Here is a 138745-nt window from a genome sequence, read left to right on the forward strand (position 1 = left end):
TGCCCGGCCCCAGCCCAGGTGCCCTCCCAGCTGAGGAACTGGTTTCACCTGTCCACACCTGTGCCACCCCTCCCTGTGCCACCCGAGCCAGCTTTGTCAGCCCAACCACCCAGAAAACTTCAGCGGGTCAGCAAACCCTGCCAAGTCATTGCTCATCTGCTCATCCCTTTTCGGGGGGCTGGAGGTGCTGAAAGGCAGGTCCAGGAATCAACCAGGGCCAGGAGGGGATCACAGGGAACTGGAGTCAACGAAGGCTGGGAGGGGGTCACAGGGATGCCACCATCGAGAGCTGGAGTGAGTCACGGCCAGGAGGGAGTCACAGGGATGCCATCGAGGCTGGGAGGGGGTCACAGGGATGTCATTGGGAGCTGGAGTGAGCCATGGCCAGGAGGGGGTCACAGGGGTGTCATTGGGAGCTGGAGTGAGCCATGGCCAGGAGGGGGTCACAGGGATGCCATCGAGGCTGGGAGGTGGCCCCGGGGCTGCCATCAGGAGCTGGAATCAATCGGCCACAGCCGGGAGGGGGTCACAGGGGTGTCACTGGGAGCTGGGAGCAGCCAGCCATGGACAGGAGATGGTCACAGGGGTCCCATCAGGAGCTGGGGGAAGTCAGCTGAGGCCGGGAGGTGGCCCCGGGGCTGCCATCAGGAGCTGGAATCAATCGGCCACAGCCGGGAGGTGGCCCCGGGGCACGGCAGAGGCTGCGAGGATGGGGAAGGTGCCTGGGCGTGGAGCTCGGTTTGTGTTTGGTGGCAACATTGCCATCCCTTGTCCTTGAACTCATTCCCAGACTCGGCCGTGATAAAGAACCAGGGGCTGGCACCCCTTCCAGCGCTGCCTGGCACACAGGGGACAAGGTGACCCACCCTGGGAGCTCCTGGCACGCAGGGGACAAGGTGACCAACCCTGGCACACAGGGGACAAGGTGACCAACCCTGGGAGCTCCTGGCACCGGGCACCTGGCTGGAACGGGGGCTGGGGGGCACAGCAGGACACAGTGGTGGCCAAGCAGGACCTGGTGGTGACTCAGAGGGACCTGGTGGTGGCCCAGAAGGAACTGGTGGTGGCCCAGAAGGAACTGGTGGTGGCCTAGCAGGACACAGTGGTGGCCCAGGGGCACTTCATGGTGGCCCAGTGAGACCTGGTGGTGCCCCAGCAGGACCTGATGCCCCAGCAGGACCTGGTGGTGGCCATACCTGGCGTGCCCGTCCCGCGTCCCCTGGCCCCGCGGTCCCCTCGGTCACAGCCCGCAGGGGGAGGACGAGCCCGAGCCCCGCCAGGCGCCAGCGCAGCGCGGAAAAAGGGTGGGACGGGGAACGGCCGGGCTAAAAGTAACCGGAGACGGCCAGAAAAAGAAAAAAAAAAGCCAAAAAAAAATAATCTATCGAGCCAGAGAGTTCCCGGTGGAACGAAAACATCTGCTGGGCGCCGGGTGGGGGCTGGTGCGGAGCTCTCGGGGCGCCCGGGCCCGGCCAGGGGGTCCCGCAGAGCCCCCGGTACCGGAGCAGGCGTTGCTCGGGAAGGCGGCCCCGGCACGGCCCGGGGGGAGCGGGCAGGGTGGGACCCCCGAGATGGGGGCAGCGCCGGGGGGAGCCCGGGCAAGGCAGCCCCAGGGGCACGGGACGGGCCCGGGAACGGGGATCCGAGGGGGGGACGGGGACGGGGATCCGAGGGGGGGACGGGAACAGGAACGGGGATCCGAGGGGGGGACGGGGATCCGAGGGGGGGACGGGAACGGGGATCCGAGGGGTGGGATGGGCCCGGGAACGGGGATCCGAGAGGGGAACGGGAACAGGGATCCGAGGGGGGAACGGGAATGGGGATCCGAGGGGTGGGATGGGCCCGGGAACAGGGATCCGAGGGGGAACGGGAATGGGGCTCCGAGGGGTGGGATGGGCCCGGGAACGGGGCTCCGAGGGTGGGATGGGAACGGGGATCCGAGGCGGGGACGGGCCCGGGAACGGGGCTCCGAGAGTGGAACAAGCCCCGGGGCCCCGGGAGGGGGAAATCGGCGGCGGCTGGGGGGTGCGGGGGCAGGACACGGACACGAACCGGACGGCCCCGGGGCGGGTCGAGCCCGGTGCGGGGACTGCTGGGGGTGCGGGAGCCGCTGCTGGAGCTGCCGGGGGTGCGGGAGCCCCTCCCGGCGGGGCGGGGCGTGCGCGGCCGCACGTCCGGAGCGGGGCGGGACGAGCCCGGGCCGGCCCCGCACGGCACCGGCAGAGCGCGGCGGGGCTCGGGGCGCTGCGGTGCCGCTCGGCTCGGCTCCGTTTCGCCCCCTTCGGCTTGGTTCCGTTCGGTTCGCTTCGGTTCGGCGCGCATCAGCTCGGCTCCAGGGGATCGGTTCGGATCTAAGCGGATTGGGTCGGATCTAAATGGATCGGGTCGGATCTAAGCAGGTTGGATCGGTTCGGATCTAAGCGGATCGGGTCGGACTAGAGCCCGGCACAGCCCGGTACAGCCCGGCACAGCCCTTGGAGCGCGGATCGCGGCGGGGATGGCGGTGCCCGAGCCGGACGCGCGGCTGGCGCAGGAGAAGGAGGAGGAGAGCGAGGAGGAGAGCGAGGTGCTGGAGGAGAGTCCCTGCGGCCGCTGGCAGAAGCGCCGCGAGCAGGTGGGAGCCGCGGAACGCCGGGCAGGGGAGGCCGAGAGAGGGGATGGGGATGCCGGGGGCGGCGTCGCCGGGCCCTGCGTGGCCTCGGGATGTGCGGGGCACGGGCAGCGGGGCACGGCGAGGGCCGCGGCCGGAGGGCGATGCGGAGAGCGAGTCCCCGGGGGCGGCCGGAGGTGCGCGGAGCCGGGCTCGGTCATGCCCGGCTCGGGCTGTGCCGGTGAGGAAAGCGGAGCTCGCCATGCCACAGCGATTCGTGTCTCGGTGTGGAAAGCCGAGCCCGCCGTGTCTGGGCGCGGGGAAAGCCGAGCCCGCCGTGTCTGGGCGCGGGGAAAGCCGATCCCGCCGTGTCTCGGTGTGGGAGAGCCGATCCCGCCGTGTCTGGGTGCGGGGAGAGCCGATCCCGCCGTGTCTCGGTGTGGGAGAGCCGATCCCGCCGTGTCTCGGTGTGGGAGAGCCGATCCCGCCGTGTCTCGGTGCGGGAGAGCCGATCCCGCCGTGTCTCGGTGCGGGGAGAGCCGATCCCGCCGTGTCTCGGTGCGGGGAGAGCCGATCCCGCCGTGTCTGGGTGCGGGGAGAGCCGATGCCGCCGTGTCTCGGTGCGGGCTGTGCCGGTGCGGGGAACCGATCTCACGGTGCGCGGGGAGCGGGCTCACGGTGCCCCGGTGCGCGGGGAGCGGGCTCACGGTGCCCCGGTGCGGTGCTGGTGCGGGCTGCAAGGGCTCAGGTTTCACCGAGCCCTGCTCTGGGGTGTCTGGGGCAGGACTCGGGCTCGCCGTGTCCCGGTGCCGGGTACCGGAGTCTGGCTCACTGTGTGAGGCCCCGGAGCTGGGCTCGCCGTGCCCCGGTGTGGAGAGCCCCGGGGCAGCCCGGGCCCGTCCCGCGGCCCCGGTTCCGGTGGGACCGGCCGTGCCTGGCAGCCGGGAACCGCCCCGCGGGGCCGCTGGAGGGTTCTGCTGGTCTGGCTCCCGGAGCCGTGCCCGGTGCCAGCCCCACAAGTGGCAGAACGGTGACCCCGGAGCTCCTGCGGGAGCGGGGACCTGCCGGTCACCGGTGCGGGGTCGGGGCTGCCCTCAGAGCCCACCCCCGGGGCTGGAGAGTGCCGTTCCTCCTCTCGGAGAAGGGGTCAGCTCATCTTCCTGCGCCAGGCTGCGGCACCAGGAGTGCCTCCCCAAAAATGGGGCTGGAGCCACCCTGGCCCTGTCAGGGCCCCGGGAGCAGGGAGCAGAGCCGGGGGGTGAATCCTGGCCCCAGGCCGGGGCTGGGGGACAGACACGGGGCTGGGGGACAGACAGACCACAGGCACTGCCGGAGCCCGGAGGGGAAAGGCCCATTCAAGGCCAAACCCTTTATCTGCCCCTTATCTCCCCTGTCCCCGAGGCCAAGCCCTTTATCTGCCCCTTATCTGTCCTGTCCCCAAGGCCAGACCCTTTATCTGCCCCTTATCTCCCCTGTCCCGGTAAAGGACCCGGCCCCAGCGCTCAGCTCTGCCCAGGGCTTCACCTCCAGGCCTGAATTCCCAGGCTGGGCTTTGCTGAGAGGCTGATCACTGCTCCTGGCTGATAACTCAACTCCTCCTGGCTGGTCCCTGCTCCTGATCCCTGCCCTGCCTGATCCCTGCTCCTGATCCCTGCTCCTGACTGATCCCTGCTCCTGATCCCTGCTCCTCCTGGCTGGTCCCTGCTCCTGATCCCTGCTCCTGGCTGGTCCCTGCTCCTGATCCCTGCTCCTGATCCCTGCTCCTCCTGGCTGATCCCTGCTCCTGGCTGATCCCTGCTCCTGGCTGATTACTGCTCCTGTTCACTGCTCCTGGCTGATCACTCCTCCTGGCTGATCCCTGTTCCTCCTGGTTGATCACTGCTCCTGGCTGATTACTGCTCCTGTTCACTGCTCCTGGCTGATCCCTGTTCCTCCTGGTTGATCACTGCTCCTGGCTGATTACTGCTCCTGTTCACCGCTCTTGGCTGATCATTCCTCCTCCTGGCTGATCATTCCTCCTCCTGGCTGATAAATCTGCTCTGTGTCTCGGTGCTGCCAGGCGCTTCCACACCCCCTTTCCCTGCTCCTGCTCCCTTCTCCTCTCTGGAAAACTTCCCCACACCGGAGTGCCTGACCCTGACCCTGGTGAAATGGAGAATATTGAGGAGCTGGAGCGAGTTCAGGGACAGGAATGGAGCTGAGAAGGTCTGGGGCAGGTGGGAAGGGGCTCAGCCTGGAGCAAAGGATGCTCGGGGGCGCCCTTGTGGCTCTGCACAGCCCCTGACAGGAGGGGACAGCCGGGGGGATTTGGGATCTGATCCCAGAACAGGGACAGGAGGAGAGGGAACGGCCTCAGGCTGGGCCAGGGCAGCTCAGCGGGGATATTGTGGAAATTCCTCCTGTGTGTTCTGGCCAAACAGAGATGGGTAATGGTGAGGGTTTCAGTGCCAGTGGTGTTTAATGGTGAGGATTTCAATGCCAAACAAATAGTGACATTTATTGGTGAGGATTTCAATGCCAGCCATGTTTCATGGTGAGGGTTTCGATACCAGTGATGTCCAATGTTGATGTTTAATGAGGATTTCCATGCTGATTCATGCAGGACCTTTCTGGAGCAGTGCTGCCATGCCCAGCCCTGGCCCGGGGGGGTTCATCCTCCTGTGCAGGTGTGGGACAGGTGGGAACCCCCAGAGCCATCTCCACACCAGTGCTCCGGCTCCCGGGGCTCTCCATCCCCGGGGGTTTGCCAGCTGGAGCAGGGAAGGGTGGGATGTCCTTCTGAGGGCTGGGAAGGGTGGGATGTCCTTCTGAGGGGTGGGAAGGGTGGGCCGGCCTTCCCTGGGACTGGCTGGAGGAAGTTTGTGCAGGAGCTGTGCAGGTTCACGGGTGTTTGATTGTGCAGATCCACAGGTGTTTGTGCAGATCCACAGGTGTTTGTGCAGATCCACAGGTGTTTGTGCAGATTCCCAGGTGCTTGATTGTGCAGATGCCCAGGTATTTGTGCAGGTTCACAGGTGTTTGATTGTGTAGATTCCCAGGTGTTTGTGTAGATGTCTGTGCAGGTTCCCAGGTGTCTGTGCAGGTTCCCAGGTGTCTGTGCAGGTTCCCAGGTGTCTGTGCAGGTTCACAGATGTTTGTTTGTGCAGGTTCATAGGTGTTGGGGAAGATGAAACAGGAAATCCTTATAAATATGATTGTCTGGCAAAAGATTTTGAGAAGATGGAAACTATAAGTGAGATTGAAATGCAAGCAAGCTTTGAGATCCCTCAGTTACTGAACAACTGGAAAACAATGGTGTGGCTGGCTGAAGGTGATCCCCTCTTGATGGAACAACACCCTCTGCTTGCAGACAGGCCCAAGGGGCAGACCATACCCTACAGCTTGGCAGAAGGGGCCCAAAGAGGAGTTTTTAGGGTTTAAAATGTAACACAGGATGGTAATGTAATGATTCTTATAGGCTGTATGGAAATGCTGTAGGATTTGTATCTTGTACTAGATTGGTTAGTGAGAATCAGAATATTCAACGCAGAAAAAGGTTTATGGTATTTGAATGGGAACTTCGCTCTCTTACCTTTTACTCTCTTACCCTTTTACTCTCTCATCCTCTCTCCCCCTCTCTTCTCTCAGCCTGCTCTGAGCTGTGCCTGGCAGCTCCCAGCAGGGCCCTGCACCCATCCCTTTGCAATGAACCCCAAGTTCCACGGCCTGGCTGCAGAGATCTCTTGTCCTGGTCCGTCCCAACCGTGCTAACCCCCAGACACTCCTGCACACAGGTGTTTGTGCAGGTTCCCAGGTGTTTGATTGTGCAGGTTCCCAGGTATTTGTGCAGGTTCCCAGGTGTTTGTGCACATTCCCAGATGTTTGTGCAGATGCTGTGCAGGTTCCCAGGTGTTTGTGCAGGTTCCCAGGTGTTTGTGCAGGTTTCCAGATGTTTGTTTGTGCAGGTTCCCAGGTGTTTGTGCAGGTTCCCAGGTGTTTGTGCAGATGCTGTGCAGGTTCCCAGGTGTTTGTGCAGGTTCCCAGCTGTTTGATTGTGCACATTCCCAGGTGTTTGTGCAGGTTCCCAGGTGTTTGTGCACATGCTGTGCAGATTCCCAGATGTTTGTGCAGATGTTTGTGCAGGTTCCCAGGTGTTTGTGACCTGCAGGAAGGAGCCGGGCGCTGCAGATCCCCTCTGCTCTCCCTGCCTCAGCTCTGCTGGGCTCTGTCCCCACAGGGAGCTCCTGCTGGAGCCCCACTGCCATTGCTTCTTTCCCCAATCAGTTTCCAGAGGGGTCCAGCCCTGTGTGGGACCCTCAGAGCCGAGGTTTGGAGGGCAGGGCCGTCGGGGTCCCGGTGGGCAGAGCTTGGGGTGCTGGTGGAGTGTCGCAGACATCTTTTATGAAAAATCCTTTCCTCAGGATTTGTCCTCCTGAGAAGCTGAGAGGCCTCAGGAACAAAATGTAAACATTGGTTATCTGCTGCTGTGGAATGCAACAGGTGCATCTGGGATTGGTCTCATGTGGTTGTTTCTAATTAATGGCCAATCACAGCCCAGCTGGCTTGGACACAGCCCGACTCACAAGCCTTTGTTATCATTCTTTGCTGTTCTATTCTTAGCTATCCTTGTGATGAAATCCTTTCTTCTATTCATTTAGTATAGTTACAATGTAATAGATATCATAAAATAATCAATCAGCCTTCTGAAACGTGGAGTCACATCCTCGTCTCCTCCCTCATCCTGGGCCCCCTGTGAACCCCACCACAGCGGGGCAGGGTCCTGCCTGACCCGGGGGGCTCAGCCTGGAGCGGAGGAGGCTCAGGGGGCCCTCGTGGCTCTGCACAGCTCCTGCCAGGAGGGCACAGCCGGCGGGTCGGGCTGTGCTCCGGGGAACAGGGACAGGAGCAGAGGGAGCGGCCCCAGGCTGGGCCAGGGCAGCCCAGGGTGGGATGTTGTGGAAATCCCTCCTGGAAAGGGCTGCCCAGGGCGGGGGAGTCCCCACCCGGGGGGAGATGTCACCTCCCTGTGGCTGTGGGGCCTGGGACGTGGGGCAGGAAGGGCTCAGAGGCGTTTCCAGCCCAAACCATTCTGTGGTTCTGTGGACTGAAAGGGACATACTGACATTATTGTGCAGGAGTGGTGCGGGCACAAGGACTGCTCCTCGTTGTCACACGCTCTGTGACCGTGATCACAGGGGTCCCAGGATGAGGGGAGAGACGAGGATCTGACCCCACGTTTCAGAAGGCTGATTTATTATTTTATGATATATATTACATTAAAACTGTACTAAAAGAATAGAAGAAAGGATTTCATCAGAAGGCTAGCTAAGAATAGAAAAAGAAGGAATGATAACAAAGGCTTGTGGCTCAGACAGAGTCTGAGCCAGCTGGGCTGTGACTGGCCAGTAATTAGAAACAACCACATGAGACCAATCACAGATGCACCTGTTGCATCCCACAGCAGCAGATAACCATTGTTTGCATTTTGTTCCTGAGGCCTCTCAGCTTCTCAGGAGGAAAAATCCTGAGGAAAGGATTGTTCATGGAATGTGTCTGTGACACCTGGGGACAGAGCAGCAGCACCTGGAGCTGCTGCAGAGAGCCCAGAGGAGCCACAGGGGCTGCTGCAGGGCTGGAGCCCCTCTGGAGCCAGGCTGGCAGAGCTGGGGCTGCTCCCCTGGAGAGGAGAAGGAGCCAGGCAGAGCTCAGAGCCCCTGGCAGGGCCTGAAGGGGCTCCAGGAGAGCTGGGGAGGGGCTGGGGACAAGGATGGAGGGACAGCAGCGTCAGGGGGCAGGGATGGATGGGATATTGGGAATATGAATTGTGCCCTGGCAGGGTGGGCCGGGGCTGGGATGGAATTCCCAGAGCAGCTGGGGCTGCCCCTGGATCCCTGGAGGTTTTCCAGGCCAGGCTGGACAGTGAGGTTTGGAGGAACCTGGGACAGTGGAAGGTGTCCCTGATCCTGTGTAAGGTGTCCCTGGTCCCATGGAAGGTGTCCCTGCCCATGGAAGGTGTCCCTGCCCATGGAGGTGTCCTTGGTCCCATGGAAGGTGTCCCTGATCCCATGGAAGGTGTCCCTGGTCCCATGGAAGGTGTCCCTGGTCCCATGGAAGTGTCTCTGCCCATGGAAGGTGTCCCTGCCCATGGAAGGTGTCCCTGATCCCATGGAAGGTGTCCCTGCCCATGGAAGTGTCCCTGGTCCCATGGAAGTGTCCCTGGTCCCATGGAAGGTGTCCCTGCTCCCATGGAAGGAGTCCCTGCCCATGGAAGTGTCCCTGATCCCATGGAAGGAGTCCCTGCCCATGGAAGTGTCCCTGATCCCATGGAAGGTGTCCCTGCCCATGGAGGGTGTCCCTGGTGCCATGGAAGGTGTCCCTGATCCCATGGAAGGTGTCCCTGATGCCATGGAAGTTGTCCCTGGTGCCATGGAAGGTGTCCCTGCCCATGGAAGGAGTCCCTGATCCCATGGAAGGTGTCCCTGCCCATGGAAGGAGTCCCTGCCCATGGAAGTGTCCCTGATCCCATGGAAGGAGTCCCTGCCCATGGAAGGTGTCCCTGGTCCCATGGAAGGTGTCCCTGCCCATGGAGGGTGTCCCTGCCCATGGAAGGTGTCCCTGCCCATGGCAGGTGTCCCTGGTGCCATGGAAGGTGTCCCTGATCCCATGGAAGTGTCCCTGGTCCCATGGAAGTGTCCCTGGTCCCATGGAAGTGTCCCTGCCCATGGAAGGTGTCCCTGGTCCCATGGAAGGAGTCCCTGCCCATGGAAGGAGTCCCTGCCCATGGAAGGAGTCCCTGCCCATGGAAGGTGTCCCTGATCCCATGGAAGGTGTCCCTGATCCTGTGTAAGGTGTCCCTGGTGCCATGGAAGGAGTCCCTGGTCCCATGGAAGTGTCCCTGCCCATGTAAGGTGTCCCTGGTGCCATGGAAGTGTCCTTGGTCCCATGGAAGGTGTCCCTGGTCCCATGGAAGTGTCCCTGCCCATGGAAGGTGTCCCTGCCCATGTCACAGGGTGGGACTGGGGCTGTTGAAGACCCCTCCCCACCCAGACCATCCTGGGGCTCTCCAGCTCTGAGCTGTGACTCCTCCAGGAGGGTGAAAGGAGGCAAAGAGAGAAACAGCAGCGAAAAACGCAGGGCAGAAACGCTGAGGCAGCACTCGAGGAAAATAAAGTGGTGTTGGAAAAGCAGCCAGAGGCAGGGGGGGAGGTTTGGGGTGGGAAAAGGAAAACAAAGCCTGGAAAAGCGGCGCTGGGAGGGCTGGAATCCCGGGAGGTGCGGGGCTTCCCATTTTTAGGCACGGATGAGGTCTGCGCTTGGCAGCAGATCCTGGCTCCACGCCGGGGAAAGGTTTGGGAAGGCTCCAGCCCTGGCATTCCTGCCGCGGGGTTATTTTTAAAAGCTGCTCTGCTGCCAGCCGTCCCCAGGGAGCTGCGAGGAGCTGCGAGGAGCTGCGAGGAGATGCGAGGAGATGCGAGGAGATGCGAGGAGATGCGAGGAGATGAGGAGCTGAGAGGAGATGCGAGGAGATGCGAGGAGATGCGAGGAGATGCGAGGAGCTGAGAGGAGATGCGAGGAGCTGAGAGGAGATGCGAGGAGATGCGAGGAGATGCGAGGAGCTGAGAGGAGCTGAGAGGAGATGCGAGGAGATGCGAGGAGATGCGAGGAGCTGAGAGGAGATGCGAGGAGCTGAGAGGAGATGCGAGGAGATGCGAGGAGATGCGAGGAGCTGAGAGGAGCTGAGAGGAGATGCGAGGAGATGCGAGGAGCCATTCCAGCACAGGGGGATCAGCTGCAGGGCTCGGCTCCTTCCCCTCCTGCCATCCCTGCCTCCTCCTGCTCCCCTGGCTTCTCTTTGCCCCGGGGGAACCTCGCAGGGCGAGTTTGGGGTGACCCTGCCCAGCTCAGCTCATCTCGCAGGGGAGCCGACGAGGCTTTGGGGTTTATAGCCGTGAATTCAGGGTGATATCCAAAAATTTAGGGTTAACACCTGAGAATTCAGGGTGATATCCATGAATTTTGGGTCAATAGCCAAGAATTCAGGGGGATATTCATGAATTTAAGGTTAATAGCCAAGAATTTGGGCTAATATCTAGGACTTCACAGTTAATATCCAAGAATTTAGGATGATATCCAAAAATTTAGGGTAATAGCCAAGAATTCAGGATGATATCTGTGAATTTTGGGTTAATAGCCGAGAATTCAGGGTGATATCCAAGAATTCAGGGTGATATCCATGAATTTTGGGTCAATAGCCAAGAATTCAGGGGGATATTCATGAATTTAGGGTTAATATCCAAGAATTTGGGCTAATATCCAGGACTTTACCGTTAATATCCAAGAATTTAGGATTATATCCATGAATTTTGGGTCAATAGCCAAGAATTTAGGGGGATATTAATGAATTTAGGGTTAATAGCCAAGAATTTGGGCTAATATCCAGGACTTTAATGTTAATATCCAAGAATTCAGGATGATATCCAAAAATTTAGGGTTAATAGCCAGGAATTCAGGGTGATATCCAAAAATTTAGGGTTAATACCTGAGAATTCAGGGTGATATTCAAGAATTTAGGATTGATATCCGAAAATTCAGGGTAATTCCAAAAAATTTAGGGTTAACATCCAAGAATTCAGGGTGATATCCGTAAATATTGGGTTAATATCCAAGAATTTAGGATGATATGTAAGAATTGAGGGTTAATATCCAAGAATATAGGATGTTATCTAACAATTCAGAGTTAATATCCAAGGATTCAGGATGATACCCAAAAATTTAGGGTTAATAGGGTTTAGGACTTTAGGGTTAATAGCCAGGGATTTAGGGTTAATATCAAAGAATTATGGCTAATATCCAGGATTTTGGAGTTAATATGCAAGAATTTAGGATGATATCCATGAATTTAGGGTTAATTTAGGGTTAATATCCAAGAATTTAGGGTTAATATCCAACACTTTAGGATATCTAAAAGTTTAGGGCTAATATCCAAAAATTTAGGATATCTAAGACTTTAGGGTTAATATCCAAGAATTTGGGCTAATATCCAGGACTTTAGGGTTAATAGCTGAGAATTGCGGGTTAATATCCAAGAATTTGGGCTAATATCCAGGACTTTAGGGTTAATAGCTGAGACTTTAGGGTTAATATCCAAGAATTTGGACTGATATCCAGGACTTTAGAGTTAATAGCCAAGACTTTAGTGTTAATATCCAAGAATTTAGGATATCTAAAAGTTTAGGGCTAATATCCAAGAATTTAGGATATCCAAGACTTTAGGGTTAATATCCAAGAATTTGGGCTAATATCCAGGACTTTAGGGTTAATATCCAACACTTTAGGGCAGTGAAGGCTTCACCCTGGCTGTGCTGTGAACGGGGGTTCTGGGGCAGCCCAGTTAAGGGTGAACCAGAAGGAAATGGAATTCCAGAGCTCACCAGTGGATAAATGTTACTGGAAGCAGACAGTGCAGCTCTGTGCCCAGCATGGGGCTGGCACGGATGGAGCCCGGGCTGTGCCGGGTTTGGAGCACGGATGGAGCCCGGGCTGTGCCGGGTTTGGAGCACGGATGGAGCCCGGGCTGTGCCGGGTTTGGATCCCGGATCGAGCCCGGGCTGTGCCGGGTTTGGAGCACGGATGGAGCCCGGGCTGTGCCGGGTTTGGAGCACGGATGGAGCCCGGGCTGTGCCGGGTTTGGATCCCGGATCGAGCCCAGGCTGTGCCGGGTTTGGAGCACGGATGGAGCCCGGGCTGTGCCGGGTTTGGAGCACGGATGGAGCCCGGGCTGTGCCGGGTTTGGAGCACGGATGGAGCCCGGGCTGTGCCGGGTTTGGATCCCGGATCGAGCCCAGGCTGTGCTGGGTTTGGAGCATGGATGGAGCCCAGGCTGTGCCGGGTTTGGAGCACGGATGGAGCCCAGGCTGTGCCGGGTTTGGAGCTCAGATCGAGCCCAGGCTGTGCCGGGTTTGGAGCACGGATGGAGCCCGGGCTGTGCCGGGTTTGGAGCTCAGATCGAGCCCAGGCTGTGCCGGGTTTGGAGCACGGATGGAGCCCGGGCTGTGCCGGGTTTGGAGCACGGATGGAGCCCGGGCTGTGCCGGGTTTGGAGCCCTCCCCATCACCCTCTGTGGGCGGAGTGGGGATGGGTGGATGGATGGGTGGATGGATGGATGGATGGATGGATGGATGACGGATGGATGGATGGATGGATGACGGATGGATGGATGACGGATGGATGGATGGGGGATGGGTGGATGGATGGATGGGTGGATGGATGGAGGATGGATGGGTGGATGATGGGTGGATGGATGGATGGATGGATGACGGATGGAGGGATGGATGGATGGATGATGGATTGGTGGATGATGGAGGGATGGGTGGAGGGATGGATGGGTGGATGGATGGATGACGGATGGAGGGATGGATGGATGGATGATGGATTGGTGGATGATGGATGGAGGGATGGGTGGATGGATGGATGGATGGATGGATGGATGGATGGATGGATGGATGGATGGATGGATGGATGGATGGATGCAGCCCCGGGCCTGCTCTCGCCGTGCCGTGCTCTGCATTTCACCGAGCCTTTAATCCTCCGGGAGCTCTCCCGGGCCGAAACAATCCCAAGCCTTGTTCTGGCTGCTGGGGAGGGGCTGACGTCAGCCTGCCGAGAGGATTCAGAGCAGGAATTGTGGTTTTTCATGCAGGAACACGCTCCTCAGTCGCCATCCGTGCTCTGAAAGGAATTCCAGGCTGCCGTTCCTCAATCCTGTTCTTATTCCCCATAGGAATCCCATCCCTGCTCAGGAATTCCAGGCTGCAGCTCCTTTATCCCATCCCTGCTCAGGAATTCCCGGCTGCAGCTCCTTTTTCCTTTATCCCCAGCTCCCAGCCCGTTCCCCCCATGCTCCCCCCTCCCGCAGCGTTACAATTGCTCGCATTTTCCCTGTTTTTTTTCCCTTTCCTGCCTTTATCCGCGCTGGTTTTTGGCCCTTTCCCTCTCTTTCCCGAGGGGATGGTTTTGTTTGAGCTGCAGCCGGCTCCAGCCCCCTCCGTGCCCCTTCTTGCCTTTCCTGTGCTGTAACCCGAGCCCTGGGCAGTGCCGGGGGTTTGGTTTGCGTTCCGTGCTGGGCTGGGCTGTCCCGGGCCGGGTGAAGCTTCTGGAATGCGGCTCCGCTCTGCCCTGGGCGCTTGTCTGGGTTTGAACAGACAGGTGTGTGCTAAGGAGGGCAGGAGCCTCCCCTGAAATGGAAAATGTAAAACCTCCCCCCTCTGAATTGCTATAATTTTTAATTTTAGGGGCTCTTGGGCAAAAAAAATGGGTGCAGGGAGTAACAATAAAGTTCTTTAATAGGGAAGAAAATAAAAAGATAAAATAAACAATGCAGTAAACTAAAACAACACTGCCAGAGTCAGAACACAACCTGACAGTCCGTGGGTCAGGGTGTTGGCAGCAGTCCCATTGGAATTGTGGCTGCAGAGCTCCTGGAGTGGCAGGGGTGGTTCTGTTGGATCAGGGATCCTACAGAAATCCCATTGGAATTGTGGCTGTAGTCCTGGAGTGGCAGGTGTGGTTCTGCTGGAGCAGGGATCCTGTAGAAGTTCAACTGGAATTGTGGCTGCAGGGATCCTGTAGAACTCCAGTTGGAGTTGTGGCTGCAGTTTTTTTGGAGTGTCACGGGTGGTTCTGTTGGATCAGGGATCCTACAGAAATCCCATTGGAATTGTGGCTCAGCCCTCCTGCAGTGTCAGGGGTGGTTCTGTTGGAGCAGGGATCCTGTAGGAGTGCAATTGGAATTGTGGCTGCAGGGATCCTATAGAAATCCCACTTGAATTGTGGCTGCAGTTTTTTTGGAGTGTCAGGGGTGGTTCTGTTGGAGCAGGGATCCTATAGAAATCCCACTGGAATTGTGGCTGCAGTTTTTTGGAGTGTCAGAGGTGGTTCTGCTGGAGCAGGGATCCTGTAGAAAGGTGCACTCTCTTCCTCTGGAGATCCAGTGGAAGGGGCAGCTGCTGCTCCTCTGGGAATCCAGTGGAGAAGCCGTGCTGGTGTTCCAGAATCTCCACATTATATCCAGTTGGGAATGCTTGGCTCTCCCCTCTGAGCTCACATCTCCCAGCGGGATGCTGCAGTCCTTATCAGCCATGTGGGGACATTCCATGGCCCCTTATCAGCAGATGTCTCCCTGGTTGTGGAGGAGATAAGGAAAACTGCCCACTGAACAGAAGACAACTGCCACACAGATGGTAAATAAATACAATTGGCTTGGCAATCCAGGACAGCCTGGATGGAAAACCTGGGCTGAGCTCTGCAAGGGCTCCTTGGGCTCTCTGGGCTGCTCTTCTAGCAGGGATGTGTGTCCTGGAGCTCTCTGGGATGCTCTTGCAGCAGGGATGTATGTCCTGGAGCTCTGCAGGGTTCCCTGGGCTGCTCTTCCAGCAGGGATGTGTGTCCTGGAGCTCTGCAGGGCTCCCTGGGCTCCCTGGGCTGCTCTTCCAGCAGGGATGTGTGTCCTGGAGCTCTGCAGGGTTCCCTGGGATGCTCTTCCAGCAGGGATGTGTGTCCTGGAGCTCTGCTTTTCCAGCAGGGATGTGTGTCCTGGAGCTCTCTGGGATGCTCTTGCAGCAGGGATGTGTGTCCTGGAGCTCTGCTCTTCCAGCAGGGATGTGTGTCCTGGAGCTCTGCAGGGCTCCCTGGGCCTGTGCCAGCTTGGGATGGGGGGCACGGCGGGCTCTGCAGTGAGATGGGGCATGGCACTCCCAGTGATGGGGCACAGGATGCCCAGGAATGGAACCCAGCATTCCCATGGGATGATGCTCAGATTTCCCATGGGGCACAGCATTCCCGGGAATGGGGCACAGGACGCCATTGCATGGGGCGCAGCATTCCCGTGGGATGATGCTCAGATTTCCCATGGGGCACAGCATTCCCGGGAATGGGGCATATGATGCCCATTGCATGGGATGCCCATGGATAGGATATTGGGTGCCCAGGGATGGGGCACAGCAGTTCTGGGAATGGGGCACATGATGCCCAGGGGATGGGGCGCAGCATTCCCATGGGATGGGGCACAGGATGCCCATGGATAGGATATTGGCTGCCCATGGATGGGGCACAGCATTCCCAGGGATAGAATTCCACCTGCCCATCCTCTCCCTGGCTCCTGCTGCTCCCATTTCCCCCCCAGCCCCTCAGGCTGCCCTGGCCCGGTGCAGGCTGGCGCTGGGACCCTCTGCCTGTCCTTGGGGATCCTGCAGAGCCCCTGTCACTGCCAGCCCCGTGACACTGCCAGCCCCGTGTCACTGCCAGCCCAGTGACACTGCCAGCCCAGTGATACTGACAGCCCCGTGTCCCGGAGAGGGGGCTGGGCTGGGGGGACCCCAGGCTGGTGTCACCTCCTCAGGCTGGCAGGGCTGGGGTGACCCTGGGCGTGTGTCACCTCCCAATGCTGGGGTGACCCTGGGCGTGTGTCACCTCCCCAGGGCAGTGCTGGGGTGACCCCGGGCTTGTGTCTGCTCCCCAGGCTGTGTTGGGGTGACCCCAGGCTCGTGTCACCTCCCAGGGCTGGGTCCGGGTGACTCCAGTCTGGCGTCCCAGGGCAGTGCTGGGGTGGCCCCAGGCTGGTGTCCCCTCCTGGGGCTGGGTTTGGGTGACCCCAGGTTTGTGTCACCTCCTCAGGCTGGCAGGGCTGTGGTGACCCCAGGCTCGTGTCCCCTCCCAGGGCTGGGCTGGGTGACCCATGCTGGTGTCACCTCCTCAGGCTGTGCTGAGGTGACCCCGAGCTCGTGTCCCCTCCGGGGCCGTGCAGGGCCAGGGGGTAAAGCAAACATTGCTGCTGGCTCCGGCTGCAGGCGTGGGCAGGGAGCCGGGAAATAAACACCAGCCCCTGCTGCTGCTGCTGCTGCTGCTGCTGCCCCTGCAGGAGCCGTGCTGGCATACACCAACCCTGCTGCCCCTGCAGGAGCTGCCCTGATGTGGGCAGGGAGCAGCAGGAAATGCCAACCCTGCTGCCCCTGCAGGAGCTGCCCTGGCATACACCAACACTGCTGCTGCTACTGCTGCCCCTGCAGGAGCTGTGCTGGTGTGGGCAGGGAGCAGCAGGAAATGCCAACCCTGCTGCTGGCCCTGCAGGAGCTGCCCTGGTGTGGGCAGGGAACAGCTGCCTGCAGGAAATGCCAACCCTGCTGCTGCCGGCCCTGCAGGAGCTGCCCTGGCTCTGCTCGGGCCAGTGGAAAAGTACTCCGGTGTCCCCTTCCCGGAGCACAGGGACGAGAACAGCGAGGGCAGTGTTTGCTGGGCGGGAGGGACGGGCAGCCGTGGGCACGCAGGGCAGCAGAGGCTGCCAGCCCTGGGAGGGGCAGGGGCAGCCTCCAGCAGCGCTCCCCAGGTGCTGCTGGGCTCGGGGGCAGCGTCCCTGTCTGCTGGGATGGCACAGAGAGCCCTGGCGCGCTGGGGCTGCCGAGCAGGAACCTCCTGGGAATGGCCAGGGGCTGCCCACTGCCAGAGAGCAGTGCTGGATATGGCATGGGATGGGATTTTGGGAAGGAATTCCTGCCTGTGAGGGTGATGGCGTGTTGCAATGAGAGCACTGTTAGATTTGGGATGGGATTTTTGGGAAGGAATTCCTGCCTGTGAGGATTGTGGCGTGTTGCAATGGGAGCAGGATGGGATTTTGGGAAGGAATTCCTGCCTGTCGGGGTGGTGACGTGCTGCAATGGGAACACTGTTAGATTTGGGATGGGATTTTTGGGAAGGAATTCCTGCTGTGAGGGTGATGGGGTGTTGCAATGGGAGCAGGATGGGATTTTGGGAAGGAGTTCCTGCCTGTCGGGGTGGTGACACACTGCAATGGGAGCAGTGTTAGATATTGGGGTGGATGGGATTTTGGGAAGAATTCCTGCCTGTGAGGGCGATGGGGTGTTGCAATGGGAGCAGTTTTAGATATGGGATGGGATTTGGGGAAGGAATTCCTCTGAGGCTGTTGAGGTGTGGCAATGGGAGCAATGTTAGATTTGGGATGGGATTTGGGAAGGAATTCCTGCCTGTGATGATGGTGGGATGTTACAATGGGAGCATGTGAGATACTGGGATGGGATTTTGGGATGGGATTTTGGGATGGAATTCCTGCCTGTGAGGATTGTGGGGTGTTGCAGTAGGAGCAGTGCTGGATATTGGGATGGATCCTGCCCGTCAGGATGGTGAGGTGTTGCAATGACAGCAGTGCTAGGTATGGGATGGAATTTTGGGAAGGAATTCCTGCCTGTCAGGGTGATGGGGTGTTGCAATGGGAACAGTGCTGGATTTGGGATGGGATTTTGGGAAGGAATTCCTGCCTGTGACGATTGTGGCGTGTTGTAATGTGAGCAGTGTTAGATTTGGGATGGGATTTGAGTAGGAATCCCTCCCTGTCAGGGTGGTGAGGTGTCGGAATGGGAGCAGTTGTAGATACTGGGAAGGGGTTTAGGGAAGGAATTCCTGCCTGTGATGATGGTGGGATGTTGCACTGGGATCGGTGCTAGGTTTGGGATGGGATTTTGGGAAGGAATTCCTCCATCAGGGTGGTGAGGTGTTGCAGTGGCAGCAGCGCTGGATATGGGATGGAATTTTGGGAAGGAATTCCTGCCTGTCAGGGTGATGGGGTGCTGCAATGGGAGCAGTGCTAGATTTGGGATGGGATTTGGGATGGGATTTGGGAAGGAATTCCTCCCTGTCTGGGTGGTGAGGTGTTGCAATGGGAGCAGTGGTGGATACTGGGAAGGGGTTTAGGGGAGGAATTCCTGCCTGTGACGATTGTGGGATGTTGCGCTGGGATCGGTGCTAGGTTTGGGAAGGAATTCCTCCCTGTCGGGTGGGGTTGCAATGAGACCAGGATGGGATTTGGGAAGGAATTCCTCCCTGTCAGGGTGTTGGGATGTTGCAATGGAATTCCCAGAGCAGCTGTGGCTGCCCCTGGATCCCTGGACGTGCCCAAGGCCAGACTGGACAGGACTTGGGGTGACCTGGGCTGGTGGGAGGTGTCCCTGCCAGGGCAGGGGTGAAGCTTTGAGGTCCCTTCCCACCCACAGCACCCCGAGCTGTGATGGTTCTGCCACAGGGAGGGTTCCTGGAGAAGGGCTGGGCGCCCTGGGTGCCCCTCCTGCCCCGGTGGGGCAGCTCTGGCACTGCCCACCCCGCTGGGCTGTCCCTGCCTCAGTTTCCCTGCCCGCTCTCCCAGGCCTGGGGCACAGCCACGCGCTGGGGTGTGATTTGCGGAAACAAACAAACAAACTCCACAACTTTTGTGCAGTTGTACAGCTGGCATGTTTATTGCAGCGCTGGACACGCGTGGGAATCATTTATTAAAATGACATGAGTGCTTCTGACAACTTCAGATTTTTTTAAATCTCTCTGTCTAACACATGTGTATGCAATTTCACAATAGGGTCATGCATATTTATCCTACTGATTTCGTGTGACACTTGCTGCTAATTCTTCTTTATTAGAAGAACTCCTGAGCCAGGTTGCTTTGCTTTGTCTGCTCCTTTCCCTCCCGCTTACCTGAAGCAGATTTTTCAAGCACAAGCCCTTTGTGAGAATGGGCACTCAGACCAAACAGCAAGCTGCAGATCTAACTCAAAGATGTGCATTTCACCAAGACTAAAATCGATCTCTACTCCGGAAAATCTCTGCTTTGCTTCAGCTGCTTCTCCTGGGTGAGTGGGCAGCCCGGCTGCCCTCTGCCCCAGCTCTGCTGCTTCCCCATGGCCCAGGCTGGACCCCTCTGTACCCCCCTGTACCCCCTGTACCCCCCTGTGCCCCCTCTGCCCCCTGTGCTCCCTGTGCCCCCCTGTGCCCCCTGTGCCCCTCAGGGCCCAGGGCTGGGTTCGTGCTGGGCTCACGGCTTCGTGGCAGACAGGATCAAATGCTTCACTGGAACCCAAACGTTTTCCATCCGCGGCGTTGCCCTCACCTGCTGGTTGTGTAACAGGATGGCAGGGACAGAACAGGTTTGTCTGGCACCGCGGATCCCCTGGCACCGCCGTGGGGCTGAGCTGTGCCCAGCGCCGGGCACGGCGTCTGTCCTGCCCTGGGGCTGCTGCTGCTGCTGCCGGTGCCCTCGCTGGCCCGTGCAGGGCCCCTCTGGGGTTGGATGGAGCCCTGGAGCAGGAGCTGGAGCCTGGGACACAGGTGTGACAGCCCCTTCCCTCGGGTGCTGAATGGGGCCTGGAGCAGGAACTGGAGCAGGGACAGGGCGTGTTACAGCCCCTTCCCTCGGGCACGGTGCTGGATAGAGTCCCTGGAGCAGGATCTGGGAGGCTGGAGCAGGAGCTGGAGCCTGGAGTGAGCTCCCAGCCCGGGACAGGGATGTGACAGCCCCTTCCCTCAGGCACGGTGTTTGCATAGAGCCCCTGGAGCATGCGCTGGAGCCTGGGACAGGGGTGTGACAGCCCCTTAAGTCGGGCATGATGTTGGATGGGCCTTGGAGCAGAAGCTGGAGCCTGGAGCAGGATCTGGGAGCCTGGAGCAGGAGTTGGAGCTTGGAGCGAGCTCCCAGCCTGGGACAGGGCTTGTGACAGCCCCTTCCTGGGCACGGTGTTGGACGGGCCCTGGAGCAGGAGCTGAGAGCCTAGGACAGGGGTGTGACAGCCCCTTCCCTCGGGTGCTGGATGGGGCCTGGAGCAGGAGCAGGAGCTGGAGCCTGGAGTGAGCTCCCAGCCCAGGACACAGGGTGTGACAGCCCCTTAAGTTGGGCAGTGTTGGATGGGGCCCTGGAGCAGGATCTGGGAGCCTGGAGCAGGAGCTGGGAGCTTGGAACAGGAGCTGGAGCCTGGAGTGAGCTCCCAGCCCGGGACAGGGGTATGACAACCCCTTCCTGGGCACAGTGTTGGATGGGCCCTGGAGCAGGAGCTGGAGCCTCGAGTATGCTCTCACCTGGGACAGGGGTGTGACAGCCCCTTCCCTTGGGCATGATGTTGGATGGAGCCCTTGGAGCAGGAGTTGGAGCCTGGACTGAGCTCCCAGCCCAGGACAGGGGTGTGACAGCCCCTTCCCTGGGCACGGTGCTGGATGGGCCCTGGAGCAGGATCTGGGAGGCTGGAGCAGGAGCTGGAGCAGGGACAGGGGTGTGACAGCCCCTTCCCTCGGGCAAGGTGTTGGATGGAGCCCTTGGAGCAGGATCTGGGAGCCTGGAGCAGGAGTTGGAGCCTGGAGTGAGCTCCCAGCCCGGGACACAGGGTGTGACAGCCCCTTCCCTCGGGCAGGGCACAGGGGGTTGGTGACCCCTCAGCTCTGGGGCCCGCGGGCTCTGCCCGTGCTGCCACTCCCCGTCCCTGACCCTCGGGGACATGCAGGACAGGGCTCAGGTGTCCCTGACCCCTGGGGACGAGCAGGACAGGGCTCAGGTGTCCCTGACCCTCCTGACCCTCGGGGACATGCAGGACGTGGCTCAGGTGTCCCTGACCCCTGGGGACGTGCAGGACAGGGCTCAGGTGTCCCTGCCTGGGGCCTCAGCACTCCCAGCTCGGTGTTTTTCCTTTCCCGTGGTTTCTGAAGCGGTTTCTGTGTTGCAACAGCCGCCCCTGCCCTGCCTGGGGCCACAGCAGGGGACAGCCTCGCTCAGGGCCAGGGGACACGGGGTTTGGGGGACATGGGTGGCCCAGGGGACATGGGGCTCGGGGGGCACAGGTGGCCCAGGGGACACGGGGTTTGGGGGGCACGGGTGGCCCAGGGCCAGCAGCCCCCCTGTCCCTGCTGCCTGCAGAGTGTCCCCCTGTCCCACCAGGAGTGGGACACACTCCCAGGTGTCCCCGTGTCCCACCAGGAGCCCAACACACTCCTGGGTGTCCCACCAGGAGTGGGACACACTCCCAGGTGTCCCCGTGTCCCACGAGGAGTGGGACACACTCCCAGGTGTCCCCGTGTCCCACCAGGAGCCCAACACACTCCTGGGTGTCCCACCAGGAGCGGGACACACTCCCAGGTGTCCCCATGTCCCACCAGGAGCGGGACACACTCCTGGGTGTCCCTGTGTCCCACGAGGAGTGGGACACACTCCTGGGTGTCCCTGTGTCCCACCGGGAGAGGGATACTGTCACCGGGCTCCTGGGACAGCCTGGGCTGGCATTTCCTGCGCAGGGATTTCCCAGGCACGCCGCGTTCACCGCTTGGCCCCGGGGTCCCTCAGATCCCAAATGCCGTGGTGGCACCAAGGACTGGAACAATCTCTGCACACTGTGAGGGGAGAACCGTGGGATGGTTCGGGTGGGGAGGGACCTGGCAGCCTCGCAGCCATGGGAGCAAAACCTCCTCTCCCCGTTATACCCGGCCCCATTGCCCGGCTGCTCCCCCAGCCCCGAGCCCGATCCTGGCTCAGCCCCATCCCCGGCTGCTCCCCCAGCCCCGAGCCCGTTCCTGGCTCAGCCCCATCCCCGGCTGCTCCCCCATCCCCGAGCCCGTTCACGTTCCTGGCTCAGCCCCATCCCCGGCTGCTCCCCCATCCCCGAGCCCGTTCACGTTCCTGGCTCAGCCCCATGCCCGGCTGCTCCCCCAGCCCCGAGCCCGATCCTGGCTCAGCCCCATCCCCCGGCTGCTCCCCCAGCCCTGAGCGCGTTCCCGTTCCTGGCTCAGCGCTCGCTGACGAGAAAGGCTCAGGAGGGAGCGATTGCTTGGAAGCTGCAACCCGATCTTTGCCAAACCGGCCCTGCCCCGTCCCCAGCGGCCGCTCCGGGCGCCCGCCGAGCGCTCCCGGGGCGGCGCCGAGCAACGCACGGAGCTGCTGGGAGCGGGATAAACCACAGGGGATAAACCATGGGGGATAAACCATGGGGGATAAACCATAGAGATGAACCATGGGGGATAAACCATGGGGGATGAACCATGGGGTATGAACCACGGGGATAAACCATGGGAGATATACCACGAGCGGATATACCCCAGGAGTGGTTATGGGGGATATACCACGAGGGGATAAACCACAGGGATGAACCACAGGAGATAGGCCATGGGGATAAACCATGGTGGGGAACCATTGGGGATGAACTACAGTGGATAAACCACAGGGATAAACCATGGGGGATGAACCATGGGGGATAAACCATGGGGATAAACCACAAGGGATAGGCCACAGGGATAAACCGTGGTGGTGAACCATTGGGGATGAACCACAGTGGATAAACCACAGGGATAAACCATGGGGATGAACCACAGGGATAAAGCACGGGGGATGAACCATGGGGATAAACCATGGGGATAAACCACAGGCATAAACTACAGGGGTAAACCATGGGGGGGATGAACCACAGGGACAAGCCACGGGGAATAAACCCCGGAGACCAGCGCCGCCGCCTTCCGTCCCAGTCAGGCTGTGTGGAAAATGCCGTGTTTGTTTATCTATTTATGGAGGCCGGGCCGAGCTCAGAGCAGGAGCAGCTGGTGGCAATCAGCTCTGTTCTCACTCGGCACAAGGCGGAGCACGTTCGTGTCCGCACGCAGCCGGGAAGGGTCCAGCCTGACACGTTCCAGAGCTTCCTGGATGCCGGCAGGTCCTGGCACTGCTCCCACTGCTGGGGATCATCCACTGCTGGGGCTCATCCCGCTGAGATCCCAGATCCCGGCAGATCCTGGCACTGCTCCCACTGCTCAGGTTGAGATCCTGGATCCCGGCAGGTCCTGGCACTGCTCCCACTGCTCAGGTTGAGATCCTGGATCCTGGCAGATCCCGACACTGGTCCCACTGCTCAGGTTGAGATCCTGGATCCCGGCAGATCCTGGCACTGCTCCCACTGCTCAGGTTGAGATCCTGGATCCCGGCAGATCCCGGCACTGGTCCTGCTCCTGTGGTTCATCCCACTCCTGGTGTTCATCCCACCCCTGGGGTTCATCCCACTGCTGAGGTTGAGATCCTGGATCCTGGCAGATCCCTGCACTGATCCCACTCCTGGGGCTCATCCCACTCCTGGGGTTCATTCCCACTGCTGGGGCTGAGATCCTGGATCCCAGCAGATCCCCTGCCCCAGCCCTGGGCGCTGGGATGCCCCTCGAGCCTAGAAGGAGCTTGTTTGGAGCTCGGAGGGACCAGGACCAGATGGGCTTTAAGGTCCCTCCAACCCAAAGCTGTGATTCCAAGACGATTCTGTGGTTCCCACTCTGGCTGTGCACTGGGATCACTGGGGTCACTGGGAGCGCTGGGATCACTGGGATTGCTGGGAGCACTGGGAGCACTGGGATCGCTGGGATCACTGGGGTCACTGGGAGCACTGGGATCGCTGGGATCACTGGGGTCACTGGGATCACTGGGGTCACTGGGAAGGCGGGGCCCATGTCCCTCCCCGTCCGTGCCGGGCTCTGAGCGGAGACTGTGCCGGGCGGGAGGAGGAACAGGGGTGGAGGAGGAACAGAGGTGCTTTGTGTGGCTGCAACATGAACCGTGAACTGACTGGGCGTGCCCTGCTAACGAGCCGGGGGTGCTGGGCACCCACAGCTGCCCCGAGCCCCGCAGGGACCGGCCCTGGCTGCAGGATCAGCCCCGAACTCGGGCAGTGGATGAACCCCAGCAATGGGATGAACCCCAAACCCGGGCAGTGGATGAACCCCAAACCTGGGTGGTGGGATGAACCTGAGCAGTGGGACCGGCCCTGGCTGCAGGACCAGCCCCAAACCCAGGCAGTGGATGAACCCCAGACCTGGGCAGTGGGATGAACCCTAAACTTGGGCAGTGGGATGAACCCCAGCAGTGGGATGAGCCCCAAACCTTGGCAGTGGGATGAACCCCAGCAGTGGGATCAACCCAGTCCCACTGGGATGCTTTGGGTTCGGGATGCTTTGGGGTTGGGATGCTTTGGGGTCACTGGGATGCTTTGGGGTCACTGGGATGCTTTGGGGTCAGGATGCTTTGGGGTTGGGATGCAGCAGGTGCCTCTGCTCCCAGCATGAGCCTGTCCTGGGCTGGGGTCTGAGCCAGGTGCCTCGTGGGTTTTACCTGGGCTGGAGATGAGTCCTGGTGACTGTGGCTGGTCTGGGGAGCAGGAGGGTCCATGCAGGATGTCACCTGAGGAAGTGACACCTGCGGAGGTCACAGCTGCAGAGGTCACACCTGCAGAGGTGACACCTGCAGAGGTCACACCTGAGGAGGTGACATCTGCAGGGGTCACACCTGCGGAGGTCGCACCTGCGGAGCTGCCCCTCACAGGGTCCTGGGGTGGGGATCTGTGGCCCCTGGGGATGGGAAGCTCCTGGACAGGTGCTGTCCTGAGGCTCCTGGGGACGCTCACAGGTGATGTGGTGACTTTGATTTGCCCGCACCTGGTTTTCTTTGATTTGCCCACCCTGATGTTCTCTGATTTGCCCACACCTGGTTTTCTTTGCTTTCCCACACCTGACTTTCTCTGATTTGCCCACCCTGATGTTCCCTGGGCAATGCAGGTGTGGGTGGCCCTGGGACAGGTGCGCAGGGCTGGGGACAGGACTGTCACAGCAACTGCCACACCCGTGAGGAGCCACAGGGCAGCTCAGGACCAGCTCAGGGTTGTTTGTTTGCTCGTTTTTAATTATCTTTGACCTGCTGAGATTTGTCACCACGTCGGTTTGTGGCACACTGCCCGCCCTCAGGGCACCGTTATCTTTTTGTACTAAAAACTACGTGTACTTTATTTACAGTAATTTTCTTGCTGTAAAGAAATTTACAATAAATACAATAAGTAATGATACTTACAATAATACTTAATAATACTTTGCAATAAGTAATAATACTTATTACTTATGTTAGACAGTTTGCCTCTACTCTAGACCAATCTAAAAGTGCCACCATCACAGCAGGAGATGGAGGACAAGAAGGAGAAGAAGGAGAAAGACAGAACACGCTTAGATCCTTTTATTTTGTTCTTTGAACTTTATTCTAAAAACTTTTAAAATTCTACTTTTTCACCCTGTGATAAATTCATTATTATTCTACTCAAACTCTTGTGGCTTGTAAATCTTCACACAAAGCTGGTAATTGCTTCTGTGGGTTAAAATCAAAGGCACAGGTGGTTTGGACTCCATGCCAAGGAGTCTGAGCCCCTTGCCAGGGTCTGGAGTCCTCCGGGGCAGCCAGAGGAATTTTTATTTGTGCATTTGCTGTGTATGGAGGTGATTGCAGTGAGCTCTGCTCACAGTGACCTCCCAAAGCAGGGGGTTGCTGCTGTTCATTTATTATTTTTGTGTATTTATTTGTGTATTTATTTGTATTTGTATATTTATTTGTGCATTTGCTGTCTATGGAAGTGATTGCAGTGAGCTCTGCTCACAGTGTCCCTCTCAGAGCAGGGGGTTCTGCCAGTCCACCTACTACTTTATTTGTATTTATTTTGTGTATTTATCTGTATTTATGGATTTATTTGTGCATTTGCTGTGCACAGAGGTGACTGCAGTGAGCTCTGCTCACAGTGACCTCCCAAACCATGGGGTTACTGCTGTTCATTTATAATTTTTGTGTATTTATTTGTGTATTTATTTGTGCATTTGCTGTGGGAAGTATCAGTGACTGTGGGAGCACTCGCAGTGACACGGAGGTGATTGCAGGGGGGTCCTGCAGGTTCATTTATCATTTTTGATGTATTTATTTATGTATTTATTTGTGCATTTGCTGTGGGAGGTGTCGGTGTCAGTAATTGTGGGAGCACTCAGTGCTCTGCCAGTGACACAGAGGTGATTGCAGGGGGGTCCTGCAGGTTCATTTATCATTTTTGTGTATTTATTTATGTATTTATGGTGGGACGTGTTGGTGTCAGTGACTGTGGGAGCACTCACAGTGACACAGAGGTGATTGCAGGGGGGTCCTGCTGGTTCATTTATTATTTTTGATGTATTTATTTATGTTTTTATGTATTTATTTATGTATTTGCTGTGGGACGTGTTGGTGTCAGTGACTGTGGGAGCACTCACAGTGACACAGAGGTGATTGCAGGGGGGTCCTGCTGGTTCATTTATTATTTTTGATGTATTTATTTATGTTTTTATGTATTTATTTATGTATTTGCTGTGGGACGTGTTGGTGTCAGTGACTGTGGGAGCACTCACAGTGACACAGGGGTGACTGCAGTGAGCCCTGCTCACAGTGCTCCTCCTGCTGGTTCATTGATTATTTTTTGTGTATTTATTTATCTTTTTTATGTATTTGTTTGTTCATTTGCTGTGCAGGGCGGTGACTGCAATGAGCTCACACCTCCCAAACCAGGGGGTTCCTGTTCCTGCCAGTCCATTTACCATTTTTAATTTATTTATGTATTTATTTGTGCATTCGCTGTGCACAGGGGTGACCGCAGTGAGCTCTGCTCACAGTGACCTCCCAAACCATGGGGTTACTGCTGTTCATTTATTATTTTTGTGTATTTATTTGTGTATTTATTTGTGCATTTGCTGTGGGAGGTGTCAGTGACTGTGGGAGCACTCACAGTGACACAGAGGTGATTGGAGGGGGCTCCTGCTGGTTAATTTATAATTTTTGATGTATTTATTTATGGTTTTATGTATTTATTTGTGCCTTTGCTGTGCACAGAGGTGACTGCAGTGAGCCCTGCTCACCACGCACCTCCCAAAGCAGGGGTTCCTGTGCTCAGAACCCCTCTGGATGCCCAGAAACACCTGGATGCAGGTGGGGCTGGGCACAAACCACTCAGGATGGCCAGTAAAATCCGGCTGATCAGGCCAGCAGGGGCCGTTCCTGGCCCACAGAGAACAGAAATTTGGTGGTTTTGGGATCTGTTCTTGACCAGGCCGTTCCTGGCTCCAAGAGAACAGAAATCTGGTATTTTTGGGGTCTGTACCTGATCAGGCCATTCCTGAACAGAAATTTGATATTTTTGGGGCCAGTTCCTGACCAGGCCGTTCCTGAACAGAAATTTGGTATTTTTAGGGTCTGTACCTGATCAGGCCATTCCTGAACAGAAATTTGATATTTTTGGGGTCTGTTCCTGACCAGGCCGTTCCTGAACAGAAATTTGGTATTTTTGGGGTCTGTACCTGATCAGGCCATTCCTGAACAGAAATTTGATATTTTTGGGGCCTGTTCCGGATCAGGCCGTTCCTGAATAGAAATTTGGCATTTTTGGGGGTGCCCGCGCAGCAGGCGGTGCCAGCCTGGCCTGACCCCCCTGTGCCCCCAGGTGAACCAGGGGAACATGCCTGGCATCCAGAGCACCTTCCTGGCCATGGACACCGAGGAGGGCGTGGAGGTCGTGTGGAACGAGCTGCTCTTCACCGACAGGAAGGCCTTCAAAGCGCACGAGGTGAGGGCACGGCCTGGCACGGCCTGGCATGGCCTGGCATGGCCTGGCACGGCCTGGCACGGCCTGGAACAGCCTGGCAGCACGGACTCCTTCCCCCTGGCATGGCCTGGCATCATGGGCTCCTACAGCCTGGCACAGCCTGGCATGGCCTGGTATGGCCTGGCATGGGCTGGTACAGCCTGGCACAGCCTGGTACGGCCTGGCACGGCCCGGCATGGCCTGGCACAGCCTGGCAGGATGGGCTCTGCCTCCTGGCACGGCCTGGCATGGCCCAGAACAGCCTGGCACAGGCTGGCATGGCCTGGCACGGCCTGGCACGGCCTGGCAGGGCTCTCCCCCTGGTACAGGGCAGCCCCTCCTCGGCCGTTCCCTCCCAGGGAGCCCAGAGCAGGCCCTTGGTCATCCCCAGAGCTTGGGGTGCCCTGCCCGTGCCAGGAGCTTCAGTGCCAAGAGCTTCACCCTCACCTGCCCTGCCCGTGCCAGCCCCTCACCTGTGCCCTGTGCCCCCAGGAGTTCCCTCCTCACCTGTCCTGCCCCTGCCAGCAGCTTCACCCTCACCTGTCCTGCCCATCCCAGCACGTCCCTCCTCACCTGCCCTGTCTGTGCCCCCCTCACCTGTGCCCTGTGCCCCCTCACCTGTGCCCCCCTCCCCTGTGCCCCCTGCCCTGTGCCCTGTGCCCCCTCACCTGTGCCCCTCTCCCCTGTGCCCTCCTCCCCTGTGCCCTGTGCCCCCTCACCTGTGCCCCGTGCCCCCCTCACCTGTGCCCCCCTCCCCTGTGCCCCCTCACCTGTGCCCTGTGCCCCCTCACCTGTGCCCCTCTCCCCTGTGCCCCCTGCCCTGTGCCCTGTGCCCCCCAGGAGAAGATCCAGACCATGTTTGAGCAGCTGGTGCTGGTGGATCACCCCAACATCGTCAAACTGCACAAGTACTGGCTGGACGTCAGGGACTGCAAGGCCCGGGTACGGCTGGGGGGGCTCTGGGGGGGGCTGGAACCCCTCTGGGGCTCTGGGGGGGCTTTGAGGGGGTCTGGGGGAGATCTGGGGCTGTCTCAGGGGGCTCTGGGGGACTGGAACCCCTCTGGGGGGTCTGGCTGGACGTCAGGGACAGCAAGGCATAGGTGAGGGGCTATGGGGGGGCACTGGGGTCTGGGGGTGTCCTGGGGGGGTCACAGGGGTCGGGGGGGGGTCTGGTTGGATGTCAGGGATGCCAAGGCCCGGGTGAGGGGCTGGGGGGGCTCTGGGGTGGTTGCGGGGGGTCGCAGGGGTCTGGGGCGGTCACCGGGGTCTGGGGGACATTGGGACCCCTCTGGGGGAGTCTGGGGGGGGCTCTGGAGGGGCTCTGGAGGGGTCTGGGGGGGCTCAGGGGGGTCGGGGGGCTCAGGGGGGCACTGGGAGGTCTCTGGGGGCCCTGGGGGCAGCTGACCCCCCAGGCCGTGCCCCCCCAGGTGATTTTCATCACGGAGTACGTGTCCTCGGGCAGCCTCAAGCAGTTCCTGAAGAAAACCAAGAAGAACCACAAGGCCATGAACGCCCGGGTGAGCCCCGGGGGCACCCCCAGCCCCTGCGGCCGCGTGCCCCTGGCCCCGGGGAGGGGTGGCAGGGCACGGGGGATGGCCCTGGCCCCCTGGCCCTGGCCTTGTCCCCCTGGCCCTGGCCCTGGCCCTGGGAAGGGGGACAAGGCACAGGGACTGTGGCAGGGCATAGGGGATGTCTCCACTCTGTCCATGTCCTCCTATCCCTGTCCCTGTCCCTGGGAATGGACCCTGAGCCATGGCCGGGCACAGGGGATGTCCCTGTCCCTGTCCCCATGACACAGCTCTGTCCCCGCTCTGTCCCTGTCCCTGTCCCGGGGTGGCAGAGCACAGGGACTGTGGCAGGGCACAGGGGATGTCTCTGCTCTGTCCCTTCCCTGTCCCTGTCCCTGTCCCTGTCCCTGTCCCCTGTCCCCTGACCCCTCTGTCCCCCCCGCCCTGTCCCGGGGTGACACAGCTCTGTCCCCTGCTCTGCCTGTCCCCTGTCCCTGTGTCCCTGTCCCTGTCCCTGTCCCGAAGGTGGCCCCACCGTCGTCCCCGCCCGGACACGGTGGCAGGGCACAGGGGATGTCTCTGCTCTGTCCCTGCCCCTGCCCCTGCCCCTGTCCCTGTCCCTGTCCCTGTCCCTGTCCCTGTCCCTGTCCCTGTCCCCACTGACACAGCTCTGTTCCCACTCTGTCTCTGTCCCCCTGTTCCTGGCCCTGGGAAGGGGTGGCAGGGCACAGGGGATGTCTCTGCTCTGCCCCTGTCCCTGTTCCTGCCCCTGTCCCTGTCCCTGTCCCTGTCCCTGTCCCTGTCCCTGCCCCTGTCCCTGTCCCTGTCCCTGTCCCTGTCCCCATGACACAGCTCTGTCCCCGCTCTGTCCCCGCTGTGTCCCCAGGCCTGGAAGCGCTGGTGCACCCAAATCCTCTCGGCTCTCAGGTGAGGCTCCCGCAGCTGCACCCCCGAACCCCCCAGACCCCTGTGACCCCCTGTGACCCCCCCAGACCTGCTGGGGGTGCGGGCTGAGCTCGGGACACGCTGTGCCCCCTGTGCCCCCCCAGTTTCCTGCACTCCTGTGACCCCCCCATGCCCCCCATGACCCCCTGTGCCCCCTGTACCCCCTGTGTGCCCCCTGTGACCCCCCCGTGCCCCCTGTGTCCTGTGTGCCCCCTGTGACCCCCCCATGCCCCCTGTACCCCCTGTGCCCCCTGTGACCCCCCTGTACCCCCTGTGACCCCCCCTGTGCCCCCCCAGTTTCCTGCACTCCTGTGACCCTCCCATCATCCACGGGAACCTGACCAGCGACACCGTGTTCATCCAGCACAACGGGCTCGTCAAGATCGGCTCCGGTGCGCCTGGGGGGCACGGGGGGGGCACAGGGGGCTGGGGGGGCTCAGGGGGCACAGGGGTCTGGAGGGTCACAGGGATCGGGGGGGCACAGGGGGCTTGGGGGTGTCTGGGGGGTCACAGGGGTCTGGGGGATCTGGTGGGGTCTGGGGGGATCCGAGGGGGCACAGGGGGCTTGGGGGAGTCTGGGGGGTCACAGGGGTCTGGAGGTGGTCACAGGGTGTACAAGGGGGTCACAGGGGTCTGGGGGTTACAGGGGTCTGGGGGGGTTACAGGTGTCTGAGGGGTCCAAGGGGGTTGGCAGGAGGAAGGGGTGAGGGTCCCATGGGGTCAGAGGGGTTTGAGGGGGTCCCAGGGGGTCCCAGGGGTCTGGGGGTCACAGGGGGCCCGAGGAGGTTGGCAGGAGGAAGGGGACAGGGGGGTCACAGGAGTCTGGGGAGTCTGGGGGGGTCCCAGGGGTCTGGGGGACTCAGAGGTCTGGGGGGCTCAGGGATCTGGGGGGACACAGGGGTCTGGGGGTCACAGGGGTCTGGGCACGAGGGTCTGGGGGGTCACAGGGGGTCACAGGGAGGCTGGGGGGGCACAGGGGTCTGGGGGGGTCACAGGGGTTCGAGGGCGTCTGGGGGAGTCCGAGGGGGCCCCATGGGGTCGCAGGGGTCCGAGGGAGTTGGCAGGAGGAAGGGAGTGGGGGTCCCAGGGGTCTGAGGGGTCTGGGGGGGTCCCAGGGGTCTGGGGGGTCCTGGGCAGGCAGGAGCCCCGGGAATTGCAGGGTCCCTTTCGGGGTGCCAACCTCGCTGTCCCCTTTCCTTTCCTTCTGCCCTCCTGATGCCCACCCTGGCAGTTTGGCACCGGGTGTTTGCCAATGGTGAGTGACCCCCCCTCAACCACCCTGGGGACACCCCCGCAGCCCCCAGACCCACCGGGGCACCAGGGATGGGCTCTGTGGGGAGGGGGCACCTCCCTCCCACCAGGAACGGCTGCTGGGGGGGAGCAGAGGGGGCTCCTGGCACAGGGGTGGGCAGGGGCACAAATCCCCCGAGACCCCATGGGTGGGCACACACAGAGACCCCCTCCTTCCCTCAGCCCCAGGGGTGGGCACGCGCAGACCCCATGGGTGGGCACGCTCTGACCCCCACAGGTGGGCACACTCATGGGTGGGCACACACAGATCCCCCCTCATCCCCTCAGACCCCCCTAGGTGGGCACTCCCAAACCCCACAGGTGGGCACACATGTACCCCCAGGGGTGGACACACTCATGGGTGGGCACACTGAGACCCCTCAGGTGGGCACTGCCGGGTGGGCACTCTCAGGTGGGCACTCTCAGGGTGGGCACACTCAGACCCCACAGGTGGGCACTGTCCCAGGTGGGCACTGTCAGGGTGGACACTCTCAGGTAGGCACACTCAGGTGGGCACTGTCCCAGGTGGGCACTGTCACGGTGGGCACTCTCAGGTGGGCACATTCAGGGTGGGCACTGTCAGGGTGGGCACTGTCAGGGTGGGCACTGCCAGGTGGGCACACTCAGACCCCACAGGTGGGCACTGCCGGGTGGGCACTGTCCCAGGTGGGCACTGTCAGGGTGGGCACTGTCCCAGGTGGGCACTGCCAGCCCCTCAGCCCGTGCCCCTCTCTCTGCCCAGCGCTCCCGGACGATCTGCGCAGCCCCATGAGGATCGAGCGCGAGGAGCAGCGGAACCTGCACTTCTTCCCCCCGGAATACGGCCGTGAGTGGGGATGGGGATGGGGAATGGGAATGGGAATGGGATTGGGGAATGGGAATGGGACTGGGGAATGGGGATGGGGAATGGGGAATGGGAATGGGAATGGGAATGGGAATGGGAATGGGGATGGGGATGGGGATGGGAATGGGAATGGGGATGGGGAATGGGGAATGGGGAATGGGAATGGGGAAGGGGAATGGGAATGGGGAATGGGGAATGGGGATGGGGAAATGGGAATGGGATTGGGGAATGGGAATGGGATTGGGGAATGGGGATGGGAATGGGGAATGGGAATGGGAATGGGAATGGGAATGGGAATGGGAATGGGAATGGGAATGGGAATGGGAATGGGGATGGGGATGGGGATGGGGAATGGGAATGGGGAATGGGAATGGGGATGGGGATGGGAATGGGGAAGGGGGAAGGGGGAATGGGAATGGGGAATGGGGAATGGGAATGGGGAATGGGGAATGGGGAATGAGAATGGGGAATGGGAATGGGGATGGGAATGGGGAATGGGGAATGGGAATGGGAATGGGGATGGGGATGGGGAATGGGAATGAGGAATGGGAATGGGGAATGGGGAATGGGGAATGGGGAATGGGGAATGGGAATGGGGAATGGGTATGGGGATGGGGAAATGGGAGCAGCGGAACCTGCACTTCTTCCCTCCGGAATATGGGCGTGAGTGGAAATGGGGATGGCGAATGGGAATGGGAATGGGAATGGGGAATGGGAATGGGAATGGGGAATGGGAATGGGAATGGGAATGGGAATGGGGATTGGGAGTGGGGAATGGGGAATGGGGAATGGGAATGGGAATGGGGAATGGGAATGGGAAATGGGGAATGGGAAATGGGAGCTGCAGAACCTGCACTTCTTCCCTCTGGAATACGGCCGTGAGTAGGGAATGGGAATGAACAGGACATGGGAATGGGGAATCGGGAATGGGAACAGGGATGGGAATGGGAACGGGGAATGGGAACAGGAATGAGGTCAGTCACAGGAATGAGGAATGGGAACGGGCACGGGAATGAGGGGGCGGCACAGCGCAGGAGGGCGGGGGATGGCATGGGAGGCAGGTGGGAACAGGTGAGAGCAGGTCAGGGTAGGTGGGTACAGATGGGAACAGGTGAGGGCAGGGGAGAACAGGGGAGAACAGGTGAGGGCAGGGGTGGGTATCCATGGGGATGGCATGGGGTCTCCTGGGGCTGTCCAGGTGGGGCTGTCCGGGTGTGGCTGTCCTGGTGGGGGTGCCCAGGTGGGGTGCCCACGTGTGCCCAGGTGGGCTGCCCAGGTGGGGGTGCCAACGTGTGCCCAGGTGGGGGTGCCCAGGTGCGCTCCAGCGCTGAGCTCTGCCCCGTGTCCCTCTCCTCCCCAGAGAAGGCAGACGGGACGGCCGTGGACATCTTCTCCTTCGGGATGTGTGCGCTGGAGGTGCGGCAAGGGGCTGGGAGCCCTGGGAGCCTGTCCCGAGGTGTCACCGGCTGGGGATGTCCCCTGTCCCCTGTCTGGGGATGTCCCCTGTCCCTGCCCTGTCCGGGGCTGTTCCCTGTCCCTGTCCCCTGGAGCCCCAGGACAGTCCTTGTCCCTGTACCTGGCAGATGTCCCTGTCCCCTGTCCCTGTCCCTGTCACCCCCCCAGCCTGTCCCTGTCCCCTGTCCCTGTCCCCTGTCAGATGGCTGTGTCCCCTGTCCCTGCCCTGTCCCTGTCACCCCCCCAGCCTGTCCCTGTCCCTGTCCCTGTCCCCGGCAGATGGCCGTGCTGGAGATCCAGACCAACGGGGACACGCGGGTGTCAGAGGAGGCGATCGCGCGGGCCCGGCACTCCCTGGATGACCCCAACATGAGGGTGAGGGGGCCTTGGGGACCTCAGGGGACAGGCCCTGTCCTGTGTCACCCCTGGGGGTGAATCCCTGTCCTGTGTGACCCCTGGGGACAATCCCTGTCCTGTGTGACCCCTGAGGGTGAATCTGTGTCCTGTGTCACCCCTGGGTACAATCCCTGTCCTGTGTCACTGCTGGGGACAGGCCCTGTCCTGGGTCAGTCCTGGGGGTGAATCCCTGTCCTGTGTCACCCCTGGGTACAATCTGTGTCCTGGGACACCCCTAGGGACAATCCCTGTCCTGGGACACCCCTAGGGACCAGTCCCTGTCCTGTGTCACTGCTGGGGTATAAATCCCTGTCCTGGGTCAGTCCTGGGGGTGAATCCCTGTCCTGGGTCACCCCTGGGGACAAATCTGTGGCCTGTGCCACCTCTGGGGACAGTCCCTGTCCTGGGTCACCCCTGGGGGTGAATCCATGTCCTGCTTCACTCCTGGGTGTAAATGCCATCCTGTGTTACTCCTGTGTGTAAATGCCATCCTCATCTCTCCCTCCTGGGTGTAAATCCCATCCTGTGTCACTCCTGGGATGTAAATCCCTGTCCTGCTTCACTCCTGGGTGCAAATCCCTGACCTGTGTTACTCCGGGGTATAAATCCCATCCCGTGTTACTCCTGGGTGTAAATGCCATCCTGTGTTACTCCTGGGTGTAAATGCCCTCCTCATCTCTCCCTCCTGGGTGTAAATCCCGTCCTGCATTACTCCGGGGTGTAAATCCCATCCTGTGTCACTCCTGGGTGTAAATCCCATCCTGCGTTACTCCTGGGTGTAAATCCCATCCTGCATTACTCCTGGGTGTAAATCCCGTCCTGCATTACTCCTGGGTGTAAATCCCATCCTGCGTTACTCCTGGGTGTAAATCCCATCCTGTGTTACTCCGGGGTGTAAATCCCATCCTGCGTTACTCCTGGGTGTAAATCCCCTCCTCATCTCTCCCTCCTGGGTGTAAATCCCGTCCTGCGTTACTCCTGGGTGTAAATCCCATCCTGTGTCACTCCTGGGTGTAAATCCCCTCCTCATCTCTCCCTCGCCGGTGCAAATCCCCTCCTGCCATCTCCCAGCGGGTGCAGGTGGGCTCTGGCCCTGTCCCTGCTGTCCCTTGCCCTGTCCCTGGCTGGCCGGGGGCTCCTGCTCGCTTTGGGTGCATTTCCTGGGAAATGGGGTCACGGCCAGGCCCAGGGCAGTGCCCCCTGTGCTGGCACTGCCGGGGCAGGTCTGGGCTCCCCGGGTGAGGACACGGACGGGCTGGAATGTGCCCAGGGGAGGGAACGGGGCTGGGGAAGGTCTGGGGAGCTGGGCAGGGGCTCGGCCTGGAGAAAAGGGGGCTCAGGGGGGCCCTCGTGGCTCTGCACAGCCCATGGCAGGAGGGGACTGTGACCCTGTTCCAGGGGTCTATGTTGAAGGAAGAGATGAGGACCTGACTCCATGTTTCAGAAGGCTGATTTATTATTTTATGATATGTATTACATTAAAACTATACTAAAAAATAGAAGAAAATGTTTCATCAGAAGGCTTAGCTAAGAATAGAATCAGCGAGAATGATAACAAAGGCTTGTGGCTCGGGGGCTCTGTGTCTGAGCCAGCTGGGCTGTGATTGGCCATTAATTAGAAACAACCACATGAGACCAATCACAGATGCACCTGTTGCATTCCACAGCAGCAGATAACCATTGGTTACATTTTGTTCCTGAGGCCTCTCAGCTTCTCAGGAGGACAAATCCTAAGGAAAGGATTTTTCATGAAAAGATGTCTGCGGCAGGGGACAGCCGGGGGGATTTGGGATTTACCCCAGGAACAGGGACAGGAGGAGGGGGAACGGCCCCAGGCTGGGCCAGGGCAGCTCAGGGGGAATTTCCCCATGGAGAGGGGCCAGGGAGGCTTGGGGAGCCCATCCCTGGAGGTATCCAAGGGGTGAATGGGCACTGAGAGCCCTGGGCTGGGCACGGGGGCAGCTCCGTGAGCTCTGTCCCAGCGATCCCAGGAGTTGCTGAGGGTGGGAACTGCTCCTGTGGGAGCAGCAGGGCATTGCCCAGCGCTGCTGACCCCCCGGCCCTGCTGTGCCCCAGGAGTTCATCCTGTCCTGCCTGACCCTGAACCCCAACCGGCGCCCGAGCGCCAACAGCCTCCTGTTCCACCGCGTGCTCTTCGAGGTGCACTCGCTGAAGCTGCTGGCAGCCCACTGCTTCATCAACCACCAGTGTGAGTGCTGGGAGCGCTCCCCGAGCCCGGGGAGCCTGAGGAGGGCTGGGACCGGTCAGCAGGGGGAACTGAGCCGGGCTGGGGAGCTGGGAATGGTCAGGGTGGAGAGCTGGGAATGGTCAGGGTGGGGAACAGAGCTGGGAATGGTCAGGATGGAGAGCTGGGAATGGTCAGCAGGGGGAACTGAGCTGGGAATGGTCAGCAGGGGGAACTGAGCCTGGGGAGGGCTGGGACCGGTCAGCAGGGGGAACTGAGCTGGGAATGGTCAGGATGGAGAACAGAGCTGGGAATGGTCAGGGTGGAGAACTGAGCTGGGAATGGTCAGGATGGAGAACAGAGCTGGGAATGGTCAGGGTGGAGAACAGAGCTGGGAATGGTCAGGATGGAGGACAGAGCTGGGAATGGTCAGGGTGGAGGACAGAGCTGGGAATGGTCAGGATGGAGGACAGAGCTGGGAGTGGTCAGGGTGGAGAGCTGGGAATGGTCAGGGTGGAGAACAGAGCTGGGAATGGTCAGGATGGGAGAGCTGGGAATGGTCAGGGTGGAGAACAGAGCTGGGAATGGTCAGGATGGAGAACAGAGCTGGGAATGGTCAGGGTGGGAGAGCTGGGAATGGTCAGGATGGGAGAGCTGGGAATGGTCAGGATGGAGAGCTGGGAATGGTCAGGGTGGAGAACAGAGCTGGGAATGGTCAGGGTGGGGAACAGAGCTGGGAATGGTCAGGATGGGAGAGCTGGGAATGGTCAGGGTGGGGAACAGAGCTGGGAATGGTCAGGATGGAGAACAGAGCTGGGAATGGTCAGGATGGGAGAGCTGGGAATGGTCAGGATGGAGAACAGAGCTGGGAATGGTCAGGATGGAGGACAGAGCTGGGAATGGTCAGGATGGAGAGCTGGGAATGGTCAGGGTGGAGAACAGAGCTGGGAATGGTCAGGGTGGAGAGCTGGGAATGGTCAGGATGGAGGACAGAACTGGGAATGGTCAGGATGGAGGACAGAACTGGGAATGGTCAGGGTGGAGGACAGAGCTGGGAGTGGTCAGGATGGAGAACAGAGCTGGGAATGGTCAGGGTGGAGAACAGAGCTGGGAATGGTCAGGATGGAGAACAGAGCTGGGAATGGTCAGGGTGGGGAACAGAGCTGGGAATGGTCAGGATGGAGGACAGAGCTGGGAATGGTCAGGATGGGAGAGCTGGGAATGGTCAGGGTGGGGAACAGAGCTGGGAATGGTCAGGATGGAGAACAGAGCTGGGAATGGTCAGGGTGGGGAACAGAGCTGGGAATGGTCAGGGTGGGAGAGCTGGGAGTGGTCAGGGTGGAGAACAGAGCTGGGAATGGTCAGGGTGGGGAACAGAGCTGGGAGTGGTCAGGATGGGAGAGCTGGGAATAGTCAGGGTGGGGAACAGAGCTGGGAATGGTCAGGATGGAGGACAGAGCTGGGAATGGTCAGGGTGGAGAACAGAGCTGGGAATGGTCAGGGTGGAGAACAGAGCTGGGAATGGTCAGGATGGAGGACAGAGCTGGGAATGGTCAGGGTGGGGAACAGAGCTGGGAATGGTCAGGGTGGGAGAGCTGGGAATGGTCAGGGTGGGGAACAGAGCTGGGAATGGTCAGGGTGGGGAACAGAGCTGGGAGTGGTCAGGATGGGAGAGCTGGGAATAGTCAGGGTGGGGAACAGAGCTGGGAATGGTCAGGATGGAGGACAGAGCTGGGAATGGTCAGGGTGGAGAACAGAGCTGGGAATGGTCAGGATGGAGGACAGAGCTGGGAATGGTCAGGGTGGAGAACAGAGCTGGGAATGGTCAGGATGGAGAACAGAGCTGGGAGTGGTCAGGATGGAGCAGAGAAGGGTCCAGCGAGAGCTCAGAGCCTCTCACGGGGCCTGCAGGGGCACCAGGAGAGCTGCAGAGGGATTTGGACAAGGGATGAAGGACAGGAAAGAGGGGATGGTTTCCCACTGCTGGACAGCAGGGTTATTTGGATTTTGGGGAGGAATTCCTGGCTGTGAGGGTGTGAGGCCCTGTCCCAGGGTGTCTAGAGCAGCTGGGGCTGCCCCTGGATCCCTGGCAGTGCCCAAGGATCCCAGGCTGGCAGGGCTGGAGCAGCCTGGGACAGGGGAAGGTGTCCCTGCCATGGCAGGGTGGCACTGGGTGGGATTTGGGGTCCCTCCCACCCAAACCCCCCCCAATTCCCTGTGCAGAGCCTGGGCAGGGGCTCCCAGCCCCTCCCCGAGCAGGGGCCGCAGCACCCACACCCCCCTGTGCCTCTGCCCCAGATCTGATGCCCGAGAACGTGGTGGAGGAGAAGATCAAGGAGCTGGACCTGAACATGGTGATGGCCGAGATCCGCAGGGAGGGGCGGCCCGGGGTGCAGTGGAGGTGAGGAGGGGGACCCAGAGCCTGGGGACCGCCCCAGCCTGAAGATCCCCCAGCCTGGAGACCCCAGAGCCTGGAGACCCCCCAGCCCAGAGGCCCCCCCAGAGCCTGGGGACCCTGCCCAGAGCCTGGGGAACCCCCCAGCCCAGAAACCCCGGAGCCTGGGGAGACCCCCAGAACATGGAGACCCCCCAGCTTTGAGATCCCCCCTCCAGAGCCTGGAGACCTCCCCAGCCTGGAGACCCCCACCATAGAGACCCCCCACCCTAGAGACACCCCCAGGCTGGAGACCCCAGAGCTTGGAGACCCCCCCAACTTTGAGACCCCCCCAGCCTGGAGCCCCCCTCTGCCGTGAGCAGCCCCCTGGACCCCTGACCCCCTGGGCCCCCCTGACCCCCTGCCCCGTTCCCTGCCCAGGTACTCCGAGGTTTCCTTCCTGGAGCTCGACAAGTTCTTGGAGGACGTCAGGTGGGTGTGAGAGCCCCCCTGGCTGTGGGGCTGGGATGGGGACACGGGGGTGTCCCTGGGCTCCCCTGGTGTCCCAGGATGGGGACACGGGGGTGTCCCTGGGCTCCCCTGGTGTCCCCAGGGGGATATGAGGACATGGCATGGGGACATGGGGGTGTCCCTTGTGTCCCCAGCTGTGCTTGGATGGGCACACGGGAGCATCCCTGCTGTCCCCAGGGGAATGTGAGATCAGGGTAGATACACAGGAGTGTCCCTGCTGTCCTGGGATGGGCACACTGGAGTGTCCCTGCTGTCCCCAGCTGTGCACATGGGAATGTCCCTGGTGTCCCCATCGGAATGTGGGCTTGGCATGGGGGCATGGGAGTGTCCCTGCTGTCCCCTGCTGTCCCCAGGGGGATGTGGGGTTGGAAAGGGCACAAGGGAACGTCCCTGAGGTCCCCAGCTGTCCCTATGGGATTGTCCCTGCTGTCCCCTGGTGTCCCAGGATGGGCACATGGGGGTGTCCCTTGTGCCCCCAGGGGGATGTGGGGCCAGGATGGGGACATGGGGGTGTCCCTCGTGCCCTGGGATGGGATGTCCCTGCTGTCCCCTGCTGTCCCCAGCCCTGGCAGGGATGGCATCAGCCCCGTGCCCCCCGTGTGTCCCCCCAGGAACGGGATTTACCCCCTGATGAACTTCGCCGCCTCCCGGCCCCACGCGCTGCCCCGAGCCCTGTCCCAGCCCCAGGAGGACCCCCAGAAAGCCAAGACCCCCACGCCAGAGCCCTTCGACGTGGAGACCAGGAAGGTGAGGGAAAGGGAAAGGGAAAGGGAAAGGGAAAGGGAAAGGGGAAGGGAAAGGGAAAGGAGAAGGAAAAGGAGAAGGAGAAGGAGAAGGGAAAGGGGAAAGGAAAGGGGAAAGGAAAGGAAAGGAAAGGAAAGGAAAGGAAAGGAAAGGAAAGGAAAGGAAAGGAAAGGAAAGGAAAGGAAAGGAAAGGAAAGGAAAGGAAAAGGAAAGGAAAGGAAAGGAAAGGAAAGGAAAGGAAAGGAAAGGAAAGGAAAGGAAAGGAAAGGAAAGGAAAGGAAAGGAAAGGAAAGGAAAGGAAAGGAAAGGAAAGGGAGAAGGGAAAGGAAAGAGGAAAGAAAAAGGGAAAAGGAAAAGATAATAAAATCTTGTGACTGACTGAGACAGTCCGAGCCAGCTGACTGTGATTGGCCATTAATTAGAAACAACCACATGAGACCAATCCCAGATGCACCTGTTGCATCCCACAGCAGCAGATAACCATTGTTTGCATTTTGTTCCTGAGGCCTCTCAGCTTCTCAGGAGGAAAATCCCGAGGAGAGGATTTTTCATAAAACACATCTGTGCCAGTGAGGAGCTCCAGGGCAGCTGCAGGTGGGGACAGCCCTGCCCTGCTGCCACCCCTGCCACAGGGACACCTCTCCTGCCAGCCCAGGGACAGCCAGGATGGCAATTATTTTGGGGTTTAGGAATTCCAAAGGGCTGCCCGGGCACAGGCAGAGCCGCGACAGGAATTTGGGGTTGCTGTAGGAATTTGGGGTTGCTGTAGGAATTTGAGATTCCTGTAGAAATTCCAAAGGGTTGCCCGGGCAGAGGCAGAGCTGGGAGGGGAATTTGGGGTTGCTGTAGGAATTTGGGGTTCCTGTAGGAATTCCAAAGGGCTGCACAGGCAGAGGCAGAGAGAGCCTGGAATTTGGGAATTTGGGGTTTCTGTAGGAATTTGGGGCTCCTGTAGGAATTTGGGGTTGCTGTAGGAATTCCAAGGGGCTGCCCAGGGGCAGAGAGAGCCAGGACAGGAATTTGCAGTTGCTGTAGGAATTTGGGGTTGCTGTAGGAATTTGGGGCTCCTGTAGGAATTTGGGGTCCCTGTAGGAATTTGGGGCTCCTGTAGGAATTTGGGGCTCCTGTAGGAATTCCAAGGGCTGCCCAGGGGCACAGGGGCCGTGCCCGGGCTGATCCCAGCTGGGCTCCTGCAGGTGGTGCAGATGCAGTGCAACATGGAGCTGAACGAGGACAAGAGCCAGTGGCACGTGAGTGCCTGGGTCCTGCCCTGGTCCCGCTGGGAATGGGGCTGGGAAATGGGGAATGGGAATGGGAAATGGGAAATGGGGAATGGGAAATGGGACTGGGAAATGGGAAATGGGAAATGGGAATGGGAAATGGGACTGGGAAATGGGAAATGGGAATGGGGCTGGGAAATGGGAATGGGACTGGGACATGGGAAATGGGAATGGGAATGGGGAATGGGGAATGGGGAATGGGGAATGGGACTGGGAAATGGGAAATGGGAATGGGAATGGGGCTGGGAAATGGGAAATGGGGCTGGGACATGGGAAATGGGAATGGGAATGGGACTGGGAAATGGGAAATGGGAAATGGGAATGGGGCTGGGAAATGGGAAATGGGAATGGGGCTGGGAAATGGGAATGGGGCTGGGACATGGGAAATGGGAAATGGGAATGGGAATGGGGCTGGAAATGGGAAATGGGAATGGGAATGGAAATGGGAAATGGGATTGGGAATGGGGATGGAAATGGGAAATGGGAAATGGGACTAGGAAATGGGAAATGGGATTGGGAATGGGAATGGAAATGGGAAATGGGACTGGGAAATGGGAATGGAAATGGGATTGGGAATGGAAATGGGAAATGGGACTGGGAAATGGGAATGGAAATGGGATTGGGAATGGAAATGGGAAATGGGACTGGGAAATAGGACTGGGAATGGGACAGGGAAATTTGACAGTAGCACGTGAGTCCCTGGATCCTGCCCTGATCCCTGCTCATCCTGCTGGGAACAGAGCTGGGAATGGGAATGGGAATGGGAAAGGGATTGGGAATGGGAAAGTGATTGGGAATGGGAATGGGACTGGGAATGGGACTGGAAAATCTGCCAGTGGCACCTGAGTGCCTGGATCCTGCCCCCTCCCTGTGCATCCCACTGGGAATGGGAATGGGAATGGGAATGAGACTGGGAATGGGAAATGGAGCTGGGACTGGGAAATGGGGCTGGGACTGGGAAATGGGGCTGGGAATGGGAAATGGGGCTGGGAATGGGAATGGGACTGGGAATGAGAAATGGGACTGGGAATGAGAAATGGGACTGGGAATGGGAAATGGAGCTGGGAATGGGGCTGGGACTGGGAAATGGGGCTGGGAATGGGACTGGGAATGGGAATGGGGCTGGGAATGGGAATGGGAAATGGAGCTGGGAATGGGAAATGGAGCTGGGACTGGGAATGGGAATGGGAAATGGAGCTGGGACTGGGAAATGGGGCTGGGGAATCAGACCAGGAAATCTGACTGGGAAATGGGACCGGGAAATCTGCCTGGGATATCAGACTGGGAAGTCTGGCTGGGAAATGCCTCAGCCAGTTTCTGTGGTACCCAAAGAACTCACTGCTGTCCTGTGCAAGGAAGGAATTCCCAAAGAAGCCACAAATTGCCCCAAGCTCCCAGTTCCCCCTGAGCTCCCAGTGCCAGCAGTGCCCAGAGATCCCACATTCCTGCAGTGCTCCCAGTTCCCCCAGTTCCCCCCAGCCCTCCCATTCCTACCCAGAGCTCCCAGTCCCAGTTCCCCCAGAGCTCCCATTCCAGCAGTGCCCAGAGCTCCGAGTTCCCCCACTTCCGCCAGTGCTCCAGTTCTCCCAGAGCTCCCAGTCCCAGCAGTGCTCAGAGCTCCCAGTTCCCCCTGAGCTCCCAGTCCCAGTTCTCCCAGAGCTCCCAGTTCCCCCAGTGCTCCAGTTCTCCCAGAGCCCCCAGTCCCAGCAGTGCTCAGAGCTCCCAGTCCCAGTGCCCCCAGTCCCCCCAGTGCCCCCCAGGGCTGCCTGAGCACTCTCTGGTGTCTCTGCAGCTGACGCTCCTGCTGATCCTGGAGGACAAGCTGCACCGCCAGCTCAGCTATGACCTGCTGCCCAGTACGTGTGCAGGGAGGGAGGGAGAGGAGGGGAGGGTGGGCTGCTCTGGGGGGCTGGGGGCGCCCCTGGTGGGCATGGAACGTGCCAGCTTCCAGACAGCTTCCCAGAGAGATTCCCTGCCTTGCCTTTCCTTCCTTCCTTTCCTCTCTTCCTCCTCTTCTTCCTTCTCCCATGCCTTTCCTCTCTTTCTCCTCTTCCCCTTTCCTTTCCTTTCCTTTCCTTTCCTTTCCTTTCCTTTCCTTTCCTTTCCTTTCCTTTCCTTTCCTTTCCTTTCCTTTCCTTTCCTTTCCTTTCCTTTCCTTTCCTTTCCTTTCCTTTCCTTTCCTTTCCTTTCCTTTCCTTTCCTTTCCTTTCTTTCCCTTTCCTTTCTTTCCCTTTCCCTTTCCCCATTCCTTTCCTCTCTTCCTGCCCTTTTCCTTTTCCCCTTTCCTTTCCCCTTTTCCTTTCCCCTTCCCTTTCCTGGAATTTTCCTGGAACTTTCCTTTCCTTTCCTTGCTGAGGAATGGAGTCTGGGAGCTGCTCCTGCCCCAGGCTCTGCTCTGCTGACCACACCAAGCCTTTCCTGGTGGCACAATGTCCAGAGCTGTGTTTTGGGGCTCTCAGGAGCCTTTGCTCCCAATTTCCACCTGCACATGTTCCAGAGCTGTGTTTTGGGACTTTGCTCCCCATTTCCACCTGCACAATGTCCAGAGCTGTGTTTTGGAGCTCTCAGGACCCCTGCTCCCCCTCCCTGCCCCATTTCCCAGCTCTCCCAGGCTCGGGAGCTCCCCGAGCTGACTCCATGCTCGTGTCCTCCTGTTCTCCTTGTCTCTGCAGCTGACAACTCCAAGGATTTGGCCACAGAGCTGGTGCATTATGGGTTCATCCACGAGGTGAGTCCCCAGGGCCCCTCAGGATTTCTGGGATCTCTGGGATCTCTGGGATCTCTGCTGCCTCCAGGCTCCGCTCCAGGAGCTGTTCCAGGGGGAGCTGCCCGCTGTGGCACGTGCTAATTAGCTGGAGCTTAAATAATTCTGAGTGGGAGGATCAGGGGAGCTCCCAGGGGAGGAGGCTGATTCCTGACTTAAGGAATCACAGAACCATTCCTTTGGGAAATGACCTCCGAGATTAACGAGGCCAAACGCGCGAGGCCACCCTGGTGACGTCCCCAGGTGCCACATCCAGGTGTTAATGGAACACTTCAGGGGTGGGCAGCCCTTTCCAGGAGGGATTTCTGCAATATCCCACCCTGAGCTGCCCCAGCCCAGCCTGAGGCCGTTCCCTCTGCTCCTGTGCCTGTTCCCTGGGATCAATCCCAAATCCCCCCGGCTGTGCCCTCCTGGCAGGAGCTGTGCAGAGCCAGAAATTCCCCCTGAGCCTCCTTTGCTCCAGGTGAGCCCCTTCCCAGCTCCTCAGGGATTCTCCATTCCCTTCCCAGCTCCTCAGGGATTCTCCAGCCCCTTCCCAGCTCCTCAGGGATTCTCCATTCCCTTCCCAGCTCCTCAGGGATTCTCCAGCCCCTTCCCAGCTCCCTCAGGAATTCTCCATTCCCTTCCCAGCTCCTCAGGGATTCTCCAGCCCTTTCCCAGCTCCTCAGGAATTCTCCATTCCCTCCCCAGCTCCTCAGGGATTCTCCATTCCCTTCCCAGCTCCTCAGGGATTCTCCAGCCCTTTCCCAGCTCCTCAGGAATTCTCCATTCCCTCCCCAGCTCCTCAGGGATTCTCCATTCCCTCCCCAGCCCCCTCAGCCCCTCCTGGGGCTCCAATCCCAGCATGTGAATTGTTTTTAATGAATGGCTGTGATGGTGTTCACAGGGGTCCGAGGATGAGGGAAGAGATGAGAATCTTGGCTCCATGTTTCAGAAGGCTGATTTATTGTTTTATGATGTTATATTGGGAGCTGGTTGATTTATTAAGATATTATGTTATGTTATATTACATTACATTACATTACCTCATATTATATTACATATTACATATATTATATTATATTATATTATATTATATTATATTATATTATATTATATTATATTATATTATATTATATTATATTATATTATATTATATTATATTATATTATATTATATTATATTATATTATAACGATACACCAAAACTACACTAAAGAAAGAGAAAGGAGATATCAGAAGTCTGGAAAGGAATGAATAATGAAATTTGTGACTGCTCACAGCCTCGACACAGCTGGCTGTGATTGGCCATTTGTAGCCATGATATTTTATGAAAAATCCTTTCCTCGGGATTTTTCCCCCTGAGAAGCTGAGAGGCCTCAGGAACAAAACATAACCAATGGTTATCTGCTGCTGTGGAATGCAACAGGTGCATCTGTGACTGGTCTCATGTGGTTGTTTCTAATTAATGGCCAATCGCAGTCAGCTGGCTCGGACTCTCTGGTCAGTCACCGGATTTTATTGTCATTCCTTTCCTATTCCTTTCAAGCCTTGTGATGAAATCCTTTCTTCTATTCTTTTAGTATCGTTTTAATACAATATATATCATAAAATAATAAATCAGCCTTCTGAAACATGGAGTCAGATCCTCATCTCTTCCCTTGTCCTCGGACCCCTGTGAACACCATTAATTAAATTATTAATTAAACACCATTAACCACAGGCATTAATTAAAAACAATTCACATGCTGGGTAAACTATTCTCCAGATCACATTCCCAAGCAGCAAAACACGGAGAAGCTGAAGCTTCCCCGCCTCTCAGGAGGAAAGATCCTCCTGGCCAAAGGGTGGGACGGTGATCGCAGGGCTCTGAGGGCGAGGGAGGAGACGAGGATCTGACTCCATGGTTCAGAAGGATGATTTATTATTTAATGATATATATTATATTGAAACTATGCTAAAAGAATAGAAGAAAGGATTTCATCAGAAGGAAAGGGAAGGGGAAAGGGGAGGGAGGAAGGGAAGGAAAGGAAAGGAAAGGAAAGGAAAGGAAAGGAAAGGAAAGGAAAGGAAAGGAAAGGAAAGGAAAGGAAAGGAAAGGAAAGGAAAGGAGGAAAGGGAAAAGGATCTTATGACTCACCAGACAGTCTGAGCCAGCTGGGCTGTGATTGGCCATTAATTAGAAACAACCACATGAGACCAATCCCAGATGCACCTGTTGCATTCCACAGCAGCAGATAATTATTGTTTACTAATTATTATAATGTTAACCACTGTTTACATTTTGTTGCTGAGGCCTCTCAGCTCCTCAGGAGGAAAATCCCGAGGAGAGGATTTTCCAGAGGACGCGTCTGTGGCCGAGGGATTTCAGCCCCTGTGTCTGTGCTTGCAGGACGACTGTGAGAAGCTGGCCGCGTTCCTGGAGAGCGCCTTCCACAAGCACCGCTCCCAAGCCCTGTGAGCTCAGCCCAGGGGACTGAGGCGCCCCGGGGGGATCCCAAAGGGCTCCCCTGCCCCCCCCAGCCCGGCAGGACCCGCCTGGGCCCCCGGGGACTCGCCCAGGCCGTGCTCGGGGCCGAGCCCAGGAATCCCGTCCTGGGATGTGCTCTGCTCCCTGCGCCCAGGGAGGCTGTGGGGAGGGGGCAGCACCCCCGGCAGCCCCTTCCCAGGGGGTTTGGGAGCTGCTGCAGGAGCCCCCAGCCGGATCCATGTCCCTCTGGGAAGGATCAGCCCCTCTCCTGCCGCTCCCACGGCTGATTTCTCCCCCTGTGCCATCTGGAGTGCTCCTTGCTGAGGGGAGGCAAGGGGAGGAGCAGGCTTGGAGAGCCCCGTGGAGCTTCCACCCGCCACATTCCGCTCTGGACTCCGACATTCTCCAGGTTTGGGGTCTCCGGTGTGCTGCCTGTGCTCAGAGCCCTCCCCGTGAGCTGGGGCTGTGTGAGCTGCGCGTGGCTCAGAAGGAATCCCTGACCCACCGCCAGGAATGTCACTGGTGCTCCACAGACCCCACAGAACTGTGCCCCAGCTCCCCCTGCAGCCTTCCACACCCTCTCAGAGGGAGCCCTGGTGCTGTTCCTGCCTGGCCTGGGGATGGGGCACTGCCCCTGGCACCACCCCAGGGCTGCCCTTTGCCAGGGACACACGGGCAGAGAACTGCAGACGGGAATTGTCCCTGTGCGAGAGCCGTGTGGGGCTGCTCCAGCTGTGCCAGGGAGAGCTGGCTCTGAAATCCTGCTCCTGCTGCTTCTGAAATCCTGCTCTGTGCTGGTGCTGCTCCTGCTGTGCCATCGGAAACAGGCTCTGAAATCCTGCTCTGTGCTGGTGCTGCTCCTGCTGTGCCATCGGAAACAGGCTCTGAAATCCTGCTCTGTGCTGCTCCTGCTGTGCCAGGGAAAGCTGCTCTGAAATCTTGCTCCTGCTCGTACTGTGCCAGGGAGAGCTGCCTCTGAAATCCTGCTCCTGCTGCTTCTGAAATCCTGCTCTGTGCTGTGCCAGAGAAAGCTGCTCTAAAATCCTGCTCCTGCTGTGCAGGGGAAACTGGCTCTGAAATCCTGCTCTGTGCTGGTGCTGCTCCTGCTGTGCCATAGGAAACTGGCTCTGGCACCCTGGTCCATGCTGCTCTGTGCCAGGGTTTGTGCCAGGGCTGCTCCTGCTGCCCCTACCAGGGAAATCTGCCCCTGGCACCCTGTGCTGTGCCAGTGCTGCTCCTGCTGTGCCAGGGAAATCTGCCCCTGGCACCCTGCTCTGTGCTGCCCTGTGCCAGTGCTGCTCCTGCTGTACCAGGGGAAACTGGCTCTGGCACCCTGCTCTGTGCTGGTGCTGCTCCTGCTGCTCCCTCTGTGCCAGGGAAATCCAGCTCTGGTGCTGTCCTGGTGATCTGCACCACACTGGTGTCCATCCACTGCTCTGTGCCAGTGCTGCTCCTGCTGTGCCAGGGAAAGCTGCCCCTGGCACCCTGCTCTGTGCTGCTGCTGCTCACTCTGTGCTGCAGAAATCTGCCCCTGGCCTCCTGCTCTGTGCTGTGCCAGTGCTGCTGCTGCTGCTGCTCACTCTGTGCTGCAGAAATCTGCCCCTGGCACCCTGCTCTGTGCTGGTGCTGCCCCTGCTGTGCAGGGGAAACTGGCTCTGGCACCCTGCTGGTGTTCTGTGCTGGTGCTGCCCGTGCTGCTCGCTCTGTGCTGGGGAAATCAGCTCTGGCACTGTCCTGGTGATCTGCACCACGCTGGTGTTCCATGCCAGTGCTCTGTGCCAGTGCTGCTGCTGCTGTTCGCCCTGTGCCGGGAACACTGGCTCTGGCACCCTGCTCTGTGCTGTGCTGGTGCTGCCATGCCAGAGGAGTCCAGCTCTGGCATCCTGTGCTGTGCCAGTGCTGCTCCTGCTGTGCCAGGGAAATCTGCCCCTGGCACCCTGCCCTGTGCTGTGCCAGTGCTGCTCCTGCTGTACAGGGGAAATCTGCCCCTGGCACCCTGCTCTGTGCTGTGCTGGTGCTGCTCCTGCTGTGCCAGGGAGAACCACCTCTGGCACCCTGCCCTGTGCTGGTGCTGCTCCTGCTGTGCAGGGGAAACTGGCTCTGAAATCCTGCTCTGTGCTGGTGCTGCTTCTGCTCCACCAGAGGAATCCATCTCTGGCACCCTGCTCTGTGCCAGGGCTGCTCATGCTCGGGGAAATCTGGCCCTGGCACCCTGCTCTGTGCTGGTGCTGCTCGTGCTGTGCCAGGGAAATCTGCCCCTGGCATCCTTGTCTCCACTGGTGCTGCTTCTGCTCCATCAGAGGAATCCAGCTCTGGCATCCTGTGCTGTGCCAGTGCTGCTCCTGCTGTGCCAGGGAAATCTGGCCCTGGCCCCCTGCTCTGTGCTGTGCTGAGCCACTGCTGCTGCTGCTGCTCCCCTGTGCCGCGGGAAGCTGCCCCTGGCCCCCTGCTCCCTGCAGGAGCTCCGTGTGCCAGCACCTGCCCTGCGCTGCTCCTGCTGCAGCTGCATCCCACGGGGATTTCATCCACGCTCAGCCAGCTCGGGCTGCACTCCTGGCTTGGGCTGCAGCCCCAGCCCTGCTGCATTCCCAGCAGTGCTGCATCCCCAGCCCTGTTCCATTCCCAGCAGTGCTGCATTCCCTGCAGCGCTGCATCCCCAGCCCTGCTCCATCCCCAGCAGTGCTGCATTCCCTGCAGTGCTGCATCCCTGGCAGCCCTGCTCCATCCCCAGCAGTGCTGCATTCCCTGCAGTGCTGCATCCCCAGCAGAGCTGCATTCCCAGCAGTGCTGCATTCCCAGCAGCGCTGCATCCCCAGCCCTGCTCCATCCCCAGCAGTGCCAATGTCCCACCTGACAAATCAATAAAGCTCATCCCCACAAATCAATAAACCGTTCCCACAGCCTGCTTGTGATTCCTGACTCCCGAGGGCGGAGGGATGCAGGGACACCTTAGAGCTGCCCATTCCCCCTGGAGGGCTCTGCTCGTGATTCCCGACTCCCAGCAAGCCAGGGGGAGGGATGCAGGGACACCTCACAGCTGCCCGTTCCCAATTCCCCTGGGCTCTCTGCTCCATCCTGCTCGTGATTCCCGGCTCCTGGGAAGCCAAAAGGAGGGATACAGGGGAACTCCTGGGAAGCCAAAAGGAGGGACACAGGGAACTTCCACCTGCCCAGTCCCATTCCCCCTGGAGGGCTCTGCTCGAGATTCCCAGCTCCCAAGGGGGAAGGATGCAGGGAACCTCACAGCTGCCCATTCCCAGTCCCTCCACAGCAGCTCCCCGGGCCTGTGACATTCCAGCACATTCCAGCACATTCCAGCACAACCCAGGCCCTCCTCGGCACCTCCTGGCACACCCCTCCCTTATTCCATGGGTTTAACGGGGTCCCACACAGCCCTAAATCCATGGATTTAACAGGGTCCAACACAGCCCTAAATCCATGGATTTAACAGGGTTTAACACAGCCCCAAATCCATGGATTTCAGGGGTTTAACACAGCCCCAAATCCATGGATTTAACGGGGTCCCACACAGCCCTAAATCCATGGATTTAACGGGGTTTAACATAGCCCCAAATCCATGGATTTAACGGGGTTTAACATAGCCCTAGATCCATGGATTTCAGGGGCTTAACACAGCCCTAAATCCATGGATTTAACGGGGTCCCACACAGCCCCAAATCCATGGATTTAACGGGGTTTAACACAGCCCTAAATCCATGGATCTCAGGGGTTTAACACAGCCCCAAATCCATGGATTTCAGGGGTTTAACACAGCCCTAAATCCATGGATTTAACGGGTTCCAACACAGCCCTAAATCCATGGATTTAACGGGGTCCCACACAGCCCCAAATCCATGGATTTCAGGGGTTTAACACAGCCCTAAATCCATGGATTTCAGGGGTCCCACACAGCCCTAAATCCATGGATTTAACGGGGTCCCACACAGCCCCAAATCCATGGATTTCAGCGGTTTAACACAGCCCTAAATCCATGGATTTAACGGGGTTTAACACAGCCCTAAATCCATGGATTTAACGGGGTCCAACACAGCCCTAAATCCATGGATTTAACGGGGTTTAACACAGCCCTAAATCCATGGATTTCAGGGGTTTAACACAGCCCCAAATCCATGGATTTCAGGGTTCCAACACAGCCCTAAATCCATGGATTTCAGGGGTCCCACACAGCCCCAAATCCATGGATTTAATGGGGTTTAACATAGCCCTAAATCCATGGATTTCAGGGGTTTAACACAGCCCCAAATCCATGGATTTAACGGGGTTTAACACAGCCCTAAATCCATGGATTTAACGGGGTCCCACACAGCCCCAAATCCATGGATTTAACGGGGTCCCACACAGCCCCAAATCCATGGATTTAACGGGGTTTAACATAGCCCTAAATCCATGGATTTCAGGGGTTTAACACAGCCCCAAATCCATGGATTTCAGGGGTTTAACACAGCCCCAAATCCATGGATTTAACGGGGTCCCACACAGCCCCAAATCCATGGATTTCAGGGGTTTAACACAGCCCTAAATCCATGGATTTCAGGGGTTTAACACAGCCCTAAATCCATGGATTTAACGGGGTTTAACATAGCCCTAAATCCATGGATTTAACGGGGTTTAACACAGCCCTAAATCCATGGATTTAACGGGGTTTAACATAGCCCTAAATCCATGGATTTCAGGGGTTTAACATAGCCCCAAATCCATGGATTTAACGGGGTTTAACATAGCCCCAAATCCATGGATTTAACGGGGTTTAACAGAGCCCTAAATCCATGGATTTAACGGGGTTTAACACAGCCCTAAATCCATGGATTTCAGGGGTTTAACACAGCCCCAAATCCATGGATTTAACGGGGTTTAACACAGCCCTAAATCCATGGATTTCAGGGGTTTAACACAGCCCCAAATCCATGGATTTAACGGGGTCCCACACAGCCCCAAATCCATGGATTTCAGGGGTTTAACACAGCCCCAAATCCATGGATTTCAGAGTTCCAACATAGCCCTAAATCCATGGATTTCAGGGGTCCCACACAGCCCCAAATCCATGGATTTAACGGGGTTTAACACAGCCCCAAATCCATGGATTTAACGGGGTTTAACACAGCCCTAAATCCATGGATTTAACGGGGTCCCACACAGCCCTAAATCCATGGATTTAACGGGGTTTAACACAGCCCCAAATCCATGGATTTAACGGGGTTTAACACAGCCCTAAATCCATGGATTTCAAGAATCCAACACAGCCCCAAATCCATGGATTTAACGGGGTTTAACACAGCCCCAAATCCATGGATTTCAAGAATCCAACACAGCCCTAAATCCATGGATTTAACGGGGTCCCACACAGCCCCAAATCCATGGATTTCAGGGTTCCAACACAGCCCTAAATCCATGGATTTCAGGGGTCCCACACAGCCCCAAATCCATGGATTTAACGGGGTCCAACACAGCCCCAAATCCATGGATTTAACGGGGTTTAACACAGCCCCAAATCCATGGATTTCAGGGGTTTAACACAGCCCCAAATCCATGGGTTTAACGGGGTTTCACACAGCCCTAAATCCATGGATTTCAGGGGTCCCACACAGCCCCAAATCCATGGATTTAACGGGGTCCCACACAGCCCCAAATCCATGGATTTAATGGGGTCCCACACAGCCCCAAATCCATGGATTTAACGGGGTCCAACACATCCCCAAATCCATGGATTTCAGGGGTTTAACACAGCCCTAAATCCATGGACTTCAGGGGTCCCACACAGCCCCAAATCCATGGATTTAATGGGGTTTAACACAGCCCTAAATCCATGGATTTAACGGGGTCCCACACAGCCCCAAATCCATGGATTTCAGGGGTCCCACACAGCCCCAAATCCATGGATTTAACGGGGTTTAACACAGCCCCAAATCCATGGATTTAACGGGGTTTAACACAGCCCCAAATCCATGGATTTCAAGAATCAACACAGCCCTAAATCCATGGATTTAACGGGGTCCCACACAGCCCCAAATCCATGGATTTAACGGGGTTTAACACAGCCCCAAATCCATGGATTTCAAGAATCCAACACAGCCCTAAATCCATGGATTTCAAGAATCCAACACAGCCCTAAATCCATGGATTTAACGGGTTCCAACACAGCCCTAAATCCATGGATTTCAGGGGTCCCACACAGCCCCAAATCCATGGATTTAACGGGGTTTAACACAGCCCCAAATCCATGGATTTAACGGGGTCCCACACAGCCCCAAATCCATGGATTTCAGGGGTTTAACACAGCCCCAAATCCATGGATTTCAGGGGTTTAACACAGCCCTAAATCCATGGATTTCAGAGTTCCAACATAGCCCTAAATCCATGGATTTAACGGGGTTTCACACAGCCCTAAATCCATGGATTTCAGGGGTCCCACACAGCCCCAAATCCATGGATTTCAGGGGTCCCACACAGCCCCAAATCCATGGATTTAATGGGGTCCCACACAGCCCCAAATCCATGGATTTAACGGGGTCCAACACATCCCTAAATCCATGGATTTCAGGGGTTTAACACAGCCCTAAATCCATGGATTTCAGGGGTCCCACACAGCCCCAAATCCATGGATTTAACGGGGTTTAACACAGCCCTAAATCCATGGATCTCAGGGGTTTAACACAGCCCCAAATCCATGGATTTAACGGGGTCCCACACAGCCCTAAATCCATGGATTTCAGGGTTCCAACACAGCCCTAAATCCATGGATTTCAGGGGTCCCACACAGCCCCAAATCCATGGATTTAACGGGGTCCAACACAGCCCCAAATCCATGGATTTAACGGGGTTTAACACAGCCCCAAATCCATGGATTTCAGGGGTTTAACACAGCCCCAAATCCATGGATTTAACGGGGTTTCACACAGCCCTAAATCCATGGATTTCAGGGGTCCCACACAGCCCCAAATCCATGGATTTAACGGGGTCCCACACAGCCCCAAATCCATGGATTTAATGGGGTCCCACACAGCCCCAAATCCATGGATTTAACGGGGTCCAACACATCCCCAAATCCATGGATTTCAGGGGTTTAACACAGCCCTAAATCCATGGACTTCAGGGGTCCCACACAGCCCCAAATCCATGGATTTAATGGGGTTTAACACAGCCCTAAATCCATGGATTTAACGGGGTCCCACACAGCCCCAAATCCATGGATTTCAGGGGTCCCACACAGCCCCAAATCCATGGATTTAACGGGGTTTAACACAGCCCCAAATCCATGGATTTAACGGGGTTTAACACAGCCCCAAATCCATGGATTTCAAGAATCCAACACAGCCCTAAATCCATGGATTTAACGGGGTCCCACACAGCCCCAAATCCATGGATTTAACGGGGTTTAACACAGCCCCAAATCCATGGATTTCAAGAATCCAACACAGCCCTAAATCCATGGATTTCAAGAATCCAACACAGCCCTAAATCCATGGATTTAACGGGTTCCAACACAGCCCTAAATCCATGGATTTCAGGGGTCCCACACAGCCCCAAATCCATGGATTTAACGGGGTTTAACACAGCCCCAAATCCATGGATTTAACGGGGTCCCACACAGCCCCAAATCCATGGATTTCAGGGGTTTAACACAGCCCCAAATCCATGGATTTCAGGGGTTTAACACAGCCCTAAATCCATGGATTTCAGAGTTCCAACATAGCCCTAAATCCATGGATTTAACGGGGTTTCACACAGCCCTAAATCCATGGATTTCAGGGGTCCCACACAGCCCCAAATCCATGGATTTCAGGGGTCCCACACAGCCCCAAATCCATGGATTTAATGGGGTCCAACACAGCCCCAAATCCATGGATTTAACGGGGTCCAACACATCCCTAAATCCATGGATTTCAGGGGTTTAACACAGCCCTAAATCCATGGATTTCAGGGGTCCCACACAGCCCCAAATCCATGGATTTAACGGGGTTTAACACAGCCCTAAATCCATGGATCTCAGGGGTTTAACACAGCCCCAAATCCATGGATTTAACGGGGTTTAACACAGCCCTAAATCCATGGATTTAACGGGGTCCCACACAGCCCTAAATCCATGGATTTCAGGGGTCCCACACAGCCCCAAATCCATGGATTTAACGGGGTTTAACACAGCCCCAAATCCATGGATTTAACGGGGTCCCACACAGCCCTAAATCCATGGATTTAACGGGGTTTAACACAGCCCCAAATCCATGGATTTAACGGGGTCCCACACAGCCCTAAATCCATGGATTTAACGGGGTCCCACACAGCCCCAAATCCATGGATTTAACGGGGTTTAACACAGCCCCAAATCCATGGATTTCAGCGGTTTAACACAGCCCCAAATCCATGGATTTAACGGGGTCCCACACAGCCCCAAATCCATGGATTTAACGGGGTTTAACACAGCCCCAAATCCATGGATTTCAGGGGTCCCACACAGCCCCAAATCCATGGATTTCAGGGGTCCCACACAGCCCCAAATCCATGGATTTCAGGGGTCCCAGCCCTGCCCAGCCGCCCCGGACACTCCCAGGGATCCACGCCCACCCTCCCAGGGAACAATTCCTAATTCCCCAAATCCCATTTCCCCTGGGTCCTGTCCCCCCATCCCCTGTCCCTGCCCAGCTCCCCTGCAGCCCCTGTAGGCCCTGGAAGGGCTCTGAGGTGTCCCTGGAACGTTCTGGAATGTTCTCCTCCCCACATGACCATTCCCAGCCCAGCTCCATCCCCCGTGCCCTCGGCCCTGCACTGGAATCGGGGCATCAGGGACAGAGCCAAGGTGTGAAAAACCTTACTGAGTTTTGTTCAAATTGTACAGGTTTAATGGTAATGAAAATAGTAGTAAAAGTCAGAATAGTAATAGAGAAAAAATATAACAAATAAATAAAAATATAAATATAAGAATGGAAATATAGATACCATATAAATATAAATAAATATATGTAAATTAAATAAATATTAACAAATATAAATATTAACAAATAAATAAAACTCAAATAAATAAAAAGTAAATAAAAATAAATAAAATTTAAAAATTTTAAAAAATAGAAGTAAATAAATTAAAAATTAAATAAAAATAAACAAGATAAAATTAATAAATATAAATAAATAAAAATTTGAATAAATAAAAATAATAAAATAAAAATAAATAAAATAAAATAAAATAAAATAAAATATATGAAAATATATGAAAATATATGAAAATAAATAAATAAATAAGTAAATAAGAATAAATAAAACAAAAATAAAAATAAATGAAAATAAACAAAAGGAAATAAAAATTTAAAAATAAAGAAAATAAACAATAAATAAGATAATAAATCAATAAAAAATAAATAAAAAGTGAAGAATGATGGAATTTGGGTGCCTGGCACTCTGCCACAAGGCACACCTTGCCAACAAAGGATTAACCCTTAAAAGCAGGAGCCTGATGCATATTCATAGATCTCATGCATTATTCATGGCGTGTTTCTGCTTAATTTTAGCTCCCTCCTCATCTTGTAAATCAATTTCCTTGGTTCCTCAAAGATCTGAGTTTTCCCAATTAGGAGGCAATAACTCTTCTCTTGGGATCCTGGTGTTTGCTGTTATCTCTGCACAAAGAATTTCTGGAGTATCTTTTTCATTCTTTGGGCCAGTTACAAAAAGTATCTTACATCACGTAGTTCCTACTTTAATGTCATGCTACAAATCACATTTACCACACTTCTTAAAAGAGATTCATAGAGCACTAATCAAAAGACATTAACAGAGCACTAATTAAAAGAGATGAATAGAGCACAACTTTCCAACACAACACATATTGCGTTCATTTTAATAGTTGTGTGAAAAACACCAATCGGTTGTTTTTTAAATGTTAAGAGTTTAATAGTAATGAAATGGTTATAAAAGTAGCAATATAATTAGAGTCATAAAAATGTGAACAATTGACATTAGGACGATTTGAGACAATAAAAACAAAGAGTTACAGACATCTGGGTACCTCTTTCTGGGCAAAACAAGCCCGAAAAAGGACCCACATTAACAGAGGATTAACCCTTAAAAGCCACAGCCTGTTGCATATTCATACATTTTATACATGATGCATAAATTCCATTCAAGCAGAGGATTCTGTCTGGGCAGTGCCAGCTTCTTCCTCTGAATCCTGATGGTGCCTTCGAGGCAGGAAGAAGTTCATTTCTCCTGATAGTGGAGCAATAAATTCTCTTTCTCTGAAAGGTTCAGGTGTCCTGTGGCTGCTGTCTCACCGCGAGTCCTTTCTTTAAAAAAGTATCCCACACAGCATCCTTTCTATTTTAACATTTTGTTACAACCTAAAACTATATTTAACGCACTACTTTAAAAAATGAATACAGCATAACTTTCTAACACAGCACATGCAATATTCATTTTAAGATTTGCGAAAAGCCAATCATAAAATGCGCATTTTTCACACCTGCCATTTATGATTTATTGATCCGGTCCGCCCCCGTGACACATCCGGCTGCTACCGGGGGGGTTCCGCGGCTCCTCCCCCGGCTGCGACCAAAGGCCACCCGGCGCCTGTCGGATTTAGCACGTTTTATCCCGTTTTAGCTTGCTTTACCCGGGTTTAATGCATTTTAGCTGGTTTGAGCCCGTTTTATTCGGAGCCCGGCAAGGTAGCACCAGCAGCTTTGCACCTTCCCTGCGCTGGAGCCCCATTACCACGGGATTACACCGTATTTTATTTTATTTTGTTTCGTTTTATTTTGTTTTGTCTCGTCTCGTCTCCCCTCTCCGGCGGCGCTGGGCGGCGCCATCTTGGAATCCGCTGAGGTCACATGACACCCCCCCGAGATCTCGCGAGACCTCTCCTCGCGGGGGCCTCCAGCGCCGTTTCCCGCGCGCGCGCCTGCCCCTCGGAGCTCTCGCGAGAGCCGCGTGCTGCAGACGGGACGGACAAGATGGCGGCGACCCCGACGATGGCGCTGGTGAGGGGGCGGCGGGGCCGGGCCGGGCCGGGCCGGGCTGAGGCGGGCCGGGATGAGATGAGCCGGGCCGGCTCCTCGGGGGCGGGACACAGCGCGGCCGCCGAGCGGATCCGCCCGGGCCGCGCCTTCTCCGGCCCGGGGCTCTGAGGGGACGGCGCCGCTTCCCGTCTCTTGTCTCCTGTGGGCTCCGTGGCGGCTTTCTCCGTGTGCGGACGGTGTCGGGGTTCCCCCGCGGCGTCCTGAGCTGCCGCCCCGCTGTGGCTGTCCCAGGCCTTGAGGGGAGCGGGCTCGGCCGTCCCGTGCGGGGCACTGTGCGGGCAGGCCGCTGTTCTGGGCTGCTGCTGCCAAATGCAGCGCTTTAAACGCTTCTTTAGGTTCCTGTTTCCAAATGCAGCGCTTTAAACGCTTCTTTAGGTTCCTATTCCCAAATCCAGCGCTTTAAACGCTTCTTTAGGTTCCTGTTCCCAAATGCAGCGCTTTAAACGCTTCTTTAGGTTCCTGTTCCCAAATGCAGCGCTTTAAACGCTTCTTTAGGTTCCTATTCCCAAATCCAGCGCTTTAAACGCTTCTTTAGGTTCCTATTTCCAAATGCAGCGCTTTAAACGCTTCTTTAGGTTCCTATTTCCAAATCCAGCGCTTTAAATGCTTCTTTAGGTTCCTATTTCCAAATGCAGCGCTTTTAAACGCTGCTCTTTGGGCTCCTATTTCCAAATGCATCGCTTTAAACGCTTCTTTGGGCTCCTGTTCCCAAATCCATTGCTTTAAACGCTTCTTTAGGTTCCTATTCCCAAATCCATTACTTTAAACACTTCTTTGGGCTCCTATTTCCAAATGCATCGCTTTAAACGCTTCTCTTTGGGCTCCTATTCCCAAATCCATTACTTTAAACACTTCTTTGGGCTCCTATTTCCCAAATCCACTCGTTTAAACGCTTCTCTTTGGGCTCCCATTCCCAAATCCGCCTGTTTAAGTGCTCACTATTGGGCTAGATTCCCTAAATCCACTTGTTTTGTGCTGTTTTTGTGCTCCCGTTCCTAAATTCGTCTGAGTGCTCGGTGTTGGGCTGGGTTTCCCAAATCCGCTTGTTTAAATGCTGTTTTGGGTCCCCATTCCCAAATTCCTCTGTTTGAATGCTTCAAGTTGAGCTAGGTTTTCCAAATCCCCTTGTTTAAATACTACTTTTGCTCCTATTCCCAAATTTCCCTCTTTAAATGCACGCTTAGGGCTGGGTTTCCCAAATCCATTGCTTTAAATGCTGGTTTTGGGCTCCCATTCCCAAATCCACTTGTTTAAATGCTGTTTTGGGCTCCCATTCCCAAATCCACTTGTTTAAATGCTGTTTTGGGCTCCCATTCCCAAATCCAGTTGTTTAAATGCTGGTTTTGGGCTCCCATTCCCAAATCCACTTGTTTAAATGCTGGTTTTGGGCTCCCATTCCCAAATCCACTTGTTTAAATGCTGTTTTGGGCTCCCATTCCCAAATCCAGTTGTTTAAATGCTGGTTTTGGGCTCCTGTTCCCAAATCCACTTGTTTAAATGCTGTTTTGGGCTCCCATTCCCAAATCCAGTTGTTTAAATGCTGGTTTTGGGCTCCCATTCCCAAATCCACTTGTTTAAATGCTGGTTTTGGGCTCCCGTCCCAAATCCACTTGTTTAAATGCTGGTTTTGGGCTCCCATTCCAAATCCACTTGTTTAATCTTGTTTTGGGCTCCCGTTCCCAAATCCACTTGTTTAAATGCTGGTTTTGGGCTCCCGTTCCCAAATCCACTTGTTTAAATGCTGTTTTGGGCTCCCATTCCCAAATCCAGTTGTTTAAATGCTGGTTTTGGGCTCCCATTCCCAAATCCACTTGTTTAAATGCTGGTTTTGGGCTCCCATTCCCAAATCCACTTGTTTAAATGCTGGTTTTGGGCTCCCATTCCCAAATCCACTTGTTTAAATGCTGTTTTGGGCTCCCATTCCCAAATCCACTTGTTTAAATGCTGTTTTGGGCTCCTGTTCCCAAATCCTCCTGGATAAAACCTGAACTCCCTGGTTTTCCGGGAGTTCTTTGTGGGCTCTGGGACATTTTTGGCTCTTTGCTGGGTGGCTGCAGGTGTGAGAGAGCAGGAATTTCGTGAGGGGCTGTTGGTTTTTGTGAGAAACGCCAGTCGCTTGTTTTTAAAATCTCAAAAGTTTAACGGTGACAAAATGGTTATAAAAATAGTGTGGAAAACGCCAATCACTTGTTTCTAGGATTTCAAAAGTTTAATAGTAATAAAATGGTTATAAAAGTAGTAATATAATTAGAGTAATAAAAATTTGAACAATTAGGATTAGGACAATGTGAGACAATAAAAACAGGGAGTTATGGACAGTCTGGGTACCGTGGTGTGCTGTGGGACAGAGCAGGGCCAGGGGATGTGGGTGGGGTTCTCAGGGGTTCCAGGATCCTGCCCCTGGGTGTGCTGGGTGGGATTCTCAGGGGTTCCAGGATCCTGTCCCTGGGTGTGCTGGGTGGGATTCTCAGGGAATGCAGGATCCTGTCCCTGGGTGTGCTGGGTGGGGTTCTCAGGGAATGCAGGATCCTGTCCCTGGGTGTGCTGGGTGGGGTTCTCAGGGGTTCCAGGATCCTGCCCCTTGGTGTGCTGGGTGGGGTTCTCAGGGGAATGCAGGATGGATCCTTGGTGTGCTGTGTAGGGTTCTCAGGGGTTCCAGGATCCTGTCCCTTGGTGTGCTGGGTGGGATTCTCAGGGGTTCCAGGATGGCCCCTGGGTGTGCTGGGTGGGATTCTCAGGGGTTCCAGGATCCTGCCCCTGGGTGTGCTGGGTGGGATTCTCAGGGGTTCCAGGATCCTGCCCCTTGGTGTGCTGGGTGGCCAGGTGGAGATGGCATCTGGGGACATGGTCACTGCTGGCCTGGGCAGTGCTGGCGACAGTTGGACTCGGTGGGCTGGGAGGGCTTTTCCAATCTCAGCAATTCCATGATTCCACATCGCTTTGCTGGTCTGGTTTTCAGCTTGGCTGTGGCTCTGTGCGCTGCAGTTTGCAGCTGCAGCCTCCTCTGGTCCCATGTCCCTGTTGGTGCCCTGGTGTTGCCATCATCCGTGTGTTCCTTGTGTCCCACTCCAGCCGTGGGGAGCACCTGCAGCTCTGGGTGCTGTCCAGACACCTGGAGAGCAGGATTTTGTCTTGGGAGGGTTTGTGTTCTGTCTGCTCCATGTTCACACCCCCACAGAGAACCAGGAGTCTCATTCTTGCTGTGAAATAGGAGTCAGAATATTGAGGATATATCCTAGAATGGCTGGGCTGGCAAGGGAGGCTGTGGCTGCCCCATCCCTGGAAGTGTCCAAGGCCAGGCTGGAGCAACCTGGGGTGGTGGAAGGTGTCCCTGCCATGGCAGGGCGTGGAATGGGATGAGCTTTAGAGTCCCTCCAACCCAAACCATTCCATGGTTCTGTGACAATGCAGGAGAAGCTTTGCTTTTGGTGTTGGCTCCTGCTCTGAACGGAGGTTTTTCCATGGATCCTTTTACTTAGAGCAAAGACTTCCACAGGAACATGTCCAGGACCACAGGCTGGGGGTTGTCCCTGCTGGCTTTTGGGTGGTCGGTGGGAAATGTGGAGTTGAGAGAAGGAACCAGCTCTTTTTTGGTGGATGGTGCCACCAGAACCCATGTGAGCACCAAAGGCAGCGCCAAGTCCTGCTGCTGGGGCTGAGCTGGGGGTGCCAGCGGATCAGGCTGGAATTGGGGTGCCAGCACTGGATCAGGCTGGAATTGGGGTGCCAGCACTGGATCAGGCTGGAATTGGGGTGCCAGTACTGGATCAGGCTGGAATTGGGGTGCCAGCGCTGGATCAGGCTGGAATTGGGGTGCCAGTACTGGATCAGGCTGGAATTGGGGTGCCAGCACTGGATCAGGCTGGAATTGGGGTGCCAGCACTGGATCAGGCTGGAATTGGGGTGCCAGTACTGGATCAGGCTGGAATTGGGGTGCCAGCGCTGGATCAGGCTGGAATTGGGGTGCCAGTACTGGATCAGGCTGGAATTGGGGTGCCAGCGCTGGATCAGGCTGGAATTGGGGTGCCAGCACTGGATCAGGCTGGAATTGGGGTGCCAGCACTGGATCAGGCTGGAATTGGGGTGCCAGCAGTGCCAGCACTGGGCTGCTGAATTGCTGGAGTCAGTCATGGTCCCAGTAGTGGGATCCATGGCCCCAGCAGTGGGATCCATGGCCCCAGCAGTGGGATCACCATGCCCCAGCAGTGATCTCATGGCCCCAGCAGTGGGATCCAGCCCCATGCAGGGGATCCGTGGTCCCAGCAGTGGTCACCATTCAGAAGTGGCATCCATGGTCCCAGCAGTGGGATCCATGGCCCCAGCAGTGGGATCACCATGCAGAAGTCAGTCATGGTCCCAGCAGTGGGATCCCATGCCAGCAGTGGGATCCATGGCCCCAGCAGTGGCATCCATGGTCCCAGCAGTGGGATCACCATTCAGAAGTCAGTCACAGTCCCAGCAGTGGGATCCATGGCCCCAGCAGTGGGATCCATGGTCCCAGCAGTGGGATCACCATTCAGAAGTCAGTCACAGTCCCAGCAGTGGGATCCATGGCCCCAGCAGTGGGATCCTTGGTCCCAGCAGTGGGATTGTATCGTAGTTCCAGAGGGCTGGAAGGGGACTTTAGACAAGGGCTTGGACTGACAGGACAGAGAGGAATGGCTTCCCAGTGCCAGAGGGCAGGCTCACATGGGCTATTTGGGAGAAATCCTTCCCTGTGAGGGTGGGCAGGCCCTGCCACAGGCTGCCCAGCGAAGCTGTGGCTGCCCCTGGATCCCTGGAAGTGTTCCAGGCCAGGTTGGACAGGGCTTGGAGCAGCCTGGCATAGTGGAAGGTGTCCCTGCCATGGCAGGGGGTGGGACTGTGTGAGCTTTAGGGTCCCTCCAAGGCATTCCATGATTCTGTGATTTGGAGAATTTTCAGAGAAGGTTTTAAACTGAGAACTTGAGAAAGCTGGGTCAGCAAAGCTGGGAGGGAGAAGGGAGGAGAACATTGGTGGGGACGTTAGACAGTGAATCTGTTGAGGGGATGGAGATGACGTGAGCAAGGACTGGGGATTATCTGATGGTCTGTTCACAGCAAACGTGGCTGGAGAACTCTGTAAGTGTCCAACAATCTCTTGGTTTGTGCAGTTGCTGGGATGGCTTTCCCCACAGAGAGTGGTGGGAATATGAACTGTTTTTCCTGACATACAGCTGGGTTTGGGAAGGGTTTTTAGCCAGCTCTCATGTTCTGACATGAAGTGCTTTGATTTTCTGGGAAGGAAGACGGGTCACTCCTGTGAGAGCAGATTTCCCTGAGCACCTTCTGTTTCCTCAGGGCACGGAGTCCATTAAGATGGAGAACGGGCAAAGCACGGCAGCCAAGCTGGGGCTGCCCCCTCTCACCCCAGAGCAGCAGGAAGCTCTCCAGAAAGTGAGTAAAACCGGTGGGGATTTGCTCTTTGGGGGTGGTGGTGTGTTTTACTGTGCCTCTGACACTGGTGGGGCCAAAGGGAACTCACCACTGGATCTGTGGGGTCGTGGCCATGCTGGAGGGTCCCACAGTCACATTTGGGGCCAGGAATTGCTTGGTTTGGTTTAGAGTTCATGGACACTTCTGGGAGCATGGTGGGGAATTGCTGTTGGGGTGGGTGAGAGTGGGTTTCATTTAAAAACTCCGTCAGTTCAGAAAAATGGCATCCCGAGTCAGATGGGAATTCTGAGCTAAGGTGTGGGTGCCACTGAGCAGCTCCAGGAGGACTGGAATTGGGATCTGCTCCAGCTGGCCTGTCACTGTCCACACCCAGAGTGGGACACATCCCAGAACATCCCTGTCCTCGGGGTGGCAGGGCCACAGAGCTGTGTCCTCAGGAGCATCTGTGTGCCTGTGCCACACAGCTGGCTGTCCCAGCTGTCCCTCTGTGTGAGCTGGCTGCCTCCCAGCCTCATTCCCTCTGGCTCCTCTGGAGCTGATGGATCCGAGCCCCCTTGTCCATTTCCAGTTCCCAAAGCACAGCCCTCAAACCCCTGGGTTAGATCCTCCTGTTCCTGGCAGCTCCCAAGCACAGCCAGGGACACCAGGAGCCAAGGGGTGGCCGAGTGTGTGTCCTGGGCACAGGCACAGCTGTGGGGGTGAGGTTTGCCTTGGCACTGAGCTCTGTGTGGGCACCCCGGAATCTCTGGCTTTGCCAGATTTGGGGAGGACTGAGGGAAAAACCCCAAGGGAGCCTTGTGAGGGCAGAGGTGAGCCAGAGATCAGCTGGGGCATTTAGGGAGCAGAGCCAGAGGTGAGCTGGGGCATTTAGGGAGCAGAGAGAAGAGCCTGGTGTATTTTGGGGAGCAGAGCCAGAGGTGAGCTGGGGCATTTAGGGAGCAGAGAGAAGAAACTGGTGTTTTTTGGGGCAGAGCCAGAGGTGAGCTGGGGCATTTAGGGAGCAGAGAGAACAGCTCTGGTGTGTTTTGGGAGCAGAGCCAGAGATGAGCTGGGGCATTTAGGGAGCAGAGAGAAGAACTGGTGTATTTTGGGGAGCAGAGCCAGAGGTGAGCTGGGGCATTTAGGGAGCAGAGAGAAGAACTGGTGTATTTTGGGGAGCAGATCCAGAGGTGAGCTGGGGCATTTAGGGAGCAGAGAGAAGAACTGGTGTATTTTGGGGAGCAGAGCCAGAGATGAGCTGGGGCATTTAGGGAGCAGAGAGAACAGCTCTGGTGTGTTTTGGGAGCAGAGCCAGAGGTGAGCTGGGGTGTGGCGGTGTTTGAGGGTCCCCAGGATGAGGGAAGAGATGAGAATCTTGACTCCGTGTTCCAGAAGGCTGATTTATTATATTATGATATATTTTATAGTAAAAGAAAATTGTATACTAAAACTACGCTAAAGAAATAGAAAGGAGACATCAGAAGCCTAGAAAGGAATGAATAATAAAATCTTGTGACAGACTCAGAGAGTCCGACACTGCTGGCTGTGATTGGCCATTAATTAAAAACAATTCACATGCTGGGTAAGCAGTTCTCCAAATCACATTCCAAAGCAGCAAAACATGGAGAAGCTGAAGCTTCCCAGCTCCTCAGGGGAAAAATCTTGGCAAAGGTATTTTCCAGAAAATGTGTCAGTGACACTGGGGCATTTAGGGAGCAGAGAGAAGAGCTGGGGCATTTAGGGAGCAGAGGCAGAGATGAACTGGGGCGTTTAGGGAGCAGAGCCAGGGAAGAGCTGGTGTGTTTTGGGAGCAAATCCAGAGGTGAGCAGAGCCAGGGAAGAGCTGGTGTGTTTTGGGAGCAGATCCAGAGGTGAGCTGGGGCATTTAGGGAGCAGAGCCAGGGAAGAGCTGGTGTGTTTGGGGAGCAGAGCCAGAGGTGAGCTGGGGCAGTTAGGGAGCAGGGAGCAGAGCTGGGGCATTTAGGGAGCAGAGCAGAGCCAGGGAAGAGCTGGTGTGTTTTGGGGAGCAGAGCCAGAGGTGAGCTGGGGCAGTTAGGGAGCAGGGAGAAGAGCTGGGGCATTTAGGGAGCAGGGAGAAGAGCTGGGGTATTTGGGGAGCAGAGCCAGAGGTGAGCAGAGCCAGGGAAGAGCTGGCGTGTTTTGGGAGCAGATCCAGAGCAGGCTGGGCGTGCTGAGGGGGCAGAGCCCAGCGCAGGGGCGGCCATGGGGAGGAGCAGGGAGCTGGAGCCCCTTCCCTCCTGTAGCAGCTGTCTGTGCAGAGGCTCTCTGAGAGGAGAGGACGGGACCGGAGGAGGCCGTGCCCGCCCGGCCCTGCAGGTAAGGGGCTGCGTGGGCTGCGGGGCCGGAAGAGGGCAACGCTGAGCTCCTGGTGCATGCTGCTTTCCTGGGCTGCTCCTCACCACACCCTCTGTGTCCCAGGGCCCTGGGGAGCTGGGGGCAGTGCCCTGGTGCTTAGGCATGGAGACCAGAAGGTTCTGGGAGCTGTGGAGGCCTCCTTCCCTGCCCTGCCGTGCCGTGCTGCCCCTACAGCCCCTGTATTCCTTGCAGGCCAAGAAGTACGCGATGGAGCAGAGCATCAAGAGCGTGCTGGTGAAACAAACCATCGCCCACCAGCAGCAGCAGCTCACCAACCTCCAGGTGAGAGCCCCCTGCGAGCCGCTCCCTGTGCCTCGTGCTCCCCCGACACGGTGGAGTTCTCAGGGCCCTCGGAACCAGAGCACAGCCCTGAGCCTGCAGCTCCCCAGGCACCCTGACTAACCTCACAAATTGCCCGCAGATCTCTCTTGTTCCGAGAGGAAATGGTTAAAAGTTCCTGTCCTGTTGGACGTCCCTTCTTGAGATACGAGAAGCTTCTGAGCCATGTTTGAGGTGGTGAAGGCAGAAGGGGTCCTGGGAACGGTGTCCTGTCACCATCTCCTCTGCCTGAGGGAGGGTCCCTGTGTCCCTGTGTCCCAGTGCTGCCCCATTTCCCTCCCCTGCACCCGGGTGCTCTCAATTCTGGAGAAGTTCTGTTGGCTGTTCCTGCTTGCACTGGAATGCCCATACGGGGAGAGCCCTTAACTGGGGTTTGACCTCCCCTCCTTCAGAGGTTTCTGGAACATTTCTCAGCGCCTTTCCTCAAAGTCAGGAAGCCCAAAACGAGGGCTTTGCCTGAGGAATCCCTGCGGATGCGCTCTCCCTGCCCGGCAGCCGAGGCCGTTTGGGGCTGTGCCTGGTTCTGAGGGTCTGCTCTAGTTGAGGGGCTCCTTTTAAATGCTGGGGGTGAACCAAGGACAGTGGTTGCAGAGGTTACTATTGCCTTGAGTCCCCCCTGGGATCCCACCCTGCTTCCCGAGGCAGCGGCAGCAGCACAACCCCACCCTGGCCTGGTGGGACCGGACTCGGCAGGGTCCTGGCGCCGGACACTCCTGGGGACCAGGCAGTGAGGGCCGAGGAAGGAGAGGCCTCTCGCAGGTGCCCCTGCGCCGCCGCTCTGCTTGAGTTTGTACAAACAGCCGTAGTATGCTCAGCTCCAACAGACTGAACTCTGTCTTTACTGTCTTTCAGATGGCAGCAGTGACAATGGGCTTTGGAGATCCTCTCTCACCTTTACAATCGGTCAATAGACATATTCACTTCTTCTGGGGCACTTGTCTTAGTCAGGGCCTAGCGTGGGGACGTTCGTAGTGGTGCCAATGCTCTTGTCCGCGCCCAGCGCAGCCCTCCCACATCCCCACGTGTACTGGACACGCCCAGGAGCAGAGCGAGGTGTCACTGCCCCGAGAAGACCCCAGGCTGTGCAGTCTGCGGGGACACTGCCACTCGGGGGCACAGACAGCTTTAGATTTCCACCAGTTCTGAACACACCCGTGAAATTGTGGGAGCTGCATTTCTAGGGATGCTACAGTTCTGAGGTCCCGACCTAAAACTAACGGCCAAGGTAACTCACCAAGGGGCGACTTGTTGTGGAACGACCTCCCAGCAGCCAGAGCCGGCCGGTGCTGGGGAGGGCCGGGGTGCCGGAGGTTGGCAGAGCATGGTGCAGCCCAGGCTCAGACTCTCTTTACTGTGCACGCTCCAGACCAGGGCAGTATGGCACGTTCTGAGTGCAGCCAAAGCAGGATGGAAGGGACAGAACTGCAGGACTGATCAGAGAACTCCTGTGAGCCTTTGTGCCCCTTCTAATCAGAGGCCACAAAGAGCTGAATGACTTGGCACAAGCCATCCCCTCCTTTTTCTGGACAGAGTGTCCTGTGACTCCTCTGTGCACCCAAAGGTTCACTTGTAAATTCATTTGCACATTTGTAAATACCTCTGTGGCTTGCTGGACTATGAGATTTGTGCCTGGTGTAAAACACAGGCAGAGATTGAACTCCAAGGAACAGGGCACTGAGGTGAAATGCCCAGTCTCCCTCTCGTGGCAGTGGGTGGTGTGTCGGTGGGGAGCCAGCGTGGCTGTTCTGGGGCAGGGCAAGTTTGGAGTGGAGCAGAGCAGCCTTCTTGGTGTGGGTTTGGCAGAGATGGTGTTGGAGCCCTCGTGCCCAGGAACTCCCCACATCTCTGGAGCTGCTGCCTGACAGTGCAACTGCAGCAATTTGGCTTAGATTGTCTCTGGCTCATTCTCCCCGGCTGGGCACAGCTGAGTTGGTGGCACTGGGCTCAGTGACCCCTTTTCCTCAGCCGTTCCTCCCTGGGCAGTCACAGGTGGACACAGCCCAGGAGCAGGAGCCTGGTGCAGTTCAGAGCAGTCAGGATATCCCATTCTTGGCAGGTGCTTCATCCCAGAGCCCACTCAGAATGCACAAAGTGCAAACAGCCCCCTGTCCAGCACTTTTCCTGTTGCCAGGGTTCCCCAGTCCCTTTGTGGAGGCAGCACAGCCTGAGCTCCCTGAGCTCTGGGTCTCAGAGCCTGAGTGGCAGTTTCCCATGGGCTCAGTCCTCAGTGTCACAGTGTGAGATTCCCATGTCCCTTCACCATCTCCTGGTGTCACCGTGTCATGACTGATGCTCGTGGTGAGGGTTGTGCATCACCTGCTTTGGTTACAAGAGCACCCCAAGGTGGGGTTTTGGCTGTCCCTAAAATAACCTCCGATCCCTTTAGAGCAGCATTGCACAGCTACAGGTGGGGGCTGCTGCCTGGCTGAGGCTTCAGGTGCTTCTCCATGTGACAGGAGGAGAAGGAGGCACAGGGAGCAGTGAGATCAGCCTGGGGGCTGCTGAGAGCGCTGAGATGTCCGGGCAGGAGGCCCTGACACCGACCTGTGCTGAGCTCAGGGGCCCAGGGCACATCCCCCACCCAGATGCTCCTGCTGGTGACCCCCAGACGCAGAGTCAGCACAGCCCATCTCAGCTCTGCCTTCTGCAGACTCAAAATTCCCAGGGTCATTGAGGCTGGAAAAGAGCGCCAAGGTCATCGAGTCCAAGCTGTGCCTGATCCCCACCCTGTCTCCAGCCCAGGTGTTCCCTGGACACCTCCAGGGATGGGGACTCCACACCTCCCTGGGCAGCCTCTTCCAGTGCCTGACCACCCTTTGCAGGAAGGAATTCTTCTGCTGTTTGAAAATCCCGAGTCCTCGCGCTCCCCCAGCTCTCCTTTAGGGTCCTGTGGCAGGGCAAGGTGGGCATTTCCTCCTGCAGAGGCTCCTCGGGGGAGGCACCTCCCTGGACACCCAGGGTGACACTGGTGGTGGCTCTGAGCCCCTCAGCAGATGAGCTGCAGACTGAGGGGCTCTCCAAAGCTGGGGATGTGCTGAGCACCTGGCAGAGCAGCCAGCCTCTGTGCTGCATGTGTACGTGCCATAGTCCTGCTGGTCACAGCCTGCAGAGTAAAGAGAGCCGTGGCCCAGCCGTGCTGGGAAATCCTTAGCCAGGCAGGGGGCAAGCTGGATGGCCACTCAGCCAGGCAGCGGGGGCCCCCAGCAGCAGCAATTGGGGTTTAATGTCACCTCAGCAGCAGCAATTGGGGTTTAATGTCACCCAGCAGCAGCAGCTGGGGCTGGATGGCACCTCAGCAGCAGCAATTGGGGTTTAATGTCACCTCAGCAGCAGCAATTGGGGCTGGATGTCACCTCAGGGGCAGAGTCTGGGGCTTGATGTCCCAAAAAAAAAAAATCACCCAGAGCAACAGCAGGGGCGGGATGTCACCTCAGGAGCAGCAATTGGGGTTCAGTGTCACCTCAGGGGTAGCAGCTGGGGCTTAATGTCACCTCAGGGACAGAGTCTGGGGCTCGATGTCACCTCAGGGACAGAGTCTGGGGCTCGATGTCACCTCAGGGACAGAGTCTGGGGCTCGATGTCACCTCAGGGATGGAGTCTGGGGCTCGATGTCACCCCAGGGACAGCAGTTGGGGTCTGATGTCGCCTCAGGGACAGTCTGGGCTGAGAGCTGTCCCTGTTTGCAGTGGCCTGTATGGAATGGCAGGAGTCAAACCCTCCCAGGCCATTTCCAGTGGCAGTCCTGGACAGGAGCAGTAGGGAGCAGGAGTCCCTCAGTACAGGCTGTGTCCCTGCTGCTGTGCCTGTCACCAATGAGCTCTCCCTCCTTTTGGGCTGCAGCATCCCCAGGCACAGCTCCTGTGCTCGTTGGGGCACCCCAGAAATCAGCCTTGAGGAGGCCCTGAGTGCTTTCCCTCTGCCCCGGGGGTCCCCAGGCGTGGCACAGCTCCTGTGCTCCTTAGGGCACCCCAGAAAAGGTCTCCTGAGGGCCCTGCTTGCAGCCCCTCTGCCCTGGGGGTGCTAGGGAGGGAAGGGGGGCTCAGAGCTCCCTGCTGTGCTGCAGGGCAGGGCCAGAGGCATCACCTGCTGCTGCTGCACGTGCTCTGCACCAGCCTCTCCGTGCCCCAGGTGTGTCCCACCTGCCCCAGAGCCGTCCCCTCCCGTGCAGGCAGTGACTCCTCCAGAGCCCCGAGGTGTGGCCGCATCTCCGGGGCCACGTCCCTCAGCAGCTCTAGAGCTGCTCTGGGGGTGACAGACACGAAGGACAGACACACTGTGCTCTGCTTTTGGGATCCCTCCCGTGAGGAATGGCTGGATTTGTCTCGAGAGCAGGTTTCCAGGCAGACGTAGGGCACCGTGGCAGGAACCCTGTGTGCAGCGCCCGCGTGGCGGGGCTGCCCCAGCGCAGCCAGTGCCGCCAGGCAGGGATGAGTACTGGCACCACACGCTTCCCAGGAGTCCCACTGGGCCACGGAAGTGTTTGGCTTTGCTGTTGAGCTGTGGCAGTGGTGGTGCCCAGTACTGGATCTCGGACTGCCGGGGGTGGGGGGAGGCTCTGGTGCCGGAGGGAGCGGGGGGAGGTTCCCAGTTCCAGGCCCTGTGCTGCCGGGGAGGGGGCGGGAGTGCCGATGGATCTCTGCTGCTGGGGGGAGCGGGAGGGGTTCTCCCAGTGCCCGAGCTGAGCCCTTTGCTGCCTGGAGGGGAAGCTGCCCTAGAGCGAAGGGATTCCCTCCTCGTGCAGGCGTGGCTGGAGATGAGACCCGGCCGGAGGGGCCGAGCCGTGCACGAGCCGGACTTTATCCGGGACCGAGGCGGGCGGATCCGCTCCAGCGGCCTGTGCAGCGAGCAGGGAACTCCTTCTGGTCCAGGCTGTGGCCGGCTCCGGGAGGGAAGCAGCAGGGGGAGGAGGCCCCGCAGCCATGGCCAGCCCGGCACTGACCGGCCAGTCCTTGTCTCGCTACAGATGGCGGCCCAGAGGCAGCGCGCGCTCGCCATCATGTGCCGGGTCTACGTGGGCTCCATCTACTACGAGCTGGGGGAGGACACCATCCGCCAGGCCTTCGCCCCCTTCGGGCCCATCAAGAGCATCGACATGTCCTGGGACTCTGTCACCATGAAGCACAAGGTGGGACGGGGCTGCTGGGAGGGTCCCTGCCTGCGGCAAGGGGTGCAGCCGGAGGAGTTTTAAGGTGCTGTCCCAGCCAAACCCTTGTGGGATTGCCTGGGTCTGGCAAAGAGGAGGAGAATTGTCCTGGGAAGGGATGGAATTCCTTGGGGGCAGCAAGAGCTGGTGCTGATGGCCCAGTGATGAGGCATTTTGGGGTCTTCTGCAAGGACATTTCTTTCAGCCATGTGTCCTAAACACAAAATATGCAGCTGTGCAGAATTTTGGAAGGAATCCTTCCCTGTGAGGGTGGTGAGACCATGGCACAGGTTTCCCAGAGAATCTGTGGCTGTCCCGTCCCTGGAAGTGTCCAAGGTCAGGCTGGATGGGGTTTGGAGCAGCCTGGTCTAGTGGAAGGTGTGGAACTGGATGGGCTCTAAGGTCCCTACAACCCAAACCTTCCATGATTCCTTGATTCCCAGCCCTCAAGGAGCATCCTCCTCTCTTCAAGGCTTTCCAGATGCAGCCAGGAGAGGAAAGAGCCTCTATCCCTGTGAAGAACAGGCTCCTTTTAGCACTGGGGGTGAATGTTTGCAGCTCCCTGATCTGCTGAGGGCAGGATTCTCTGGTGGGAGCTGGGGGTGTGTGGGGTGAAGTGCATGGAATCAGAGTCATTGAGGTTGGAAAAGAGCTCCCAGGGCACTGAGTGCCACACTCAGTCATTCACTGGACATCTCCAGGGATGGGGACTCCACACCTCCTTGGACAGCCCCTTCCAGTGCCTGCCCACCCTTTCAGTGAAGAAATTCCTCCTGCTGTCCATCCTGAAGCTCTGGAGGTGCTGACAAGGCAGCAGCCCTTAGTTAGGCGGGGTTTTGCTGCAGGGCCTCAGAGTCTGAGGGGCTCCAGAATCAGATGTCCTTGGGGGAACCTCTGCAGGCATTTTATGCCGTATTAAAATGCTTCTTCAAGGAATCTCCTTGGGCCACGAGCAGGAATCAGGGAGGTGGGAATCAATCCCACCTGTAGGTCCATGGGCAAGCTTGGCACAGCTGGAGTGACTGACAGGTGTCTCCTCCCATCGCAGGGCTTTGCCTTTGTGGAATACGAGGTTCCCGAGGCCGCCCAGCTGGCCCTGGAGCAGATGAACTCTGTCATGCTGGGGGGAAGGAACATCAAGGTGAGTAACACGCCTGCTCTGAAAATTCCTGCTTCTCTTTTCCTGGTTCCATGCCTGGAAATGCTCCCCACAGCCCTGTGGTGGGGGAAGGAGCCTAAAGACTGTTCCCTGATGGACCTTGATGTCCAGCATGGGGCACACGGTGGCTCTGGGTGCCTCCTCCCCAAGGAGAAACCTGCAAGTCCCACCTGAGAGTGGCCCCAGGGACTGCACTCAGGTTTTCCCACCCACACATGGAATTCTTATGATGACAAAGCAAAGGGGATTCTTTATATCTTTTATGGTGTCTCTGACACGCCCTGAGTGTGAGCAGAGTGCCATGGCCCAGGGGGTTTAGGAGAGAGGGAGGAATGCTGTGGTTTGGTGGCAGAGTGCTGCTCAGTCCCTGGGAGTTTGTGTTTGTCAGGTGAGGGAAGGTAAATGGGTACAGGGAGGAGGGAGCAGAGCCCAGGACCCGGTCAGTGCAGGCTGTTCTGGACCTGTTCCCTCTGAGCTGAGCTGTGCACAGGCAGGCAGGGGCCAGGTGCTGCCCTGCTCCATGGGCTGCCCATACCACAGAATAATGGGGCTGTTCTGGACCTGTTCCCTCTGAGCTGAGCTGTGCTTTGCACAGGCAGGCAGGGGCCAGGTGCTGCCCTGCTCCATGGGCTGCCCATACCACAGAATAATGGGGCTGTTCTGGACCTGTTCCCTCTGAGCTGAGCTGTGCTTTGCACAGGCAGGCAGGGCCAGGTGCTGCCCTGCTCCATGGGCTGTCCATACCACAGAATAATGGGGCTGTTCTGGACCTGTTCCCTCTGAGCTGAGCTTTGCACAGGCAGGCAGGGCCAGGTGCTGCCCTGCTCCATGGGCTGCCCATACCACAGAATAATGGGGCTGTTCTGGACCTGTTCCCTCTGAGCTGAGCTGTGCTTTGCACAGGCAGGCAGGGGCCGGGTGCTGCCCTGCTCCATGGGCTGTCCATACCACAGAATAATGGGGCTGTTCACATGGGAAAATCCCTCCCAGCCCATTGAGCCCAGTCTGTCACCAGCCCAGAGCGCTGAGTGCCATGTCCAGCCATTCCTTTGATGTCTCCTGGGGTGGGGACTCCAGCACCTCCCCTTCCAATGCCTGAATGCCTTTCCTTGAAGAGATTCCTCCTGATGTCCAGCCTGAGCCTCCCCTGGCACATCTGGAGGCTGTTTCCCCTTGTCCTGCCCCTGTTCCCTGGAGCACAGCCTGACGCCCCCGGCTGTCCCCTCCTGTCAGGAGCTGTGCAGAGCCACAGGATCCCCCCTGAGCCTCCTTTGCTCCAGCCTGAGCCCCTTCCCAGCTCCCCCAGGTACTCCAGGCCCTTCCCAGCTCCATTGCCACCCTGTCCTGCAGGTGGGGAGGCCCAGCAACATCGGGCAGGCTCAGCCCATCATTGACCAGCTGGCAGAGGAGGCCCGAGCCTTCAACCGCATCTACGTGGCCTCAGTGCACCAGGACCTGTCCGACGACGACATCAAGAGCGTGTTCGAGGCCTTTGGCAAGATCAAATCCTGCACCTTGGCCAGGGACCCCACCACAGGGAAGCACAAAGGCTACGGCTTCATTGGTACAGCCGGCTGGGGCTGGGGCAGGGCAGGGCAGGGCAGGGGGTGTCCTCTGCTCCTGGGGCTGGGATTTCCACCCTGGGGAGGGAGTTACGCCAGGGGAGGGTGTCCTGGTTTGAAAAGGAAGTGAGTTTTTTGGGAGTTTGGTGGTCAGTAAATTTGGAGCAGGTCAAGGCTGGATTTAAAAACATAATTTATGGTGACTGTGAGGGGGTGAGGTGCTAGGACAGGGTGCCCAGAGGAGCTGTGGCTGCCTCGGCCCTGGCAGTGCCAAGGCCAGGTTGAACAGGCTTGGAGCAGCCTGGGACAGTGGAAGGTGTCTGTGGCAGGGAGTGGGGCTGGAAGGTGTTTGAGGTCCCTTTCCCACCCAGACCATTCCATAATTCCGTGATTGAACAGGCTTGGAGCAGCCTGGGACAGTGGAAGGTGGCCATGGCAGGGGACAGGGAGTGGGGCTGGAAGGTGTTTGAGGTCCCTTCCCACCCAGACCATTCCATAATTCCATGACTGAACAAGGGAAGGCTCATTAGTGAATGGTCTCTTCCTGCAGAGTACGAGAAGGCCCAGTCCTCCCAGGATGCCGTGTCCTCCATGAACCTCTTTGACCTGGGGGGTCAGTACCTGCGCGTGGGCAAGGCCGTGACACCCCCAATGCCGCTCCTGACACCTGCCACACCTGGAGGGCTCCCCCCTGCAGCTGCTGTCGCTGCTGCTGCTGCCACCGCCAAGATCACAGCACAGGTGAGACACGGGGTAGGACAGGTGGGACACGGGGTGGGACAGGGGAGGGACAGGTGAGATGGGGGTGGGACAGGGGGGGCACAGGTCAGATGAGGCACAGAGACAGCTCAGGTGAGGCACAGGTAAGACATGGGGATGGCTCAGAACATGGCAGAGGTGAGACATGGGGTGGATGGGAACGAGGGACAGGGAGGCACAAGTGAGACGATGGGGGTGAGAACAGAGACATGGGAGGGCGGGAGGCACGGGACAGCTGGGTGAGGCACAGGGAAGAGGGATGAACAGGCAGACAGGTGAGACGGGGATGGAACAGGGGAGGCACAGGTGAGACACAGGGATGGAACAGGGGCAGGTGAGACATGGGGATGGAACAGGGGAGGCACAGGTGAGACACGGGGATGGAACAGGGGAGGAACAGGTAAGACATGGGGATGGAACAGGGACCGCAGAGTTAAAAGCACAGGGACAGCACAGAGCCCTGCACAGGGTGCTCAGAGAAGCTGCCCCACCCCTGGCAGTGTCCAAGGCCAGGTTGGACACAGCTTGGAGCAGCCTGGGCAGTGGAAGGTGTCCCTGCTCATGGCAGGGGCTGGGACTGGATGAGCTTTAAGGTCCCTTCCAGCACAAGCCACTCCAGGATGCCGTGATTGCAGATCACACTCTGTCCCAGGGTTTCACACGTGGAGGCTTGTCCCTGGCAGTGGGGAATCTGAGACACCAGGTTTTGGAATCATCTGGCACAGCTGATGAGAGCTTTATTCCAAGAACTGGTGGGGAAGGGTGGAGGGAATTCCTAGTCTGGAAATCAAGCCAGCAGTGAGGGAAAAATGTGTGCAGGAGAGGCTGAAAGAAAGCAGGGGAGGACCTGGAGCGGGTGAGGGCTGGGGGCAGGAGCAGCACTCTGGCTGAAGGTCTCACCTGTACAGGGTGGAACAGGCCTGGGATGGCTTTAGGCTGCTAAAAACAGGGAAAGGCAGAGCTGGGGTGGGTTGGATATTGATGCAGAACTCGGGTGCTCTGATTTCGTTTTCCTGAAGTACCAGGAGCTCCTGGGTGGGAGCACTGGGCACAGATGCCCAAGGCTGTGCCCCCCTCCCTGCCTTGGGCAGTAGGATCCCCCCATGGCCCTGCAGCCCATGGAGCAGGACAATTGCAGCACTGTCTGTGTTGTGGGGTTTTCTTGGGCAGGAATTGCTGGTCAGTGCAGCCCCTGGTGCTGCTGCAGCAGAGCTGGGGCTCCAAAAGGCTTTTTGGGGAATGCTCCCCTGAATCAAAGGTGAGGGCAGGAGTGGGAGGAGCTGCCCCTTCCTGTGGAACTCACAGGTCCCCAGGAGAGATTCCAGAGGTCTGGGAAGCTCTGCAGTCAGGGCAGGGAGGAAGGTGAGACATGGCTGGAATTACTTGGATCAGAAGCACTTTGGGAAGGGAGAATGGACTCTGCTGGAGTGAAATGGAGGGGATGTGGTACAGACACGGGTAAATCCTGCTGTTCTGTCAGGAAACTGCAGGATCTGTTCCTGTCAGGAGAGCGGCACTAAAGAGAGAGCAGCAGGGTCACCCCTGTCTGCCAGAGGGAGGAAAAGTCAGGCTTGCAGGGAAGTGAAGGAACCAAAAGTACTGGGAGAAGTTTTTTAGCCATTTCCAGTGGAGCCAGAAATTCCAGTGGTTTTGTTCCAGCACTCATTAGGAGCTTCATCTCCAGTGGAAATAGGAATAACCTTGTGGGCACTGGGAGCAGAGCCCTGATGGGATGGGCTGGATGCCAGGGCATTTATGTAGGGGAGAGCTGGGATATCACAGCAGTCACAGATCCACTAACATCTGGGATGGAGGGACAAAACTTGGGATCTGCTCTGCCACATCAGGGGTTACAGGAGCCCTGAAAATACAAGGAGGGGGAGAATGTGAGCAATTAAACCAGGACTGACAATTAAACAATGGCCTGAAAAGCAACAACAGCCAAAACCATGGGGATCCTGGGCTGTGGTTTAGGCACATCATTTCAGTACTTCCATGGAAGTGCTTACTGTTCAGCTGGATGTTCCTCCTGGATGTTGGAGTTCTGGGTGTCTAGGAGTCAGGGTGTTCCTTGGGATTGGAGCTCCAGGAGGAGGTTTTCTTCCTTGGGATTGGAGTCCAGGAGGAGCTTTTTCTTCCTTGGGATTGGGGTTCCAGGAGGAGCTTTTCTTCCTGGGAATTGGATTCCAGGAGGAGGTTTTTCTTCCTTGGAATTGGATTCCAGGAGGAAGTTTTTCTTCCTTGGGATTGGATTCCAGGAGGAGGTTTTCTTCCTTGGGATTGGAGCTCCAAGAGGAGCTTTTTCTTCCTTGGGATTGGAGTTCCAGGAGGAGGTTTTTCTCCCAGGGTGCTTCAGAGTTTCTGTGTCCCTGCTGGGCTGGGTGACACCTTTGCCTTCCCTCACAGCCCTGGGAGCTCCTGGGGATGGGAGTGTTGGGAATTTCGGGTGCAGGGAGCTGAGCCTGGCTGGCTGCTCTGCTCCTGGGATGGGAGTGTTGGGAATTTCCGGGTGCAGGGAGCTGAGCCTGGCTGGCTGCTCTGCTCCTGGGGATGGGAGTGTTGGGAATTTCCGGGTGCAGGGAGCTGAGCCTGGCTGGCTGCTCTGCTCCTGGGGATGGGAGTGTTGGGAATTTCCGGGTGCAGGGAGCTGAGCCTGGCTGGCTGCTCTGCAGGGACGGTCCCTGGGGCAGGGCTAACCCAGGTTTTCCCCTGTGTCCCCAGGAAGCCGTGGCAGGAGCTGCAGTGCTGGGCACGCTGGCCACCCCGGGGCTCGTGTCCCCTGCCCTGACGCTGGCCCAGCCCCTGGGGGCCCTGCCCCAGGCTGTGATGGCTGCACAGGCCCCTGGTGTCATCACAGGTGGGTCACCTGTCTGCAGGCACCTGTGTGTGTCCCCTTCTGTCCCCTCTTGCTGGCCCCGGTGTCCCTTCCTCCTGGCACCCGTGTGTGCTCTGCCCTTGTCACCTCTGTGTGTCCCCTCCTCCTGTCACCTCTGTGTGTCCCCTCCTCCTGTCACTGATGTGTGCTGTGCCTCTTGTCACCTCCTTGTGTCCCCTCCTCCTGTCGCCTCTGTGTGTCCCCTCCTCCTGTCACTGATGTGTGCTGTGCCTCTTGTCACCTCCTTGTGTCCCCTCCTCCTGTCGCCTCTGTGTGTCCCCCCTCCTGTCACCCGTGTGTGCTCTCCCCCTGTCACCCGTGTCCCTTTTGCACAGATGGCAGCACTCTGTGCACTCTGTGCCTGGAGCCACATGAAGCCTGGGCAGGAGCTCGGGTGTTTTATGGATTCATTCTGGTGTCCAGTAGATGGGACAGGCCGTGGTTCCCAGCAGGAACACCTGGCTTGGGGGAAAAGCTGGGAAATTGGCACTGGGGGTCACTGACCACTGCCCAGGTGTCACTGACCATTGTCCAGCTGTCACTGACCATTGTCCAGGTGTCACTGACCATTGCCCAGCTGTCACTGACCATTGCCCAGCTGTCACTGACCATCACCCAGCTGTCACTGACCATCACCCAGCTGTCACTGACCACTGCCCAGCTGTCACTGACCATCACCCAGCTGTCACTGACCACTGCCCAGCTGTCACTGACCATCACCCAGCTGTCACTGACCATCACCCAGCTGTCACTGACCACTGCCCAGCTGTCACTGACCATCACCCAGCTGTCACTGACCATCACCCAGCTGTCACTGACCACTGCCCAGCTGTCACTGACCAGCCCACTTACTGCCGCCCAGCTGTCACTGACCATCACCCAGCTGTCACTGACCATTACCCAGCTGTCACTGACCACCCTCCTGTCCCCCTCCTGTCCCGTGCTCTCCCAGGTGTGACCCCTGCCCGGCCGCCCATCCCGGTGACCATCCCGCAGGTGGGCGTTGTGAACCCCATCCTGGCCAGCCCCCCAGCGCTGGGGCTGGTGGAGGTGAAGAAGGAGAATAAGGAGGAGGAGGAGGTGTTCCAGGAGTCGGAGCGGCCGGAGATGCTGAGCGAGCAGGAGCACATGAGCATCTCGGGCAGCAGCGCCCGCCACATGGTCATGCAGAAGCTGCTGCGCAAGCAGGAGGTGAGTGTGGCAGGGGGACAGCTGCCAGCTGGGTGCCAGGCTGGGCTCTGCAGGGTGAGGGGCTCGGGGGCACCCACAGCACCTCTGAGCTCAGGGGCACCCACAGCACCTCTGAGCTCAGCAACAGCAGTTCGGGGCACCCACAGCACCTCTGAGCTCACCCACAGCACCTCTGAGCTCAGCAACACCCACAGCAGCTCTGAGCTCAGCAACACCCACAGCAGCTCTGAGCTCAGCAACACCCACAGCAGCTCTGAGCTCACCACAGCATCTCTGAGATCAGCAACAGCAGTTCAGGGCACCCACAGCACCTCTGAGCTCAGCCACAGCACCTCTGAGCTCAGCAACGGCAGTTCAGGGCACCCACAGCACCTCTGAGCTCACCCACAGCCCTCTGAGGCCTGCTCAGGGGCATGTGGCGCACAGGGGTCTGAGGATGAAGAATCTGACTCCATGTTTCAGAAGGCTGATTTATTATTTTATGATATATATTATATTAAAACTATACTAAAAGAATAGAAGAAAGGATTTCATCAGAAGGCTAGCTAAGAATAGAAAAAGAATGGAATGATAAAAGGCTTGTGACTTGGACAGAGTCTGAGCCAGCTGACTGTGATTGGCCATTAATTAGAAACAACCACAGGAGACCAATCACAGATGCACCTGTTGCATTCCACAGCAGCAGATAACCATTGTTTACATTTTGTTCCTGAGGCCTCTCAGCTTCTCAGGAGGAAAAATCCTGAGGAAAGGATTTTTCATAAAAGATCTCTGTGACAGGGGCACCCACAGCACCTCTGAGCTCAGCAGTCTGGGACATCCACAGCACCTCTGAGCTTGGGGGCACTCAGGGGCACCTGCAGGTTCCTCTGGGGCACCCAAGGAACACCTGGGGGGACTCAGGGGCACCTGGCCTTGCTCTTCAGGATTGATTTACACGGGCCTGGAGTGCCAGGACAAGGGAATGGTTTCCCACTGCCAGGGATCAGGGTTAGGTGGGATTTTGGGAAGGAATCCTTCCCAGTATTCCATGTAATCATATCATATAATATCCCAATAATGAGGGGTGTAAGGCCCTGGCACGGGGTGCCCAGGGAAGTCTGTGGCTGCCCCATCCCAAGGCTGGGCAGGGCTTGCAGACCCCTGGGATGGTGGAAGGTGTCCCTGCCCATGGCAGGGGATGGGACAGGATGGGCTTTTGGTCCCTCCATCCCAAACCACGCTGGCATTCCATGATCTTCCCCGAGTCCCTTGGAGGGCTCCGAGCAGGCCCTGGTGAGGAGTCTCTGGCTGAACCCTGGTGTCACTGGATCAAACCCTGGTGGCCTTGGGCTGGGAGGGTGGCACAGGCCAGGCCAGGCCAGTCTGTCCCAGAACCAAGTTCACCTTTGCCCCAGAACATTCCATAGTGGGGTGAGTCCTGTGCAGAACCCCAGAGGAGCCCCCAGTCTGGTGACAGGGTGGGCCTTGGTTGGACTCAATGTTCTTGGAGGTGTTTTCCCACCTGAATTGATTCTGTGAATCCCTGAGGTGTTGATCAAACAGAAGTTCATGGGAATTGCAGTGAGGAAGAGGACAATGAGGGATAGAAAAAGAGCATTGAGCTGAGCAATGGATTCATGGATTTTTGTGGGGGCTGTTGGAGGGGACTTGGTGATCCTGCCTGGGCATGTCCAGTTTGTTCCTTGGCTGGAGTCTCCTAGGCAGATTTCCTGAGCTTTGACAGGGAACCTGAGGTGTTTCTTCCCATTTGCTGATAGGGACAGTGCTGGCAGCGTTCCCCAAGCAATGAGGGTTCCCTCTCCTCCCAAGGGTGCCTGAAGTTAAACACACCTTGGGGCTCCTGTCCCAGCAGCCACAGCCACCTCAATCCACGGCACAGCCTGGCTTGGGAAAAGCTGAGCAGAGCTAAATAGTCTCATTTAAGGTTTAAAAAATGTTTAAACCCCCAAAAACCAAACCTTGTAAGCCTTTTTTAATGTGATGCTCCATCCGAACCTATTTGGAATTCTGAGCCTGCAAGTGCCCTTGGCTGGGGCTGTGAGGAGCAGCCACAGGAAATGTGTTCACGTGGAGCCTGGAGTGGGATGGGCAGAGCCTGGAATGCCCCAGGGCCAGGTGCACAGAGGGGCCGTGGAATTCCCGTCCTTGAAGGTGCCCAGAGGCCACCTGGGCGTGGCCCTGGAGCTCAGGCCAGGTGACCTGAGAGCCCGAGGGGCTCAGTCATGGAAGGGCTGGGTGCAGGTGTGTCACCCACCTGTGTGTCCTGTTGGGAGCACCTGGGGAATCCTTTACTAGGGGGAGGAAAGGAGCACAATGAGAATTGTGGCAGAACTGAGGAATTGTTGAGGAAAAGCCAAAAATGCCTGTGTGGTATTTTTGGGGTCCCCTGTCGAAGGTGAGGAAAATGATGAATCTGACTCTATGTTCTTAGAAGGCTAATTTATTGTTTTATGATATTATATTATTAAAGAATACTGAATTAAACTATACTGAAGAATACAGAAAGGATAGAGACAGAAAACTGGAAAGACACTAATGAAATCCTGTGACTCTCCCCAGAGTCTTGACACAGTTTGACCCTGATTGGTCATGAAGTAAAAACAATTCACATGAAACCAATGAAGCAATCACCTACCGCATTCCAAAGCAGCAAGACACAGGAGAAGCAAATCAGATAAATTATTGTTTACGTTTTTCTGCGAGGCTTCTCAGCGTCCCAGGAGAGAAATCCCGGCGAAGGGATTTTTCCAGAAAATATGACAGTGACATACCTGGGTGGCAGCAGCACAGGGAAGATGGGAGGGGTGCCCAAGGCTCGTTGTGCTCCCAGGGTGTGTCCCAGGAAACGGCGCACAGCATTCCCAGCCAGGGGAATTCTGATCCAGGGGCCAGCAGCGCACAGGCTGGAAACTTGCTGCCACACTGCTCTTCACAGGGAAAAGCACGGCACGGTCCTGCCCAAGAATATTTCCGAGTTTCACATTCTCTGCACATCAGAGAAAGGAAAAACAATTCTTATCATTTGCCGTGCCAAAGTGGAATGCAGTGTGGAGATTGGTTACCCAGAGGGAGGGTGTTTTGTTTCCTTGGCCTGTCAGGGCCACGTGTGTGTGTCCTGGACTCTCTGGACAGTCAGGAGATGAGTGCAGAGAGAGCACTTGTGTGCAGAGCGAGTGCTTGGCAGATCCACTTTAGATGGAATGTAACATAGTATAATAAAGTAATTAATTATTATTAAAGTAATTATTATTTTTCATTATTTTGATTAATTAAAATTAAAAATTTAAAATTGATTAATTAAAATTAAAACACATTTTATTAATTTTAATTATAATTTAATATTTTTATTTTTATTTTATTTATTATTATTATTATTATTATTATTATTATTATTATTATTATTATTATTATTATTATTATTATTATTATTAGTGTAATTAGCCTTCTAATAGATGAAGTCCCCCTCATCATTCCTCCTCTGTCGGGTTTCCAGCAGCAATAGAAGCTCAGTGGTTATCCCTGAGGGGCTGAGCCAGCAGCCCCTGGAGGGTGCCTGTGTGATGGTGTGCACAGGGGTCCCAGGACGAGGGAAGAGATGAGAATCTTGACTCCATGTTTTCAGAAGGCTGATTTATTATTTTATGATATATATTATATTAAAACTATACTAAAAGAAGAGAAGAAAGGATTTCATCCGAAGGCTTGAAAGGAAAATAATAAAATCTTGTGACTGACCAGAGTCTCTGAGACACCTGGACTTTGATTGGCCATTAATTAAGAACAACCACATGAGGCCAATCAAAGATGCACCTGTTGCATTCCACAGCAGCAGATAATTACTGTTTACATTTCATTTCTGAGGCCTCTCAGCTTCTCAGGAGAAAAAATCCCAGCAAAAGGATTTTTCATAAAATATCATGGCTGCAGTGGGGTTTGGGGTTGGGGTTTGGGTTTGGGGTTTGGGTTTGGGGTTGGGGTTGGGGTTGGGGTTTGGGTTTGGGGTTGGGGTTGGGGTTTGGGTTTGGGGCTGGGGTTTGGGGTTTGGGTTTGGGCTGTGCCCCGTGCGTGTCTCCAGCCTTCACCCCCTCCTCTCCTCCCTCCCTGCAGTCCACGGTGATGGTGCTGCGGAACATGGTGGATCCCAAGGACATCGACGACGACCTGGAGGGAGAGGTGACGGAGGAGTGCGGCAAGTTCGGGGCTGTGAACAGGGTCATCATCTACCAGGAGAAGCAGGGCGAGGAGGAGGACGCCGAGATCATCGTCAAGATCTTCGTGGAGTTCTCCATGGCCTCAGAGACTCACAAGGCCATCCAGGCGCTCAACGGGCGCTGGTTCGCGGGCAGGAAGGTGGTGGCCGAGGTCTACGACCAGGAGAGGTTCGACAACAGCGACCTCTCGGCATGAACTGCACCCCGGGGCTGTGGCTGGGCCTGGGGATGGGCCTCGGCCTGGATCTGCTCCTGGGGCTGGGACTGGGCCTGGATCTGATCCTGGGGATGGGGATGAGCCCAGCTCTGATCCTGGGCCTGGGTTGGGCTTGGATCTGGGCCTGGGCCTGACTCTGATCCTGGGTCTGGGGATGGGCCCGGCTCTGATCCCAGAGCCTTGATCCAGGGAATGGGCCCAGCTCTGTTCCCAGGGCTTGGCTGAGCTTGGCTACTGGGATCTTGTGATCCCAGAGAGCTCTGGGATCATAGATAAACCAGTTTCCCTGGATTTCCCTGGATCTGGTTGAACTCAGGTCCAGGGAAATCATCCAGCTCTGTTCCCAGGGCTTGGCCAAGCTTGGATCCAAGGAATCAGCCCAGCTCTGATCCCAGGAATTGGCCAAGCTCGGATCCAGGGGCTCAGCCCAGCTCTGATCCCAGGAATTGGCCAAGCTCAGATCCCAGGAATTGGCCAAGCTCTGCTCTGGGCCCGGCCCTGTCCCCTCTGCCTCCCGGGGTTTTTGTAGCCGTGTGTAAAGGACATTCCAGGACATTCCAGGGCGGGCAAGGGGATCTGGTGTCTGGGGAGTTGAGATAAAAACGCAGAGAAAGCTGGTGTCACTTGTGTGTGTGTGTGGGACAGGGCTGGCACTGCCTCGGCACGGGGCTGGCACAGGACTGGCACTGCTCTGGCACAGGGCTGGCACCGGGAATTCCGAGCCCAGCCTCCCTCCGGGGGTTGCTGCCAGGCCCGGGGATGTCCTGGAGCTGAGCTGGGACACTCACCCAGGGCTGGAACGGCTTGGCCTGGAGCACAGCCAGCAGCTGTGCCCACTGCTGGCGTGGTGGGAGGCTGGGACTAAAACAGCTGGGATTTTGGTATGTTGGGATTTTGGGATGCTGTATCTACAGCAGCTGGGGTTTGGGATGCAGGGATTTGGGGATGATGTACCTACAGCAGCAGGGATTTTGGGATGCAGGGATTTGGGGATTCTGTGCCTGCAGCAGCAGGGATTTGGGGATACAGGGATTTGGGGATGCTGTGCTACGGCAGTTGGGATTTTGGGATGCAGGGATTTGGGGATGCTGTGCTACAGCAGCTGGGGTTTGGGATGCAGGGATTTGGGAATGATGTACCTACAGCAGCAGGGATTTGGGGATACAGGGATTTGGGGATGCTGTGCTACGGCAGTTGGGATTTTGGGATGCAGGGATTTTGAGTTGCTGGGATTTGGGGATTCTGTGCCTACAGCAGCTGGGGTTTGGGATGCAGGGATTTGGGGATGCTATGCCTACAACAGTTGAGATTTTGGGATATAGGGATTTTGGGATGCCGTGTCTACAGCAGCTGGGCTTTGGGATGCAGGGGTTTGGGGATGCTGTGCCTACAGCCGTTGGGATTTTGGGATATAGGGAATTTGGAAGGCTGTGCTACAGCAGCTGGTGTTTGGGATGCTGGGATGCCATGTCAACAGCAGCTGGGATTTTGGGATATAGGGATTTTGGGATGCTGTGCTACAGCAGCTGGGGTTTTAGGATGCAGGGATTTGCGGTTGCTGAGTCTGCAGTAACTGGAGTTTTGGGATATAGGGATTTGGAGATGCTGTGCTACAGCAGCTGGGATTTGGGATGCTGGGATTTTGGGATGCTAGGGCTTTGGAGATGCTGGGATTTTGGGATGCAGGGATTTTGGTGTTTAGGGAAGACATCTCAAAAATGCAGGAGTTAAGCACGGGAGAACCGCTGCGCCCAGCAGGCAGCGCTGCTCACACCAGCACGGGACAGCCTGCCCTGCTCGCCCATCAGGGCAGGCCACTGACCCCAAACCACCTGTCCGGGACCTGCAGGAACCAAGCAAGGAGGCAACCAAATCCTGGCAGTGGGAGCACAGAGATCTTGGAGCTCTTGTCACAAGGATCCATCAAATACATTTATGGACCAGATCCACACCGATGTTCTCCTTCTGCCCCAGGGAGGAGGTGGCTGCCCCATCCCTGGCCGTGTCCAAGGCCAGGTTGGGCAGGGCCTGGAGCAGCCCAGCCCAGGGGAAGATGTCCCTGCCCATGGCAGGGCTGGCACCGGACGGGCTTTAAGGTCGCTCCATCCCAAACCATTGCAGAGCCCCCGGGGCCGGGATGGGGCGGGGCGGGCGCTCGGCAGCGCCAGCAGCTCGTGCTGCCGCCTGCTGTTGGCACCCGGAACTGCACAGTGCAACTGAATTCCCATGCTCACTGCTGCCCTCCTGTGGACAATTCCTGAACCACAGCTCCAGGAGATGAGCGGATAAAGAGGGAAAATCCCTGATTTGAAAGGAAAAAGAGTTTCCTGTGCGAAACATCAAGGTTTTTCATCAATAAATGGGCGGTGCTACCTCTGTCCCCTTTTCTCCATTTTATTTTTCTTCCTTTCTCATTCTGTTTGTTTTTCTTTTTTTCCTCCCTGTGCTTCTTCTGTTGCATTTCCTAAAATCAGGAACTTTAGAACAAGCCCCAGACTGATTATTCATCCTTTTAAAATTGCGCTGAGCAGCCCCCGCCAGCTCCCTCAGCCCTTCCTGGTGCTCCACACCCTTCCCCAGTTCCATCCCTTCCCTGGACATGCTCCAGCCCTTCCAGGTCCTTTCTTAGGGTCTGCAGTGAACGAGGAAAAAGTGAGGAACATTTCTCCAGCAGCTCTTTGAAGATCGAGGTTTGAAAAATAAAGCATTCATTTGCCTCTAACGAAAACTCCAGGAACTGCTTTATTTTAGGAAATGAGGCACTCTGCAGGAGAGGCGTTAAAGGAGCTGGACATGACCCCTGGACATGTCCTGGAATCTGATCCCAAATCTTGGGATCAGTCCTGGATGCCCCAGTGTCCCCCAGACCCCCCGACTCCCAATCCCACTCCCAGAGTCCTATATCCCCCCCTCAACATGTCTTGTCACCCCCCCTGCAGGACCCTGACTCAAATCCTGGGGTCACTTCCTGACTCCCTCCCCCAGTAACCCCAGTGACCCCCAGACTCCCAGTTCCACTCCCAGCTCTGTGTCCCACCTCCCGGTGTTTCCCAGTGTCTCCATTACCCCAATCCCTTGTACCCCTCCCAGTGACCCCATGTCCCCCAGGACCCTGACCCAAGGTCTGGGGTCCCCAGTGGCTCCCACCTGTCCCTGTCCCCTCCCTCCTTTCCCCAGTCCCACTTTCAGTCCCATGACCTCCCCAGTGACCCCTGGACCCTGATCCAGTCCCATGTGCCCCCCAAGTGTCCCCCAGTACCCCACTGCCACTCCCATGGTCCTGTGTCTCCCATCACTGCCCCCAGACCACCCCAGGACCCCAGCCCCTGTCCTGTGACACCCCCAGTGCCCCCCCAGACCCCAATCCCACAGTCCTGTGTTCCCCCCACAAGGGTCCCCAGTCCCTGATACCAAAATCAGCCGGAGTGAGCTCTCTGATGGAACCGGAGGTATCAGAAAGCCGGAATTCTTTCTCAGCTCGGACTCACAGCAGATCTCTCCTGGTCCTGCAGCTCATGGGGGACTTTGCCATGGGGCATTTATACATCGTAATTATGAATATTCATGAAAATGTGTTCCTTATCTCATACAGAAACAGCACTTTTCCCATAAATAATTTGCATGGCTCTGCCTCTTTTAGGAGATAATTTTTATTGTCCTGGAGAGTCAAAAACATGGGATGTCAGGGTGTGGTTTTCACTGTGTTCCCCAATATGCCAGATGACCTTGCCTCAAACTTTTGTTTGTGCAGGCGCTGCTCCTTCTGTGTTACAGAACTTGCCAAAAACCCCTCACTGGAGTTCCCTTTATCTCTTTCTCCACTGGTTCCAGCAACCGTTGCCCTGCTGCATCCACACTTCTACATACTTTTATTGGTTTTTGCCCATTCAATTTTAAGCTGTACCAAGCACCATTAAGGGATCTGAAACTCTCTATCCTCTCTCTTATTGCTCACCCCCCAGGTCCCCAATCCCACTGCCCCATGTCCCCCAGTTCCCCCAGTCCCACTCCCCACTGCTCACTGAGTTGCTGCCACACCTCAGATACCACCTGGGGTCCCCTATCAGATGACATCTGCGGAGGATCAGCAATGGGACATCACGCCATGATCAATATGATCAAGCGATGTCAAATTTATTGCAAGAACAAACTGCATTTATTCTTTGTTCTACTGTTCACGAGCCTCAGGCTAATGCATGATTGGTTCAGGCTATCTGTGCACGCATCTCAAGCCTTTAGCTCATTGGTCAGTCTTCTTTCTTCATGCATCTCACTGTGGTTTGCTGTTTTGCCTTCATGCGCTCCTCTGCGGTTTTTTGCTCCGTCTTCTTAGCATGCCCCACATCCTGGACTTGTTTTTCTCCTGAGCAGGCTCTTCCTGTTTTTGAGCTATCGGCGACAATGTGAAATTCTACTCAGACCCCATAAAGGCTGGCTTGGGCACTGTGTCCATTTTCCTGCAAAAATCCCTCAACAGACATCCCTGCAGGCACCTTGAGCCTGGGGATGATCTCTTGGGGGAGTGCCTGGGTGACTGAGCTGAGCTGAGCTGCACAAAGAAGTGGCCGTACTACAGTCCAGGGCACACCAGTTTGGGGAACAAATCCCTGTGGGAAATAGACTTGCACTAAAGCTACACGAGAGGTTCCTTTGAATTCAAAACCATCCCCTCCAGGCATCACTGGAACAGGAAACACTCCTGGGGATTACTGGCAAATGGATTTTCTGAGCTATCACGACAACATGGGCTCAGGTATCTCCTGGTATTGGTGGATCCCTTTTTTGGGGTACACAAAAGAGCGAAGGTGGCTGGAACCTGTGGCAAAAGAGATAAAGGGATCTCCAGTGAGGGGTTTTTGGCAAATTCTGTAACACAGAAGGAGCAGCAGTGACTGCCGAAAGTGAAAATTCAAGCTGAGGTCATCTGGCATACTGGGGCATGCAGTGTAAACCACACTGAGAAAAGTCGTGTTTAGGACTCTACAGGACCATAAAAGGATTTGAGGAAAGAGGTGGAGCCATGCAAATTGTTGCTAGGAAAGGTGCTGTTTTTGTACTAGGTGAGGGACACAGTATAACGAATATTTGCAGTTGTGGTGGATAAAGACTCTGTGGCAAAGTCCATCCTGAGCTGCAGGACCAGGAGAGATCCACTGTGAGTCTGAGCTGGTAAAGAATTCCGGCTTTCTGATACCTGCAGTTCCATCTGGGAGTTCACTCCGGCTGATTTTGGTATCGGGGCTGGGGGGACACTGGGGACACTTGGAGGGGACACAGGACTGAGGGATTGGGATTGTGGTGCTGGGGGGACACTGGGGGAGTCACAGGCCTGGGAATGGGGTAATGGGGGCTCTGGGGGAAAATGAGGGGGGACACAGGAGATGGTGGGAGTGGGATTGGGGTGATGGGGGGGCTGGGAGACACTGTGGGGGCAGAGAGTGATGCCTGGATTTGGGTTGAGGTCCTGGGGTGACACCATAGAAATTGGGGAATGGGAGTGGGAATGGAATCTGGAGACCAGCTGAGGTGGACACTGCGGAGCTCAGGGAGTGACCCCAGGATTTGGGTCAGGATCCTGCTGGGGCTGAGGGCACTTGTAGTCATGGGAGTAGGATTCAGCTTATGGGGGGCCATGATACTGTGGGATTGGGGTCCCTGGGGGGCTGGGGGACATTGGGGAGGCCAAAGTAACCCCAGGATTTGGGATCAGGGACCCCAGACATTCCCAGGGGTTGGCTGGCCAGGAGTGCCTCCCTTCCCCCTGGGCTGTCCCTACTCCCCTCCCCTGTCCCTCACTGAGGAATCCTCCTCTGTGTTCCCTCTGTGTCCCCCAGTGTCCCACCCTGGTCCCTGTGGCCTCTCCACTCCATGGCTCTCCTGGCGCAGACCCTGGCACTGCTGGCAGTGACCGTGGCCACCATGGGCATCGAGGGGGTGACCCTGGACATGGCCCAGGACTCCTTCGATGACCAGTACCAGGACTGTGGCCCTGCCATGGCTGAGGCGTTGTCAGCCCTCAACCGCTCCGAGTTGCAGCAGAACCCTCTTTGCCCAGGCCTGGACTAAGGCCAAGGCCGAGTGGCACAAACGGGGGTCCCCTGTGTCCCCTCTGGCGTCCCCAGCCCACGCTATCGCCCTCATGGCCTTCACGATGGATGACCTGTACAGAGAGTTCAACGCAGCCGTGCGTACAGCCGGGCGCTCCAGCCAGGAATACCGGGACAACTTCCACTTCAAAACGCTGCATTTCCTGCTGACCCAGGCCCTGGCGACGCTGAGGGTCGCTCGGGGACCGCAGTGTCACGACATGTACTGGGGGGTGAGCAGGTACCAGTTCAAGGCAAAGCCCGGTGACATCGTCAGGTTCGGTCAATTCATGTCGGTGTCAAAAAATGAAACAACTGACAAGATATTTGGGAATGGCACGGTGTTCCAGGTGCACACATGCAATGGGGTGGGAATCCAGCAATTCTCCAAGTATCCTGACGAGAAGAAGGTGGTGATCTCACCCTTTGAGATTTTCGAGGTCATTGAAGTCTGGCAGGAGGCAGCAGACAGGACGAGGATTCAGCTCCTCACCAACGGGACCTTCAGCAGATACAACTGCGAGTGGCTGCACGGTGACACCACAGGTGACAGCCTGGGGCGATGGGGACACCCACTGTGGCCCATAAGAAGGCACAGGGACAATGACACTCGCTGGGCATGGGGGACAGGGACAGAGACCCCCTCTGTGTTTGTGGGGATAGGAGCACCCACTGCTGGGAACAAGGACAGGGGTACCCTGTGCTGGGGACCCTCACTGGGGGTGGTGAGAAACCAAGTGCTGGGGCCACCCGCTGTGGCCATGGGGACACCATGATAAGGCACAGGGGAACAATGACACTCGCTGAGTGTGGGGGGACAGTGACACCCAGTGCTGGGGTGACCCACTGTGGACAGGGGACATCCATGACACGGCACAGGGGTGGGGACACTCACTGAGAGTTTGGGGACAGGGACAGCCCATGCTGGGGACACCAAGTTTGGGGACACCCATTGTGGCCACAGGGGACAGGAACGCCCATGACAGGGCACCGGGATGGGGATCCCCACATCTGGGAGGAGACAGGGAAACCCCAGCCAGGGGACAACAGGGACAGGGACAGAGACAGGGATGTGCCCATTCCGATCCTGTGCCTCCCCACCAAAGGGGAGGAAGATGTCAAGATGGCTGCCGCACACACCCAAGGACAAAAGACTCAGTCCTAACCTTTCTGTTAGTTATTGCTAGGTACTTAACTAAACTGAATAACAATGAAAGAGCAAGTCTGTGCCGCTCTAAAGACATGGGGAGGAAAATACAGAGGGATTACAAAACCAGAAATTAAACAGCGAGCATGCCATATAAAGAAAACACACTACAACACCCTGACACCCCCGTGTCACCAGCCATGGCACCCCCTGGCTTCCCCGACTCCAGTCATCCCTAAGCCCACCATGACTCCCCTGACCTCCCTGGTGCCTGTCACCTGTCACCTCATGGCCCCCATCTCTCCTGTCACCCCTAACCCCCCATTATAGTCCTCCCCCACCCCCTCACTCCCCCCACATTCCCCCTGACGTCCCTCTCTTTGTCCCCCAGGTGGCAGCGCCCCCAGGGCTCCCTTCCACATTGGAGGACTCCTCCTGGCCACCACAGCCCTGGCAGTGGCCACCAGGATCCTCTGAGCCACGAGACCACCATGGCACCAAGATCACTGTCGTCACTGTGGCCACCCCGATCACCAAGACCACCATGACCCCTAGAGAAAGGAGGCCACCAAGGCGACCAAGGCCACCACTGCCACTATGGCCACCCTGGCAGCTATTGCCACCATGAGGTCACTGTGGCCACCATTGTCACTGTGGCACTGGGGCCACCACAGCCACTCTGGCCACCATGTTTTGTTTTAGGGGGGTTGGCGGTTGTGTCTAATCCGTCTCCTTATTATGGGGGGTTAGGGTTGGTTGTAGCGGCTGTTGCAGGGTGCTGTTGATTAGTGAGTTTGGGGGGTTCTTTTGTATCTTTGGTGCTTGTTATGGTTTATTTAGGGGGGATGTTGGTTGTGTTTGCTTATTCAGCGTCATTGGCTGCGGATCCTTATCCTGAAGCTTGGGCTGGTTGTGGGGTTGTTGGTGACGGTTTTGGGATAGGTTTGGTTGTTGTGGTGGGGCTTGCTATGGGGGGGTGTGTTGGGACTGTTAGCGGATGAGGGGACGGTGAATAATGGGGGTCTGTTTTTGGTTCAGTCCTATTTTAGTGGGGTGGCTATGCTTTATTCAGAGGCTTTGGGGTTGCTTTTAATTGGGGATTGAGGGTTGTTGTTGACTTTCTTTGTGGTGCTGGAGCTTGTGCGGGGATTATCTCGAGGGCAATTTGGGCTGTTTGGGGGCGGGTCAGGAAGTAGTTTAGCTTAAAATGCCAGCTTTGGGAGTTGGAGATGGAGGTTTGAGTCCTTTCTTCCTGAAGTTGTGGGGTAACAGTAGGGTAACTCTAAGAAGCAGTTTATTCTTCAATCTTTGGCTTAGAAGACCAATGTTTTAATAAACTATTAGAGTTAATTAGAGTTTGAGCAGTTTGTTTTCAAGGGCGGCCACAAGGGGGAATAAAACTAGGATGACTGTGAAGTAGGTGAAAGAGGCTGTTGGCCAATAATAATGAATGGCTGTTCTGCAGGTTGGCTGGCACTCAGGTTAGGATGAGGACGTTAGAATAGGATTTGTGATAGAAGGCGGAAAGTTTTTAATGGTAGTTTTGATGTGTGGGAGCATTCCCAGGGCTTCCTTCCAACTCAGAGGACTCCTCCTGGCCACCACAGCCCTGGCAGTGGCCGCTGGGATCCTCTGAGCCACGACACCGCCGTGGCCTCCAAGGTCACTGTGGTCACTCTGGCAACCATGGCCACCATGATCACCAAGGTCACTGTCATCACTGTGGCCACCCCGATCACCAAGACCGCCAGGACCCCTAGAGAAACAAGGCCACCAAGGCTACCAGGGCCAATACAGCCAGTCTGGCCACTTTGGCAGCTATTGCCACCATGAGGTCACCATGGCCACCATTGTCACTGTGGCACTGCGGCCACCACAGCCACTATGGACACCATGGTCACAATAACCACCAGGGCCACTGTGGCCACCATGATCCCCTAGAATTCCTCAGCCTCAAGGCTACCACAGCCACCATGGCTACCAATACCATTTTGCAAAGCAATTCTACTGCTTTGCAAAATATTCTATCAAAACAATCCGATTAAACAATTCTGACAAAGCCAGCAAAAAGTGACAATTCTTAAACAGGGCTCAATGTCACTCCCCTCACCAACATTCGTGGGAACATCTCTTTCTCTCAACCTCAAGGAGCAACCCTGGGGAGTATCCACTTCCTAAAGGAGGAACCTCACACACATTTCATTGCAAGCAGAATAGGGGAGAGGAATCTCTGTCTGAGAGGGAACTGGACGTTCCCAGGGTCACATGATGGATGGCCAGACTCAGCTCTGGTGCTTCACCCTCAGTTGTCAATTCGGGGTTGGTGATCTGGGCAGGTTTTAGCCCAATTCAGCACCAAAATCAGCACAAGACCCCTCTCAGTGCAGCCATGATGGCCACAAATGGGGCATTGTCCATAGGCCACATTCCAGGCAGAGCATCCTGCCATATCCTGCACTTCAGGAGGACCTCAAAGGCTGGAAACTGGATGGTTCAAGAGGACAAGGGCAGGTCCTGTCCTTGGGGAGGGACAGTCCCCAGTGCCAGTCCTGGCTGGGGTTGACCTGCTGGGGCAGTTCTGGAGAAGAACCTGGGGGTGCTGGAGGGTGACCAGTGGAGCTGGCCGTGTGGCCTGGGGCCAGGACGGTCCCCGGGGATGTTGGAAAGAGTCCGGCCAAGAGGTCAGAGTCGCTCCATCCCAAACCATTGCAGAGCCCTCGGGGCCGGGATGGGGCGGGGCGGGCGCTCGGCAGCGCCAGCAGCTCGTGCTGCCGCCTGCTGTTGGCACCCGGAACTGCAGCTGGGGGCACCGCTGATTTCCAGTGCTCCCTCCTGCCCTCCTGTGGAGAATTCCCAAACTGCAACCGCACAGCGAGTTCCAGGAGATGAGCAACTGAAGAAGGAAAATCCCTGCTTTGAAAGAAAAATGAGTTTCCTGAGCGAAACAGCAGGATTTTTTTTTAAATAAATAAATGGATGGTGTTACCTCTGTCCCCATTTCTCTGTTTTATTTTTCATCCTTCATTCTGTTTTTTTTTTTCCTCCCAATGCTTTTTCTGAAGTGTTACCATAAATCAGAAACTTTGGAACAGGCTCCAAACTAATTTTTCATCCTTTTTAAATTGCACTGAGCAGCTCCCACCAGCTTTCTCAGCCCTTCCTGGTGCTCCAGGCCCTTCCTGGTGCTCCATCCCTTCCCTGGACATGCTCTAGCCCCTCCAGGTCCTTTCTGAGCATTTGCAGTGAAAAAGGGAAACATTTCCCTTTTCAGGAAATGGGAGGAACATTTCTCCAGCACCTCTTTGAAGATCACAGTTTGAAAAATAAAGCTTCAAGTTCCCTCTAACAAAAACTCCAGGAACTGCTTTATTTTAGGAAATGAGGCACTCTGCAGGAAAGACATTAAAAGAGCTGTAGTGGATACATCAGGCGAGCCAGCAGCAAATTTTGTTAAACTTCTGATACACCAGGCAAGCAAGGATCAAATTTCTGATAAACATTTGATACACCAGGCAAGCAAGGATCAAGTTTTTGATACATTTCTTATACAGCAGATGAGCAAGCGGCAATTTATTGATGCATCAGGCGAGGCAGCTCCCCTCATGCTGGTTCTGCTGCCCTGGCATCGCTCCCTCGCTGGGCAGTTCTCAGATGGGCTTCCCCTGGATGGACGCCTTGTTACAGTGACCATGGTGGCCACAGTGGCAATAATGGCCACAGTGGTCACAGCAGACAAAGTGACCATAGTGACCATAATGGCCTCGGTAGCCTTGGTGACCTCATTTCTCTGGGGGTCCCAGTGGCCTTCATGATCAGGGTAGCCACAGTGGACCCCAAGACCACCGTGACCTTGGTGGCCTTGCGGCTTAGAGGGTTCCAACGGCCACTGCCATGGCCACGGTGGCCAGGAGAAGCCCCCCAAGGTGGGGGGAGTTCCTGGGGAGGCTCCCACCTGTGGGGACAAGGAGAGGGGTCAGGGGGACCATGACGTTAAGGGGTCAGGGGGATCAGGAGGGCCTTTGGGGGAGGGACAGGAGTGATGAGGGTGCCCTGAGGATGTGGGATCAGAGGGGGCCATAATGAGGTCCCTTTCCCCTGTGCTCAACCATTGGAGCCCTTGTCCCCCAACCCCTGTGGGCATTCCCTGCACTGGATGTCCCTGTCCCCCCCACCTGTCACTGGGTGTCCCCATCCCCTGTGCCCAGCAGTGGCTGTCCCTGTCCTTGTCCCCAGCTCTGGGTGTCCTGCCTCCCAACCACAGTGGGCGTCCCTGTCCTCTCTGGGCCATGGGCGTCCCCAGCACTATGTGTCCTTGTCCCCAACCCTCACTGAGTGTCCCCATCCCCCCAGGTTGTTCCCATGATGTCACCTTTCAGCGGCTCACAGTCATCGTTGCTGACGGTCCCGGTGGAGCGAAGCTCAATCTGCACCTTCTTCCCTTCCCTGGTGACTTTGGTGACCTCAAAGGTCTCGAAGGGTGGGATCTGCACCTCCTTCTCGCTTTCATTGAAGGAGAACTTACGGATGTCCACGCCATGGCATGTGTGCACCTCAAACATCGTGTCTGCCCCATAACCCTGGGCCACCTTTTTGTCCAGCAACAATGAAGTGAATTCACCAAAGCGGACTTTATCACCAAGTTTCACATCAAACTGGACATCCTTCACCCCCCGGGACACATTCAGACACTCATTAGGGTCTCTCAGCTTCTGGAGGGCCTGGGTCAGCAGGAAATGCAGTGTTTTGAAGTAGAAGTTGTCCTGGTACTCCTGGCTGGAGTTTCCAGCTGTGCGCACGGCTGCATTGAAATCACTATACACAGACTTCATTGTGTAGACTAAGAGGGCGATGGCCTGGTCTTTGGTCAGAGTGGATGAATCGGAGCCTCATTTCTGCCACTCGGCAGTGGCATTTATCCAGACCTTTTCAAATGTGCCATTCTTGAGGAAATCAAAGTGCTTGAGTTCTGACAACTTATTTTTGTCATCGCCACAGCCGTTCTGGCCATCAAAGGGCTTCTGGGCCATGTCCAGGCGCACGATCGTGATGGCCGCAGTGGTCACGGTCATTGCCGGCAGTGCCAGGGTCTGAGCCAAGGGGGCCATGGAGAAGAGAGGCCACAGGGACCAGGGTGGGACACTGTGGGACACAGAGGGGACACAGAGGACAGACTGTGTGACACAGGGAGGACACTGGGGGGCACCAGGGGATGCTGAGGAGACACTGATGGGACAGAGGGGACTCTGAGGGACATGGCAGGACATGGGGAGGCTTCCTTGGGGAGGGGCTGGGGAGGAAGAGTGGGCTCACTCGGGGAAGGAGGACAGCCTTGGCCAGGAGACACCTGGAACCTGATCCCAAATCCTGGGGTCACTCCTGGATGCCCCAGTGTCCCCCAGACTCTCAACCCCACTCCCATCATTCTGTGTCTCCCTTCCCAGATTTTCCCATTGCCTCTGTTACCCCAATCCCTCTCCCAGTGCCTTGTACCCCTCCCAGTGACCCCATGTCCCCCAGGACCCTGACCCAAGGTCCTCCAGTGTCCCCCTTGTCCCCATCCCATACCTCAATCCCACTGCCAGTCCCATGACCACCCTGGTGACCCCTGGACACTGATCCAGTCTTTTGTGTCCTGAGTGCGCCCCAGTATCCCCCAGTACCCCACTGCCACTCCCATGGTCCTGTGTCTCCCATCGCTGGCCCTGGACCACCCAGGACCCCAGTCCCATTACCCTGACACCCCTGGTGCCCCCAGACCCCAATCCCACAGTCCCGTGTTCCCCCCACAAAGGTCCCCCAGTCCCTGATACCGAAATCAGCTGGAGTGAGCTCTCTGATGGAACCGGAGGTATTAGAAAGACGGAATTCCTTCTCAGCTCAGACTCACAGCGGATCTCTCCTGGTCCTGTAGGTCAGGGGGACTTGCCATGGGGTATTTATCCACCACAATTATAAATATTCATGAAAATGTGTCCCTTATCTAATACAGAAACAGCACTTTTCCTGTAAATAATCTGCATGGCTCTGCCTCTTTTAGGAAATAGTTTTTATTGTGCTGGGGAGTCATAAAAATGGGGTGTCAGAGTGTGATTTTCACTGAATGCCCTCATATGCACGATGACCTTGCCTCAAACGTTCGCTTTGGCAGGCACTTCTCCTTCTGTGCTACAGAACTTGCCAAAACCCCCTCTCAGGAGTTCCCTTTATCTCTTTCTCCACAGGTTCCAGCAACCTTTGCCTTGCTGTGTACACATTTTACATCCTTTTATTGTTTTTTGTTTACTCATCTTTAAGCTCTATCCAGCACCATTAAGGGATCTGAACCTTTCTATTTTCTTTTCTATTTCTCACCCTCCAGGACCCCAGTCCCTGTCTTGGTTTGGACAGACAGGAGTCTGCTGAGGAAGGCAGGAGCCTCCCCTGAAATGGAGAATGTGAACCCTCCCCACCCCTCCGAATTGCTATAATTTTTAAATTAAGGGTCTCTCAGGCAAAGATATGGGAGCAGGAAACAACAGTTCTTTAATAGGGAAGAAAAATATAAAGGATAAAATAAACAATGCAGTCCACTAGAACAACACTGACAGAGTCAGAACCCAACCTGACACCCTGTGGGGTGTTGGTAGCAGTCCCATTGGAAATGTGGCTGCAGTCCTCCTGAAGTGTCAGGTGTGGCTCTGTTGGAGCAAGGGGGTTCTGTAGAGAAGGATGTATTCTTTCCTCTGAAGATCCAGTGGAGGAAGAGACAGCTGCTGTTCCTCTGGGGAATCCCGTGGAGAGAGCCGTGCTGGTGTTTCAAAAACCTCTGGATTATATCTGGGTAGCAGTGCTTGCCTCCTCCCTCTGGGCTCACATCTCACAATGGGATGTTATAGTTCTTATCAGTCATGTAGTGACATTCAATAGTCTGTTATCAGCAGATGTTCCCTCCCGGGAGAGGTGTGAATGTGGTCACTCAGGCAGATAAGGCAAACAGCCCACTTGACAAAAGATAACCTGCCATACAGATGGTAATGGAACACATCTTGCATTGCAATCTTCAACAGTCCCCCTCCTCAGCGACTGTTCTCCTCACCCAAGAGGCCAGGAAATCCAATTTGGGACAAAAGTTTATGATATATGCTCAGCTCGCCGTAGAGTGAAGGGGATGTGGAACAAAGGGAGGAGCGCACAATGTTACAGAGAAGTCTGGAACTGCCAGTGAGAAAAAGAGAAAATGTAGGAACTCACTTGCCATCTACTTTGAGCATTGCTCACGCCCATGGAGCCATATGGAAAGAAAGAAGTCAATTAAAACACACTGACCTCCGATTAAATATAAACAAGAATTATTGTCCCTCCTTGATTCCACCCAGCTGCCCAAAGAAGTGGCTGTACTACAGTCCAGGGCACACCAGCTTGGGGATTGACAAATCCCTGTGGGAAATAGACTTGCATTAAATCTGCACAAGAGGTTCCACAACAAAGCACCCTGGTGTTAATTCCTGAGCAAGGAATTTCTCTGCCAGAGGTGAGGCCTGGATAGAGTTGGGGAGATTGAAAATTGACGGCCTAGCTAAAAGCCCACAATAAAGAGGGTGAGTAAGAGGTTACTCCCAATAACCAGGTCAGGCCCTCCCCAGCTGATGCTGCAATTTGTAAAGGAGAAAAGCACCAGCAAACCTCTGAGGAATCGATGCCATGGGGGCTGGTCTGCAGCCTCAAGTCCTTAGTGTTCGAAGGAAAAACTGCCAGGTCTGTTACAGAGCAACGCCTGATATGGTTTCAAAAGAACCCTTTGAATTCAAAACCATCCCCTCCAGGCATCACTGAAAGAGGAAACACTCCCAATGATAACTGCCAAATGGAATTTCTGAGCTACCACACCAACATGGGCTCATGTACCTCCTGGTGTTGGTGGATCCTTTTTTGGGGTCCAGAACTTCTCCTGCCACACCAACAAGGCCAGGGAAGCCACTCAGGCACTCCCCCAAGAGATCATCCCCAGGCTCAAGGTTCCTACAGGGATGTCATCTGATAGGGGACCCCAATTGGTATCTGAGGTGTGGCAACAACTCAGTGAGCAGTGGGGAGTGGGACTGGGGGAACTGGGGGGACATGGGACAGTGGGATTGGGGTCATGGGGGCTGAGCAATAAGAGAGAGAATAGAAAGTTTCAGATCCCCTGAAGATGCTGAATAGGGCTTTAAGAAGAACTAGCAAAAAACAATAAAAGGGTGTAAAAGTGTGCACACAGAAGGGCAACGGTTGCTGCAACCTGTGGAGAAAGAGATAAAGGGCACTCCAGTGAGGGGTTTTTGGCAAGATGTGTTACACAGAAAGAGCAGTGCCAGCCCAAAACGAAAGTTTGAGACAAGGTCATCTGAGATATTGGGGCACATAGTGAAATCCACATCCTGACACCCCATTTTTATGACCCTCCAGGACAATAAAAATTATTTCCTAAAAGAGGCAGAGCCATGCCAATTATTTACTGGAAATGTGCTGGTTTTGTATTAGTTAAGAAGTGCATTTTGATGAATATTTATAATTAGGATGGATAGATTCAGTGTGGCAAATTCCCCCCTGATGTGCAGGACCAGGAGAGATCCACTGCGAGTCCGAGCTGATAAAGAATTCCATCTTTCTGATACCTCCAGTTCAATCAGGGAGTTCGGCCAATTTCAATATCGGTGTCTGGGGGGACGCCAGGGGACACTTGTGGAGGGACATGGGACTGGGATTGTAGAGTGGGGGCTTGGAGGGCTCCAGGCTGACATTGCAGGGTCAGGGGTTGTTGCCTGAATTTGGGTTGGGGTCCTGGGGTGCCATGAAATGTGTAACAGGACTGTGAGCAGGACTGGGGTCTGGGAGAGGGCCAAGGTGGATGGGGGGATCGGGGGGTTGAGGGAGTGGCTTCAGGAATTTGGGTGAGGTTCCTGAGTGGCCTGGGGTCACAAGAAGGCTAGAAATGTCTGGGAGCAGAAATGAGATCCTGGCAAGCACCAGGGGGACATTGGAAGGGTAAACACAGGATTGGGATTGGGTGGCTGATGTATGGGGATTGATAGACACGGACTCTGCAATGCCAGCAAAGCAAAGCCATTTATTGCACCTGTTTACCAGGATTTATAGCTCACTATGTTCATATGAATGAGGCTTCATATGCGGACCCCTTTGCCGCAGTTCCCTTAGAAACACAATCTTCTCGATTATCCTTCTTACACTAGTAATGTCCTTGTTATCTCTTTCATCAGCAACGTCCCTGTCATCTCTTCTCTGGTCAGAGTGGTCAGAGTGACCAGACATGATGTCTTCACTTCTGTTCCTTACTGAGTTTTTCTCTCTCACAATCTTCACTCTACCACGGCCACAAGGTCTGCTGTGCTCCCCAGTTGAGCTTCTGTAGTGGTCTGGTCTTCCACATCTCTCTCTTTTTTGTTTTTTATACAATGCTTAAATGTAAAGCAGTTCCCACCTGTAAGAGTATTATCTTCCAAGGCTATTACTGGTTTTCTGCTAAATACAGGATTAAATAAAATATATGGAGTACAGATCACAATCAAGAAAAACTTACCAAACAATCGTGTCCCTGGCAAAGAGACTCACTGCATAGGAGAACAAAAGGAAAATGTCCAAGGCCTCCTCGGAAATGAGGATAAATGGCCACTCTTCTAGAGTTCATCTGGTTGGAGCTCGGGGGCCACGCTGAGCCCCTCACAGAGGAACCCTCCCATGTCCCCCGTGTGTCCTCAGTGCCCCCCAGTGTGTGTCCCACTTTGTCCCCAGTGTCCCACACTGCTCCCAGTAGCCTCCTGCTGGCCCTCCTGGCTCAGACCCTGGCACTGCTGGCAATGACTGTGACCACTGCGGCCATCAAGGTGGTGCCCCTGGACATGGCCCAGGACTCCTTTGATGACCAGTACCAGAGCTGTGGCCACACCATGACCATGGCATTGATGGCCCTCAGCCACTTTGAGTGCTGGCTCTGTACTACCTAAGCAGCCCATTTTAATGAATATGTATATTTAGGCTGGATAGATTCTGTTGACAAAGTCGCCCCTGATATGCAAGACCAAGGGAGATCTGCTGTGAGTTGGAGCTTATAAAGAATTCCATCTTTCTGGTATCTCCAGTTCTATCAGGGAGTTCACTCCAGCCGATTTCAATATCGGGGACTGGGCGGACTCCAGGGAACACTTGTGGAGGGATATAGGGCTGGGATTGCATATTCATAGACCGCTATGCTTATCCATATAGTTGCATAAACTAGCTTCCATATTCCAGGAACTATTTAACATGGCCCCTCCTTGGGTCTGCCTTTTTAGAGCATGCCTGTTTCTTGGCTGTGGTTTTGGCTCATTCTCTTTATCACTTCCAGTCTGGGCCTTGCACCATAATATCTTCAGACAGCAGATGCTGAGAGTTGGCATATCAACAGCAGGGTCCTCATGACATGTTCACTGGATATTATCCCGACCAAACAGACCATTCACACGTACTTATATCAGCTATCACTACTACCATGTCTAAGATTTCGTTAATAGCAGAAATAAAAGCAAAGTTGTTTTACCATATACATGTAGCATTCATCTTAATATTTGCAAAAAGCCAAGAGATTGGATTTGTCTTCCATTCTCTTTTCCCTTTTTTCTCATTTCCTGCAGGGAAAATGTCAGTGGTGGTCTTTACACCTTGGTGACCTCATTTTTCTGGGGGTCAGGGTCATCTTGGTGATAACAGAGACCATAGTGACTGTGAGAAACGACCTCACTTTAAATTTGCCAAGGTTTATTAGACCTCAGCAACACAACAAAGGGACTGAATAAGGAAAAAGGGACAGCACTGGGGAGTATGGCGAACTGCCACAAAATGGCAGCTCGGCCTTTTATACCCCCTGGTGTTGCATCAACCAAATACATATTCATAAGGAGTCATACATATTCAAACATTTTCCTTTATAAGTCTCTTGCCCCTCCCAAAGTCTGCCAGTTGACTCTTCCTTGCTGTCCATTCGTGGAGACCTTCCTGCAGTCTGATGTGAGGTGAGGTGTTGTCATGCCACGCCTCCCCTGCGACAGGCATTCCCCTTTCCCAGCCGTCCCATGCAAAGGGCGCAGGTACATGCCCACCCTCCACATTTCCCTGAAACCCTAACAACCAGGATTATCCGAGGCAACAAGATGGAGGGGGCCAAAGGGGATTATGAGGAGAACAGAGCATGTCCAAACAACAAACCACAAACACATAACCATACATCAACAAAACTTCTCTTAAAATACACACAATACTCATCCCCTTGATTGGGAGACCCAATCATCACATTACCTATCGATAACAAAGCTGTGTCTTCCCCACTCCTGGAAGGGTTCAAGACCAGTTTGGGAAATGCGTCCTGGAGCAGCCTGGCCCAGGGGAAAATGTCCCTGCCCATGGCAGGGCTGACACCGGACAGGCTTTAAGGTGGCTCCATCCCAAACCATTGCAGAGCCCCCGGGGGCCAGGATGGGGCGGGGTGGGCGCTCGGCAGCCCCAGCAGCTCGTGCTGCCGCCTGCTGTTGGCATCTGGAACTGCAGCTGGGGGCAGCACACGCACAGTGCCGCTGATTTCCCGTGCTCGCTGCTGCCCTCCGGTGGACAATTCCTGAACTACAACTGCCAGAATCCCCAAATCCCAGAATGGGTGAGGCTGGAAGGACCCAGGGTGGGCACCTGGCCCAACCTCCCCGCTCAGGCAGCATCATCACTGACCACAGGATTGGGTCCAGAGCCCAGAACAGGACATGGCACTGGGCAGAACTCAACACAGTACTCCCGATGTGTCACCATGGGCAGGGCAGAGGGGCACAATCATTCCCTGAGCTCCTAGCCCTGCCCTTCCCAATGCCCCCTGGATCCCTCCTGGTCCCAGGCCGCACAGCCAGCTGCACTGGTCACCCACCAGCACCTCAGATCCTTCTCCAGATCTGCTCCAGTAGATCCCCCCCAGGCCTGGATTGGCACTGGGGACTGTCCCTCCCCAGGGACAGGATCTGACCTGCCCTCTTGAGCCTCCCAGTTTCCAGCCTTTAAGGTCCCCTGAACTGCAGGATGTGGCAGGATGCTTTGCCTGGAATGTGGCCAAAGGACAATGCCCCATTTGTGGCCATCGGGGCTGCACTGAGAGGGGTCTGGTGCAGATTTTGGTGCTGAATTGGGCTAAAACCAGCCCAAATCACCAACCCTGAATTGACAGCTGAGGATGAAGCACCAGAGCTTGGCCTGGCTGTCCATCATCTGACCCTGGGAACATTGAGTCCCCTCTGAGACAGAGATTCCTCTCCCCTATTCTGCTTGCAATGAAATGTGTGTGAGGATCCTCCCTTGGGAAGGGGAGGCTCCCTAGGGATCCTCCTTGAGGCCGAGAGAAAGAGACGTTCCCATGATTGTTGATGTGGGGAGTGACATCGAGGCCTGCTTAGGAATTGTCTCTCTTTGCTGACTTTGTCAGAATTATTTAATAGAATTGTTTTGATAGAATTTTTTATTAGAATTGCTTTGCACAATGGCCTTGGTGGCCACACTGGCCAGGGTGGCTGTGGTAGCCTTGGGGCTGAGGGAGTCTGGTGATCATGGTGATCACAGCTGCCACAGTGACCACAGTGACCTTGGTGACCTTGATGGCCTCGTGGCTCAGAGGATCCTGGTGGCCACTGCCATGGCTGTGGTGGCCAGGAGGTGTCCTCCGAGGTGGAAAGGAGACCTGGGGACACTCTAACCTGGGGGAAAAAGTGGAGAATCAGTGGGGCCATGGGGGCTAGTAAGGGGGTCAGGGATAGCCATAACTGGGGGTTAAGGGTGACGGGAGAGATGGAGGCATGAGTGTGACAGGTGACAGGGTGTCGGGAGGGACACAGGGGGTTACAGGGGCCAGGGAGGTCAGGGCAGTCATGGTGGGCTTAGAGGTGACAGGGTTTCAGGGGTCTTCAGGGATTGCCATGGGGGCTTACAGGGGGTTACAGGGTTTCAGGGAGTGCCATGGGGAGGTCCTGGCCCACCCGTTTTCTGTACACAGGGCCCATCCCCACAGCACTGCCCTTATCAGAGAGGGACAGGGTTGGTACCCTGGGGGGTTCCTGTCTCTGTCCCTGTCCCTTGTCCCCTGGCACGGCTGTTCCTGTCCCTGCTCCCTCCCAGAAGTGGGTGTCCCCATCCCTGTCCCCTGTCATGTGTGTTCCCATCCCTGTGCCCACAATGGTGTCCCCAGACTTGGTGTCCCCAGCCCAGGGTATCCTTGTCCCCCCACACACTGTGGGTGTCCCTGTCCCCCATCCTCAGTGAGTGTCATTGTCCCCTGTGCCCTATCATGGGTGCCCCCATTCCCCCCACAGCTGTCCCCTGTAGTGTCACCTTGCAGAAACTCGCAGTTGTGTTTGCTGAAGGTCCCGGTGGACTGGAGCTGGATCTGTGTCTTGTCCCCTTCCTGGGTGTATTGGGTGACCTTGAAGGTCTCAAAGGGTGGGATCAGCACCACCTTCTCATCCGGCTGTTCGCTGGAAATCTGCAATTCCACACCATGACACGTGCGCAGCTCGAACATTGTCTCACCGGGGCACTCGCCAATTGGTTTGCTCGGGAACACCGTCACAAACAAACCGGACCGGACGGTTTCGCCGAGCTGTGTCTCGAACCGGGTGTCCACACATCTTCAGGAACGCATCCCGACACTGCCCCTTCTGAGCGTCCCTCAGAGTGGCCAGGGCATCGGTCAGCAGGAAATGCAGCGTTTTGAAGTGAAAGTTATCCCGGTATTCCTGGTGGGAACGCCCGGCCACGCGCACAGCATCATTGAACATGTTCTCCAGGCCATCCATTGTGAAGGCCAGAATGGCAGTGGCCTGGTCTGGGGACAGAGGGGACTCAGGGGCCCCCTGACTCTGCCACTCGGCTGCAGCCTTTGCCCAAACCTCAGCAAATTTCTCGTTCTGTTCAAACTCGGATCTGTTGAGGGCCGGCAATGCCTCCTTCATGGCAGGGCCACAGCCCTGGTACTGGTCATCAAAGGAGTCCGGGGCCATGTCCAGGGGGATCACATCGACAGCTGTGGTGGCCATGGCCATTGCCAGCAGTGCCAGGGTCTGAACCAGGGGGCCATGGCGGGGAGAGGCCACAGGGACCGGTGTGGGACACTGGGGAAACACAGAAGGGACATGGGGGAGACACAGGGAGGGTTCATCAGTGAGGGACTGGGCAGGGGAGTGGGGTCAGCAGGGGAGTGGGATCGGGGGGAAGGGAGGCACTCCTGCCCAGCCAACCCCTGGACATGTCTAGGTTCCCTGATCCCAAATCCTGGGATTACTTATGTCTCCCAAACATCCCCCAGCCCCAGCGACCCCAATCCCACAGTCCCATCACCCCCAGAAGCCCAATCCTACTCCTGACTACAAGTGCCCTCAGTCTTGGTAGAATTCCAGTCCAAATCCTGGGGTCACTCCCTGAGCCCACCAGTGTCCCCCCCAGCCTGTCCCCAGACACCACTCCTACTTGCATTCACCAATTTCTTCAGTGTCACCCCAGGACATCAACCCAAATCCAGGCATCACCCTCTGCCCCCACAGTGTCTCCCAGGCCCCCCCATCACCCCAATCCCACTGTCACCATCCCGTGTCCCCCCTCATTTTCCCCCAGAGTCCCCCATTACCCCAATTCCAGACCTGTGATGTCCCCAGTGTCCCCCCAGCACCACAATCCCAATCCCTCAGTCCTGTGTCCCCTCCAAGTGGCCCCCAGAGTCCCCCCAGCCCCAATACCAAAATCAGCTGGAGTGAAGCCCCTGATGGAACTGGAGATAGCAGAAAACTGGAATTCTTTCTCAGCTCAGACTCGCAGCAGATCTCTCCTGGTCCTGCACATCAGGGGGGACTTTGTCATGGGGTATTTATCCACCATAATTATAAATATTCATGAAAATGTGTCCCTGATCTAATACAGAAACTGTACTTTTCCCGTAAATCATTTGCATTGATCCACCTCCTCCTACAAGTCCTTTTATTGCACTGGAGAGTTGTAAAAATGGGGCTTCTGGGGCTCATTTTCACCAAATACTTTTGATACCAAAAGGACTGTTTCCTGGAACAATTTATTTGCACAGGTGCTGTTGTTTCCTGTTACAGAACTTGCCAGAACCCCACTGGAGTTCCCTTTATCTGTTTCTCCACAGGTTCTATTCTAGCCATGATTTTCATCCTGTGTGCACACCTGTCCATCCTTTTATCATTTCTGCCAGTTTGCCTTCAGGCTCTGTCCAGCACCTTCAGGGGAAGGGAAAATTTCCATTCTCTCTGTTATTTGTCACTTTGTGACAGAAATGTTCCAGTCCTGTCATCATCCAGGCTGCCCTCCAGGATGTCCTGATCTTTCCTGTCCTGAGGAGCCCAGAATGGGAAAGAACACTGGGCAGAGCTGGACACGGCACTGGGCAAAGCTGGACATGGCACTGGGCAGAACTGGACATGGCACTGGGCTGAACTGGACATGGCACTGGGCAGAGCTGGACACTGGACTGGGTGGAGGTCGACACAGCCCTGAGCAGAGCTGGAAATGGCTCTGAACAGAGTTGGGCACAGCACTCCTGATGTGCCTCACTGGGCAGGGAGAGGGGCACAATCACTCCCTGACTTCCCGGCCTCGCTCCTCTGAGTGCCCCCCAGATCCCTCCTGGCCCCAGGCCACACGGCCAGCTCCACTGGCCACCCAGCAGCACCCCCAGGTCATTCCCATGAGCTGCTCCAGCAGGTCCCCACCAGCCAGGCAGGGCACTGGTGCTAAATTGGGCAAAAACCAGCCCAAATCATCAACCCTGAATTGACAACTGCGGGTAAATCACCAGAGCTGGGCCTGGCCATCCATCACCTGAGCCTGGCAATGCCCTGTTCCCTCTCAGACAGAGATTCCTCTCCCCTATTCAGACTTGGATGAAATGTGTGTGAGGTTCCTCCCTCGGGAAGGGGATGCTCCCCAACAGTCCTTCTCAAAGCTGAGAGAAAGGGATGTTCCCACAAGTGTTGGTATGGGGAGTGACATTTAGCCCTGCTTAGGAATTGTCACTTTTTGGCTGGCTCTGTCAGAATTACTTCATGGAATAGCTTTGGTAGAATTATATAACGGAGTTGTTTTGATAGAATAATTTAATAGACTTGATTTGACACAATAGTTTAATAAAATGTGAATTGACCAAACCGGACCTTCTGGCCACACCGTGCCTGGAACCGGACATCATGCACACCCCGGAACACGTGGTGACACTGCCCATTCTGAGCGTGCCTCAGTGTCACCAGAGCCTGAGTCAGAAGGAAATGCAGCGTTTTGAAGTGGAAGTTTTCCAGAATTCCTGGCAGGAGAGCCCAGCTGCACACATGGCCGTGTTGAAGTCCTTGTAAATGTCCTTCGTTGTGTTGGCCATGAGAGCAATGGCCTGGGCTGGGGATGCCAGAGGGGACACAGGGGAGCCCCGCTTGTGCCACGCAGCCTCGGCCTTCACCCTTGTCTGGGTGAAGAGAGGATTCACCTGGAACTCAAAGTGGTTGAGGCCTGGCAACGCCGTGATCATGGCAGGGGTGCAGCCCTGGTACTGTTCATCAAAGGAGTCCCTGGCCATGTCCAGGGGCACCACCTTGATGGCTGCAGTGGTCACAGTCATTGCCAGCAGTGCCAGGGTCTGAGCCAGGAGGGCCATGGCAGGGAGGTTACTGGGAGCAGTGTGGGACACTGGGGGACAAAGTGGGACACACACTGAGGGGACACTGAGGACACACGGGGGTACATAGGGAAGGGTTCTTCCATGAGAGACTCAGCATGGCCCCCGAGCTCCAACCAGATGAACTTTAGAACAGTGGCCATCTATCCTCATTTCCTAGGAGGCCTTGGACATTTTCCTTTTGTTCTCCTATGCAGTGAGTCTCTTTGTCAGGGACATGATTGTGTTGGTAAGTTCTTATGGATTGTGATCTGTACTCCATATATTTTATCCTGTATTTTGCAGATAGCCAGTAATAGTCTTAATAAGATAATACTCTTACAGGTGGGAACTGCTTTTACATGTATGTGTTGCATAAAAAACAAGAAGTGGGAGATGTGCAAGACCAGACCACTACAGAAGCTCAACTGGGGAGCACAGCAGACCTTGTGGCCCTGGTTGAGTGAAGACTGTGTGAGAGAAAAACTCAATAAAGAATAGAAGTGACGACATAATGTCTGGTCACTCTGACACTCTGATGCTGACCACTCTGACCAAAGAAGAGATGACAGGGACATTGCTGGTGAAAGAGATAACAAGGACATTACTAGTGTAAGAAGGATAATCGAGAAGATTGTGTTTCTAAGGGGACTGGGGCAAAGGGGTCCAAGTAGAAAATTTTGTACAAACCTAGTGAGCTATAAATCCTGGTAAAGTGATGTAACAAATGGCTTTGCTTTGCTGGCATTGCAGAGTCCGTGTCTCCAAATCCCTGCACACCAGCTGACCAGTCCCAATCCCAATCCCAATCCCAGTCCTGTGTTTACCCTTCCTGGTGCTCCCCAGGATCTCATTTCTGCTCCCAGACATTTGTAGCCCTCTTGTGACCCCAGGCCACTCACTCCCTCACCCCCACCAGCTCCACCTTGGCCCTCTCCCAGACCCCAGTCCTACTCCCTGTCCTGTTACACATTTCATGTCACCCCAGGACCACAACCCAAATTCAGGCAACAACCCCTGACCCTGCAATGTCGGCCTGGAGCCCTCCATGCCCCCGCTCTACAATCCCAGTCCCATGTCCCTTCACAAGCGTCCCCTGTAGTCCCCCCAGACACCGATATCGAAATTGGCCAGAGAATTCCCTGATTGAACTGGAGGTATCAGAAAGATGGAATTCTTTATCAGCTCGGACTCGCAGTGGATCTCTCCTGGTCCTGCACATCAGGGGGGAATTTGCCACACTGAATCTATCCATCTTAATTATAAATATTCATCAAAATGCACTTCTTAGCTAATACAAAACCAGCACATTTCCAGTAAATAATTGGCATGGCTCTGCCTCTTTTAGGAAATAATTTTTATTGTCCTAGAGGGTCATAAAAATGGGGTATCAGGATGTGGGTTTCACTAAGTACCCCAATATCTCAGATGACCTTGTCTCAAACTTTCGTTTTGGGCTGGCACTGCTCTTTCTGTGTAAAAGATCTTGCAAAAACCCCTCACTGGAGTGCTCTTTATCTCTTTCTCCACAGGTTCCAGCAACCGTTGCCCTTCTGTGTGCACACTTTTACATCCTTTTATTGTTTTTTGCTAGTTCTTCTTATAGCACTTCCCAGCATCTTCAGGGGATCTGAAATTTTTTATTCTCTCTCTTATTGCTCAGCCCCCATGACCCCAATCCCACTGTCCCATGTCTCCCCAGTTCCCCCAGTCCCACTCCCCACTGCTCACTGAGTTGCTGCCACACCTCAGATACCAATTGGGGTCCCCTATCAGATGACATCCCTGCAGGCACTTTGAGCCTGGGGATGATCTCTTGGGGGAGTGCCTGGGTGACTTCCCTGGCCTTGCTGGTGTGCCAGGAGAAGTTCTGGACCCCCAAAAGGGATCCACCAACACCAGGAGATACCTGAGCCCATGTTGCCGTGGTAGCTCAAAAAATCCATTTGCAGTACTCTCCAGGAGTGTTTCCTCTTTCAGTGATGCCGGGAGATGATGGTTTTGAATTCAAACAACTTGACATCAGCCACAATTGGACCAGGTCAATGTGGGCCACAGCAGCGACTGTTCTCCTCATCCAAGTGGCCCAGAAATCCAGTTTGGGACAAAGGTTTATGGTGTATATACTCTGCTCACCATAACCGCAAGAAGATGTGGAAGAAGGGGCGGAGCTCAATGTATTACAAAGAGCTCTGGAATTGTGTGAAAAAGAGCAAACATTGGAACTCACTTGCCATCTGCTTTGAGCATTGCTCATGCCCATGGAGCCATATGCAGAGAAAGATGTCAATTACAGCACAGGGATCTCCAAATAAATATAAACAAGAATTATTGTCTGGCCTCGATACCACCCAGCTGCCCAGAGAAGTGGCTGTACTACAGTCCAGGGCACACCAGCCTGGGGATTGATAAATCCCTGTGGGTAAATAGATTTGCAATAAAGCTGCACGAGAGGCTCCACAACAAAGCATCCTGGTGTTAATTCCTGAGCAAGGAATTTCTCTGCCAGAGGTGAGGCCTGGATAGAGTTGGGCAGATTGAAAATTGACGGCCTAGCTAAAAGCCCACAATAAAGAGGGTGAGTAAGAGGTTACTCCCAATAACCAGGTCAGGCCCTCCCCAGCTGATGCTGCAATTTGTAAAGGAGAAAAACATCAGCAAACCTCTGAGGAATCGATGCCATGGGGGCTGGTCTGCAGCCTCAAGTCCTTAGTGTTCGAAGGAAAAACTGCCAGGTCTGTTAGAGAGCAACGCCTGATATGGTTTCAAAAGAACCCTTTGAATTCAAAACCATCCCCTCCAGGCATCACAGAAAGAGGAAACACTCCTGGAGAGTACTGCAAATGGATTTTTTGAGCTACCACGGCAACATGGGCTCAGGTATCTCCTGGTGTTGGTGGATCACTTCTTGGGGCTCCAGAACTTCTCCTGCCACACCAGCAAGGCCAGAGAAGCCACCCAGGCACTCCCCCAAGAGATCATCCCCAGGCTCAAGGTGCCTGCAGGGATGTCATCTGATAGGGGACCCCAATTGGTATCTGAGGTGTGGCAGCAACTCAGTGAGCAGTGGGGAGTGGGACTGGGGGAACTGGGGGGACATGGGACAGTGGGATTGGGGTCATGGGGGCTGAGCAATAAGAGAGAGAATAAAAAATTTCAGATCCCCTGAAGATGCTGGATAGGGCTTTAAAAAGAACTAGCAAAAAACAATAAAAGGGTGTAAAAGTGTGCACACAGAAGGGCAACGGTTGCTGGAACCTGTGGAGAAACAGATAAAGGGCACTCCAGTGAGGGGTTTTTGGCAAGATGTGTTACACAGAAAGAGCAGTGCCAGCCCAAAACGAAAGTTTGAGACAAGGTCATCTGAGATATTGGGGCACATAGTGAAATCCACATCCTGACACCCCATTTTTATGACCCTCCAGGACAATAAAAATTATTTCCTAAAAGAGGCAGAGCCATGCCAATTATTTACTGGAAATGTGCTGGTTTTGTATTAGCTAAGAAGTGCATTTTGATGAATATTTATAATTAGGATGGATAGATTCAGTGTGGCAAATTCCCCCCTGATGTGCAGGACCAGGAGAGATCCACTGCGAGTCCGAGCTGATAAAGAATTCCATCTTTCTGATACCTCCAGTTCAATCAGAGAGTTCGGCCAATTTCGATATCGGTGTCTGGGGGGATGCCAGGGGACACTTGTGGAGGGACATGGGACTGGGATTGTAGAGTGGGGGCATGGAGGGCTCCAGGCTGACATTGCAGGATCAGGGGTTGGTCCCTGAATTTGGGTTGTGGTCCTGGGGTGCCATGAAATGAGTAACAGGACTGGGAGCAGGACTGGGGTCTGGGAGAGGGCCAAGGTGGAGCTGGTGGGGGTGAGGGAGTGGCTTCAGGAATTTGGGTGAGGTTCCTGAGTGGCCTGGGGTCACAAGAGGGCTACACAGGTCTGGGAGCAGAAATGAGATCCCGGGGAACACCAGGGGGACATTGGAAGGGTAAATACAGGATTGGGATTGGGACTGGGCAGCTGGTGTGCGGGAATTGAGAGACACGGACTCTGCAATGCCAGCAAAGCAAAGCCATTTGTTACACCACTTTACCAGGATTTATAGCTCACTAGGTTTGTACAAAATTTTCTTCTTGGCCCCCTTTGTCCCAGTCCCCTTAGAAACACAATCTTCTCGATTATCCTTCTTACACTAGTAATGTCCTTGTTATCTCTTTCACCAGCAACGTACCTGTCGTCTCTTCTTTGGTCAGAGGGTCAGTGTCAGAGTGTCAGAGGGTCCGAGTGAGCAGACATTATGCTGTCACTTCTGTTCTTGCCTTGAGTTTTTCTCTCTCACGGTCTTCACTCTTCCAGGGCCACAAGGTCTGCAGAGCTCCCCAGCTGAGCTTCTGTAGTGGTCTGGTCTTCCACATCTCCCTCTTCTTTGTTTTTTATGCAATGCAAACATGTCAAAACAGTTCCCATTCGTAAGGCTATTGTCTTATTAAGAGTATTACTGGTTATCTGCTAAATACAGGATAAAATATATGAAGTACAGATCACAATCCATAAGAACTTACCAAACACAATCATGTCCCTGACAAAGACACTCAATGCATAGGAGAACAAAAGGAAAATGTCCAAAGCCTCCTAGGAAATGAGGATAAATGGCCACTGTTCTAGAGTTCATCTGGTTGGAGCTCAGGGGCCACGCTGAGCCCCTCACAGAGGAACCCTTCCCATGTCCCCCCGTGTGTCCTCAGTGTCCCCTCAGTGTGTGTCCCACTTTGTCCCCCAGTGTCCCACACTGCTCCCAGTAGCCTCCCTGCCATGGCCCTCCTGGCTCAGACCCTGGCACTGCTGGCAATGACTGTGACCACTGCGGCCATCAAGGTGGTGCCCCTGGACATGGCCCAGGACTCCTTTGATGAACAGTACCAGGGCTGCACCCCTGCCATGATCACGGCGTTGCCAGGCCTCAACCACTTTGAGTTTCAGGTGAATCCTCTCTTCACCCAGACCTGGGTGAAGGCCAAGGCTGAGTGGCACAAGTGGGGCTCCCCTGTGTCCCCTCTGGCATCCCCAGCCCAGGCCATTGCTCTCATGGCCAACACAACGAAGGACATTTACAAGGACTTCAACGCAGCCGTGAGTGCAGCTGGGCGCTCCTGCCAGGAATTCTGGAACAACTTCCACTTCAAAACGCTGCATTTCCTGCTGACCCAGGCACTGGTGACACTGAGGCACGCTCAGAATGGGCAGTGTCACCACGTGTTCCAGGGTGTGCATGATGTCCGGTTCCAGGCACAGTGTGGCCAGAAGGTCCGGTTTGGTCAATTCACATTCTAATAAATTATTCTGTTAAATCAAATGTATTAAATGATTCTATCAAAACAACTCCGTTAAATAATTCTACCAAAATTATTCCATGAAGTAATTCTGACAGAGCCAGCCAAAAGTGACAATTCCTAAGCAGGACTCAAGGTCACTCCCCATACCAACACTTATGGGAATGTCTCTTTCTCTCAACTTTGAGGAGGACTGTTGGGGAGCATCCCCTTCCCGAGGGAGGAACCTCACACACATTTCATCCAAGTCTGAATAGGGGAGAGGAATCTCTGTCTGAGAGGGACAGGGCATTGCCAGGCTCAGGTGATGGATGGCCAGGCCCAGCTCTGGTGATTTACCTGCAGTTGTCAATTCAGGGTTGAGGATTCGGGCTGGTTTTTGCCCAATTTAGCACCAGTGCCCTGCCTGGCTGGTGGGCACCTGCTGGAGCAGCTCATGGGAATGACCTGGGGGTGCTGCTGGGTGGCCAGTGGAGCTGGCCGTGTGGCCTGGGGCCAGGAGGGATCTGGGGGGCACTCAGAGGAGCGAGGCCAGGAAGTCAGGGAGTGATCGTGCCCCTCTCCCTGCCCAGTGAGGCACATCAGGAGTGCTGTGCCCAACTCTGTTCAGAGCCATTTCCAGCTCTGCTCAGGGCTGTGTCGACCTCCACCCAGTCCGGTGTCCAGCTCTGCCCAGTGCCATGTCCAGTTCAGCCCAGTGCCATGTCCAGTTCTGCCCAGTGCCATGTCCAGCTTTGCCCAGTGCCGTGTCCAGCTCTGCCCAGTGTTCTTTCCCATTCTGGGCTCCTCAGGACAGGAAAGGTCAGGACATCCTGGAGGGCAGCCTGGATGATGACAGGACTGGAGCATTTCTGTCACAAAGTGACAAATAACAGAGAGAATGGAAATTTTCCCTTCCCCTGAAGGTGCTGGACAGAGCCTGAAGACAAACTGGCAGAAATGATAAAAGGATGGACACGTGTGCACAAAGGATGAAAATCACAGCTAGAACCCGTGGAGAAACAGATAAAGGGAACTCCAGTGGGGTTTTGGCAAGTTCTGTAACAGGAAACAACAGCAATAAAAGGACTTGTAGAAGGAGGTGGATCAATGCAAATGATTTATGGGAAAAGTACAGTTTCTGTATTAGGTGACACATTTTCATGAATATTTATAATTATGGTGGATAAATACCCCATGGCAAAGTCCCCCTGATGTGCAGGAGCAGGAGAGATCTGCTGCGAGTCTGAGCTGAGAAAGAATTCCAGCTTTCTGCTATCTCTAGTTCCATCAGGGGCTTCACTCCAGCTGATTTTGGTATCATAGTGGGGGGACTCCAGGGGGACTCTCTGGGGGGACATGAGACTGAGGGATTGGGATTGCGGACATGTGGGGACACTGGGGGAGTCACAGGGCTGGGACTGGGGTAATGGGGGCTCTGGGGGAAAATGAGGGGGAACACAGGAGATGGTGAGAGTGGATTGGGGGCATCGGGAGGCTGGGAGACACTGTGGGGGCAGAGAGTGATGCCTGGATTTGGGTTGATGTCCTGGGGTGACACCATAGAAATTGGGGAATGGGAATGGGAATGGGAGTGGGGTCTTGGGACAGGCCGAGGAGGACACTGGGGGGCTCAGGGAGTGAGCCCTGGATTTGGGTCGGGATTCTGCTGGGGCTGAGGGGGCTTGTCATGGGAGTAGGATTCAGCTTATGGGGGGTCATGATACTGTGGGATTGGGATTGGGGTCCCCAGGGGGCTGGGGGATGTTGGGGAGGCATAAGTAACCCCAGGATTTGGGATCAGGGGACCCAGACATGTCCAGGGGTCGGCTGGGCAGGAGCCCCTTCCCCCTGACCCCACTCCCCTGCTGACCCCATTCCCCTGCCCAGTCCCTCACTGAGGAACCCTCCCTGTGTCTCCCCCATGTCCCTTCTGTGTCCCCCAGTGTCCCACACCGGTCCCTGTGGCCTCTCCCCACCATGGCCCCCCTGGCTCAGATCCTGGAACTGCTGGCAATGGTCACGACCACCATGGCTGTTGAGGTGGTGACCCTGGACATGGCTCCGGGCTCCTTTGATGACCAGTACCAGGGCTGTGGCCCTGCCATGAAGGAGGCATTGCCGGCCCTCAGCAGCTCCGAGTTTGAGCAGAACAAGGAGTTTGCCGAGGTTTGGGCAAAGGCTGCAGCCGAGTGGCAGAGGCGGGGACCCCCTGAGTCCCCTCTGTCCCCAGACCAGGCCACCGCCATCATGGCCTTCTCAATGGATGGCCTGTCCAGCATGTTCAATGATGCTGTGCGCGTGGCCGGGCATTCCTAACAGGAATACCGGGACAATTTCCACTTCAAAACGCTGCATTTCCTGCTGACCGACGCCCTGGCCACTCTGAGGGACGCTCAGAAAGGGCAGTGTCTCAACGTGTTCCAGAGGGTGTGTGGGGTCTGGTTTGAGGCACAGCACGGTGATATCATCCGGTTCGGTGAATTCACGTCGGCATTTCTGAGCACACCAACTGGCGAGTGCTCCAATGACACGGTGCTCGAGCTGCACACGTGCCATGGCGTGGAAATCCAGTTTTTCACAGAACATCCGGAAGAAAACTTGGTGCTGATCCCACCCTTCGAGACCTTCAATGTCACCCAAATCACCCAGGAAGGAAACCAGACACAGATCCAGCTCCACTCCACTGGGACCTTCAGCGAATACAACTGTGTGTGGTGTGAGGTGAGAGCACAAAGGAACGGTCTGTGGGGATGGGACACCCACTGTGGCCATGGGGACACCCATGACAGGGCACAGAGGACAATGACACTCACTGGGGATGGGGACTGGGACGGGGACACCCACTTTCTCTGGGGGAACAAGGATACTCCATGGTGGAGACACCAAGTTTGGGGACACCCATTGTGGACATGGGGACAGGAACGCCCATGAAAAGGCACAGGGATGGGGGCCCGCACTTCTGGGAAGGAACACGGACAGGGACACCCCTGCCAGGGGACAACAGGAACAGGGACAGCGACTGGGATCTCCCCGTTCTGACCCTGTCCCTCCCCGCCATGGGCAGTGCTGTGAGGACGGGCCCTGTGTGCTGGATGAGGGTGGGTCAGGAACCCCCATGGCTCCCCCTCACCCCTGTCACCCCTAAGCCCACCATGAACCCCTGACCTCCCCGGCTCCCTATAGAACCCCCGTGCCCCCACCGACATCCTTCAATGCAGCACCTCATGGTCCCCATCACTCCTGTAACCCCTCTCTCCCCATTAGGGCCATCCCCAAACCCTCACTCCCCTCATGGTCCCTCTGATCCCTCTCTTTGTCCCTCAGGTGGGAGCATCCCCAGCACCCCTTTCCACCTTGGAGGACTCCTCCTAGCTGCCACAGCTCTGGCAGTGGCCACCAGGATCCTCTGAGCCATGAGGCTGCCAAGGTCCCTGAGGTCACCATAGTCACTGTGGAAGCCATGGCCACCATGATCACCAAGACTCCCTGAGATACAAGGCTACCACAGCCACTCTGACCACTGTGCATACCAAAGCCATTGGGCAAACACTTTTTAATAAATAATTCTGTCAAAACAATTGTATTAAATAAGTCTGTCACAGCCAGTCCAAAATGACAATTCTTATGCAGGGCTCGATGTCACTCCCCGGACAACACTTGTGGGAATGTCTCTTTCTCTCAAACTTAAGGAGGATCCTTGGGGAGCATCCCCTTCCTGAGGGAGGAACCTCACACACATTTCATTCCAAACAGGAATAGGGGAGAGAAATCTCTGTCTGAGAGGGGACTGGACATTCCCAGGGTCACATGATGGATGGCCAGGCCCAGCTCTGATCCTTCAGCCCCAATTCAATTGTCAAGTCAGGGATGTTATTTTGGGCTGGTTTTAGCCCAATTCAGTACCAAAATCAGCATGAGACCCCTCTCAATGCAGCCCCAATGGCCACAAAGGGGCATTGTCCCTTGGCCACATTCCAGGCAAAGCATCCTGCCATATTCTGCAGTTCAGGGGATGTTAAAGGCTGAGAGGTTCAAGAGGGCAATGGCAGGTCCTGTCCATTGGGAGGGACAGTCTCTGGTGCCAGTCCAGGCTGGCATGGACCTGTTGGAGCAGCTCTGGAGAAGGACCTGGGGGTTCTGGTGGGTGACATGGGGAGGAGCAGGGTGAGGAGGTCTGGGAGTGATCATGCCCCTCTGCACTGCACAATTCAGCACACTGGGAGGTCTGTGTCAAACTCTGTTGAGTGCCGTGTCCTGTTCTGGGCTGCTCTAGTTTCCAATCCCAGTCTCAGGGATGATGCTGCCTGAGCCGGGAGGTTGGGCCAGGTGCCCACTCTGGGTCCTTCCAGCTTCACACATTCTGGGATTTAGGGATTCTGGCAGTTGTGGTTTGGGAATTGTCCACAGGAGGGCAGCAGCGAGCGTGGGAAATCAGCGGCACTGCACATGCGCTGCCCCCAGCTGCAGCTCTGGGTGCCAACAGCAGGCGGCAGCACGAGCTGCTGGCGCTGCCGAGTGCCCGCCCCGCCCCATCCCGGCCCCGGGGGCTCTGCAATGGTTTGGGATGGAGCCACCTTAAAGCCCGTCCAGTGCCAGCCCTGCCATGGGCAGGGACACCTTCCCCTGGTCTGGGCTGCTCCAGGCACTGCCCAACCTGGCCTTGGGATGGGGCAGTCACAGCTTCTCTGGGCAGCCTGTGCCAGGGCATCACCACCATCACAGGGATGGATTTTATAGGAAAGAGGGGTGGTGCTGTCTTTGAAAAATGACTCAGTGAGTTGGGTTCTTTTTTAGAAGAAATTGTTGTCAGTGTCTTCAAAATGGCTCCTGATGTCTCTACAGGCATAAATTTTGTCACAGAACCGTGGAGGTTTGACCAGAAAGTTTGAAGTCCTGAACTTTCAGGTAATAAGAGAAATAGGTCCCCACAAAGTCAATTCCATAACCCAGATAGCCTGAACTTCTGAACTTTGGGAGAAAATGATAGGTTCAAGGGGGATGTGGGGGAGGTGGTTTGGGACAGCTGCACCTTCTCAGTAACTCGGTCAATGTGGAAAGGGACAGGGCAACCTGCAGCCAGGAGTTTGGGATAAAAGGAGTCTGTGCCCTCCAAAACCTGTAGAGTGAAACCCCACAGGGGATATGGCTGTGGAAACTCTGTTCCTTTATTAGAATCAAGTTTCAAGGCTATTTTTGAACACTTGGCTTTTCATAGTGTAGGTTTTCCACACAGACTGAAGGTGATGGGTAGAGCTTAAAGTCTGACTGGCAAAAATGATAAAAGGGTGTAAAAGTATTTACACAGGACAATAAAAGTGGCTGGAAGCTGTGGAGTAAGAGATAAAGGGAACTGCAGTGGGGTTTTTGAGAAATTCTGAAACACAGAAGGAGCTACACCTGCCCAAAGCGAAAGTTTGAGGCAAGGTCATCTGAGATATTGGAGCACCCAGTGCAAATGACCCCCAAAAACCCCAGTTTTATGACCCTCCAGGAGAAGAAAAATTATTTCCTACAAGAGACAGAGCCATGCCAATTATTTACGGGAAATGTGCTGGTTTTGTATCAGCTAAGGAGCCCATTTGAATGAATATGTATAATTAGGACAGATCGATTCTGTGTGGCAAACTCCCCTCTCTTGTGCAGGACAAGGAGAGATCTGCTGTGAGTACAAGTTGATCAAGAATTCCAGATTTCTGCTACCCCCAGTTCTGTCAGGGAGTTCACTCCGACCTATTTCAGTATCGGGGGCTTGGGGAACCCCTGGGAACACTTGTGGTGGGACAATCCGGATGCCATCATGGCATCAGGATTGCAGCCCTGGGAGGAACAGGGCGGACCATGGGGGACAATGTGATGTGGGAAACTGGGGGTCACTGGGGGACATGGTACTGGGGTTATCTGAGCTCTAGTGGGGCAGCAGGGGGGCTCTGGGGGTGTGACTGGGGCCATGGGAGGGCTGGGGGACACTGCAGGGGGCAGGGGGTGATCTCTGCATTTGGGTTGGGGTCCTGGGGTGTATAATTTCCAACAACTCCAAAGGGGACACCAGACTGGGAGTGGGATTGGGGCAAGGAGGTGGGGCAAGAACGACACTGGGGGTCAGGGAGTGACCCCAGATTTGGGTTGGGGTCCTGGAGGGTCTGAAGGGACACTGGGGACATTACACCAAGAATGTGGGTGTGGGATTTGGGCCCCTGGGGAGACTGGAGGACACTGGGTCACGCAGGAGTGACCCCAGGATTTGGGATCAGGCTCTCAGGATGTGTATAGAGGTCTCTTGGCCAAGGCTGCCCTCCTTCTCCTCGGGCTGACTCCACTCTCCTTCCCCAGCCCATGATGGATGGATCTTCTCTGTGTCCCATGGTCCCCCCATGTCCCCTCAGCATCTCTCAGTGTCGCATCACTGTCCTGCCGTGTTCCTCAATGTTCCCCATGTCCCACAGTGTCTCCTCAGTTTCCCAGTGTCCCCCAGTGTTTCACACTAGTCCTGGTGGCCTCTCCCTTCCCTAGATTCCCTGGTTTGGACCCTGGCACTGCAGGCAATGACTGTGGCCAACACAGGCTTCACAGTTGTCCCCCTGGACATGGCTTGGAACTCCTTTGATGACCAGTACCCCGGCTGCCGACACGCCATGACTGAGTTGTTGCCGGCCCTCAACCACTTTGAGTTCCAGCAGAACCCTGTGTTTGCCCAGACCTGGGTGAAGGCTGCGGCCGAGTGGTGGAGGCGGGGGCCCCCTGTGACCCCTCTGTCCCCAGCCCAGGCCATTGCCCTCATGACCTACACAATGAAGGACGTGTACAAGGAGTTCAACACCGCCGTGCATGTGGCCGGACGCTCCCGGCAGGAATACCGGGACAATTTCCACTTCAAAACCCTGCATTTCCTGCTGACCGATGCTCTGGCAACACTGAAGGACACTCGGGGACCACGGTGTCACCATGTGTTCCGGGGTGTGCGTGGGGTCCGGTTCGAGGCGCGGTGTGGTGACACTGTCCGGTTTGGTCAATTCACGTCAACATCGCTGCATCAACAGATTGCTCAGCAATTTGGGACAGACACGATGTTCCAGGTGCAGACGTGTTACGGCGTGGACATCCGAGAGTTCTCCTCCAATCCTAGTGAGGAGGAGGTGCTGATCCCACGTTTCGAGACCTTTGAGGTCACCAGTGTCACCCAGGAAGGGGACAGGGCAATGATCCAGCTCCGATCCAGTGGGACCTTCAGCAGATACAGCTGCAAGTGGCTGCGACTTGACATCATGGGGAACACCTGGAGGACAGAGGCACCCACTGTGGGTATGGGGACACCCATGATAAGGCACAGGGGACAATGACACCCACAGGTGATGGGGGACAGGGAAAGGGACACCCATGACAGGGTGCAGGGATGGGACCCCCACATCTGGGAGGGGACATAGACACCCCTTCCCCGACGATGTCAGGGACAGGGACGGGTAAATAGATGGAGAAAGGAATCCTCCTCTGCTGTCTCTGCTCCTCCCCTCTGCAGAGCAGCTCTGTAGGGACCAGCCCTGTGAGCTGGTTGTGGGTGGGCTGGGACCATCCTGACCTGGACCCCCCTGAACCTCTCACACCCCCCTGACACCGCTAATGGCACCCCCTATCTCCTCCTGACACCTGTCATCCCTAAAGCCCACCATGACCCCCTGAAACCCCTTGCTGCCTGTATTACCCCACTGCCCCCCTGACACCCCATCATCCCTAAAGCAGCCATGGCCCCCTGAACACCAATCTCCCTCCTGTCAACCCTGACAACCAGGACCATCGGGTGGCAACACAACAGAGGGCGGAAAGGGGACTATAGGGAGAACAGAGGGTGTCCGAAAACCAAGCCACAACAATTAACCATAAATTGACAACATTTTGTTAAGGTGCAAGCAATATTCCTCCCTTAATTGTGAGAGTCAATCATCATGTAACCCATTTATAAAAAAGTTGTGGTTGCCCCATCCCTGGAAGGGTTCAAGGCCAGGTTGGGTGGGCCCTGGAGCAGCCTGGCCCAGGGGAAGATGTCCCTGCCCATGGCAGGGCTGGCACCGGACGGGCTTTAAGGTGGCTCCATCCCAAACCATTGCAGAGCCCCCAGGGCCGGGATGAGGCAGGGCGGGCGCTCGGCAGCGCCAGCAGCTCGTGCTGCCGCCTGCTGTTGGCACCCGGAACTGCACAGTGCAACTGAATTCCCATGCTCGCTGCTGCCCTCTGGTGGAAAATTCCTGAACCACAACTGCCAGAATGCCCAAATCCCAGAATGGGTCAGGCTGGAAGGACCCAGAGTGGGCACCTGGCCCAACCTCCCAGCTCAGGCAGCATCATCCCTGAGCACAGGATTGGATCCAGAGCAGCCCAGAACTGTACGTGGCACTGGGCAGCGCTGGACACAGCACAGGACAGATCTGGACACAGCACTCCTGATGTGCCTCACTGGGAAGGGCAGAGGGGCACAAACACTCCCAGACCTCCTGGCCCTGCTCTTCTTGATGCTCCCTGGATCCCCCCTGGCCCCAGGCCACACGGCCAGCTCCACTGGTCACCCACCAGCACCCCCAGGTCCTTCTTCAGAACTGCTCCAGCAGGTCCCACCAGCCAGGAATTGCACTGGTGACTGTCCCTCCCCAGGGACAAGATCTGCCCTTGTCGTCTTGAACCTCCCAATTTCCAGCCTTTAAGGTTCCCCTGAACTGCATTAATGTGGCAGGATCCTCTGCATGGAATGTGGTCAAGGTACAATGCCCCATTTGTGGCTATCAGGGCTGCATTGAGAGAGGTCTGGTGCTGATTTTGGTGCTGAATTGGGCTAAAACCAGCCCAAATCACCAACTCTGTATTGACAACTGACTCTGAAGCACCAGAGCTGGGCCTGGCTGTCCATCATCTGCCCCTGGGAATGTCCAGTCCCCTCTCAGACAGGGATTCCTCTCCCCTATTCCTGCTGGAAATGAAATGTGTGTGAGGTTCCTCTTTTGGGAAGGGGATGCTTTCCAAGGATCCTCCTCGAGGTTGAGAGAAAGAGATATTCTCATGAGTGTTGGTGTGGGGAATGACATCAAGCCCTGATTAAGAATAATCACTTTTGGCTGGCACTGACAGATTTATTTAATTGAATTGTTGTGGTAGAATTATTTAATAGAATTGCTTTGCACAGTGGCCTTGGTGACCACAGTGGTCACAGTGGCTGTGGTAGTCTTGTGGCTCAGGGAGTCTTGGTGATCAAGGTGGCCACAGTGGCCTTGGTGGTTATAGTGACCATGGTGGTCACAGTGGCCCTGGTGGTTACAGTGATCATGGGGACCAGAGTGACTGTGGTGGCTTTGGTAGATCTGGGGGCTTATTTCCATGGGGATCTTGGTGGTCTTGCTGATTGTGGTGGCCACAGCAATGACAGTAACCTTGGCATCCATGGTGGCCATGCTTGCCACAGTCACCACAGTGACCACAGTGAGCCTGTGGCCTTGGTGGCCTTGTGGCTCAGAGGATCCTGGTGGCAACTTCCAGGGATGTGGGGTGAGGAGGAGTTCTCCGAGGTGGAAGTGGGCACTGGGGATGCTTCTGGGCATGCTCCTGGGGAAGAGAGGGGTCAGGGGGACCATGGAAGGAGTAAGGAAGTTAGGGACAGTTGTAATGGTGTGTTAGGGGTGACGAGATAGATGGGGGCCATGAGGTGACAGGTGACAAAGTGTTGGGGGCGGCGGGGTATGGAGGCCAGGGATGTAAGAGGTGTCATGGTGGGCTTGGCGGTGACAGGGGTTAGGGGGAGTCAGGGAGTGCCATGGGGGTAGCCAGGGGTGACAGGGGTTCAGAGAATGCTATGGGGATCCCAGCCCACCTGCATACAGCACACAGGGCCCATCCCCACAGCACTGCCTTTGGTGGGGAGGGACAGAGTCGGTACGGGGACATCCCTGTCTCTGTCCCCAACCCTGTCCCCTCCCAGCTGAGGGATCCCCATCCCAGTGTCCTGTCATGGGCGTTCCTGTTCCCATGCCCACAATGGGTGTCCCCAGACTTGGTGTCCCCAGCATGGGGTGTCCCTCACCCCAAACTTTCAGTGTGTGCCCCCATAGCTGGCAGGGAGTGTCCCCAAACTCTGTGTCCTGACACGCGTATCCCCAGCCAACACTGGCTGTCCCCAGTACTGGGTGTACCTGTCCCCACACTGTCAGTGGGTATCCGCTGAACTGGGTATCCCTGTCTTTGTCCCCAGCTGTGGGTGTCCTTGTCCACCCATACACTGTGGGTGTCCTGTACCCCTGTCCCCATCCCCAGTGAGTGTCATGGTCCTCTGAGCCTTATCATGGGAGTCCCCATGCCCACAGTGGGTGTCCTCATGCCCCCAGGTTGTCCCCTGTGGTCACCTCACAGCCACGCGCAGTTGTATTTGCTGAAGGTCCCGGCGGAGCGGAGCCAAATCTGTGTCCTCTTCCCATCCCAGATGACTTGGGTAACATGAAAGGTCTCGAAGGGAGGGATCAACACCTCTTCCTCCGCTGGATACATGGAGAACTGCCGGATGTCCACACCATGGCATGTCTGCACTTGGAATATCGTGTCTGTCCCAAATCGCAGAGCAATCTCTTTACGCGGCGACGTCGATGTGAACTGACCAAACCGGACCCTCTGGCCACGCCGAGCCTGGAAATGAATGTCACGCACGCCCCGGAACACATGGCGACACTGCCCGTTCTGTGCCTGCCTCAGTGTCACCAGAGCCTGGGTCAGGAGGAAATGCAGCGTTTTGAAGTGGAAGTTGTTCTGGTATTCCTGGCGGGAGAGCCCAGCCGCACGCACAGCCTTATTGAAGCCCTTGTAAATGTCCTTCGTTGAGTAGGCCATGACAGCCACGGCCTGGGCTGGGGACGCCAGAGGGAACACATGGGAGCCCCGCTTGCGCCACTCAGCCTCAGCCTTCACCCAGGTCTTGGCAAAGAGAGGATTCTTCTGAAACTCAAATTTGTAGAGGGCCGGAAACGCCTTGGTCATGGCAGGGCCACAGCCTCGGTACTGGTCATCGAAGGAGTCCTGGGCCATGTCCAGGGGCACCACCTTGATGGCCACGGTGACCACGGCCATTGCCAGCAGTGCCAGGGTGCGAGCCAGGAGGGCCATGGAATGCAGAGGGCACAGGGACCAGGGTGGGACACTGGGGGACACAGAGGGGACACAGAGGAGGCACAAAGAGGGTTCCTTAGTGAGGGACTGTGGAGGGAAGTGGGGTCAGCCTGGAGCAGGGTTGAGGGGCAGCTTGGGCCAGCAGACCTGTGGACGCATCCTGGAATGCTGATCCCATATCCTGAGGTTATCCCTGGAATCCCCAGTGTCCCTCAGAATCCCAGGACAACAATCCCACTCCCACGGTCCTGTGTCCTCTACAGCTGCTGTTCCCCTAATGAACCCCAGGAACTTGATCCAAATTCTGGGGTAACTCCCTGTCCCCCCAGCAGTGTCCCCCATGACCCCAGTCCCACTCCAACAATGTCTCCCCAGGAACCCACTGATGTGTCCCTTCCGAGTGTCATCCTTGCGCCCACAAGCCCCACAACCGCACTCCGAGCCCCATCTCCCTTCCCCCCTAGTGTCACCCCAGCCACTCTGCAGTTCCCCAGCCCAAACCCGGGGAACAATCCCTGACCTCTCCAGTGTCCCCTCAGTGCCCCACCAGCCCCCTGTCCCAATCCCAGTCCTGCGTTTACCCTTCTGGAGTCCCACCAGTGCTCCCCAGGAACTCATTCCTGCTCCCACAGATCTTTAAACCACTTGTGACCCCAGGGCCCCTCAGGAACCTCACCCAAACTCCCAAAGCCACTCCCTCACCCACCCCAGCATCCCCCTCAGCCCTCTCCCACACCTCAGTCCTGCTCCCAGTCCCATGACACTTTTGGTGTCACCCCGGGACCCCAACCCAAATCTGGGGATCAACCCTTGTCTCCACAACCTCCCGCTGGAGCCCCCCATGGCCCCACTCTGCAACCCCAGTCCTGTGTCCCTCCCTCAAGTGTCCCCAGTGTCCCCAAGCCCCTGATACCGAAATCGGATGGAGTGAACTCCCTGATGGAACTGCAGGTATCAGAAAGCCGGAATTCTTGATCAGCTCGGACTCCCAGCAGATCTCGCCTGGTCCTGTAGGTCGGGGGACTTTGCCATGGGGTATTTATCCACCACAATTATAAATATTCATTACAATCAGCTCCTTATCTCATACAGAAACAGCACTTTCTCAAGAAATTATTTGCATGGCTCTACCTTTCTCTGGAAGTTCTTTCATGACACTGGAAGGCCATAAAAATGGGGTCTCTGGGGGCCATTTTCACTGAGTGCCCCAATATGCCAGATGACCTCACCTGGAACTTTTGGGTTGGGCGGGCGCTGCTCATTCTGTAACTTTGGCAAGTTACTGACCTTGCCAGAAAAACCTCACTGGGGTTCACTATACACAGAGGTTTCTCTATGGGTTCCAGCCGCGTTCATCCTGCATATCCACCCATTTTCATCCTTTTCATGCTTTTGCCAGTCAGTCTTTAAGCTCTATCCAGTGCCTTCAGGGGAACTGAAACTTTCTATTTCATTTCTATCAACCGAAACTTCAGGTGACCTGTGCGGTGCTTTCCCAAACAACTCAATCAGACACAATTGGCACAAATGAATGTGGGACATAGCAGCGACTGTTCTCCTCATCCAAGAGGCCAGGAAATCCAATTTGGGACAAAAGTTTGTGGTATATACTCTGCTCACAGTAACTGCAAGAAGATGTGGAACAAGGGGCGGAGCTCAATGTGTTACAAAGAGCTCTGGAATAGGCAGTGAGAAAAAGGGCAAACATTGGAACTCACTTGCCATCTGCTTTGAGCATTGCTCATGCCCATGGAGCCATTTGGAAAGAAAGAAGTCAAATAACAGCACAGGGATCTTCAATTAAATATAAAGAACAAATATTGTCCCTACTTGATTCCACCCAGCTGCTCAAAGAAGTGGCCGTACTACAGTCCAGGGCACACCAGCTTGGGGATTGACAAATCCCTGTGGGTAAATAGATTGGTAATAAAGCTGCACTAGGGGTTCCGCAACAAAGCATCCTGGTGTTAATTCCTGAGAAATGAATTTCAGCCCCAGAGGTGAGGCCTGGATAGAGTTGGGCAGATTGAAAATTGGCTGCTTATCTAAAAGCCCACAATAAAGAGGATGGTTGCTCTCAGTCATCTCCACTTTTATCCTGCATATCCACACTTTTACATCCGTTTCTTGCTTTAGTCAGTCAGTCTTTAAACTCTACTCACAGCCTTCAGAGGAACTGAAACTTCCTTTTCTTTCTCCTCTTTCATCCCCTGTGACGGTGATCGCAGGGGTCTTAGGATGAGGGGAGAGACGAGGATCTGACTCCATGTTTCAGAAGGCTTGATTTATTATTTTATGATATATATTATATTAAAACTATACTAAAAGAATAGAAGAAAGGATTTCATCAGAAGGCTAGCTAAGAATAGAAAAAGAAGGAATGATAACAGAGATTTGTGTCTCGGACAGAGAGTCTGAGCCAGCTGATTGTGACTGGCCATTAATTAGGAACAACCACATGAGACCAATCACAGATGCACCTGTTGCATTCCACAGCAGCAGATAACCATTGTTTACATTTTGTTCCTGAGGCCTCTCGTCTTCTCAGGAGAAAGGATCCTAAGGAAAGGATTTTTCAGAAAATATCAAGGCTATAGCCCCCCCTCAACACTCCAATCCTGCTCCCGCTCTCCTACTAATAAGGCCTCTGTGTCCCCTCCGCTAGCCTCAGGAGCCCTGTTCTTCTGGAGAACAGAACGCCCGAGGACCCGGCGTAGTCCGCCTCAGGGCTTGCCAGCAAGCATAAGTGATTGTCAGCTCTTAGTGATATTCAGCTCAGTTTCAGCTGCTGCTTGGTACAATTAGCCCAGGCCGAAGGCACAGTGGACAGAGAGAGAGGGAAGAGGCGCGAGTTCTGCAGAGATGTTCTTTATTGATGCGAGGTCCGTCTCGTTCCAACAAGTGGGCTAAATGTGCCCCTTTTATGGGTTTTAGGAGGATTGAGATTTGGACCAATGGCAGGGGTTAAAGTCCTAACCTATAGGGTTACAGGGATATGCTCTAGTGGGGTGAAGAAGTAAAATGCTGATTCAGTTCCTCCAGGGAGCCCTGGTTGTGTCCATAGGGACTGCAACACTCTCCCACTGTCCCACATGCCCCAAGTTCCCCCAGTCCCTCTCCCAGGTGCTCTCTGCATGCTGTCACACCTCAGATACCAATTAAAGTCCCCTATCTGACGACATCCCTCTAGGCACCTTGAGCCTGCAGGTGATCTCTTGGAGGAGTGATTGGGAAGTCACCTGGGTGACTTCTCTCCCAGGGTGACTTCCCTGGCCTTGTTGGTGTGACAAGAGAACTTCTGGACCCCCCAAGAAGGGATCCCCCAACACCAGGAGATACCTGAGCCCGTGTTGGCGTGGTAGCTCAGAAATTCCATTTGACAGTTATCATTGCCACCACTTTTAATGAACAGATGGGACTGCCATTGGGCTAAGAAGGATTTATTGCTCAGATAAACATCAGTCTCAGAGGCCATGGGATTTTAGAGGAGCACGCAGTCAGCAATAGCACAAAGTAGTCACAAGTTCTTTGTTGCAAGACACTATACAACTTTCTAATCCAATGGACTGTTATTTTGCTTTTCTAACCTATTATCTTTACTCATTTCTAATGCACTGCAGATCTTTTTACCCCGTGGGCTTCTAACTCACGTGCACACCTTTGCTTCTATTATAACTCTTAAACTCTTCACTTACTCTATGCAGTCATTTTTATGTACTATAAACCCTCCACCATCTTACCCAATACAGTGTCTTACTTGCTTCAGGCATTTTCTTACTCACAACTTGAGAAACATAAATTTAGGATTTTTTTACCTAACACCTGTGTACTTTACTCTTACATCAATTCAAGCTCCTTTCAAGGCTGCAGATCAAATCCTCCTGAATGCGTGGAAGTTTCCATCTTTCCATTTCCCACAGCCAGTAAACCCTGGGAGTGTTTCCTCTTTCAGTGATGCCTGGAGGGGATGGTTTTGAATTCAAAGGGTTCTTTTGAAAACATATTGGGCATTGCTCTGTAAGAGACCTGATAGTTTTGTCCTACAGACACTGAGGATCTGAGGCCGTAGACCTGGGCCATCTCATGAATTCCCCAGAGTATTGATGCTTTTCTCCTTTACAAATTGGAGCATCAGTTCGGGAGGGTCTGACCTGGTTGTTGGGAGTTCCTCTCGCCCACCCACCCACCCTCTTTATTGTGGGCTTTTAGATAAGCAGCCAATTTTCAATCTGCCCAACTCCATCCAGGCCTCACCTCTGGGGCTGAAATTCATTTCTCAGGAATTAACACCAGGATGCTTTGTTGTGGAACCTCTCGTGCAGCTTTATTACCAATCTATTTACCCACAGGGATTTTTCAATCCCCAAGCTGGTGTGCCCTGGACTGTAGTACGGCCACTTCTTTGGGCAGCTGGGTGGAATCAAGTAGGGACAATATTTGTTCTTTATATTTAATTGAAGATCCCTGTGCTGTTATCTGACTTCTTTCTTCCCATGTGCCTCCATGGGCATGAGCAATGCTCAAAGCAGATGGCAAGTGAGTTCCAATGTTTGCTCTTTTTCTCACTGCCAATTCCAGAGCTCTTTGTAACACATTGAGCTCCGCCCCTTGTTCCACATCTTCTTGCAGTTACTGTGAGCAGAGTATATACCACAAACTTTTGTCCCAAATTGGATTTCCTGGCCTCTTGGATGAGGAGAACAGTCGCTGCTATGCCCCACATTCATTTGTGCCAATTGTGTCTGATTGAGTTGTTTGGGAAAGCACCGCACAGGTCACCTGAAGTTTTGGTTGATAGAAATGAAATAGAAAGTTTCAGTTCCCCTGAAGGCACTGGATAGAGCTTAAAGACTGACTGGCAAAAGCATGAAAAGGATGAAAATGGGTGGATATGCAGGATGAACGCGGCTGGAACCCATAGAGAAACCTCTGTGTATAGTGAACCCCAGTGAGGTTTTTCTGGCAAGTTCAGTAACTTGCCAAAGTTACAGAATGAGCAGCGCCCGCCCAACCCAAAAGTTCCAGGTGAGGTCATCTGGCATATTGGGGCACTCAGTGAAAATGGCCCCCAGAGACCCCATTTTTATGGCCTTCCAGTGTCATGAAAGAACTTCCAGAGAAAGGTAGAGCCATGCAAATAATTTCTTGAGAAAGTGCTGTTTCTGTATGAGATAAGGAGCTGATTGTAATGAATATTTATAATTGTGGTGGATAAATACCCCATGGCAAAGTCCCCCGACCTACAGGACCAGGAGAGATCTGCTGGGAGTCCGAACTGATCAAGAATTCCAGCTTTCTGATACCTGCAGTTCCATCAGGGAGTTCACTCCCGATTTCGGTATCAGGGGCTTGGGGACACTGGGGACACTTGAGGGAGGGACACGGGACTGGGGTTGCAGAGTGGGGCCATGGGGGGCTCCAGCGGGAGGTTGTGGAGACAAGGGTTGATCCCCAGATTTGGGTTGGGGTCCCGGGGTGACACCAAAAGTGTCATGGGATTGGGAGCAGGACTGAGGTGTGGGAGAGGGCTGAGGGGGATGCTGGGGTGGGTGAGGGAGTGGCTTTGGGAGTTTGGGTGAGGTTCCTGAGGGGCCCTGGGGTCACAAGTGGTTTAAAGATCTGTGGGAGCAGGAATGAGTTCCTGGGGAGCACTGGTGGGACTCCAGAAGGGTAAACGCAGGACTGGGATTGGGACAGGGGGCTGGTGGGGCACTGAGGGGACACTGGAGAGGTCAGGGATTGTTCCCCGGGTTTGGGCTGGGGAACTGCAGAGTGGCTGGGGTGACACTAGGGGGAAGGGAGATGGGGCTCGGAGTGCGGTTGTGGGGCTAGTGGGCACAGGGTCAACACTGGAGGGGTCACAGAAATGGGATTCAGGAGGTCACTGCTGGGGGGACAGGGAGTTACCCCAGAATTTGGATCAAGTTCCTGGGGGTCATTAGGGGAAACCAATGGCTGGGGACATGGGACTGTGAGTGGGATTGTTGTCCTGGGGGTCTGAGGGACAATGTGGAGTTCTGGAATGACCCCAGGATTTGAGATCAGCATTCCAGGATGTGTCAGTGGGTGTTCCAGACCAAACTGACCCTCCGCCCTGCTCCAGGCTGACCCCAGGGCCCCTCCTCAGCCCCTCATAGAGGGACTCTTCCCATGTAACCCCACATGCTCTAACTGTCTTCTCAGTGTGTCCCTCTTTGTCCCCCAGTGTCCCACCCAAATCCTGGTGCCTTCTCCCCGCCATGGCCCTCCTGGCTCGCACCCTGGCACTGCTGGCAATGACCATGGCCACGGTGGCCATGAAGGTGGTGCCCCTGGACATGGCCCAGGACTCCTTCGATGACCAGTACCGAGGCTGTGGCCCTGCCATGACCAAGGCGTTTCCGGCCCTCTACAAATTTGAGTTTCAGAAGAATCCTCTCTTTGCCAAGACCTGGGTGAAGGCTGAGGCTGAGTGGCGCAAGCGGGGCTCCCATGTGTTCCCTCTGGCGTCCCCAGCCCAGGCCGTGGCTGTCATGGCCTACACAATGAAGGACATTTACAAGGACTTCAACACGGCCGTGCGTGCGGCTGGGCGCTCCCGGCAGGAATACCGGAACAACTTCCACTTCAAAACGCTGCATTTCCTGCTGACCCAGGCACTGGTGAAACTGAGGCACGCTCAGAACGGGCAGTGTCGCCACGTGTTCCGGGGTGTGCATGATGTCCGGTTCCAGGCTCGGCGTGGTCAGAAGGTCCGGTTTGGTCAATTCACATCGACGTCGCTGAGCAAAGATGTCGCCCAGAAGTACGGGACAGACACTGTATTTGAGGTTCAAACATGCCACGGTGTGGACATCCAGGCTTTTTCCTTCTATCTGAGCAATCGAGAGGTGCTGATCCCGCCATACGAAACCTTTGAGGTGACCAAAGTCACCCGGAATGGGAAGCAGGCATGGATCAGTCTCCGCTCCACAGGGACCTACAGCAAACACAACTGCGCATGGCTGTGAGGTGACGGCACAGGGGACAGTCTGGGGTGATGGGGACACCCATAATAAGGCACAGGAGACAATGACATTGACTGGGGATGGGGGACAGGGGCATTCACTGTGAGTGGGGGGACAAGGACATCCCCAACTGGGGACAAGGACAGGGATACATAGTGTCATGGACACTCATGTAGGTGGGGGGACAGCGACACCCAGTGCTGGGGATGGCAACTGTGGACAGAGGACACCCGTGACAGGGCACAGGGAGTGGGGACACTCACTGAGAGTTTGGGCACCGGGACAACCCATGCTGGGGACACCAAATCTGGTGACACTGATTGCAGGAGTGGGGATAGAAAGGCCCATGACAGGGCACAGGGATGGAGATCCCCACATCTGGGAGGAGACAGGAACAGCCCTGCCAGGGGCAGACAGGGACAGGGACAGAGACAGGGACCCCCCTGTACTGATCCTGTCCCTCCTCACCAAAGGCAGGGCTGTTGGGACGGGCCCTGTGTGCTGAATGCAGGTGGGCTGGGACCCTCCCTGGTACTCCCTCTCTGAACCCCTGTCACCCCCTGTCAACCCCATGGCAACCCCTGACCCCTGTCACCCCTAAGCCCACCACGATCCTTGGACAACCCTGGCCCCTAACAATCCCATGACCTCCTTGACACCCTGTCACCTGTCACCTCAGGGCCCCCATATAACCTGCCACCCCCAACACCCCATTATGGCTGTTCCCGATCCTCTGATTTCTCACATGTTCCCCCTGATGTCCTTTTCCCCCAGGTGGGAGCATCCCTATGGCCACCTTTCACTTCAGAGGATGCCTCCTGGCCAACGCAGCCTTGGCAGTGGCCACCAAGATCCTCTGAAACACGAGGCCACCAAGATCACCAAGGTCACTGTGGTCACTGTGGGAACCATGACCACCATGATCATCAAGATTCCTGCAGCCACAAGGCTACCACAGCCAACCTGGCCAGAGTGGCCACCAAGGACATTGGGCAAAGCCAGTCTATTAAATAATTCTATCAAAAGAATTCTATTAAATAAATCTGTCACAGCCAGCAAAACGTCGCAATCCTTAAGCAGGGCTCAAGGTCACTCCCCAGAGTAACACTCGTGGGAAAGTCTCTTTCGGTCAACCTCCTCTCTTGGGGAGCATCCCCACCCAGGGGCATGAACCTCACAGACATTTTATTCCAAGGAGGAATATGGGAGAGGAATCTCTACCTGAGAGGGGATTGGATATTCCCAGGGTCAGGGTGATGAGCTGCCAAGCCCAGCTCTGATGCTTTACCCTCAGTTGTCCATTTGAGGTTGGTGATTTGGGCTGGTTTGAGCCCAATTCAGCAAAAAACGCAGCACAAGACCCCTCTCAGTGCAGCCCCGATGGCCACAAATGGGGCATTGTCCCTTGGTCACATTCCAGGCAAGGCATCCTGCCACATCCTGCAGTTCAGGGGGACCATAAAGGCTGGAAACTGGGAGGTTCAAAAGGGCAAGGACACGAGATCCCTGGGGAGGGACAGTCCTCGGGCAGCAGTCCCGGCAGGCAGGACGTGCTGGATCAGCTCTGGAGAAGTACCTGGGGGTGCCGGTGAGAGACCAATGGAGCTGGCCATGTGTCCTGGGACCAGGATGGATTTAGGAGATATCAGGAAGAGCAGGGCCAGGAGGTGAGGGAGTGACTATGCCCCTCTGTCCTTCCCTGTGAGGCATATCAGGAGTGCCGTGTCTGGTTCTGTCCAGTGCTGTGTCCAGCTCTGCCCATTGCTGTGTCAAGTTCTGGGCTCTGGACCCAACCCCGTGCTCAGGAATGATGTTGCCTGAGCTGGGAGGTTGGGCCAGGTGCCCACTCTGGGTCCTTCCAGCCTGACCCATTCTGGGATTTGGGGATTCTGGCAGTTGCGGTTCAGGAATTGTCCACAGGAGGGCAGCAGCAAGCGTGGGAATTCAGCAGCACTGCACATGCGCTGCCCCCAGCTGCAGTTCCAGGTGCCAACAGCAGGCGGCAGCACGAGCTGCTGGCGCTGCCGAGCGCCCGCCCCGCCCCATCCCGGCCCCGGGGGCTCTGCAATGGTTTGGGATGGAGCGACCTTAAAGCCCGTCCGGTGCCAGCCCTGCCATGGCCAGGGACATCTTCCTCTGGGCTGGGCTGCTCCAGTCACTGCCCAGTCTGGCCTTGAACCCTTCCAGGAAGGGGGAAGCCACAGCTTTGTTATAGATGGGTAACATGATGATTGGCTCTCAAAATTAAGGGATGAATTTTGTGTTTATGTTAAGAGACGTTTTGTTGATGTATGGTTGTGTTATTGAAGTTTTTTGTTTGGACACCCTCTATTCTCTCCATAGCCCCCTTTCCCCCACCCATATTGCTCCTACCCTACAGAATTTGTTTTCAGGGTTGTCAGGGACATGTGGAGGCAGGGCATCTACCTGTGCCCCTTGCATGGGGCAACTGGGTGGGGACAGAGGGGGTGGGGAAGATTTTTGTTTTTCCTCTTTTCTTCCTCTACTCTTCTCCCTTTTTTCTCTTTTCCTCCAGGGAAAATGGCAGTGGTGGTCACATTTTTCTGAGGGTCATGGTGGTCATGGTGATCATGGAGACCATGGTGACTCTGAGAAACAACCTCTCACTTAAAAATTCTAAAGGTTTATTAAACCCCAACAGGCACAATAAAGGGACAGAATGAGGAAAATAGGCAGCACTGGGATCACAGCCGACTGCCAATGACTTGTTCACAAAATGGCATCTTCACATTTTATACCCCCAGTGTTGCGTCAGACAAACCTGGCTCTTCCAAAGTCTGTCATTCAACACTTCTTTGCCGTGTGTTGGTGGAGACCTTCTTGTAACTTGCCTGGAGGTGAGGTGAGGTGAGGTGAGGTGAGGTGAGGTGGGGTGAGGTGAGGTGAGGTGAGGGGAGGTGAGGTGAGGTGAGGTGAGGTGAGGTGAGGTGAGGTGAGGTGGGGTGAGGTGAGGTGAGGTGAGGTGAGGTGAGGTGAGGTGAGGTGAGGTGAGGTGAGGTGAGGTGAGGTGAGGTGAGGTGAGGTGGGGTGAGGGGAGGTGAGGTGAGGTGAGGTGAGGTGAGGTGAGGTGAGGTGAGGTGAGGTGAGGTGAGGTGAGGTGAGGTGAGGTGAGGTGAGGTGAGGGTGAGGTGAGGTGAGGTGAGGTGAGGTGAGGGTGAGGTGAGGTGGGGTGAGGTGGGGGTGAGGTGGGGAGGTGAGGTGAGGTGAGGTGAGGTGAGGTGAGGTGAGGTGAGGTGAGGTGAGGTGAGGTGAGGTGAGGTGAGGTGAGGTGAGGTGAGGCGGGGTGAGGCATGCCACACTTCCTCAGGAACAGGTTTTTGCCATTCCCAATTGCCCAATGCCAGAGACACAGGTACACGTCTGGCCTCCACATGTCCCCAACAACCCCGACAACCAGGGCAGTCTGGAGGGAACAATACAGAGGGAGAAAAGGGAACAGTGGGGAGACCAAAGGGTGTCTGAAAACCAAACTACAATCACATTACCATAAGTCAACAAAATTTTTCACAACATACACACAATATTGACCCTTAATTGTGAGAGTCAATTATCATGTTACCCATCTATGCCAAAGCTATGGCTGCCCCATGCCTGGAAGAGTTCAAGGCCAGACTGGGCAGGGCCTGGAGCAGCCTGGACCAGGGGAAGATGTCCCTGCCCATGGCAGGGCTGGCACAGGACGGGCTTTAAGGTCGCTCCATCCCAAACCATTGCAGAGCCCCCGGAGCCGGGATGGGGCGGGGCGGGCGCTCGGCAGCGCCAGCAGCTCGTGCTGCCGCCTGCTGTTGGCACCCGGAACTGCAGCTGGAAGTGGCGCATGCGCAGTGCCGCTGATTTCCTGTTCTCACTGCTGCCCTCCTGTGGACAATTCCTGAACCACAACTGCCAGAATGCCCAAATCCCAGAATGGGTCAGGCTAGAAGGACCCAGAGTGGGCACCTGGCCCAGCCTCCCAGCTCAGGCAGCATCATCCATGAGCAGAGGATTAGGTCCAGAGAAGCCCAGAAAGGGACATGGCGCTGGGCAGAACTCGACAGAGCACTGAACAGAGCTGGACACGGCACTCCTGATGTGCCTCACTGGGAAGGGCAGAGGGGCCCAAATACTCCCTGACCTCCTGGCCCCACCCCTCCTGATGCCCTCTGGATCCCTCCTGGCCCCAGGACACGCAGCCAATTCCACTGGTCACCCACCAGCAACCCCAGGTCTTTCTGCTGCTGCTCTAGCAGGTTCCCCCAGCCTGGACAGACACTGAGGACTGTCCCTCCCCAGGGACAGGACCTGCCCATCCCTTTCGAACCTCCCAGCTTCCAGGCTTTAAGGCCCCCCTGAAATGCAGGATGTGGCAGGATGCTCTGCCTGGAATGTGCCCAAGAGACAATGCCCCATTTGTGGCCATTGGGACAGCATTGAGAGAGGTCAGGTGCTGATTTTGGTGCTGAATTGGGCTAAAACCAGCCCAAATCACCAACCTGGAATTGACAGTTGAGGGTAGACCACCAGAACAGGGCCTGGCCATCCATCAGCTGACTCTGGAAATGTCCAATCCCCTCTCAGACAGAGATTCCTCTCCCATATTCTTGCTTGGAATGAAATGTGAGTGAGATTGCTCTCTTGGGAAGGGGATGCTCCCCAAGGATCCTCCTCGAAACTGAGAGAACGAGATGTGCCCACAAATGTTGGTGTGGGGAGCGACATGGAGCCCTGCTTAGGAATTGTCACTTTTTGCTGGCTTTGTCAGAATTATTTAATGAAATTGTTATCATTTTATTATTTAATAGACTTGCTTTGCACAATGACCTTGATGTGCACAGTGGTCACAGTGGCTGTGGTAGCCTTGTGGCTGAGGGAGTCATGATGATCATGGTGGCTGTGGTCACTACAGTGACCACAGTGACCTCAGTGATCTTGGTGGCCTAGAGCTCAGAAGATCCCAGTGGCCCATGCCAGGTGTGTGATGGCCGTGGGGATGCTCCCACCTGGGGGACAAAGAAGGGTATAGTTGGGGGATCATATGAGGAGTGAGGGGGTCAGGAATGGCCAAAATGGGGGCTTAGGGGTGGCAGGAGAGATGGGGGCCATGAAGTGAGAAGATGTCATGGGGGGGGGGGAGGGGGCATGGGGGGTAGAGGGGCTAGGTAGGTCAGTGCGGTCATGGTGGGCTTAGGAGTGACAGGGGTCAGGGGGAGTCAGGGGGTGCCATGGGGGTTGACAGGGGGTGACAGGGGTTCAGGGTGTGCCATGGTGGGTCATGGCCCACCTACATCCAGCACACAGGGCCCATCCAAACAGCACTGTTTTGGCGGGGAGGGACAGGTTCGGTACAGGCAGGGCCCAGTCTCTGCCCTCCCCTGGCAGGGGCTGTTCCTGTCCCTGTCCCCTCCCAGAAGTGGGAATCCCCATCCCTGTGCACTGTCATGGATGTTCTTGCCCTCCTGCCCGCAATGGCTGCCCCCAAATTTGATGTCGCCAGCTCTGGGTGTCCTTCTCCCCCAAAACACAGTGGGTGTCCCTGTCCCACATGTCCAGTGAGTATCATTGTCCCCTGTGCCTTATCATGGGTGTCCCCAGGGCCACAGTGTATGTCCCCATCCCCCCAGGTTGTGCCCTCTGCTGTCACCTCACTGACCTGGCAGTTGTATTTGCTGAAGGTCCCGGCAGAGCGGAGCCAAATCCATGTCCTCCTCCCATCCGAGATGACTCGTGTGACTGTGAAGGTTTCGAAGGGTGGGATCAGCACCTCCTCCTCCCCTGGATACGTGGAGAACTGCCGGATGTCCGCGCCATGGCACGTGTGCACCTCGAAAATTGTGTCTGCCCCAAACTGCAGAGCAATCCCTTTGCTCAGTGACGTTGATGTGAATTGACCAAACCGGACCCTCTGGCCTTGCCATGCCTGGAAATGAATGTCATGCACACCCCGGAACACACGGTGACACTGCCCGTTCTGAGCCTTCCTCAGTGTCACCAAGGCATCGGTCAGCAGAAAATGCAACATTTTGAAGTGGAAGTTGTTCCGGTATTCCTGGCGGGAGCGCCCAGCCGTGCGCACGGCCGCGTTGAACTCCTTGTACACCTCCGGGGATGTGTAGGCCATGAGAGCGATGGCCTGCCAATGGGACGTCAGAGGGGACACGGGAGAGCCCCGCCTGCGCCACTCAGCATCTGCACGGTACCAGCCCCAGGCAAAGAGATGATTCATCTGGCGCTCGAAGCTGTAGAGGTCTGGCAACTTTGCATGCATGGCAGGGCCACAGCCCTGGTACTGGTCATCGAAGGAATCCCATGCCATGTCCAGGGGCACCACCTTGATGGCCACAGTGGCCACGACCATTGCCAGCAGTGCCAGGGTGTGAGCCAGGAGGGCCATGGTGGGGACGGGCCACCACGAGCAGTGTGGGACACTGGGGGACAAAGAGGGACGCACTGAGGGGACAATTAGGGCACATGGGGTTACATGGGAAGGATTCCTCTGTGAGGGGCTGAGGAGGGGAAGTGCAGTCATCTGTGGGGTGGGGGGCAGCATTGGCTACAAGACCTCTAGAAACATCCTGGGATGCCGAGCCCAGACCCTGGGGTCGTTCCTGGACTCCCCTCAGAACCCCGCTCCCACCCCATGGTCCCATGTCCTGAACCCTTGGTGTCCTCCTAGAACCCCAGGAACTTAATTCCAATTCTGGGCTCACTCCCTGTCCCCCCAGCAGCACCCCTCAGGACCCCACTTCTGTGTCCCCCCCACTGTCATCCCTGTGCCCACCAGTCCCACAACCCTACTCCCAGTGCCTTGTCCCTTCCCCCCCTAGTGCCACCCCAGCCCAAACCCTGAGAACAATCCCTGACCTCCCCAGTGTCCCCTCAATCTCCCACCAGCCCCGTTTTACCAATCCCAGTCCTGTGTTTACCCTTCCATTGCCCCTCCATGCTCCCCATAAACTCAAGCCTGCTCCCAGCCCTCTGCAACGCTCTTGTAACCCCAGGTCTCTCTGGGATTTCACCCAAATTCCTAAAGCCACTCCCTCACTGGCCCCAGAGTCTCCCAGCTCCCTCTCCCCGACCCAAGTCCCAAACCCAGTCCCATTACCCATGTCATGTCACCCCAGGACCCCAACCCAAGTCCCGAGGTCACCCCCTGCCCCCATAATGTCCCCCTGGAGCCCCCCATGGTCCCACTCCACAATCCCAGTCCCATGTCCCTCCCACAAGTGTCCCCAGTGTCCCCACAGCCCCTGATACCAAAATTGCCTGGAGTGAACTCCCTGATGGAACTGCAGGTATCAGAAAGCCAGAATTCTTGATCAGCTCAGACTCACAGCAGACCTCTCCTGGTCCTGGACATCAGGGGGGATTTTGCCATGGGGTATTTATCCACCACAATTATAAATATTCATTAGAAGGGGCTTCTTAGCTAATGTAGATGCATCATTTTCTCTGGAAATAATTTGCATTCTTCTGCCACTTTCTGGAAGTCCTTTTATGGTACTGGGGGGTCACCCAGAGGGGTTTCTGGGTGTGGTGTTCACTGAGTGCCCCAATATACCAGATGACCTTTCCTGCAACTTCTGCTTTTTGCAGGCGCTGCTCCTTCTGTCCAGAACTTGCAAGAGACCTTTGCTGGAATTCCCTTTATCTGTTTCTCCATGGATTCCATCCACGTTCATCCTGGTTATCCTCAAGTCTAACTCCTTTTCTTGGTTTTGCCCATTCATCTTTAAGCTCTATCTGGAACTATTAAGGGATTTAAATTTTCGTTCTCACTCTTATTTCTCACAGCGCAGATCCCCAGTCCCACTCAACCAGTCCCATGCAAACGTCAGAACTCATTTGCCATCTACTTTGAGCATTGCTCATGCCCATGGAGCCCAATGCAAGGAAAAAAGTCAAATAACAGCACAGGGATCTCCGATTAAATATAAGCAAGAATTATTGTCCCTCCTCAATTCCTCCCAGCTGCCCAAAGAAGTGGCCGTACTACAGTCCAGGGCACACCAGCTTGGGGATTGACAAATCCCTGTGGGAAATTCTCTTGCATGAAATCTGCATGAGAGGTTCCACAACAAAGCATCCTGGTGTTAATTCCTGAGCAAGGAATTTCAGCCCCAGAGGTGAGGCCTGGATAGAGTTGGGCAGATTGAAAATTGACGGCTTAACTGAAAGCCCACAGTAAAGAGAGAGGGTGGGTGGGTGGGTGAGAGGTAACTCCCAATAACCAGGTCAGGCTCTCCCCAGCTGATGCTGCAATTTGTAAAGGAGAAAAGCAACAGCAAAGCTCTGGGGAATTGATTAAATAGAGACAGGTCTGTGCCATCAGATCCTCAGTGTCTTTAGGACAAAATTGTCAGGTTGGTTACAGAGCAATGCCCAATATGCTTTCAAAAGAATTCTTTGAATTCAAAACCATCCCCTCCAGGCATCGCTGGAAGAGGAAACACTCCTGGGGATTACTGGAAAATGGATTTTCTGAGCTACCACGCCTGCCTGGGCTCAGGTATCTCCTGGTGTTGGTGAATCCCATACTGGGGCT

General features: G+C 55.7%; 8 protein-coding genes and 2 pseudogenes across 9 annotated transcripts; 6 read left to right on the forward strand and 4 right to left on the reverse strand.

Moving 5' to 3' along the window:
* Nucleotides 1-2199: 2199 nt before the first annotated feature.
* NRBP2 (nuclear receptor binding protein 2) lies at nt 2200-47355 on the forward strand. The gene is made up of 18 exons (XM_030943727.1): nt 2200-2614; nt 27682-27804; nt 28663-28764; nt 29250-29339; nt 30217-30257; nt 30573-30667; nt 31507-31530; nt 32308-32391; nt 33770-33825; nt 34144-34239; nt 36337-36469; nt 38744-38846; nt 39261-39311; nt 39962-40097; nt 41291-41344; nt 43167-43230; nt 44047-44102; nt 46509-47355. Exons 1-18 carry the CDS (start codon nt 2498-2500, stop codon nt 46575-46577), a joined length of 1494 nt encoding a protein of 497 aa, XP_030799587.1. The 5' UTR covers nt 2200-2497; the 3' UTR covers nt 46578-47355.
* Nucleotides 47356-57486: 10131 nt separating this feature from the next.
* On the forward strand, nt 57487-83451 carry PUF60 (poly(U) binding splicing factor 60). 2 transcript variants are annotated; one of them, XM_030943125.1, is made up of 11 exons: nt 57487-57571; nt 62930-63025; nt 65573-65662; nt 66572-66622; nt 70683-70844; nt 71911-72003; nt 73372-73585; nt 74134-74324; nt 77064-77199; nt 78170-78408; nt 82519-83451. In XM_030943125.1, exons 1-11 carry the CDS (start codon nt 57545-57547, stop codon nt 82816-82818), a joined length of 1599 nt encoding a protein of 532 aa, XP_030798985.1. In that variant the 5' UTR covers nt 57487-57544; the 3' UTR covers nt 82819-83451. The 2 variants fall into 2 exon arrangements, with proteins under 2 accessions (XP_030798985.1, XP_030798986.1); XM_030943126.1 differs by lacking the exon at nt 66572-66622.
* Nucleotides 83452-88707: 5256 nt separating this feature from the next.
* On the forward strand, nt 88708-90549 carry LOC115913046 (annotated as a pseudogene).
* A 3389-nt stretch (nt 90550-93938) lies between these two features.
* LOC115913053 lies at nt 93939-104144 on the reverse strand (annotated as a pseudogene).
* A 2100-nt stretch (nt 104145-106244) lies between these two features.
* LOC115913060 (GPI-linked NAD(P)(+)--arginine ADP-ribosyltransferase 1-like) lies at nt 106245-106765 on the reverse strand. Its single transcript, XM_030964931.1, has 2 exons — nt 106540-106765; nt 106245-106420 (listed from the first exon to the last, which is right to left on the reverse strand). The coding sequence occupies exons 1-2, from the start codon at nt 106763-106765 to the stop codon at nt 106245-106247; spliced, it is 402 nt and encodes a 133-aa protein (XP_030820791.1).
* A 7299-nt stretch (nt 106766-114064) lies between these two features.
* Nucleotides 114065-115577, forward strand: LOC115913071 (erythroblast NAD(P)(+)--arginine ADP-ribosyltransferase-like). The gene is given in 2 exon segments (XM_030964942.1): nt 114065-114801; nt 115412-115577. Coding segments are annotated over 2 exon segments (903 nt in total).
* Nucleotides 115578-118629: 3052 nt separating this feature from the next.
* Nucleotides 118630-119659, forward strand: LOC115913081 (erythroblast NAD(P)(+)--arginine ADP-ribosyltransferase-like). Its single transcript, XM_030964956.1, has 2 exons — nt 118630-119339; nt 119599-119659. The coding sequence occupies exons 1-2, from the start codon at nt 118630-118632 to the stop codon at nt 119657-119659; spliced, it is 771 nt and encodes a 256-aa protein (XP_030820816.1).
* Nucleotides 119660-122464: 2805 nt separating this feature from the next.
* Nucleotides 122465-123214, reverse strand: LOC115913089 (NAD(P)(+)--arginine ADP-ribosyltransferase 2-like). Its single transcript, XM_030964967.1, has one exon. It carries the CDS (start codon nt 123212-123214, stop codon nt 122465-122467), a length of 750 nt encoding a protein of 249 aa, XP_030820827.1.
* A 6242-nt stretch (nt 123215-129456) lies between these two features.
* On the forward strand, nt 129457-130206 carry LOC115901144 (NAD(P)(+)--arginine ADP-ribosyltransferase 2-like). The gene has a single exon (XM_030943523.1). It carries the CDS (start codon nt 129457-129459, stop codon nt 130204-130206), a length of 750 nt encoding a protein of 249 aa, XP_030799383.1.
* A 4941-nt stretch (nt 130207-135147) lies between these two features.
* Nucleotides 135148-136594, reverse strand: LOC115913099 (erythroblast NAD(P)(+)--arginine ADP-ribosyltransferase-like). Its single transcript, XM_030964980.1, has 2 exons — nt 135850-136594; nt 135148-135203 (listed from the first exon to the last, which is right to left on the reverse strand). Exons 1-2 carry the CDS (start codon nt 136592-136594, stop codon nt 135148-135150), a joined length of 801 nt encoding a protein of 266 aa, XP_030820840.1.
* Nucleotides 136595-138745: the final 2151 nt, after the last annotated feature.

This window comes from Camarhynchus parvulus, chromosome 2 (assembly GCF_901933205.1).
Source record: "Camarhynchus parvulus chromosome 2, STF_HiC, whole genome shotgun sequence".
In the NCBI taxonomy this organism is placed as follows: Eukaryota; Metazoa; Chordata; class Aves; order Passeriformes; family Thraupidae; genus Camarhynchus; species Camarhynchus parvulus.

Bases quoted from the DNA above. Each gene is read 5' to 3' on its own strand.
- NRBP2 (XM_030943727.1), top strand. From the start codon at position 2,498: ATGGCGGTGCCCGAGCCGGACGCGCGGCTGGCGCAGGAGAAGGAGGAG. The intron at 32,392-33,769 runs GTGAGTGGGGAT...TCTCCTCCCCAG, and splicing joins CTTCCCCCCGGAATACGGCC to AGAAGGCAGACGGGACGGCC. The intron at 36,470-38,743 runs GTGAGTGCTGGG...CCTCTGCCCCAG, and splicing joins CTGCTTCATCAACCACCAGT to ATCTGATGCCCGAGAACGTG.
- PUF60 (XM_030943125.1), top strand. From the start codon at position 57,545: ATGGCGGCGACCCCGACGATGGCGCTG. The intron at 63,026-65,572 runs GTGAGTAAAACC...TATTCCTTGCAG, and splicing joins AGCAGGAAGCTCTCCAGAAA to GCCAAGAAGTACGCGATGGA. The intron at 65,663-66,571 runs GTGAGAGCCCCC...ACTGTCTTTCAG, and splicing joins AGCAGCTCACCAACCTCCAG to ATGGCAGCAGTGACAATGGG.
- LOC115913060 (XM_030964931.1), bottom strand. From the start codon at position 106,765: ATGGCCCTCCTGGCTCAGACCCTGGCACTGCTGGCAATGACTGTGACC. The intron at 106,421-106,539 runs GCTCCCCTGTGT...CTCTCCTGCCAG, and splicing joins GGCTGCGTGGCACAAGCGGG to GAATTCTGGAAAACTTCCAC.
- LOC115913081 (XM_030964956.1), top strand. From the start codon at position 118,630: ATGACTGTGGCCAACACAGGCTTCACAGTTGTCCCCCTGGACATGGCT. The intron at 119,340-119,598 runs ACTTGACATCAT...CCTCCCCTCTGC, and splicing joins TACAGCTGCAAGTGGCTGCG to AGAGCAGCTCTGTAGGGACC.
- LOC115913089 (XM_030964967.1), bottom strand. From the start codon at position 123,214: ATGGCCCTCCTGGCTCGCACCCTGGCACTGCTGGCAATGGCCGTGGTC.
- LOC115901144 (XM_030943523.1), top strand. From the start codon at position 129,457: ATGGCCCTCCTGGCTCGCACCCTGGCACTGCTGGCAATGACCATGGCC.
- LOC115913099 (XM_030964980.1), bottom strand. From the start codon at position 136,594: ATGGCCCTCCTGGCTCACACCCTGGCACTGCTGGCAATGGTCGTGGCC. The intron at 135,204-135,849 runs GTGAGGTGACAG...TTTGTCCCCCAG, and splicing joins CAAATACAACTGCCAGGTCA to GTGGGAGCATCCCCACGGCC.